Raw genomic sequence first — 115,899 nt, 5'->3', positions numbered from 1 at the left:
CCGCTCACCCAGCACTATATAGCATTGTGTTTACTGCCACTCTGTGTCTGCTGGGAACAGTAGTACACCGCTCACCCGCCACTGTATAGCATTGTGCTCTGACTCGCTGCTGGGAATAGTGGTACACCGCTCACCCACCACTGTATAGCATTGTGCTCTGACTCGCTGCTGGGAACAGTAGTACACCGCTCACCCGCCACTGTATAGCATTGTGCTCTGTGTCGCTGCTGGGAACAGTAGTACACCGCTCACCCACCACTGTATAGCATTTCTGTACTGCCACTGGACTGCTGCCAGTCAGCGTGTACTTTAAGGATAAGTGAAATGAGGAAGAAATCCGGTGAAAGAGGGACGGGCAAGGGAAGAGGTGTTTCCCCTGACGGTTCACGTACAGGCCACAGGGGAGCACCGAAGAAAACCCACTCAATACCGCCCATGTTGTCCAGGACAACAACCCTCACAAATCCAAAAGAACAGGACCAGATAATTACTTGGATGACCTCTCAAGCGTCCAGCAGTGGGTTAAGCAGCACCAGCACATCACGCACGAGGTCCGAGTCCTCAGCCAGTTACAAGGAGCCAGTGGGCACAAAGCTGACACAACCGGCAGCGACACCACGCACACAACTGCCAGATAATCAGTCCGAAGAATTACCTCAGGACACAATGGGGTATTCGCAGGAGCTATTCCCAGCCCAACAAACTTCCACCTTTGAAAGGTCAATGGAACAGCCAGAAATGTTGTGCCCGGATTCACAACCATTAACTGTGGGCAATGCACCGCGCACTGAAATGCAAGGCGAGTCCGAGGACTTTGAAACCCAAATCCCAGAGCAAGTTGGGCAGGAGGGGTTGCAATTGCAGGAGGTCGGCCGAGAAGATCTGGAAGACGACGTTGGAGTGAGCTGCGCAGAGGTTGTTCTGGGGAGCTCTACTCCACGGCGGCGGCCCACAATCACATATGACGAGTTTGAGGAGATGGAAGAAGAGGAGGGTATGGACAATGTGGACACAGACCCAGATTTTGTATGTGAAGGAGAACATCGCCGTCGTAGCAGCACAGATGAGTCTGTTGAAGAACCCACTGCTGCACGAGTTCGCCTTGTGCCTCAAGGTAGGCGGCGCGAAATTTCAGGCACCACAAGCCTGGAAGTTCAAGTGAGACGCAAAAGAGGCGCAAACAGAAATCGCCAGCAAGGCAGGTGCTCCAAAGTCTGGCCTTTCTTTGAAGACTGCACTGAGGATGGTACCATGGTGATTTGCAAGGTGTGCAAGACCCGCCTGAGCAGGGGGAAAAATATTAACAATCTCTCCACCACCAGCATGACCCGCCACATGGTATCCAAACATCCCACTCTGTGGCCGCCAGGACAGGGTACCAGCAACACTGCCTCCCTTGGGGTCACCAGACTCACCACCAGACCCTACTCAGCAGCAGCAGTAGCCCAGCCATTGCGTGGTTCACAACATTCACAAACATCAGACGACGCTGACACTGTCACTTTCCGGACTAGTGCTCTTGAGGTCTCCCAGTGTTCATCAAACACAACAACCAACAGCCCTTCAGTGTGCAGCCCGACGGTTCAGTTGTCTGTCTCGGAGATGTTTGAGCGCAAGAGGAAATTTCCAGCAAATGACCCCCGGGCCGTGGCAGTAGCAGCCAGCATAGCCAAGCTTCTGGCCTGCGAAATGCTGCCATATCGATTGGTGGAGACAAACAGCTTCAAGGGCATGATGTCAGTGGCCATCCCACGTTACGTGGTTCCCAGCCGCTACCACTTTGCGCGCTTTGCAGTGCCTGAGTTGCATGAGCACGTGGTCAGCAAAATAACCCAAAGCTTGAAGAATGCCGTTGCCTGCAAGGTTCACCTCACCACTGACACCTGGACGAGTGCGCTCGGCCAGGGTCGATACATCTCCCTTACCGCGCACTGGGTGAACCTTGTGGAGCCTGGCAGCGATTCCTCACCTGCTACGGCGCGGGTGTTGCCCACGCCGCAAACAGCTGCACCGCCGTCCCTCCCACTGGATAACAACAGCAGCACCTACCTCTCTGACTCCTTCTCCTCCAACGCATCTCAAAGCTGTACCTCATCCGGAAACGCTAACCCAGCAGCAGTAGGATCGTGGAAGCAGTGCAGCACAGCTGTTGGCATGCGTCAGCAAGCGTTGCTGAAGCTGATCTGCCTTGGGGATAAGCAGCACACAGGGGAGGAAATTTGGAGGGGAATAAAGGAACATACGGATTTGTGGCTGGCACCGCTGGACCTGAAACCGGGCATGGTTGTGTGTGGTAATGGGAGTAATCTCATTCGCGCTTTAAGGTTGGCTAAGCTGACACACATCCCTTGCCTGGCGCACGTGATGAACCTAGTAGTTCAGCGGTTCCTGAAGACATACCCAGGCGTGGCCGATCTTCTGTTGAAGGTGCGACGAGTGGCCAAACATTGTAGAACTTCCAGTACTGCTTCGGGGGCACTCGCCAAGATGCAGGAGCGCTTCAATCTCCCCCACCATCGCTTGCTGTGTGATGTCCCTACGCGCTGGAATTCTACGCTGCACATGCTAGCCCGCTTTTGTGAGCAGAAGAGTGCAGTGGTCCAGTACATGACGGCGCAGTACCGAGGCGCATCCGGACAGCTGCCAAGCTTCTGTGGATCCGATTGGGCCAACATGTTGGACCTCTGCCAAGTCCTCCAAAATTTTGAGCAATCCACGTTGCTTGTGAGCAGTGACAACTCTTCAGTCAGCATTACCATACCACTGCTGTGTTTACTGAAGAGGTCAATGTTGAAAATCAAGGAAACAGCTGTCATGATGCAACAGGGGGAATCTGAAGGAGAAAACGATCAGCGTGATGGTACCAACATCAGGCCATCCGCCTCAGGAAACGCTGGCCCCAGCAGCTATGACGAAGAAGAGGAGGAGGAACAGCTGGAGTTGGAGCAGGAATTTCATGCCACCACTGACGAGGGCCAGAGCGGTGCACGTTGGACTTCCACAATTCAGCGCGAATGGTCAGCAGAAGCAGACCAGGAAGAAGGTGACGACTATGATGCATCACAACAATCACAACGCCCACAAGAGGATGATGATGGTTCTGGCAGGACTCTGGCACACATGGCTCAATTCATGCTAGACTGCATTGAACGCGACCCACGCATTGTGCGCATTCAGGACAACACCAATTACTGGGTTTATACCCTTCTGGATCCACGGTACAAACACAATGTTCCAAAACTGATTGAAGAAAGAGTCAGACAGGTCAAAATGGAAGAATACCAGCAGGCCCTTGTGGAGACTTTAGAGAGGAGATTGACATCCTCCCCCTCCTCTAGCCAGTTGTACGCCAACAGACTGACTTCCGCAAACCCAGGACGACCAGGAGGGCAGCAAGCAACACAAGCCGCAGCTAGTGCCCAAAAGGGAATGGTATCGGCAGTGTCCTTGGAGTGGGAACATTTTCTGACACCCATGCAGCAGCCCACAGAACAGCAAGCGTGCACATCCACCTCCAACACCGATCGCCTGGAGAAGATGGTCAAGGACTACATGTCAGATGGCGTAGCTGTGTTGAACAATCCATCTGCACCCTTCAACTATTGGGTATCGAAGCTAGACACCTGGCAATGTACGCAATAGAGGTGCTGGCTTGCCCGGCAGCCAGCGTTATGTCGGAACGCTGTTTCAGTGCTGCCGGAGGCATCGTCACAGATCGGCGTATCCGCCTCTCCACAGAAAATGCAGACCGTCTGACTCAAATTAAAATGAATCAATCCTGGATTGGAAACGACTACGCAACACTCCAGGACCCCAACCAAGTAACATGAACAATGAACATCTGTGATGGGTTAGCGTTTCCGGTCCCTGTTTATTGAACCTCTCATCTGTATTACATTTATGACTGCATGGCGGCAAAAAGCATTGCTATATCCGCACGCTTTTTGTCCTCTTGCAAGGCCTGGGTGGTTGTGTCTCAAAAAGCGTGGCCTTCTCCTCCTGCGCCTCCTCCTGTTCCATCACGTGTGCTGCTGCTGGGTTAGCGTTTCCGGTGCCTGTTTATTGAACCTCTCATCTGTATTACATTTATGACTGCATGGCGGCAAAAAGCATTGCTATATCCGCACGCTTTTTGTCCTCTTGCAAGGCCTGGGTGGTTGCGTCTCAAAAAGCGTGGCCTTCTCCTCCTGCGCCTCCTCATGTTCCATCACGTGTGCTGCTGCTGGGTTAGCGTTTCCGGTCCCTGTTTATTGAACCTCTCATCTGTATTACATTTATGACTGCATGGCGGCAAAAAGCATTGCTATATCCGCACGCTTTTTGTCCTCATGCAAGGCCTGGGTTGCGTCTCAAAAAGCGTGGCCTTCTCCTCCTGCGCCTCCTCCTGTTCCATCACGTGTGCTGCTGCTAGGTTAGCGTTTCCGGTCCCTGTTTATTGAACCTCTCATCTGTATTACATTTATGACTGCATGGCGGCAAAAAGCATTGCTATATCCGCACGCTTTTTGTCCTCATGCAAGGCCTGGGTTGTTGTGTCTCAAAAAGCGTGGCCTTCTCCTCCTGCGCCTCCTCCTGTTCCATCACGTGTGCTGCTGCTGCTGCTGGGTTAGCGTTTCCGGTCCCTGTTTATTGAACCTCTCATCTGTATTACATTTATGACTGCATGGCGGCAAAAAGCATTGCTATATCCGCACGCTTTTTGTCCTCATGCAAGGCCTGGGTGGTTGCGTCTCAAAAAGCGTGGCCTTCTCCTCCTGCGCCTCCTCCTGTTCCATCACGTGTGCTGCTGCTGGGTTAGCGTTTCCGGTCCCTGTTTATTGAACCTCTCATCTGTATAACATTTATGACTGCATGGCGGCAAAAAGCATTGCTATATCCGCACGCTTTTTGTCCTCATGCAAGGCCTGGGTTGTTGTGTCTCAAAAAGCGTGGCCTTCTCCTCCTGCGCCTCCTCCTGTTCCATCACGTGTGCTGCTGCTGCTGCTGGGTTAGCGTTTCCGGTCCCTGTTTATTGAACCTCTCATCTGTATTACATTTATGACTGCATGGCGGCAAAAAGCATTGCTATATCCGCACGCTTTTTGTCCTCATGCAAGGCCTGGGTGGTTGCGTCTCAAAAAGCGTGGCCTTCTCCTCCTGCGCCTCCTCCTGTTCCATCACGTGTGCTGCTGCTGGGTTAGCGTTTCTAGGCCATGTTTATTGAACCTCTCATCTGTATTACATTTATGACTGCATGGCGACAAAAAGCATGTTACCTGTGCAAAGAAACATGACATTTTCCGCAGTTAAAAGACAATTTTTCCTTTGAAACTTTACAATCAATTTTCTCAAAAACTACAAGCTCTTTTTCAAATATTTTTTTCCTCTTGTACCCACTCCCAAGGTGCACATACCCTGCAAATTTGGGGTATGTAGCATGTAAGGAAGCTTTAGAAAGCACGAAAGTTCGGGTCCCCATTGACTTCCATTATGTTCGGAGTTCGGCGCGAACACCCGAACATCGCGGCCATGTTCGGCGAACGTTCGCGAACCCGAACATCCAGGTGTTCGCCCAACACTAGCTGTACACAGTGATTGAGACTAGGTCCTGCGGTCCTGTTCGCACTGGGTGGTGCTTTTCAGGGGGAAGGGGTTCAGCACTTTGGTCATCATCAGCAAAGGCACTGTGGCGATGCACATAGAACAAAAAGCTTTGTGAATCCAATACCACCTGTCTATCTAAGCAAGCAATTCAACATATCAGCAATGGAAATTTTATGGTTGAAACTAACTGTATATTATATAACTGAAACTATAATCTGACTAGTGACAGTGACTGTCTAGCGCAGGGGTTCCCAAAATTTTCGGTCAAGGGCCGGGTCAACAAACTTCAGACTGCAGGGGGCAGGAACATAAATAAAATGATGTTGAAAAACATTACATTATGTTGAATCTAGGTATTGATTCCCCCCAATCATGCCCAGAGTAGAACTCCCACAGCAGCCATTCAGTCATGCGGCGTCCAAAGTCTGTGCACCAGACAGTGAAGCATACCCAGGTGACAACTGGCCGTCCAATTGGACAGCAGTGTCACCCGATGCAGACTTGGATTGGGAGCCGGTGATTGAAGCCATTACTGCGTGCTGGTTTCTACAGGATGTGGATGGGTGGTGAAAGCACTACTATTGCTATTCTATATGTGAGGCGCTGACATTTAAAGAGAAACTGCGACCAAGAATTGAACTTTATCCCAATCAGTAGCTGATACCACCTTTTACATGAGAAATCTATTCCTTTTCACAAACAGACCATCAGGGGCGCTGTATGACTGATATTGGGGTGAAACCCCTCCCACAAGAAACTCTGAGGACCAGAGCTGGGACAAGGTACTTCAGCACCCAAGGCTGAGGCGCCCCTCCATCCCTCCCACCCCAGCTGTCACACACTGATTGCTAGTAGACTAAGAGGGCCACAGGGTCCACAACCTCCCCAACACCTAAATATCTAGTTATCTGGCTTGCATTCACTGCTATGTATCCCCTTTCTTATTTCTTTCTGCTTCAAACACAATTAGGAATGGCAGCTGAATGAATTTTGTGCCCCCTCCTACACTGCGCCCTGAGGCTGGAGCCTCTCCAGCCTATGCCTCGGCCCGGCCCTGCTGAGGACCATGGTACTCCTGGCAGTTTCCTGTCTGTGAACCTTGTTGCATTGTGGGAAATAGCTGTTTACAGCTGTTTCCAACTGCCAAAAAATCATGCTGCAGCTACATCACCTGCCAACAGTAAAAATGTCACCATGTAGTAAATGTCAGAATGTAAATCAGGGATTTAAAAGGTTTTACAATGGGCAAACACTGACTAAATCATTTATACATAATTATTGTAAAAACGAAGCACTTTTTTTATTACATTATTTTCACTGGAGTTCCTCTTTAAAGGTGCATTGAGCCACATCTATGAGTTAAACATTTTGTGTTTAGGGGGCCAGTGAAAAAGCCTTGGCAGGCTGCATTCGGCCCAGGAGCCGTAGTTTGAGGACCACTGGTCTAGCACAACTGACTCATGAGTGCATATTAAAGTGGACCTGAACTCTTGCACAGGATAGAAGAAAAACCGAGAGAAATGCTCCCTGTATGTATTTAGACAGCTTATTGCAATATAATTGTGTATGCGCATCTCCTATAAAACAACTCTCTTTCTGGCAAAATGATATAATTTGCAAAAGTCCCAAAAATCCTGGATCGCTACCAGGGTTGCTCGAATGTACCAAAAATCGATTCGGGTACATTCGAATTCGGGCCCGCGGAAAATTCGGATTCGGATGCGATCGCCGAATTCGTTTCGGATTCGAATTCGGTTCTGGTTGCATAAAAAAATTCGGGAAAAATTCGTGTTCGCGAATTCGGATGGGTTTTTTTTTTAAAGGGAAATCACATGTAAATAGGTCTAATATAAAAAAAGAAAAGAAAAATGTGATGGAAAACTTTTTTTTTCAGCATTTCTTGTTTATTCATCGTCACCGTCTTCTTTTTTTCTCTCCATCTTTTTCTTCACCATCTTCTTTTTCTGTTTTACCCTCTTTTTGTTTCTTGTCATCAATCATATTAATGACTATCATCTTCATCATCATCTTCTTCACTGGCATCTGGTTCTTTAAGTTCTTCTTCTTCTTCACCTGGTTCATCTTCAATTGTTTTTTCATCTTCTTCTTCACCTGGTTCTTCTTCGTCTTCTTATTCTCTTCTTCATCATCATCATCTGGTTCTTCTTCACCTTGTTCTTCTCTTCTTCTTCTTCACCTGGTTCTTCTCTTCTTCTTCTTCACCTAGTTCTTCTCTTCTTCATCTTCACCTTGTTCTTCTCTTCCTCATCTTCACCTGGTTCTTCTCTTCTTCATCTTCACCTGGTTCTTCATCTTCACCTGGTTCTTCTCTTCTTCTTCTTCTTCACCCAGTTCTTCTCATCTTCTTCTTCACCTGGTTCTTCTCTTCTTCTTGTTCACCTGGTTCTTCTCTTCTTCTTGTTCACCTGGTTCTTCTTCATCTTCTTATTCTTCGTCAACATCATCTGGTTCTTTTTCACCTGGTTCTTTTCTTCTTCACCTGCTTCTTTTCTTCTTCACCTGGTTCTTTTCTTCTTCACCTGGTTCTTCTCCTTCTTCTTCACCTGGTTCTTCTTCTTTTTCACCTGGTTCTTCTTTTTCTTCTTCTTCACCTGGTTCTACTTCGTCTTCATCATATGGTTCTTCTTCTTCACCTGGTTCTTCTTCCTCTTCTACTACGTCTTCACCTGATTCTTCTTCTTCACATGGTTATTCTTCTTCACCGTCCACCACCAACATTCTTTGTTTTTTCCCTTACAGAATTGTACTGTTGTACAATGTTAGCTTCAACACCAGCATAGCTATTGTAGTGGCGTAATAGCTAGTTGTGCATGGCAGCAGCGCATAATTCTGGTGACCCTGGCGGTGGGAACACAGACAGGCAGGAGGATAACTATAGCAGCAGCAGGAGGAGGAGGAGGAGGAGGAGGAGTAGTGACGTATGGCAGCAGGCAATGTCACAGGCCACTGGTACCTAGCGTTGGTACCATGGCTGAAAATAAACACCAAAGAGCAGGAGGAGGTTCCGGACAGCAGTCGTGCAGCCCACATTGTGCCCAATGCACAACTGGGATAGCACAGTTTTCAACCCAGACACCTCAGAATTTATTTTTTTATACAACAGTATAGCTATTGTAGTGGCGTAATAGCTAGTGGCGCATGGCAGCAGCGCATAATTCTGTGGACCCTGGCGATGGGAACACAGACAGGCAGGAGGATAACTATAGCAGGAGGAGGAGAAGGAGGAGGAGTAGTGACGTATGGCAGCAGACAATGTCACAGGCCAATGGTACCTAGCGTTGGTACCATGGCTGAAAATAAACACCAAAGAGCAGGAGGAGGTTCCGGACAGCAGTCGTGCAGCCCACATTGTGCCCAATGCACAACTGGGACAGCACAGTTTTCAACCCAGACACCTCAGAATTTTTTTTTTTTTTTACAACAGTATAGCTATTGTAGTGGCGTAATAGCTAGTGGCGCATGGCAGCAGCGCATAATTCTGTGGACCCTGGCGGTGGGAACACAGACAGGCAGGAGGATAACTATAGCAGGAGGAGGAGGAGTGACATGTGGCAGTAGCAGGCATGCATTGTGTGGTGAACAGCAGGAGGATGAAAATCAGCGCTTCGTAATATGTTGGCGCTGTACAATAAATAAATAAATACACAAATAAATAAATTCATAAATAAATCAGTAAATTCATAAATATATAAATACATCAGCAACAGCAGCAGGAAGAGGAGTGACGTGTGGCAGCAGCAGGCATGTCACGGGCCATGGTAGCTAGCGTTACTACTACCAAAGCAAGTGAAGAAACACCAAGCCAAATTATCAGGCCCCCGGGAATGAAGGTTTATGTTGTCAAAGAATGATTCCCAGGCACCTCATGTCCTCCTCTCGCCGACAGTAGGTGCCAGGAACGTGCCTTCAATCCAGGCCTGGTTGATCTTCAAAAATGTCAGTCTGTCCACTCCCTCTGTGGACAGACGAGAGCGCTTCTCGGTGACCACGCCACCGGCCGCACTGAAGCACCTCTCGGACAGCACGCTGGAAGGGGGGCAAGACAGGACTTCCAGGGCGTACTGCGCCAGCTCACTCCAGATGTGCAACCGCTCCACCCAGTACTCCATGGGGTCCACGCTGCCGGTGTCAAGCCCACTGAAGGACCCCATGTACTCAGCCACCACTGGGTCATGCGCTGGCTGTGGCTTTCAGAGGAGGTTGCTGCTGCATGCACCTCCTCTTTTGGCTGCTTTGCCATCATGTAGAGCGCCTGCGTCAATGACAGCAGGTCTCCTGGGCGCCTGACGCTGCTGCTGCTGGCCGCAGGCACCGGCTGCTGTGCTGGCTGGTCAGGGACAGAGGGGGTGGAAGCCTGGGGGAAGGCTTCCTCCAGTCGCCGAACAAGGAGCTGCTGCAACTCGCTTGTGCGATGCTCACGTCCTGTAGCAGGCAGAAACTGAGCCCACTTCCCCCTCAGCCGTGGATCCAGGATCATGCTGATGCAGGCGTCCTCTCTCGCTTGCATCTGCTTCACCCTAGGGTCTGTGCGCAGGCAACGCAGCATGTGCGCTGCCATGGGGAAAAGGGTGGTCCGTGACACAGAGACATCAGGGTCAGCGTCCTCCTCTGGCTCTGGAGCCTCTTCCTCCTCTCTCCACCCTCGCACCACTGCTGCTGCGCTCCGCTGTTCCCCCTCAGCAGCGACGTCCAGCACCTCCAACTCCTCCTCATCCTTCTCCAGGGATTCAAATTCCTGCACAGCAGTGGACTGCGCAGGCGGCTGCTGTTCCAGCTGGTTCCGGGCCTCCTTCCCCAAATCCACCAAATCACCAAGTGCCCTGTCCAGCAGACAAACAAAGGGCACCTACTGGCAGAGGGATGCCCGCTCCTGGCTCACCAGGTTGGTTCCCTGCAGGAAGGGAGCCAACACCAAGCAGACCTGCTGCATCTGCCCCCACTGTGCGTTGGTGAGGAGCTGGAGTTTGGTGGTGCCTTCGAGAGTGCCATCCACGATGTACCGGTTGACAGCCCTCCTCTGCTCAACCAGCCGCTCCAACATCGCCAGGGTGGAGTTCCAGCGAGTCGGCACATCGATGACAAGGTGGTGTGGTGGCAGGCCCTCGCGCTGCTGGATCTTTGCCAGCTTTGATGCAGCAGCAGCTGAGCGGCGAAAAGTGCGCACAATTTTCTGCCCCGCTTCCAACAGCTCCTCCATCCCCTGGTAGGTGCGCAGGAACTTCTGCACCACCAGGTTCAGGACGTGGGCCAAGCAGGGGATGTGGGATAAGTGTCCTCTGCTGATGGCAGCCAGCAGGTTGGCGGCATTGTCGGACACCACCAATCCGACTCGGAGGCCTCTGGGGGTCAGCCACGTCTTCTCCTGCTCCCTCAGGTAGCGGAGCACGTTGGCTGATGTCAGACTGTTCTTCCCCAGGCTCACCATCTCCAGCAGCGCTTGGCAGTGGTGGGCCTTCACACTGCTGTTGCGTTGTCGCTTGGCGGCGGGAGCTGCTGCTTCTCCCCTGACCTCGCGTGGTGGCACCACATAGTGGGCGACTGGTGCTGCTGCTGCTGATGCGCCTGAAGGTGGACCTGCTGTTTCCTTGCTCGGGCTTTCCACCAGGCTGACCCAGTGTGCCGTAAAGGACAGATAGCGTTCTGTCCCAAAACGGCTGCTCCATGAATCCATGGTTATGTGGATCCGCGCACTCACAGCGTCATCGAGTGCGTGGCCCACGTTCGCCATGGCAAACCGGTGCAGTGCTGGGATCGCCGTGCGGGAGAAGTAGTGGCGGCTGGGGACTTGCCACTCCGGGATCCCAAAATGCAGCAGCGCTCTCATGTCACTCCCCTCCTGCACGTAGGAATATGGCAGGAGCTGGGAGCACATGGCCCGGGCAAGCAACCCGTTCAGCACCCGGATGCGCCTGTGAGCGGGAGGCAACACCTTGGTCACACCGGGAAAGGACTCGCTGAGCAGGGTCTGGCGGCGTTCGCCTGCGCGGGAGGATGAGGAGGCCCCTGTGGAGGGAGCTGATGAGGCAACTGAGGACTGGCTGCCCGGGAGGGGGGGGAGGAGTGAGTTGCTGCTGCTGTGCTCCTGCTGCTGGGTGGGATGCTGCTGCTGCTGCTGCAGAAATCTGTGCAGTGGCTCTCTGGCTTTGACCACTGCCTGCGCCACTTTGCATCAGCTTCTCATACTCACAAAAATCCTCAAAATGCCTAGTCTCTAAGTGGGTCGACAGGCACGAGGTACTCAGCTTGAGGAGATCGCGACCTCTGCTAAGAATGTACTACTACTACCTTCCACGCCCTGTGCTTACCGCCTTGCTGCTGCCATGCCTCTGCGCCAGAGACACCTCCTCCTCCGATGACGAGCTGCCTTCAAGCAAGTGTGCTGGTGGTGCTGGTGGTGGCACATAGGGAGGATCCAGCACGTCATCATCATCCCCTAACATGTCCTCAACCACATCCAGTGGCCCAAAATCCCCTGCATCACGCCCCTCCTCATCAGCGCCAACAACAAACTGCTCCACCTCCAACTCCTCCTCCTCCTCCTTGCATGATGATGTCCCCATTATCTCCTGCTCAAACTTCTCCACAACATCCCTGTACACGGCTGCAGTCACTGGGGTGAAGACCGAACTCATTGAGGGCAGGCTGGTCAATGGGGTCACCGAGACCTCAAGCGGTGGTGGAGGCCTGCTGCGGACCGGAGTGCTGGTGGTGGTGGCACTGGTCTCGCTGCTGCTGGAGGCCTGGCTGGAAAAGGTGGCTTCCTGCTCCACCATCAGTTCCACCACAGCCTGCGCCTGACTCTCCTTAATGGGCCGGGGGCGACGACCCGTCTCAAAGATGGGCGCAACGCGCTGCTGTTGCGCCTCTGCTCCCTCCTCCACAACTCTGCGGTCAGTGGCTGGCGGCGGACCAGTCACAGACCTGCTGCTGCTGCTGCTGCTGCTGCTGGCAGTGGCTGCTGCAATGGCGCTGCCTCTCCTGGTGGTGCCTCGTCCTCTACCTCTGCCAGTCATTTTGCACTTATATACGAATAAACAAATGTGTAGAAAACGGTGGGAAAGGGTGTAAACTTTAATAAAGTCTGGGTTGGTGGTGGTGGTGGTGGTGGTGAGAGACTGACTGGTGGTAAGTGTCAACAAAAAATGAATTTTTTTTAAGTAGTAGTAGTAGTAGTAGTAGTAGTAGTAGTAGTAGTAGTAGTAGTAGTAGTAGTAGTAGTAGTAGTAGTAGTAGTAGTAGTACTAACAGTGTGTCTCTACAGTACTAACTCGTGTGACAGTGGGTGACAATTACGGTCGGTCACACACGGTCAGACGCAATCAATAGGGTGCACCGGCAAGTGACAGTCACAGCAGGTGACAACAAGGGATGTTGGCCTACGAATGTAACAATTTACTACAGAAAGGTAATAATTCACACAGTAACAAATGAAAAAAATTAAATGAAGGGGTGGGTGGGTGGTAGTAGTAGTGGAAGAGAGACTACCACCGACCTAGTAGTAGTACGGTTGTACGCGCAGGTAGTAACTATTAAACGCCTGTTGTACTAAACAGTAAACAATATAACTAACTGCCAGACAGTGGGTGACCAATTACAGTCGGTCGGTCACACACGGTCAGACGCAATCAACATGGTGCGCCGGCAAATGACAGTCACAGCAGGTGACAACAAGGGATGCTGGCCTGCGAATGTAACAATTTACTACAGAAAGGTAATAAATCACACAGTAACTAATGAAAAAAATTAAATGAAGGGGTGGGTGGGTGGTAGTAGTAGTGGAAGAGAGACTACCACCTACCTAGTAGTAGTACGGTTGTACGCGCAGGTAGTAACTATTAAACGCCTGATGTACTAAACAGTAAACAATATAACTAACTACCAGACAGTGGGTGACCAAATACAGTCGGTCGGTCACACACGGTCAGACGCAATCAACAGCGTGGGCCGGCAAATGACAGTCACACAGCAGGTGACAACAAGGGATGCTGGCCTGTACACAGTCAATCAGTAACTAACTAGTATTAACTAACAGTACTGAAGCTATAAACTAGCAGACTACAGCAAACAGCAGCAGTACAATTTAACTAAACTACTATAGTACACAACTAACTAGAATCCCTAACCTACCTAAGCTAGTAGTAGGCTAAGGCTGCCCTAGGCTAGCAGGCCTAGCCTGCACACAGACTAACACTAGCCTAGCACAGTATACAGTACACACTACCTGACTACAAGCAATCAAATTACTATCTATCTACAGTGGGTTGCAAAAGTATTCGGCCCCCTTGAAGTTTTCCACATTTTGTCACATTACTGCCACAAACATGAATCAATTTTATTGGAATTCCACATGAAAGACCAATGCAAAGTGGTGTACATGTGAGAAGTGGATCGAAAATCATACATCATTCCAAACATTTTTTACAAATAAATAACTGCAAAGTGGGGTGTGCGTAATTATTCGGCCCCCTGAGTCAATACTTTGTAGAACCACCTTTTGCTGCAATTACAGCTGCCAGTCTTTTACGGTATGTCTCTACCAGCTTTGCACATCTAGAGACTGAAATCCTTGCCCATTCTTCTTTGCAAAACAGCTCCAGCTCAGTCAGATTAGATGGACAGCGTTTGTGAACAGCAGTTTTCAGATCTTGCCACAGATTCTCGATTGGATTTAGATCTGGACTTTGACTGGGCCATTCTAACACATATATATGTTTTGTTTTAAACATTCCATTTTTGCCCTGGCTTTATATTTAGGGTCATTGCCCTGCTGGAGGGTGAACCTCCGCCCCAGTCTCAAGTCTTTTGCAGTCTCCAAGAGGTTTTCTTCCAACTTTGCCCTGTATTTGGCTCCATCCATCTTCCCATCAACTCTGACCAGCTTCCCTGTCCCTGCTGAAGAGATGCACCCCCCGAGCATGATGCTGCCACCACCATATATGACTGTGGGGATGGTGTGTTCAGAGTGATGTGCAGTGTTAGTTTTCTGCCACACATAGCGTTTTGCATTTTGGCCAAAAAGTTCCATTTTGGTCTCATCTGACCAGAGCATCTTCTTCCACATGGTTGCTGTGTCCCCCACATGGCTTGTGGCAAACTGCAAACGGGACTTCTTATGCTTTCTGTTAACAATGCCTTTCTTCTTGCCACTCTTCCATAAAGGCCAACTTTGTACAGTGCATGACTAATAGTTGTCCTATGGACAGAGTCTCCCACCCGAGCTGTAGATCTCTGCAGCTCGTCCAGAGTCACCATGGGCCTCTTGACTGCATTTCTGATCAGCGTTCTCCTTGTTCGGCCTGTGAGTTAAGGTGGATGGCCTTGTCTTGGTAGGTTTACAGTTGTGCCATACTCCTTTCATTTCTGAATGATCGCTTGAACAGTGCTCCGTGGGATGTTCAAGGCTTTGGAAATCTTTTTGTAGCCTAAGCCTGCTTTAAATTTCTCAATAACTTGATCCCTGACCTGTCTTGTGTGTTCTTTGGACTTCACGGTGTTGTTGCTCCCAATATTCTCTTAGACAACCTTTGAGGCCCTCACAGAGCAGCTGTATTTGTACTGACATTAGATTATACACAGGTGCACTCTATTTAGTCATTAGCACTTGTCACGGACGGTTGCAGGGCCGCAGGCGCGTCCTGGAACCGCCCGTGAAGAAAAAACCGATCGCACTCGATTCCCTGCATCGATTGCGCTTCAAATCGATACAATCTGGGTTGAGTGTGTAGTGGGAGCTGGAATCCTTTTCTTAGCAGAGAGAGCACCATCCTAAAGGCTGGATGGCTCTTTTGATATGCTAATGAGCCTGGGCCCAGAGAGTCCCTGGCTTCAAGCTGTGCTGATGGCCCATCCATCAGGTATAAGGTGACACCTAGCTGACCTCACATTCAGATGTTAATTGAAGGAGCCAACAGGGCCTTTCAAAAAAAAGGAGATCCCAAGAGCAGACACAGCTGGACTCCAGTCAGGCTGACTCCAGCCTTAGCAGGAAGAAATGAATGTACTATATAATCTTTTGCCCATTTACAGAATACAATAAATAGGGTGGTTATGAGAGCGGTATCATTGGATCCGTAGGGTCATGCTGGATCTCTTGATACCAGTCGAGAGGGGCCCGGGGCCCCTACAACCCAGGTATGAATCTACCCAGGACCCTGATCTGCTGCACTAGCCATGTCGGATATCATATTAATCTGCATTTTCCTCCAAGTATGAAGCTGTTACCCCCCTAAATGTAACATGTATGGTTCAGGAGTTACAGCAATTCATAAGTTTAGCTCTAAAATCTCTCAGAGGGAATGAACTGTCATTTGCTGGTAGCTCAGAGGGGGCTGGCACTGCCACACCCCCAAACCAGCTTCATCAAAAGCACAGAGCCAGCAGGCGGGCTCAATTCCTCCCTTTACCATCTTCATGACACACGGCCACTATGAGGAACAAGTGGTGGCCATCTTGACAGAGCTGAAACAAAGGACATCCTCCATTTTGTTTGGATTTTAAATCTTGCTGAACTTTACTCTGAAACAAAGAACTCTAAGAACTTGAAACCGTTTTGCTTGAACTGATGATTTTCCCACAAAAAGGACATCTTTCCAGGAACTAAGTATTTTTCTCCCTTCTTTTATTTTTTATACTGGCTATTACCGTCTTAATAATTGTGATTTTAATAATTGTCTGTATATATTAATTATTTATATTGTGTAAATAAAAGACTTCCTCCAAGTCATTCACTGTTCCGCTACCCTGCTTATCAGCACACACAGAACTGATCCCGGGTCTCTGAAGATACGCTACTGTTTGTTTGTTGTTGGCTAGACAGAATACCGTGTGTTTAACCGTTTTATTCGCAGGACTAGTCAGTCAGTTAGTGGGCTCCACGGTCCCATGGTAACCGCGGTGGTGGCAGTTTACTCTGAACCAGTAGGTGACGTTGTAATTACCCGTGTCTCACAGGCTCCCTTCTGAGTTGTCTGCGGCTAATTCTTAACGGTTCCTGCGCATTGACTGCGACCAGAGTTCGCACGATCTGTGCGCTGGCACCGTTTAGAAGGCTAAGTGCGGTCAGCCACTAGGGCTCCTGTGACAGTGTTAGGCAGCGGTTGGGACCTGTGTTGTGCTGAAAGTATCTGCGATAGCGCTAGCGCTATCGAGAAACGAACTAATTCGTTGGTGTAGCTGGAAGGCAATATATTTTTTATATATACAGAGAGACTGTGTAGCCAGTACCCCTCCCCAAAAGTTTTATTTTATTTGGCGTGGAAATGTCCGGGAACTACAAGAAAATGTGCCTGGCGGACCTGCAAAATCTTTGCCAAGAGAGAGGCATTGATGTCGGCCGCAAGAAACAAGGGGACCTGGTAACGGAATTGTTTCAATGGGATACCCAGCAACTGCAGGAGCTGGATGTGTCTGCTGAGGTAGACGCTGACCCATCTGACTCAAGGCAAGGGGAACCAGAGACTGAGACTCCTGACCGTACAGAGGTTGTGCATCCTGAGGGCCCTGCATCAACAGTTACGCAGGAGAATGTCAGTGTGGACCCCAATCCCAGAGTTTCTGAAAGTACTCGCCTGGAACCGGCCAGTACTGGACTGTCCGTTTGTACTGATCCGCTAATGCAGCAGGCATTACAAAAGCTGATGGACACTGACCTGGACAAGTACCTGCAGTACATGCGTGAAGAGCGCCAAATGCGGGAGGAACGGGAGCGGCAGGCTGCTGCTGCTGCTGCTGCTGAACGCCACGCGGAGAGGGATGCCGCTGAGCGAGAACGGGAGCGCCAACGACAGCATGAGCTAAACATGGCAAAAGTGCAACAGGCCAGCCGGAGTTCACCGCCCAGTCTCCCTGCTGAAGGAGCTGCACCACCCGTAAGTGCAAAATTTAAATTTGCTAATATTGAAAAAGACACAGACATTGACTTGTTTTTGCGGTCTTTTGAAAAAGCATGCCGTCAGTATCGTCTGTCCCAAGACCAGTGGGCCAGACATCTGACACCTTTGCTGCGCTACAAAGCGCTTGATGCCTTCGCAGAATTGCCTGCGGAGAAGGATAATGATTATGCTGCTATAAAAGACGCTATCATTACTAAGTACCAGCTGACGCCAGAAGCCTATCGGAAAAAGTTCAGGGCCTGGCAGAAAAAGCCTTCTGATTCGTACCGAGATGTGGCCAGCAGCTTGCTCACCACACTCCGCCAGTGGACACTAGGCCTCACCAAAGGGTCTTATGATGTCCTGGAGGACTTGATAGTCCTGGAACAATTTCTGAACATTTGCCCTGCTGATGTACGCCAGTTTGTGCTAGAACGCAGGCCGGCTTCAGCAACTGTCGCTGCAGACCTTGCTGAGACTTTTGCAACTACCCGGGTGGCTGATACCCGCAGAACTGTCCCATCCAGCTGGAGAGGAGGTCAGCCCAATACCTCGGCAGACCCTCCTGCCCCTGTGAGCCGTCCGCCACAGAGGCCACCCAGCGCAGCTGCTGCACCCAGGCCTGCAGCGCCTGGAGAGGTCACCTGTCACTACTGCCGCCAGCCCGGACACATGAAATTCGACTGTCCGGAGCGGAGACAGACACCACCAGCACCTGGATCATCTGCATCACCTGTACCTCACCCACAGCAGAGGCAACCCGCCAGCGAACCACAGCCTGGATCATCAGATTTTGTCCTGTTTGCACGCGGAAAGGAAATCCGCGACCGAACCGACCAGCAGCAACTTGTTAGAGTGAACGGCAAAGTTGTCACCGGATTTCGAGACACCGGAGCTGACATCACGTTAGTTCACTCACATCTTGTGCCAAAGGAGAGCATCAGCTCCAGCCGATCCCTTGCCCTTACTGGAGTAGAGGGCACCCTTTTTCACATAGCCCACGCGACAGTGAAGCTGGATTGGGGATTAGGTATCCACGAAAGGGTTGTTGGGGTTATGAAGGATCTCCCAGTCCCTGTGTTGCTGGGGACTGATTTGGGCAAGCTTGTGTCCTACTATGAACCTGCCACGACCGCCTTGTCGCTCACGGAAGGAGACGGACTCTCCACCCACCACCAGGTACTTTATACACTTGGGGGAGCACCAGGGGGAGGCGGGTTGAATGTGCCCAGTTCAACGGTACCAGGTTCAATAGTGCCTGCTTCAAAGGCACCTGAGTTTGATGTACAGACTGTCTGTTGTGATGATGCTGTAACTGTACCTGAGTTTACTGTACAACCTGTCTGTAATGAAAAAATGTCTATACCTGTCAATGTCATTACTGCATGCAATGATGATTTGAGTAATGTCCGTCTGTGCCATTCTGACAGTGTACCTGTGCTAGCAGTACCGCGCAGCTGCACTGCTCAGAACCCGAGCTCAGAACAGGTGGAGGGGGTTCCGGCCTCCTCCCCCTCCTCTGACCACAGGGATGAGACCTTTCAGCCGCTGGCCTCGTGTGACATGAGCCAGTTGGCTGAAACTGACAGCGCCGTATTCTCAGCCGCACTACAAAGTGACCCAAGCCTGAAGGTGCTCAGGCAGCAAGCCGCTGAGCCCCTCGCAGACGGGGCCGCTTTCAAGGTGTACTGGGAAGGTGGGAGACTGTACAGTGAGTCTGTACAGCCCCCTACAGGTAGATCCCACGCGAATACCAAATGGCTTGTGGTCCCGAGTGCGTTCAGGGGACATGTGCTGAAATCCGCACATGGTAATCCTCTGACAGGGCACTCGGGTGTCCGCAAGACACTTGCCGGTATTCGGAACCAGTTTTATTGGCCCCGAATGAACAGGGATGTAGCAAACTACTGCAGGGCATGTGCCGTCTGTCAGGAGCTGGGAAGGTCCAGGGATTCCCGCGGGGTTCCCTTAGGTCCACAGCCACTTAGCAGGGGAACCCTGCGTGGGCTGGCTGTGGACCTAACCAACCCACTGCCCGTTGTCAGCAGTCCCGGCGGACACCACGTCTGACTGCAGTGGCGCAAACGCCCTGTCCAGAACGGTCCATGTCGGGTCAACCCTGAGGGTAGCAGACCGCGACCGGTCCAGGGGAACCGAGCCCCGGGCTCCAATAGGTTTTCCCGCCGTACCAGCAACTCGAGGCCCGTCAGCCAGGTTAGCGGCGCCGCCACACATCTTGCGGAGGTGTGGCTAAGCCGCAGACAAGGGGGAGGGCTGTCACGGACGGTTGCGGGGCCGCAGGCGCGTCCTGGAACCGCCCGTGAAGAAAAAAACGATCGCACTCGATTCCCTGCATCGATTGCGCTTCAAATCGATACAATCTGGGTTGAGTGTGTAGTGGGAGCTGGAGTCCTTTTCTTAGCAGAGAGAGCACCATCCTAAAGGCTGGATGGCTCTTTTGATATGCTAATGAGCCTGGGCCCAGAGAGTCCCTGGCTTCAAGCTGTGCTGATGGCCCATCCATCAGGTATAAGGTGACACCTAGCTGATCTCACATTCAGATGTTAATTGAAGGAGCCAACAGGGCCTTTCAAAAAAAGGAGATCCCAAGAGCAGACACAGCTGGACTCCAGTCAGGCTGACTCCAGCCTTAGCAGGAAGAAATGCATGTACTATATAATCTTTTGCCCATTTACAGAATACAATAAATAGGGTGGTTATGAGAGCGGTATCATTGGATCTGTAGGGTCATGCTGGATCTCTTGATACCAGTCGAGAGGGGCCCGGGGCCCCTACAACCCAGGTATGAATCTACCCAGGACCCTGATCTGCTGCACTAGCCATGTCGGATATCATATTAATCTGCATTTTCCTCCAAGTATGAAGCTGTTACCCCCCTAAATGTAACATGTATGGTTCAGGAGTTACAGCAATTCATAAGTTTAGCTCTAAAATCTCTCAGAGGGAATGAACTGTCATTTGCTGGTAGCTCAGAGGGGGCTGGCACTGCCACACCCCCAAACCAGCTTCATCAAAAGCACAGAGCCAGCAGGCGGGCTCAATTCCTCCCTTTACCATCTTCATGACACACGGCCACTATGAGGAACAAGTGGTGGCCATCTTGACAGAGCTGAAACAAAGGACATCCTCCATTTTGTTTGGATTTTAAATCTTGCTGAACTTTACTCTGAAACAAAGAACTCTAAGAACTTGAAACCGTTTTGCTTGAACTGATGATTTTCCCACAAAAAGGACATCTTTCCAGGAACTAAGTATTTTTCTCCCTTCTTTTATTTTTTATACTGGCTATTACCGTCTTAATAATTGTGATTTTAATAATTGTCTGTATATATTAATTATTTATATTGTGTGAATAAAAGACTTCCTCCAAGTCATTCACTGTTCCGCTACCCTGCTTATCAGCACACACAGAACTGATCCCGGGTCTCTGAAGATACGCTACTGTTTGTTTGTTGTTGGCTAGACAGAATACCGTGTGTTTAACCGTTTTATTCGCAGGACTAGTCAGTCAGTTAGTGGGCTCCACGGTCCCATGGTAACCGCGGTGGTGGCAGTTTACTCTGAACCAGTAGGTGACGTTGTAATTACCCGTGTCTCACAGGCTCCCTTCTGAGTTGTCTGCGGCTAATTCTTAACGGTTCCTGCGCATTGACTGCGACCAGAGTTCGCACGATCTGTGCACTGGCACCGTTTAGAAGGCTAAGTGCGGTCAGCCACTAGGGCTCCTGTGACAGTGTTAGGCAGCGGTTGGGACCTGTGTTGTGCTGAAAGTATCTGCGATAGCGCTAGCGCTATCGAGAAACGAACTAATTCGTTGGTGTAGCTGGAAGGCAATATATTTTTTATATATACAGAGAGACTGTGTAGCCAGTACCCCTCCCCAAAAGTTTTATTTTATTTGGCGTGGAAATGTCCGGGAACTACAAGAAAATGTGCCTGGCGGACCTGCAAAATCTTTGCCAAGAGAGAGGCATTGATGTCGGCCGCAAGAAACAAGGGGACCTGGTAACGGAATTGTTTCAATGGGATACCCAGCAACTGCAGGAGCTGGATGTGTCTGCTGAGGTAGACGCTGACCCATCTGACTCAAGGCAAGGGGAACCAGAGACTGAGACTCCTGACCATACAGAGGTTGTGCATCCTGAGGGCCCTGCATCAACAGTTACGCAGGAGAATGTCAGTGTGGACCCCAATCCCAGAGTTTCTGAAAGTACTCGCCTGGAACCGGCCAGTACTGGACTGTCCGTTTGTACTGATCCGCTAATGCAGCAGGCATTACAAAAGCTGATGGACACTGACCTGGACAAGTACCTGCAGTACATGCGTGAAGAGCGCCAAATGCGGGAGGAACGGGAGCGGCAGGCTGCTGCTGCTGCTGCTGCTGAACGCCACGCGGAGAGGGATGCCGCTGAGCGAGAACGGGAGCGCCAACGACAGCATGAGCTAAACATGGCAAAAGTGCAACAGGCCAGCCGGAGTTCACCGCCCAGTCTCCCTGCTGAAGGAGCTGCACCACCCGTAAGTGCAAAATTTAAATTTGCTAATATTGAAAAAGACGCAGACATTGACTTGTTTTTGCGGTCTTTTGAAAAAGCATGCCGTCAGTATCGTCTGTCCCAAGACCAGTGGGCCAGACATCTGACACCTTTGCTGCGCTACAAAGCGCTTGATGCCTTCGCAGAATTGCCTGCGGAGAAGGATAATGATTATGCTGCTATAAAAGACGCTATCATTACTAAGTACCAGCTGACGCCAGAAGCCTATCGGAAAAAGTTCAGGGCCTGGCAGAAAAAGCCTTCTGATTCGTACCGAGATGTGGCCAGCAGCTTGCTCACCACACTCCGCCAGTGGACACTAGGCCTCACCAAAGGGTCTTATGATGTCCTGGAGGACTTGATAGTCCTGGAACAATTTCTGAACATTTGCCCTGCTGATGTACGCCAGTTTGTGCTAGAACGCAGGCCGGCTTCAGCAACTGTCGCTGCAGACCTTGCTGAGACTTTTGCAACTACCCGGGTGGCTGATACCCGCAGAACTGTCCCATCCAGCTGGAGAGGAGGTCAGCCCAATACCTCGGCAGACCCTCCTGCCCCTGTGAGCCGTCCGCCACAGAGGCCACCCAGCGCAGCTGCTGCACCCAGGCCTGCAGCGCCTGGAGAGGTCACCTGTCACTACTGCCGCCAGCCCGGACACATGAAATTCGACTGTCCGGAGCGGAGACAGACACCACCAGCACCTGGATCATCTGCATCACCTGTACCTCACCCACAGCAGAGGCAACCCGCCAGCGAACCACAGCCTGGATCATCAGATTTTGTCCTGTTTGCACGCGGAAAGGAAATCCGCGACCGAACCGACCAGCAGCAACTTGTTAGAGTGAACGGCAAAGTTGTCACCGGATTTCGAGACACCGGAGCTGACATCACGTTAGTTCACTCACATCTTGTGCCAAAGGAGAGCATCAGCTCCAGCCGATCCCTTGCCCTTACTGGAGTAGAGGGCACCCTTTTTCACATAGCCCACGCGACAGTGAAGCTGGATTGGGGATTAGGTATCCACGAAAGGGTTGTTGGGGTTATGAAGGATCTCCCAGTCCCTGTGTTGCTGGGGACTGATTTGGGCAAGCTTGTGTCCTACTATGAACCTGCCACGACCGCCTTGTCGCTCACGGAAGGAGACGGACTCTCCACCCACCACCAGGTACTTTATACACTTGGGGGAGCACCAGGGGGAGGCGGGTTGAATGTGCCCAGTTCAACGGTACCAGGTTCAATAGTGCCTGCTTCAAAGGCACCTGAGTTTGATGTACAGACTGTCTGTTGTGATGATGCTGTAACTGTACCTGAGTTTACTGTACAACCTGTCTGTAATGAAAAAATGTCTATACCTGTCAATGTCATTACTGCATGCAATGATGATTTGAGTAATGTCCGTCTGTGCCATTCTGACAGTGTACCTGTGCTAGCAGTACCGCGCAGCTGCACTGCTCAGAACCCGAGCTCAGAACAGGTGGAGGGGGTTCCGGCCTCCTCCCCCTCCTCTGACCACAGGGATGAGACCTTTCAGCCGCTGGCCTCGTGTGACATGAGCCAGTTGGCTGAAACTGACAGCGCCGTATTCTCAGCCGCACTACAAAGTGACCCAAGCCTGAAGGTGCTCAGGCAGCAAGCCGCTGAGCCCCTCGCAGACGGGGCCGCTTTCAAGGTGTACTAGGAAGGTGGGAGACTGTACAGTGAGTCTGTACAGCCCCCTACAGGTAGATCCCACGCGAATACCAAATGGCTTGTGGTCCCGAGTGCGTTCAGGGGACATGTGCTGAAATCCGCACATGGTAATCCTCTGACAGGGCACTCGGGTGTCCGCAAGACACTTGCCGGTATTCGGAACCAGTTTTATTGGCCCCGAATGAACAGGGATGTAGCAAACTACTGCAGGGCATGTGCCGTCTGTCAGGAGCTGGGAAGGTCCAGGGATTCCCGCGGGGTTCCCTTAGGTCCACAGCCACTTAGCAGGGGAACCCTGCGTGGGCTGGCTGTTGACCTAACCAACCCACTGCCCGTTGTCAGCAGTCCCGGCGGACACCACGTCTGACTGCAGTGGCGCAAACGCCCTGTCCAGAACGGTCCATGTCGGGTCAACCCTGAGGGTAGCAGACCGCGACCGGTCCAGGGGAACCGAGCCCCGGGCTCCAATAGGTTTTCCCGCCGTACCAGCAACTCGAGGCCCGTCAGCCAGGTTAGCGGCGCCGCCACACATCTTGCGGAGGTGTGGCTAAGCCGCAGACAAGGGGGAGGGCTGTCACGGACGGTTGCGGGGCCGCAGGCGCGTCCTGGAACCGCCCGTGAAGAAAAAAACGATCGCACTCGATTCCCTGCATCGATTGCGCTTCAAATCGATACAATCTGGGTTGAGTGTGTAGTGGGAGCTGGAGTCCTTTTCTTAGCAGAGAGAGCACCATCCTAAAGGCTGGATGGCTCTTTTGATATGCTAATGAGCCTGGGCCCAGAGAGTCCCTGGCTTCAAGCTGTGCTGATGGCCCATCCATCAGGTATAAGGTGACACCTAGCTGATCTCACATTCAGATGTTAATTGAAGGAGCCAACAGGGCCTTTCAAAAAAAGGAGATCCCAAGAGCAGACACAGCTGGACTCCAGTCAGGCTGACTCCAGCCTTAGCAGGAAGAAATGAATGTACTATATAATCTTTTGCCCATTTACAGAATACAATAAATAGGGTGGTTATGAGAGCGGTATCATTGGATCTGTAGGGTCATGCTGGATCTCTTGATACCAGTCGAGAGGGGCCCGGGGCCCCTACAACCCAGGTATGAATCTACCCAGGACCCTGATCTGCTGCACTAGCCATGTCGGATATCATATTAATCTGCATTTTCCTCCAAGTATGAAGCTGTTACCCCCCTAAATGTAACATGTATGGTTCAGGAGTTACAGCAATTCATAAGTTTAGCTCTAAAATCTCTCAGAGGGAATGAACTGTCATTTGCTGGTAGCTCAGAGGGGGCTGGCACTGCCACACCCCCAAACCAGCTTCATCAAAAGCACAGAGCCAGCAGGCGGGCTCAATTCCTCCCTTTACCATCTTCATGACACACGGCCACTATGAGGAACAAGTGGTGGACATCTTGACAGAGCTGAAACAAAGGACATCCTCCATTTTGTTTGGATTTTAAATCTTGCTGAACTTTACTCTGAAACAAAGAACTCTAAGAACTTGAAACCGTTTTGCTTGAACTGATGATTTTCCCACAAAAAGGACATCTTTCCAGGAACTAAGTATTTTTCTCCCTTCTTTTATTTTTTATACTGGCTATTACCGTCTTAATAATTGTGATTTTAATAATTGTCTGTATATATTAATTATTTATATTGTGTGAATAAAAGACTTCCTCCAAGTCATTCACTGTTCCGCTACCCTGCTTATCAGCACACACAGAACTGATCCCGGGTCTCTGAAGATACGCTACTGTTTGTTTGTTGTTGGCTAGACAGAATACCGTGTGTTTAACCGTTTTATTCGCAGGACTAGTCAGTCAGTTAGTGGGCTCCACGGTCCCATGGTAACCGCGGTGGTGGCAGTTTACTCTGAACCAGTAGGTGACGTTGTAATTACCCGTGTCTCACAGGCTCCCTTCTGAGTTGTCTGCGGCTAATTCTTAACGGTTCCTGCGCATTGACTGCGACCAGAGTTCGCACGATCTGTGCGCTGGCACCGTTTAGAAGGCTAAGTGCGGTCAGCCACTAGGGCTCCTGTGACAGCACTCATCAGGCAATGTCTATAGGCAACTGACTGCACTCAGATCAAAGGGGGCCGAATAATTATGCACACACCACTTTGCAGTTATTTATTTGTAAAAAATGTTTGGAATCATGTATGATTTTCGTTCCACTTCTCATGTGTACACCACTTTGTTGGTCTTTCATGTGGAATTCCAATAAAATTGATTCATGTTTGTGGCAGTAATATGACAAAATGTGGAAAACTTCAAGGGGGCCGAGTACTTTTGCGCTGTACAATGTAAGAAAACAAACAAGGGATACATAATGATACAGACAATGATATACATTTATTTATTTATTTATTGTATTTATAAAGCGCCAACATATTACGCAGCGATGATATACATAAAATATGAACACTGATACAAGATACAGCACTGCTGATTACAATTAGATTTAACATGATGGGCCTGATTCACAAAGCGGTGCTAACAGTTAGCACCCTGGTGAAAAGCCATTTATCACGCCTAAACTCAGTTTAGGCATGATAAGTTTAGGTGTGATAAGTTTAGGTATGATAAGTTTAAGCACCAACTGCGTTAGCACCGCAGTGCACAGCTGATCAAAAGTTTTGCGCTAGCAAAGTCTGGTGCACTTTGCATAGAGTTTAATGGCGCTGCTTTGCGTGCGGGACTTTGCACGCTATCTACACTTATCTAAACTTAGCATGCCTAAACTTATCACACCTAAACTTATCAGACGTAAACTTATCACGCCTAAAATGGCTTTTCACCAGTGTGGTGCAAAGGTTATCATGCCTAAAGTCTTTTAGGCGTGATAACTGAGTTATCACCGCTTTGTGAATCAGGCCCTATGACTGAAATGTATAAATGTCTAACAGTGTGCAAGCAATTAAATTAATAACATTCCATGATACAAAAGGGTGAGATAGCCCTGCCCTTGCGAGCTTACAATCTAAATGAATGGGGTGGAAACAAGAGGTGGGGAAGTATACAGTATATGTACAGGCAGTGCGTAATTAGGTTATTTAGTGGGTGCATGGCCTAAGCTAGAGAATATGCTTGTCGGAAAAGGTATGTATATATGTATATATATATATATATATATATATATATATATATATATATATATATATATATATATATATACAGTATATGTAAATACCTTCTTTCCCTGAAAATATGCCCTACCCTAAAAGCAAGCAATAGCTGGAATTGTGAGCAGGCTTGAACTATAAGCCCTATCCCGAAAATAAACCCTAGCGGAAGTTAAATAGGAGGAAGAGGCGGCCAGCAATCAGTGCTGATCTGAAGTGTTCTGACTGAAGTCTGACGGGATTAGCTGCATTCTTGTTCCAGGTGTCTGATTCAGACACTATTGATAAATAAAAGCGCAGCAGGATTGCCAGGCAACTGTTATTGTTTAAAAGGAAATAAATATAACACTCTCCATATCCATCTAACTTCAGGTGTCCTCAGGGTTGGGGCTTCCAAAGGGGCCAACTGGGCATTTGCACAGTGCCCCTGAGACAGTTGTCAGGCCCCCCTGGACTTCCCCTAAGTGTATATTGGTCCCCGGGGTCCTTCAGAGTATTCAGCAGCAGAACAAACTCACTTGTCCAGCTTACGGGAGCAGAGGATGTAGGGCGGGGTGTTAGGGGGGCCCCGTGTCATTGATGTCCAAGGCCACATTGTGCCTAGAGCCGGCCCTGGGGGCCATTTAAGGTAGAGTTCCAGCCAAAACTTGTTTTAATGTGGATGGCATGGGGGAAGGCTACAAACACTACCAAACTGTTATCACTGTTCATATTCCCATTGTGGAGATTTCCCTGCACTTCTGTTTCCTGTTACAATGGTTACTGAAAGATTGAGTAAGGGGTTCTCACAAATTGGGAGTTAATGATATTTAGCCACTCGGAAAGTTTCTTTTTTCCATTTTCTTCAAATCCAATAAAAGCTTGTCCTTTGTCTACCATAATATGTGCTAAACATACCTACAGCATGTTAGAGTAGCTTATACTGTACACAGAAAGACCAGAAAAATAGGTGCCTGAAACATCATCATGCTTTTTTCATTATTCACATGTTTCCAGTTCACAATGGTTTGGTTTCAAAATTAGACTGATGAGGAGATCAGTGTCAAAAACGTAGTTTATTTGGCCACAGTATTGGCATGCAGAAACACACAGTAACATTTAACGTGGTTAAACTGGCACAGCATCAAACCGCAGATATACTATAATAAATTGGCTTGTTATGGAGTGATTACTACATAGATTGCATAAATTCACTTTGTCAGAAATGTTAATTAATTAGCATGCTGAAGCTGCAGATTTCATTACAAGCAGACGTCTTATTCAGTGGCTTCCAAGTGGCTCACATTTAAAACACCAGCACTGTCCGGATGCTGCAAATGAGAGAAACAAATAAATCCAATGGTGTGTCATATTTTATTATTGATAGGTGAACAAGCATCAACACACAAAACGTTTGTCAGGTTGTTCAGTCTTCTTGGCACCCACAAGCCATAAGGTACGTACAGTATATAGTACACATGAGACATTACATTACATTCAATATAAACATAAACTCTAATGAAATCCTATTAAAAGTATGTAATTTATGATCCATTGTGGACCCATGGGCCGTTATTCAATTGACTTTTTCTCCAAAGTTTTTTCCTATCCTAGGTAATATTTTCACACTGTTTTAATAAAATGTCCTTTAAGCCACCAGCAAGCAAAAAATTGTTGGAATTGTGACAGATCTTGAAGAGCCCAGTCACTGGAAATGTTTCTCATGCAAGCTAGAAGGTGTGGATGATGGAGGGGTCTATGATTTTTTACTTTGCGGCTCCATGGTTTGTAGTTACACCCCTGGCTGTCAAATACCGTGGACTGCTGAAAGGTTAGTGGATTAGACGTTGTACTATTCCAGCCATATGAATGTAAATGTCAGTAAGAACTTACCTTCAAAAATCCACCACTGATTCATTCAAAAATGTTTCTTACTGTGGATGCTGCACATGACTGCAATCACGCAACTGCTAATCTACTTACCCTTCAGCAACACCTCCCCCCCCCCCCCATGTCTTGATACAGCCCAAGGAATGCTTACAAACTTTTGCCACCTCTTTGCAGACATTTTTTTTAATAACTAGGTGTTCCTCATCACTAACGGTGTCCATTAACCAGACAATCTTTCGTAAAAAATCCTATTTTAGATCAGATTACTCAGATCATATTGCATGGAAACAGAAAAGGTGATTGGTCTAATTGATCCTGAACGATTGCATAACCGATCATTTACTTAAAAAAATGAATGATTTGCTTGGCAGATTTTTTAAAAGACAATATTGTTATTATTTAGTATTTATATAGAGCCAACATCTTCTGCAGCGCTTTACAGAGTATACAGTGGAATGCAAAAGTTTGGGCAACCTTGTTAATTTTCATGATTTTCCTGTATAAAATGTTGGTGGTTACGATAAAAAATGTCAGTTAAATATATCGTATAGAAGACACACACAGTGACATTTGAGAAGTGAAATTAAGTTTATTGGATTTACAGAAAGTGTGCAATAATTGTTTTAATAAAATTAGGCAGGTGCATAAATTTGGGCACTGTTGTAATTTTATTGATTCCAAAACCTTTAGAACTAATTATTGAAACTCAAATTGGCTTGGTAAGCTCAGTGACCCCTGACCTACATACACAGGTGAATCCAATTAAGAGAAAGAGTATTTAAGGGGGTCAATTGCAAGTTTCCCTCATCTTTTAATTTTCTCTGAAGAGTAGCAACATGGGGGTCACAAAACAACTCTCAAATGACTTGAAGATAAAGATTGTTCACCATCATGGTTCAGGGGAAGGATACAGAAAGCTGTCCCAGAGATTTCAGCTGTCTCTTTCCACAGTTAGGAACATACTGAGGAAATGAAAGACCACAGGTTCAGTTCAAGTTAAGGCTTGAAGTGGCAGACCAATAAAAATCTCGGATAAACAGAAATGACAAATGGTGAGAACAGTCAGAGTCAACCCACAGACCAGCACCAAAGACCTACAACATAATCTTGCTGCAGATGGAGTCACTGCACATCATTCAACCATTCGGCACACTTTACACAAGGAAATGCTGTATGCGAGAGTGATGCAGAGGAAGCTTTTCTCTGCTTTTCTCTGCCCACAGCACAAACAAAGGTATGCTAAAGCACATTTGGACAAGCCAGCTTAATTTTGAAATAAGGTGCTGTGGACTGATGAAACTAAAATTGAGTTATTTGGGCATAACAAGGGGCATTATGCATGGAGGTAAAACAACACAGAATTCCAAGAAAAACACCGTCTACCAACAGTAAAGTATGGTGGTGGTTCCATCATGCTGTGGGACTGTGTGGCCAGTGCAGGGACTGGGAATCTTGTCAAACTTGAGGGATGCATGGATTCCACTCAACATCCGCTGATTCTGGAGACCAATGTCCAGGAATTAGTGACAAAGCTGGGGCTGGGACAACACCACCAAGGCTTTGGGAATACATAATTAGCTTTCTCTGCGTTTTGTGGATGGATTTTTTCTTTCTACGGACGCCAAGAAGGCATTTGATTGGGTCTCTTGGATATATAAGAAGGAGGTGCTAAAATCATTGGGCTGATGCCTATGAAAGGTGATCGCACTGATTGGATCTTAGGGGAAGAGAGGGATAATTAAAAAAAATAGCTATTTTTATAAAAAAAAAAACAATTAAAAAAAAAAAAAAAAAAAGATGGCAGCAGCAATCAGATGACACCAACAGAAAGCTCTGTTGGTGGCAAGATTAATTTGTGTGCTAAGTTGTGTGGTCACTGGGGGGGTGTAAGCCTGTACAGAGCCGTGACAAGGTCCTCCAGCACCCAAGGCTGAGACACCAAAGTGCACCCCTCCATCCCTCCCACCCCAGCCATCACACACTGATTGCTATTAGACTAAGAGGCGCCCCAGGGCCCCAACACCTTAATCTCTAGCTATCTGGCTTGCAGTCACTGCCATGTATCCCCTTTTCTTATTTCTCTTTGCTTCCAACACAATAGGGGAATGATAGCTGAGTAAGTTGTGCGCCCCCCTCCTACACTGCGCCCTGAGGCTGGAGCCTCTCTCGCCTCTGCCTCGGCCCGGCCCTGAGCCTGTGGTCCTCAAGCAGTTAAATCAAGCCATTTGTTAGTCAATACAATTGAATACATAATGTGTTTAGCATATTTGTTGTATTTATTTATTATGTTTACTTATTTAGAATTATATTATTAATTTTAATAAAAACTTATGGAAAGTTTCAAAATAATGTTTTCTTATTTTTGAAGGGTTAAGGCATAAAGGACTATTGCTGCAGAACATAGGTCTACATACAAAGGCAGAGTCCTTTAGACTTGGTAAATGATGATTTTGGGATCTATTTTGATATAAATGGCAGTTTATTTATAACTTGTTTTGTACCCCATTTGGAAACAGGTTTTGTTCCCTGGCTATACGGCATTGAAATGTAGAGAACTGTTTACTGTACTTCCCCTAAATTGGTGATCAGAAGCCCTATCTAGTTTAATAGACAAGTGGATGATGTTACAAAGCACTCTAGACTTTATTCTGACACTCTGGAATTCTACAGTATTGGGAATCTGTTGTCTGACTAAAGGCGCCCATGCACTTACTCGATTTCCTGCCGATAGACAGCAGAGCAGATTCGATCATTGTGATCGAATCTGCTGTGAAATCGATACGCAAATGCTGAGCAATTGACCGATTTCCATCCGAAATCGATCGATCCCGTCGATCTGCCCGTGCGGAAGATTTTGCTTGATCGACGGTGAGTAGGGAGTGCGTCGATAATGGCGTTTGACTGTCCGACAACCGATGCTAGCGGCAATACATTACCTGTTCTACCGGCGCATGTCCCCGCTGTCCCTTCTCCGCGCTGGGCTCTGGCTGGCTTCACTCACTTCCTGTCGGGGGAAGTTTAAACAGTAGAGCGTCCTGTACTGTTTAAATTTTCCCCAACAGGAAGTAAAGTGAAGCTGGAGCCCAGAGCAGAGAAGAGACAGCGGAGACCGGGGGACTCGCGCTGGCCGGATCAGGTAATGTATGCTGGGGGCAGCGGCAGCTCCACAGATTGTGAATCGATTTCATACTGAAATTGATTCAACATCTGTTTGCAGTGTAGGCAGCCAATAGATCCCTCTTTGATCAAATTAGATCACAGAGGGATCTATCTGCTTGTGGATCTGGTGGCAATCAACCAGTGTATGGCTGCCTTTAGTCTCTTTAGCCTGCACTGTAGTCTCTGAGAAGACTGAGCCTTGCATAACCTCATTAACCCTTATTGGCTTTGTGACCTACCTGCTACCTAACAGGGTGGCATCCAGTTTATAAACCCCTCCTTGATTGCAGGAAGTTGCCATGGCATTTTGTGTATAACAGTGGCTCCCTTACTCTGATCCTGCTCATCATCTGCATCTTTGATTCTTGCACCTCATGTGTGTTTTTGACCTGGCTTGTTCCTGACTCTGCATCTTCCTGGTCTCTGGTGCCATGTTGTTCCCGATCTTCAGATTTCTGGTCCTCGGTTTACTAATACTGATAACTATCTTCAGGTATCTGGCCCATGGCTTGGCTGATAGCTACCCTCAGGTTTCTGACTCCTGGCTTGGCTGACAACTATTCTCAGGCTTCTGACTCCTGGCTTGGCTGATGACTATTCTCAGGCTTCTGACTCCTGGGCTGGCTGGCAACTATTCTCAGGCTTCTGACTTCTGGCTTGGCTGATGACTATTCTCAGGCTTCTGACTCCTGGGCTGGCTGGCAACTATTCTCAGGCTTCTGACTCCTGGCCTGGCTGATAACTATTCTCAGGCTTCTGTCTCCTTGCTTAGCTGACAACTATTCTCAGGCTTTTCGACTCCTGGCTTCGCTGACAACTATTCTCAGGCTTCTGTCTCCTGGCTTGGCTGACAACTATTCTCAGGCTTTTGACTCCTGGCCTGAGTGACAACTATTGTCAGACTTCTGACTCCTGGATTGGCTGACAACTATTTTCAGGCTTCTGACTCCTGGCTTGGCTGACAACTATTCTCAGGCTTCTGTCTCCTGGCTAGAGATGTCGCGAACCTCCGATTTTTGGTTCGCGAACACCGTTCGCGAACTTCCGCGGAAGGTTCGGTTCGAGTAAAAGTTCGCGAACCGCAATAGACTTCAATGGGGAGGCGAACTTTGCAAAATAGAAAAAATTATCCTGGCCACAAAAGTGATGGAAAAGATGTTTCAAGGGGTCTAACACCTGGAGGGGGGCATGGCGGAGTGGGATACATGCCCAAAGTCCCGGGGAAAAATCTGGATTTGACGCAAAGCAGCGTTTTAAGGGCAGAAATCACATTGAATGCTAAATTGCAGACCTAAAGTGCTTTCAAACATCTTGCATGTGTATACATCAAACAGGGAGTGTAATTAGAGTACTGCTTCACACTGACACACCAAACTCACTGTGTAACGCACCGCAAACAGCTGTTTGCGTAGTGACGGCCGTGCTGGACTGGTGCGCAACATGGCCAGAGTGCAGGCCGTGGCAGTTTTCCAGCCCACATGGTCGCCGGGCTTTGTTAGCTCAATGATAGAACAACAGTGACTGTCAAGCTGATCAAAATTGGTCTGTCCACAATGAAGCAACAAGCTTATTATCTTCTTGTATGTAGGTAGGCATAGGTAGGAGTCCCAGTATAGGTAGGTAGGTAGGCATAGGTAGGAGTTCCAGTATAGGTAGGTAGGCATAGGTAGGTGCCTCAGTGGTTAGCTAGGCATAGGTAGGAGACCCAGTATAGGTAGGTAGGCATAGGTAGGAGTCCCAGTATAGGTAGGTAGGCATAGGTAGGTGCCTCAGTAGTTAGCTAGGCATAGGTAGGAGACCCAGTATAGGTAGGTAGGCATAGGTAGGTGTCCCAGTAGTTAGCTAGGCATAGGTAGGAGACCCAGTATAGGTAGGTAGGCATAGGTAGGAGTCCCAGTGTAGGTAGGTAGGCATAGGTAGGTGCCTCAGTAGTTAGCTAGGCATAGGCAGGAGACCCAGTATAGGTAGGTAGGCATGGGTAGGTGTCCCAGTGGTTAGCTAGGCATAGGTAGGAGACCCAGTATAGGTAGGTAGGCATAGGTAGGAGTCCCAGTATAGGTAGGTAAGCATAGGTAGGTGCCTCAGTAGTTAGCTAGACATAGGTAGGTCCCCTAGTATAGGTAGGTAGGTAGGTGTCCCCGTATAGGTAAGTAGGTGCCCCAGTAGTTAGGTAGGCATAGGTAGGTGTCCCAGTATAGATAGTTAGGCAGGGCCTGGCTGGCACAGTAATAACAATTACCAAGGTCCAGCTGCAACAGATAGGGCTGTATAATGTCAGTGAGCAACACACAAAAAAAAACACATCAGGAAAACATTAGAGCTCTCAAAAGAGCTGTTGAGGGGTGCTATTTTAGCAATAACAATCAGCCAGGAGCAAGCCAAGAGCCTAACTAATCTTTCCCTAGGAGAAAAAATCTGCAGCAGCTCTCCCTAGTCTGTCTATTTGCAGCAGGCACATGAGTGAGTGTCATGGCCAGCGAGCCTGCCTTATATAAGGGGGGGGGGGGGGGGGGGCTCCAGGGCTTAGTGTAGCCTGAATGGCTACAATGTGCCTGCTGACTGTGATGCAGAGGGTCAAAGTTGACCCTCATAGTGCATTATGGGGCGAATCAAACTTACGCAACAGTTCGCATGGTCCAGGCGAACGCGAACCACCAAAACTCGCCTGGAACCGTTCGCAGGCGAACCGTTCGCGACATCTCTACTCCTGGCTTGGCTAACAACTATTCTCAGGCTTCTGACTCCTGGCCTGGCTGACAACTATACTCAAGCTTCTGACTCCTGGCTTGGCTGACAACTATTCTCAGGCTTCTAACCCCTGGCTTGGCTGACAACTATTCTCAGGCTTCTGACCCCTGGCATGTCTGACAAGTGACAAATATCTTCAGACTGCATAATACAAACATGGTATACAACATAAATGCAGCAATATAAAGTCTAACCTAACCTACAACAACTGCAAGTAGTTGGAGAAAGCCCTACCTTCAGCTGAAGAATTGTTAAGAATGTATTGTTTATGTTTATAAACAAGAATATACACACCTTTTCCCTTCACGCATGAGGTCAAAAGCCTTGTTAATTTCATCAAATGGCAATGTGTAGGTCACCAAGGCATCCAAGTCAAATTTTTTAGACAAATAGTCGGCCACCAGTTTGGGAACATTGTCCACACTCTTCCAGCCTGTTAATGTGGATGTACAGTTGGAACAGAAAAAAATACATTAGGAGCTCCTTAAATAAAAAGTAATCTAATCACAGTTCATACAAATTATACACAGCAGTTAAACTAAAAGAGTGCATAATCTTATATATATGTTATATTTATCTTTATTATAGTATATTCTTCCTGTAATCCTCTCTCACCTCCAAAGAATGTGGCTCTCAGGGTACGTCCCATTATCAGCTGGAATGGATCAACTTGTACTCCCTCTTCTGCCAGTGAAACACCAACGATTGCACAGGTACCCCATCCTACTGTGGTGCATTCCAATGCTGCTTTCTGTTAAAAGGAAATAGTTCCTTTTTAATTATGTTTACATATTTCACAGGGCACAAACGTTAGCAAGGCTGACCTGGTCAGGAAGGAGAACGGGCACTCTCTGTACTATGATTGGTGATATTTAAGCATTGAGCACTTTAATTGGAAAGTAGTGCAATATTGTTGAAACGATTTTATGCCGAAGGGTCCAGTATGCATGGACCACAATGTGAGTTGAACTTGTTTTTATAGGGATTTTAGTTGTGTTTAAATAACCTGAAACCCCCTGTGTTTGAAACCAAGCCTCACTCCAGTACATTTGTTTTTATGGTGACGGTCACTTGTACCCATTCTGAACACTTGGGGCCTGATTCACAAAGCGGTGCTAACAGTTAGCATCCTGGTGAAAAGCCCCTTATCACGCCTAAACTCAGTTTAGGCATGATAAGTTTAGGTGTGATAAGTTTAGGGGCTCGATTCACAAAGCGGTGCAAAGTGTTAGCACCATGGTGAAAAGGCCCTTATCACGCCTAAAGTCACTTTAGGCATGATAAGAAGAAACTCGCGCGAAGTTGCCGCGCGTACGCGCGTACGCGCGTACGCGCGTACGCGCGTAAGTGCGCGCGCAACACCCGACGCTTCGCGCGAAGCTCCCATTAAGCCCTATGGGACCTTGCGCGCGCGAAGAGCAGGAAAAATCGGTGATAACTCAGTGGTGAAAAGGTCATCACGCCTAAAGTCTTTTAGGCGTGATAACTGGGTTATCACCGCTTTGTGAATCGAGGCCTAGGTGTGATAAGTTTAGGCATGATAAGTTTAGGTGTGATAAGTTTAGGTGTGATAAGTTTAAGCACCAACTGCGTTAGCACCGCAGTGCACAGCTGATCAAAAGTTTTGCGCTAGCAAAGTCTGGTGCACTTCGCATAGAGTTTAATGGCGCTGCTTTGCGTGCGGGACTTTGCATGCTATCTACACTTCTCTAAACTTAGCATGCCTAAACTTATCACACCTAAACTTATCACACCTAAACTTATCACGCCTAAACTGGCTTTTCACCAGCGTGGTGCAATGGTTATCACGCCTAAAGTCTCTAACTGGGTTAGCACCGCTTTGTGAATCGAGCCCTTGGTGTCTGCAGGTTGCACAGAGTTGGCTTGACAGCGCTAAGGAATTTACAGGTTGCAGGTTGCACAGAATTGGCTTGACAGCGCTAAGGAATTTACTTGACTTGTACAACGATTCTTTATTGTGGATCGGAATCCTTTGGCAGTTTTGAAAGGTGCAAAAACTTGAGGGCTTTAAGAGTGGTTTGGAAGCAATCTGACTACCTACCTATATTAGGGGCACCTATACCTGGCTACCTATACTGGGGGCACCTATTTCTGGCTACCTATACTGGGGGCACCTATTCCCAGCTCTCTATACTGGGGGCACCTATAGCTGGCTAACTTAACTGGGGGCACTAATACTATCTTAGCTGTTTCTGATATAGTTTTATTGCCCTCAGAGACCGAAGCAGGTGGTTTTGGCACCCGGCGCTGAAACCAGGCACCCAATAGCAGCAATGTAATGCTGCGCGTTGCGCATAAAGGTAATTTGGGGTTTTGGCGGTTGCCGGATCCCGAATTACAACTCTGAGTTGTCGCAACTCGGAGGGGGAATAGTATTTAATGCTGCCGGGGAGTTTTGTGGCAGCAGGGAGAGCCTTCATCCGGCTCTCCTGGTGCCCAACTCACCGGTGACGCGTACATACTAGTGTTGGGCGAACAGTGTTCGCCACTGTTCGGTTTCTGCAGAACATCACCCTGTTCGGGTGATGTTCGAGTTTGACCGAACACCTGATGGTGTTCGGCCAAACCGTTCGGCCATATGGCCGAACTAAGAGCGCATGGGCGAACAAGCGCTGTGATTGGCCGAACGGGTCACGTGGTTCGGACCCGAACGAGCTCTGATTGGCCAAACGGGTCACGTGGTTCGGGTAAATAAATACCCGATCCACGTCATTTCTCCGCCATTTGTCTGTGGATTTAGCTTTGGGTAGGCAGGCAGGGTAGTTCTCTCTCCAGCCAGGCTAGCCAGGGTCCCCCCAGTCATTGGCCTTGATTCACTAACCGGTGCTAACTCAGCACGTCTTAAGGCTTTGGACGTGCAAACTAGGGTGCTAAGTAGTTTGCACGTCCAAAGCTGTTACCGATCGCGCGCTAAGTTTAGTGTTGTGTGGTGCATGCGAAACGTCGCACCCGGTGCGCTGGAACTGTCGCACCCAGTGCGCCCAAAATGGCGCACGGTGTGACGTTTTGGGCGCTCACGATGCGCCGTTTTGGGCGCACCGGGTGCAACGTTTCCAGCGCACCGCTAAACTTAGCGCACACAACGTTTTTGCGCCCATATTAGCGCGCACAAAGTTATGTTCGGGTTCGCGAACGTTCGCCGAACATGGCCGCGATGTTCGGGTGTTCGCGCCGTACTCCGAACATAATGGAAGTCAATGGGGACCCGAACTTTTGTGCTTTGTAAAGCTTCCTTACATGCTACATACCCCAAATTTGCAGGGTATGTGCACCTTGGGAGTGGGTACAAGAGGAAAAAATTTTTGAAAAAGAGCTTATAGTTTTTGAGAAAATTGATTGTAAAGTTTCAAAGGAAAAAATGTCTTTTAAATGCTATACAGTGGTGGGTGAGCGGTGTACTACTATTCCCAGCAGCGACACAGAGCACAATGCTATACAGTGGTGGGTGAGCAGTGTACTACTATTCCCAGCAGCGACACAGAGCACAATGCTATACAGTGGCGGGTGAGCGGTGTACTACTGTTCCCTGCAGAGACACAGAGTGGCAGTAAACACAATGCTATACAGTGGTGGGTGAGCGGTGTACACAGAGTGGCAGTAAACACAATGCTATATAGTGTGGGTGAGCGGTGTACTACTGTTCCCAGCAGCGACACAATGGGCTCGATTCACAAAGCGGTGCTAACCCAGTTAGAGACTTTAGGCATGATAACCATTGCACCACGCTGGTGAAAAGCCAGTTTAGGTGTGATAAGTTTAGGCATGATAAGTTTAGGTGTGATAAGTTTAGGCATGATAAGTTTAGATAAGTTTAGATCGCTTGCAAAGTCCCGCACGCAAAGCAGTGCCATTAAACTTTATACGAAGTGCACCAGACTTTGCTAGCGTAAAACTTTTGATCAGCTGTGCACTGCGGTGCTAACCCAGTTGGCGCTTAAACTTATCATGCCTAAACTTATCACACCTAAACTTATCATGCCTAAACTTATCACACCTAAACTTATCACACCTAAACTTATCATGCCTAAACTGAGTTTAGGCATGATAAAGGGCTTTTCACCAGGGTGCTAACTGTTAGCACCGCTTTGTGAATCAGGCCCCTAGAGTCAACCACTTCTGGCTAAACCGAGCGTGTTTGGCCTCCTTGGAGGTAAGCAACCATCCTGAAATAGTTTTATTCTTTTTTTTTATTGTATAGACCTTGTAAAGGGCTGGTTTCACTATGCTTAACGCACTGTAACAGTCCGAGGTAATTCTTCTTACGCGCGCAAATAAATTACCGGTACTTCCTGGTATCGCTGGCACGCTACTCACAGCGTAGCATGTGCTCCTTAGCAGCGGCTGCTCCTTCCAAATGCCGCGCAATAGTAACGTATTTCTACGTATTTCGGCCACGATACTTCACTAGCGTAGCCACTACTACCGTATAGCGCCCGCGGTACGACACTGTCGCGTGGCATTTGGAAGGAGTGGCCACTGCTAAGGAGCCCACGCTCACAGCCAGTAGCATGCGTAGTGTGCCTGCGCTGGCAGGAAGTACCGGTAATTTGATTTACGCATGTAAGAAGGATTACCTGGCACTGTTACAGCACGTTAAGCATTGCGAATCAAGGCCAATATCTGTTGTGCAACTAATAGTTTTGATAGTTTTACTTTACCTGCCAACCATTTAAGTAGTTTCTAATAGGGTCCAATTAGTGAGGAATAATGTATATCTAAAGTGCTAAAATGTAATATAAAATCAGTACAACTATACTATATTATCATATGACTTATACACTGAGTGTTTTTGAATTAATTAATACAAATACCTACCATAACTTCCAGAATTCCAATGCACTCAATGGCAAAGTCCACCCCACCATTGCTCATTTCAGCAATGACTTGTTGGATGGGCTTGTTATAGTCATTTGGACTGATGCATTCAGTAGCTCCCAGCTCTAGAGCTTTTGGAAATTTGTCTTTGTTGATGTCGATGCCAATGATACGGGTTGCACCAGCTGCTTTACAGCCCATGACAGCAGAGAGACCAACTCCCCCCAAACCAAAGACTGCACATATGGAGCCTGGCTCAACCTACAACGGAAAACACAAATATCACATATAGTACATGTTTATCTATTTTAAAGAGCTGCACATGTAATAACTTATGTGAAGACTGCTAGTTACTCTCCGTTGTTGTGATCAAGGACAGCATATTCTTGGTTCATTTAATTTTCACCAACAAAGTTATACATTGGGCTCGATTCACAAAGCGGTGATAACCCAGTTATCACGCCTAAAAGACTTTAGGCGTGATGACCTTTTCACCACTGAGTTATCACCGCTTTTTCCTGCTCTTCGCGCGAAGTTACCGCGCGTACGCGCGTTCGCGCGTTCGCGCGTTCGCGCGTGAGAGCGCGCGCAAAGTCCCATAGGGCTTAATGGGAGCTTCGCGCGAAGCGGGGACGCTGCGCGCGCACGCGCGCGGTTGCGCGCGCAAAACTTTGCGCGCGGCAACTTCGCGCGAGTTTCTTCTTATCATGCCTAAAGTGAGTTTAGGCGTGATAAGGGCCTTTTCACCAGCGTGCAAACACTTTGCACCGCTTGGTGAATCGAGCCCATTATCTTATCCAAACTATCCAAAGTCCATACCTCCGAAGAGGACACAACACTTTTGTGACATACTAGGACATGGCATTTTTATAGATATTCTTTCAATTGAAAATATCAAATATTTGTAAATAATATTTTGCCCTCACCTGCCCTTTGTTGTAAAATATAAAATTAAAAAAATAGTAAAGAGGAATGATTTTATTAATCCACCAATTTTGCTAACTACGATAAATCAAAAGGCTGTGGAAGGTCCCTCAGCCAGTGACTCCACAAGGAGATTCTACAATCACCAGTAGCTTTCCGGCGTCTTTTAGACAGCAGGCTTGAAGTGGTGAATTCAACACCCGTCTTGTGTCCATGTGCACTGGCCAGGGACTTGAAAGCCAGGTAGCCCCTCCATGGCTTCAATTCACTAAGGACAGTTCGGTAAAATTATTTTTGGTTGGTAAAATACAGCATTTGGTATTTTACACTTTTTTTTTCCAAATTTAATAAAGATTTTCCTCATAAGGTAGAAGTTTGGTAATTTACAGAACAAACATGCCTCAGTTCACTAAGCCCTGCTCAGTAAGTCTTGCTTAATAGCTGTGGAGCAGGTCAGCAGTAAGGCAGTGTGTATGAGTCGAGCTTTTCTGTTCAGTGCATTCCCGACATCCCTTTAGATGTGCTGCAGCCACCAGGGGGAGCTCTTCTGTATAACAGTATACAGATTTTGACATCTAAAGGGATGCAGAAAAGCTACATAAAGAAAGCCTTCCTCTGCTCTGCTACAGTAAAGTCCTGCCTTCCTGGGTGTCGGCGCAAATCAGGATGAGAAGCACGGCTGTACGGCTCTCCCTATTGGCTGCCTGGCTCTCCCTATTGGCTGTCTGTCAATGTTACCGCATGGAGAGTGTGAGTTATCGGCTGGTCAGAGCTGGAGAAAAATATCTAACATTTTTCCCAGATTTACTGAATGTGTAAATCTTTCTTGACATTTATTGAGGTTTTTAACGCACAAGTCAGTAATTTACCTCACTAGTCAGTAATATACATTTTCTGTGAGGTAATAGGTTTAGTGAATTGAAATTTGAGAAGGTGATCAGTAAAATCAGCTGTTTTCAGCATTACCGAATGCAGTAATGCTTTGTGAATTGAGGCCCATGTGGCAAGCCATGACACGTATTGAGCTAAAAATGCTGTCATTGCAGCCAGAGAGTGTTCAGTGGCTGGGAGAGATGGATTCCCCACTACCACTTCAAGGCTTCTTTAACAGGAGGCTGAACTGAATGGGCATCCACAGAAAATTTTCAAGGAGGAGGCAAAAAAAAGGGGGGGGGGGGAGGAAGGAAAACGGGGGGAAAGGCGCGTGGCAAAAAATGGGGTAATAGTGCCAAAAATGGGTGTGGCCATGGACCAGGATGTAAATGTGGTCACGGGTGGAGCCAAATTTACATGAACTCAGCAATGGTGGGACATTAAACTAGGACTACTGTATAGTAGGAATTAGATTGTGAGCGCCTCTGACACAGGTGCCCCCCAGTTTAGGTAGTGACAGAGACCACCCCATGTTTAGTGACAGGGACTCCCCCCAGTTTAGGTAGTGACAGGGACCCCACTTTTTAGTGACAGGGACCCTGCCCTAGTTTAGGTGGTGACAAGTGCCCCTAGTTTAGGTAGTGACAGAAGCCCCCCAGTTTAGGTAGTGACAGGTGCCCCCCAGTGTCAGGGCCGGATTTGTACTTTCCAGTGCCCTAGGCCTGCTGTCACCAAGCGCCCCCCCCCCCCCCAAAAAAAAAATTGTCCAACACAATAATTCCTGTAATTTGCGCTCCTGCCCGAATGTGCACAGCAGCCGATAGTGTTCTGGGCATGCATACTTGAGAAATGACGCTGATGTATGACCGGTACTTGTCAAGAATGCATAACACTGTACCGGAGTAAGTTCGGATAGTGGAAAAAGTTCAGATTATCTGGGTGGCTCGGATACCCGAATATTGGATGAGCACCACTGCTCAGTAGTTTAGCAATAAAAGGGAAGAAAACAGCATTTTTATTCCTGCAGTCTCATAGATGGTAGGAGCTGGAGGACAGAAAATGAGTCAGGAAAGAGTTAACTAAGGAAGAGAAGAGACCACTGCTACTAGGAAAAAAAAAAAAGAAAAACAGTCATAAATTAGGATTAGATAAATTAACAACTGCTGGGGTCAGTGTCAAAGCTGTAAAAGAGGTGAAGAAACTGCAGAGCTCACTGATGTTTGGGAATGCCTGCATTAAAACTCAGCGGAACTTAGTTCTATCTGCTTTGTAATGTAAATCTCTGGTATTTCTCACATCGATCTGTATGTCCATCATACAAAGGAATGGATTATCAGGTGACCGTTATGATTGATCCTGATTGTTTTAACACATCAGGATGTGAGAGAGAGATGCAGGGATTGGGGAACTCTGGAATTCAGCTATTAGTGCAGAGCAGGGCGCTGGATGGCTGCGCTGGGGGACCAGAAGAGATGATTTACTTTGACATATGACCTCTTCTCTCTTCAAGTCATGCCGCCCTTCTTATCTTATCTAATTTTATCACCCTAGGCCGTGGCCTTTCCGGCCTTTCCAGAAATCCGGCCCTGCCCAATGTATATAGTGACAGGGACACCCACTCACCATCGCCCTAGCAGCCAGCCCAGTGTCAGACCTCAGAATCAGCCAGCGACCAGTGAGAGCGGGTGCACGGTACCCCTGTGGATACCTCGCTGCATTTGCAGAAGTGATGTCGCTTCTGCATATCCGTGCGGAGTCCGCGAGGTCCTGACTCAATGGTAGCCGGCTGATCTGAGGTCTGACGCTGGGCTGGCTGCTGGGACTTAGGCAGCGGGGACAGCTGGGGGGGAGGGGGGGCAGCTGATGGCTGGAGGGGGGCTTGCATGACGGCAGTTCAGCCTCTCGTCAAAGGAGCATTGAAGTGAGGGTCGGGAATGCATATGGATTCCTTGCCCTGTCAAACATTTATATGTAACATTTGTTAGATTTCAAATACTGTCCCATAAGGGAAATGTCATTGATAGATAGGCAGGAATTTTCTTAAATCTCCTGTCATTTTAAAAGCTAGTAGTATCTGGAGCATGCCCAAGTGAAGACTTCTGTTTAAAGGATATATGAGGCGAATACAATTATAGCAGATTTACTTACCTGGGCTTCCTCCAGCCGCAGTTCCACCTTCAGAAACTCCTCTGGGTCCCCTCCATGTTGAAAGGGCAAGTGAACTGGTAAGAGATCTAGAGCTTAATTTTATAGTTAACCCAATCCAGCATGAGTTCCAATATAGTAAATTGATTGCCTCAGAGTTCTAAAAAAAAACGTACCTGTGACAAGTGACAAGTGACATGATTAAATAAATATAGATACATATAGCCCAAGCCCTACTAAAAATTGCCTGTAGTCCCTTTATGTTTTATAGTACAGCAAGAGTTAAAAACTTAGTTGTTATCTATGTAGAATAGCTTGTCAAACAGCTTGTCTAATTCAGTCCAGTTTCCTGAAAAGTAAATAGAAGCCAAAAGCCTGTTATCTGTCAGGGAAAAGGCACATGTTATGGTTTTATTGCAGCAAAGTTCAAAGCATCATTATTTCTGCTAGTTTTTCAGCTTAATAAGGTAGCGTGGGGATTCTGTGAGAAAACGCGGAAAAGCCACCACGTGTGCTGAAAGCAAGGCGGCTGATTCCGCTTCCAACGCGGCGGTTTGCACGCGTAGGCCTACATCTGTTAGTATGGCCGAACGCGGAGAAACCGCCGCATGCCCTGATAGCGGTGCGGCTGATTCCGCGTCCAGCACGGCGGGTGGTACACAACATATGTCTGGTGTGGCTGGGACTGATAGTCCACACAGATTCAGAAGGACCCGCGCGCGTGCTGAGAGGCAGAACTTTTATGACATCCAGAAGGGAATCAACTGACCAGGCCGGTCAGCTTACGCTTGTACCATTTTCCATTGGTCCAGCACTTAGGGGAGGCGCTGGAGAGCGCTGTGCTATATATACTGATAAAAATACATATATCCAGGCACATCGCCTCTAGTTAGGACATTAAATAAATTATTAGGGAAAGGGAGGTGCTGAAGGGGGTGTGGCTAGAAACAGCAAAAATCAATTAACCCTTCGCACTCTCACATGCAAATGCTCAAACAAATGCGTGAGTGAATCTGTGAATGCATTTGTTTGAGCATTTGCATGTGAGAGTGCGAAGGGTTAATTGATTTTTGCTATATATACTGGGTGCTGGTCATTCACTGGTTCTCTGCCATTGCAAACACTTTTGTGGAAGCATTCAGACCATAGTCAGATCCTTACAGTGTGTTTGAACCAGGGTAACCTGGGAATTCACACTGAGACAGATTACCTTGTACTGTTGTTGTTTATTATTTGTTAGACCAGTTTCAGGGTGTTGAGATCAAGGCCCTCACACCCCAGACTAGGAATACTGTGTATTTTCTGTGTATTCTCTAGCATAGTTCCAGGGTGTTGAGATCAAGGCCCTCACACCCAAGACTAGGGAACTGTATTGTCTTTGTGTTCTATTCCAGACTAGTTCCAGGGTGTTGATGATCACGGACCTCACACCCAAGACTAGGGAATTGTATTATCATTCATGTTATGCTCCAGACTAGTTCCAGGGTGTTGTGACTACGGACCTCACACCCAAGACTAGGGAATTGTGTTATCATCCATGTTATGCTCCAGACTAGTTCCAGGGTGTTGTGACTACGGACCTCACACCCAAGACTAGGATATTGCTATTCCTGCAATCCAGCCTCTGTCTCCCTTGCCCAGGGGTCCACAGGCTACAGGAATATCACCCACAGTCAGGGGTGAATTCCTCAGGAGTCTTAGGCCGCCAGCTCCTCTGGTGGTCCCCACTCAGAGTTGTTACTGTTACACCAAACACTCTCACTATTCTAGTGTCCAGAGGTTAGTAATACATCTGTATTATCGCTGATTCTGCAGATCATCGATAATCAGGCGTATATCTGCATTCTTGGTGATTCTGCAGATCACCAATAATCGGATTCTCTCTGCGTGCTGACACCGATCGTTACAGATTCTAAACAAGAAATAAATGAAAATAAACATACAGTATGAGACTTATTTATATGTTACCAATGCTTTATTTTTTGTCATTGGTAGTACACATACAATGAATTATCTCAAAAGTTTATTTTCACTTCAGGTTCACTTTAACTGCTTTTAGTTTGACATAAAACCACCAATATCCCTTAATTACCTTTGCAGTGTTGATAGCAGCGCCATATCCAGTTGAAAATCCGCAGCCAATCAGACAGACTTTATCCAGAGGGGCAGCATCATCAATTTTGGCAACTGATGTTTCAGCACAAACTGTGTATTCAGAAAAAGTGCTTGTGCCCATAAAATGGTAGAGTAGTTTTCCATTGCAAGAAAAGCGGCTTGTATTATCTGCCATAAAGTCTTGGTCAGAGATGGCAGTCTTAATTTTGCTAAGGAAAAAAACAAAACAATAAAACTTTTTACAGCTACCCAGTACTGCTATAAATCTTTGACTTCAGACTGAATACTATACATCACCGCAGATAAGCCAACCCACAGATAAGCCCACCCCCAAACAGTATGACCAGGGGGTGTACCTAGAATCCAGTGGTCCCCCCAGCAAAACTGAGTCGGCCGGGCAACCTGAAAAACCCTGGCTCACCAACCCCCTGCAGATCAAAACTTTGCCCCCCCCTGCAATAGTTAATACCCCCCACCCTCTGTCGCTGACATAGCAGAGGGCAGAAGGGTAATATACTATCTGTTCTCAGCAGAGCTACATGTTCTCATCACTCCAATATTTAGCTGCGCCATACAATCTATCCCCTTGTGGCTTCCGTCTATGCATGTCATGTGACATACATTAAGCACTAGAAGTGAGGAGGATGTGTAGCTCCACTAAAGACAGGTAATGATGTATGATGCTGCTGATCTCTGCATCTAACCACAGAGGTGGACTTCCTTAGCCTCTGTCCGGTCCCTGTGGGGGCTGTGGGGGTTACTTTAATATTCCTGGGTGTGACCACCAATAAGACCATCTCCCAATGTCTTCCTGCAAACCACCCCCCCCCCCTCCTTCATGCAGAGCGTGCATTGGAAGCATTTATGTGATGGGCCAGATTTATCAAAGCATTACCGACAGTTTTTTCTTCTTAAACTTTCCTTACCAGCAGGGGGAACTGTTCTGCACATTGTTAAGAAGCTTCTCAATGCTTTCTTAAGTGGAGGGAGATTGCGGCAGTTCTGTGGGCCAGATTTATCAAGAGTATCTGAGGCAAAACGCTGGTAGGTTTGTAGAACTCCGTGCAGAACTGTCTCAGGCACCTTAAGAAGCCACTAGACTAGATGGTGCTGTTTACTTCCTAAACTGTTCTAAGTGAGGAGGAGCTAGAACAGTGTCTCAGACAAACTAATACAACAGTGTATGACTTGTTTGTTTATCCACCTGGGACACGAGCAGCCCAGGCTGTAATTTCTCTCCTAATCTTTCATTCTCAAATAATCCCAACAAATGAGTGTGGGTAGATGGCAGTAAACTAAAAAGGAAGCTATGAGGTGTAAACCTGCTCTGCGAGGTTAAGAAGTGGTATTAGCCACTTCTTATTCAGGGACAGTTCTGCGCTGTTCTTAATCTAAGGAAAACTCTCAGAATTGCCGCAATCTCCCTTTACTTAAAGTGGACCCAAACTAAAAATACAAGATTTCAGAAATAAAATCTATTTTCTAAGTTATAATAATAAATAGCAGCCTTTTTTCAGCTGCATTATGACATATATAAAATATTTTACATTTATTGGAGAAACCCCTCCCTTTCTTTCATATTGCCGGCAAATAATCCGGCAAACTGGTGGAGTAGATGGTATCCAGCAAAGGAGGAATTGCTAATGGCTGCCACCTGTATAACCCTTGTTATTCAAAGAGGAGGATGAAAAGCATGCACTGAAATGCTCATAGGCTTGAAGGAGTGTTTATTTATCTTTGTATGTGTCAGAGTGGTGCAACTAAATATTTTGAATAAAAAAAATGTTTGGTTTGGGTCCGCTTTAAGAAAGCATTGGGAAACTTCTTACAAATGTGCAGAACACTCCCCCCTGCTGGTAAGGACAGTTTAAGAAGAAAAAACTGTCGGTAATGCTTTGATAAATCTGGCCCACTGAGAGTTTTCCTTAGATTAAGAACAGCGCAGAACTGTCCCTGAATAAGAAGTGGCTGATACCACTTCTTAACCCAGCAGAGCAGGTTTACGCTGACACCTCATAGCTTCCTTTTTAATTTACTGCCATCTACCCACACTCATTTGTTACTGAGGTGAATGTAACAGCATTTTGTCTCAGACACTCTTGATAAATCTGGCCCAAACACTCTTGATAAATCTGGCCCTGAGTATGCGTTAAGAAGTATGCCTATTTCCTGGCTCTGGCATCACTCCTTACGTTTCACCTGCAACTTCAAACTCCCTGCAGGGCTCTCTGTCATGGGACCACAGCGAAGCTCGGCATTCTTACTGGGAGTTCAAAGCTACAGGTAAGACCTGAGGCCTGGTGCCGGAGCTGGGAGATGAAAACATAGTTACAGCCATGCTTCCAATCCATGCTATGCAAATGTTTATTTGTTTAACAGAAGGAAGGGAATTGTGGACGAGTGTGTGGAGAATTGACTGTTTAGAGCAGGCTTTCTCAACCAGGGCTGCCTGGAACCCCAGGGTTCCTTGAGGACTCTGCAGGGGTTCCTTGGCATTTTACCCCATCGTGGGGGAAGAATAATAGAGCACACTATAATAGGTGGTACTGTAACAAGAAGCACTAAATTGGGGGGTCAGGAGACAGTATAATGAGTGGCAGTGTAATAGGAGATAGTGAAATTAGCAGCCTAACCTACTTAAAGATCATGCCTCCTGAAAAATAAATGCAGGGGTTCCTCGAGACCAAAAAATTGTTTGCAGCGGTTCCTTGAGATCCAAAATTTCTGTACAGGGTTCCTCCAAGGTAAAAAGGTTGAGAAAGGCTGGTTTAGAGCATGTTAAAAAATGTGTGTAAAAGACAATACAGACATGGGGATTATTTGAGAATGGAAGTTTAGGAGAGTAATTACAGCCTGGGCTGCTAGTGTCCCAGATGGATAAACAAACAAGTCATACACTGTTGTGTTCGTTCGTCTGAGACACTGTACTAGCTCGTCCTCACTTAGAACAGTCTAGGAAGGAAACAGCACCATCTAGTGGCTTCTTAAGGTGCCCGAGACAGTTCTGCACAGAGTTCTACAAACCTACCAGCATTTTGTCTCAGACACTCTTGATAAATCTGGCCCACACACTCTTGATAAATCTGGCCCTGAGTATGCGTTAAGAAGTATGCCTATTTCCTGGCTCTGGCATCACTCCTTACGTTTCACCTGCAACTTTAAACTCCCTGCAGGGCTTTCTGTCATGTGACCACAGCGAAGCTCGGCTTTCTTACTGGGAGTTCAAAGCTACAGGTAAGACCTGAGGCCTGGTGCCGGAGCTGGGAGATGAAAACATAGTTACAGGCATGCTTCCAATCCATGCTATGCATGGATAAGGTGAATCGGATCATTTTCCTATAAGGCAGCCCCCCGCATTTGACCAATTTTTTTTGTTTTTAAAATTCATCTTATCTGCAGTGATATGTGGCAAATTTATCACAATGATTATTTTTACTCATTGGGTATCATTTACTATGGGATCTCCAGAGATTTCCAAGCATCCCCAGATGATATACCATAAGTAATCCAGTAAATATGGGCTGGATTATAAAAAGACTGTTTGCTACCCATCTGGGCCAAATCAGATCATAGCGAAAGCTGCTGAGAGCTCTGTAAATTAGTGGTTGTGTGAGCCTAATTACTTGCAGAATTCAGGTTTTTGTTTTCTATAAATGCAGAACAATCTGAGTTCATATCACAGAACCTATATACGTCTGCAATAACATAAATGCTAATTTAAAGTAAACTGGCTATCTAAATCTTTCTAACTTACCCGGGGCTTCCTCCCGCCCCATAAACATGTGTGAGTACCTCGCCAACCTCCAGTGGTCTGCCGTTCAGCCGCGATCAGCACCTTTAATAGGCTCAGTGATGTCAGTCTGGATCTTCTGCGCATGTGCGGGAGGTCCGTGCATGCGCAGAAGACCCACTACTGATCCTGTTACTGGGGCTGATCGCGGCTGGACTGGAGACCATGGGAGGCTGACGAGGGACTCACATGTGTTTATAGGGCAGGAGGAAGCCCCGGGTAAGTATCAAATCTTCAGATAGCCAGATCTCCAGTACTCTTTAAGGACCTTTCAGCGAATGAAAGTAATGTTTCAGTTTCACCCAGGTGAGGGCTCAATCTCTAACCACATACTGTAATAGAAGACATTGTTTAAAAAATCCAGTTCAGATTTGCTGAAACAATGATGATATTTTGACTTGAGATGCTTGGAGAAATCTGGGGGTGCTCTAGTAATCCAGGCCCATTGTGCCACCTTCTGTAAAATTAACAATTTGCCAAATATTGCCATAAAGCTTTTCTTTAAAGAGAATCTGTACTCTAATATTCTTACAATAAAAAGCATACCATTCTATTCCTTATTTTCTCCTGTGCCCCTCTGTGCTGTTTCTGCCACTCTCTGCTGCAATCCTGGCTTGTAATTAACAGTTTTAGGCAGTGTTTACAAACAAACTAACCAGCTTCTAATAGGCTCAGCTAAGCATAGTGAATGAGTCATTCAGAGTATGCAGGGGGCCTGCAGAGGGTGTGTATCGCTTCTACCAATCACAAGCAGCCCTGCACATTCCACACAATCAAGCTTTAGCCCGACAAACAGGACAGAGGAAAGATACATTGATTTATTACAGAGACAGTGCAGTTAGGAAAGACTTTAGTAAGCCAGAGCAGATTAGAACAGGCATAGGAACTTATAGGATAGAAGAACTAAGGCTGAAAAAATTGTTACAGAGTCTCTTTAAATGTGCATGTATTACACATACTGTATTTCCCCTTTGTAAGTACACAGCTGTATGAATTCTGTAAAGCATCTGAAAAGCATGGAAAGATTAGAATTATTTTATGAATATGCTCCAATACTCTTGTGTTCTGTTCTAAATCCTCCTGGCCCAATCAATACATATACAAGGAGTTTACCGTCAAGGAATGTAATATGTAGACTAAGCAAAAAACGTTGTTTTTTTGTTTGTGTTTTTTTTTAAATGTGATGTGTGTGCTATTTAGGAAACAGATGTAGGGCCCAATCCAATTCACTTTTTTCCTAAGTTTCCTACCGGGAGATATATTTTCATCTTCTGTTTAAAATAACTGTCATTACTCTGCAACTTAAAAAGTACCAAAAGTACCGTAGGTGAAAAGTATTGTCACAACTTTTCTTGCTTGCTGGTGGCTTAAATGGCATTTTTGTATATAATATGTGAATATATCACCAAGTAAAAAACATAGGAGAAAAAGTGAATTGCATCAGGCCCATTGCCTCATCTGGCATATTGAACTGTTATACCAATCTACTGTAAATTGTACAGTTGTGTACATGGTCTTTAATTATAGCTGCAGTTCTATTTTCCACCACTATTTTTAAAAATATGTTGCAGTCATTTTGTACAAGATTCTACAGTACAGGCGTCTGTACAAAAAGGGCGCCCGGACAAAAAGGGCGCGGGGTGTAAACGCTAATTATTAATTAATAGCGTTTAAAAATAGTGTGCTATATTTCGTTTACAAATAATGTTTTACAAAATTATAAATCATTAAATAATGTTTATGAAATCGGCAATTGTGAAAACGTTAATCTTCCCTGTTTCAAAAGTGAAACTTATAATTACGTTTATTAAAAAAACGATAATATATGTTTAATTGTTATAATTATATATTATTGTGAATAACCTTCATTTATGGTTTGTTCTTATAATAAAATCTGAAAATATTCTTTATAACGATGATATAAATATAACTACGTTCGTAATAAGTGTTGTAAAACATTAGTAAGTATTACTAAAATTTTACTAAAACTATACCTAAGCCTACTCTCACACAGAACCCTCCCTGTACCTATCCCTAACCCCTAGACCCCCCTGGTGGTGCCTAAACCTAAGACCCCCCTGGTGGTGCCTAACCCTAAGACCCCCCTGGTGGTGCCTAAACCTAAGACCCCTGCCTAAACCTAAGACCCCCCCTGGTGGTGCCTAAACCTAAGACCCCCCCTGGTGGTGCCTAAACCTAAGACCCCCCTGGTGGTGCCTAAACCTAAGACCCCCCTGGTGGTGCCTAACCCTAAGACCCCCCTGGTGGTGCCTAAACCTAAGACCCCTCTGGTGGTGCCTAAACCTAAGACCCCCTCTTACTGAACGCTTTATTATGTGGATAATAATGTTTTACTAATTGTGGCTGCAAAAAATATATTGCAATTTACGTTACGTACTGATCGTTTTATTTTGTGAATAATAATGTTTTACAAACAGTAAGGGATAAAACTTTAAATAATGTTTTAATTAGTTAAATAAGATAAATATGTTTAGTATTTTTATAAACGTTATTCGGCACGGGTGCTGTTTATAAACGTAAATCACCACAAGCACAGTTATAAATCATTAAAAATCTCCGGGCGCCGTTTGTAAACGTTATTTATCTCCGGCGCCCTTTTTTCCTGCTCGGCGCCCATTAAACGTTATTTATTATGAGAGTGAATGGCGGCGCCCTTCCACAGTACAGTACATCTAAATTTCGCAGTATTACAGCAGCCTAGCTTTGAAGTGAACCGGTGTTACAAGCAAGTGAAGTAAAAACATTATACAGTGCTAGCCAATCGATCATAGAATAATTTTGCATCAATTTTCGCCACACACTGCACAGTTTTTTTTGTACAATTTGATCGTAAAAAATGTATTGAAAGATCGCATCTGATTAAAAAATTGTACCACTAATGGGCACCTAAGTCAGACGTGAATTATATGTAGCCCTTCCTACTTCACTAAGGTGGCTGTTCCCATTGGCCAACACCCTGATTTATGTTCTGCAATTCATCACAGGTGGCAACATCTTTAGTCCTGTCAGGTGATCTCTGCCAGGGCCGGGCCGAGGCAGAGGCTAGAGAGGCTCCAGCCTCAGGGCGCAGTGGAGAGAGCACACAACTCACTCAGCTATCATTCCCCTATTGTGTTTTAAGCAGAGAGAAATAAGAATAGGGGATACATGGCAGTGACTGCAAGCCAGATAGCTATAGATTAAGGTGTTGGGGACCCTGGGGTGCCTCTTAGTCTAATAGCAATCAGTGTGTGACCACTGGGTGGGAGGCATGGCGGCAGGGCCGGTTTAAGCAACAATGGGGCCCCAGGGCAAAATAAACCTGGGCCCCCCCCCCCCCCAACATATACCCCGGAACAAAAATCGGCATTAGGGGACCTTTTTTGCAGCTGGTATAGTCAGGGTGTGAAGTCCCAATCGGTCGGAGCTCCACATTCTGGCTATCCCAGCCTGCATGGGGGACAAGGGGTTAAAAAGTTTCAGGAGGGGGGACCCCACATAATTTTTTTTTTTAACCCATTCGCGTTCCGTCGTTTTCACTTGAGCAATGTTCACCGCCCATTGATTAGCCTATAACTTTATAACTACTTATCACAATGAACTGATCTATATCTTGTTTTTTCCGCAACCAATAAGGCTTTCTTTGGGGGGTACATTTTGATAAGAGCCACTTTACTGTAAATGCATTTTAACAGGAAGAATAAGAAAAAAAACGGAAAAAATCATTATTTCTCAGTTTTCAGCCATTATAGTTTTAAAATAATACATGCCTCCATAATTAAAACTCACGTTTTGCATTTGCCCATATGTCCCGGTTATTACACTATTAAAATTATGTCCCTATCACAATGTATGGCGACAATATTTTATTTGGAAATAAAGGTGCATTTTTTCCGTTTTGCATCTATCACTATTTACAAGTTTAAAATAAAAAAAATATAGAAATATTTCATCTTTACATTGATATTTAAAAAGTTTAGACCCATAGGTAAATATTTACATGTTTTTTTTTATTTACATGTTTTTTTTTAATATTAAACAATTTATTTAGGTATTTTTGGGAGGATGGGATGTAAACCATAGTTTTTTTAATGTAATTGTGTGTTTGATTTTAATTTTTTTTACTTTTTGTTGTAGTTTTACTTTTTGGCCACAAGATGGCGTCCATGAGTTTGTTTACATGACGTCACTCTAAGCGTAACACACGCTTAGAGTGACGCATTGGGGAGGGAACAGCCAGAAAAAGCGAAGCTTCCGAAAGAAGCTGTCGCTTTTTCAGCGGGGGAGAGGAATCAGTGATCGGGCACCATAGCCCGATTCACTGATTGCCTGGCTAACGAACCGCGGGCCGGGAGCACGCGTGCACGCGCTCGATCGCCTGCGGGAGCGCGCGGCAGCGCGCATGGTTCCTAGACATAGTTTCTACGTCCAGGAACCAAAATAGGTTAAATTCCCACACTCTAAACATAAAAAAAAATTGGAAAAATAGAAAAAAATGCCAGGGATCTTCATACAGCCATATTGTGGCTGTATAGAGATCTCTGGCCAAAGCGCTGCAGCTGCGTATAGACCCCCTGGAAACCCCATCAGGAAATGTATTGTGCTTTCGCTTGATGCATGTTGATAGTAGTAAAAATGTTTCTGTACCGTGTTAGCCAAACAATATATGTATGTAGAAAAAAAACAGAGTCTTGTAAAAGTAATACCTTTTAATGGCTAACTGATAAAGTTAAATAATGCAAGCTTTCTGGGATCTAGTCCCCTTCTTCAGGCATATTTCTAGATGTTAGCTGTAGTAAAACACTGATGCAGGGAAGCTGCATGAAGATGGCTAATTCCAAATCTGTGCGGTATGCCATCTTCATGCAGCTTCCCTGCATCAGTGTTTTACTACAGCTAACATCTAGAAATATGCCTGAAGAAGGGGACTAGATCCCAGAAAGCTTGCATTATTTAACTTTATCAGTTAGCCATTAAAAGGTATTGCTTGATGCATGTAAAATTACACTACCGTTAGGTTTGCTACTAAAAGTGACATTTACCGCATTTAAAAGTATACTTTTTTCCTTCGAAACTTTAAAATCGATTTTCTCAAAAACTATAAGGTCTTTTTGAAAAATTGTTTTTTCCTCTTATTCCTAATGATCTCCTTAACATATCCTGCAAATTTAGGGTTTCTAGCATTTAAGGTGGATTTGCTATCAACCATTAAAGTTGGCGGGGTTTTAAATGTGTATTTTTTTTCCTTTGAAACTTTAAAATCGATTTTCTCAAAAACTATAAGGCCGATTTGAAAAAAGACGTGTTCCTCTTGTAGCCACTGGGGGCCCCTACAAGCTCTGGGGCCCTAGGGCAGCTGCCTTCTCTGCCTCTATGGTAGCGCCGGCCCTGCATGGCGGGGCGCACTTTGGTGTCTCAGCCTTGGGTGCTGGAGGTTCTTGTCCCGGCTCTAATCTCTGCATAATGTTTGGTTACTGAGAATTTCAAAGCCAGTACATAATATACCTGGTCCCACAGAATGCTCTGGGGGAAGGGGCAGGAAAATCTGTATAATGTATAATCAGCTTTGGCTAAACATCACTGGCAGGGGAGGTCTACATTCAATATACAGCAATATAGCGGTGGCTGGATGGTGTACTGGTTAAGGGCTCTGCCTCTGACATGGGAGACCTGGGTTCGAATCTTGGCTCTGCCTGTTCAGTAAGCCAGTAATTCAGTAAGGAGTTCATTGGGCAAGACTCCCTAACACTGCTACTGCCTACTGAGTGCGCTCTAGTGGCTGCCTCGCAAGCGCTTTGAGTCCGACAGGAGAAAGGCGCTATACAAATACTGCCATATATCGCTATAACACGTGTTTCTGATGCAGCATCAGAAAATTACTATAAAAGTGGGTATTAATAATTTACTGAATACTTTACTGCATTCTGCTCTATATAACTACAGTGCTTCTTGAATAATCGTCTGTTCAATTGCATTTATTAGGTTCCTGCAGCTGGGACTTTTTTTTCTGATAGATACATGTTGTGGTTTTATTAAATTAAAGCTTCTATTGCTTGTACATGGACACAATTGTGACTCTAAAGATTATAATTCATTAACCTATCATCATCTCTTACTTTCTATTTGGCCTTTATGAGGGTTGCAAATGTTTGACCTCTGAGAGCTAGCAAGTCTACATCCACAGCAGGTTTTCATAATCCCTTCTGTTGTAAAATAAATATTAGTCCAGGAAAACTGTAGCAAAAGCAGGCCCTTTGTTGTTGCTTGGTCATCTGTTATTTGCATTTCATATTGGTAATGTTACCTGATCTTTTGACAAAGGTTTGTTTTGGGACTAAGACAGAATTTGCATTTCCCGCATTGTGGAATATAGAGAGGGATGACTTTGTCACCTGAAAAACAGAATTAATCTTAAGTGTAATCATGTTATTCTTTTCAACTACAAATACTTGTCAATGTATCGCTAATTTATGTCTCACACAAACACAAGTAGTGCGTATCAGGCTGAAAACTCGTTTGTAAATGTCAGGACTTCATTACCTAGAACTGTTGCTGCTTTACAGTCCAGTTTTAGGATTTTGTTTTTATTCCTTTCTGCTTGCCTAATCTATAGTTGAGAATCTTACCACTTAATTTCCATGTAGTCACCTCTAGAGGTCCTCACCTTTAGGGGTCATATGACCTCAATCTCTTAATTGACAACTTGGGTCTTTTTCAGATTAGTGCTAGATCTTGTACTCCCTACATTGTCTCTTTGTCCACACCCTTTTCCAATCGCTAAGAGCATGAGGAAAGCTGCACATCAAGCTGGCTGCGCGCCCTCCATAACTCTTAGTGCTTTCCACAAACTGCCACACACATCCCACAATGCTTTACCCTTTATGCTATGTCAACTGCTGTATTCGTACCTCCCATTGCTCAACACAATGGGATGGGGTGTTTAGTGGCTGTGATTACAGCCATGCCGTCTCCCCGCAGATGCCTGTAAATGGAGTGTGTTGTATGGAGCATGCACCACACTCCCTTCCAGAAGTTCCTGTGAGAGGCCCAAGATGTGGCCCAAGATTATAAAATGACAGAGCCACAGACAGAAGCTCTCTGGAGCTTTTATGCATTTAGTGAGTATTTGGTGGAAAATGAGGGAGGTTCTCCTAGAGTTAAGTGGGCAGTATGCCTTTTTTATTTAAAGGTACACATATATTGATGTGATGCTGTCTATTCTATAATATCAATATACCCATCACTGTGGACTGTGCTGGCATTCTCCATCTTTATTCTTCAATCATCACAAATAGAGCAAGAGTTATTCTGTAGATATCTGCCATTACCAGACATGCGTATCTCTTAATTCCATCTCTGTATTATCGGAAATATAGACATCTGATGATTGTCATTTAATCCAACAAATTTCAGTCAGGGTGGGATTAGAAAATTATTAGCTGTCTCTATAGGCATTCCCCAACATCCAGATAAATTGGATTTTGTTAAATCCGATGCTGCTGTTTTACTTGAGACAATATGGCAACAGAGAACATTTCTTGTGCTGCCCATTCTCCTTCATAGATATAAGTGTGTATGCTTAGCTGAGGTGACTGCACAGACAAAAAGTGAACTTAGCTATATTTTGAAAATGTTTGCCAATACCTGGTTTAACTCTTGTTACACCTGGTCCAACACTTTCCACAATTCCAGCTCCTTCATGGCCAAGTATGACAGGGAACAGGCCCTCTTTGAAATGGGTACTTACAGCATGGGCATCAGTTCTGCAGACTCCAGTGGCAACAATCTTAAAAAGAATGTATTTAGATAATTAGAATCTTAGAGATAAAACTCAGCAGATGGCCAGCAACTTTTCAGGAATTCAAACACAAACAGATTTATATGACCCATCTAAGTTGTACAGGTTCTGAGGCTACTTACACATAATCAGTGCCTAAACTCTATCTAACTAGTCACAAGACCTGTATAATTCATATGTATTCATATTTAAAGGGATAAGTTGACAACACTAATGTATCAATACCTTTCAGATATTTTAATGATAACTAGCAGGGCCGGATTTGTACTCTTCACCGCCCAAGGCCACTGTCACCAGCCGCCCCATACAGTATAGGTAGCGAGATGACCCCTCTCCCCTTACCTTTAGTATAGGTAGCTAGATGAACCCTTCCCCCCTTCCCTCTAGTATAGGTAGCCTGATGACTCCCCAGTATAGGTAGCCAGATGACCTCTTCCCCCCTTTCCCTCCAGTATAGGTAGCCAGATGACCCCTTCCCCCCTTTCCCTCCAGGATAGGTAGCCAGATGACTCCTTTAATTCCTCCTTTTCCCACCTCCCTTTCAGTATAGGTAGCCAGCACACCTTCACACTGCAGCAGCCATCAGTGTCACTCATTTCTCCACTCGTCTCCAATGCAGAAGTTTCCTCTTCCTTTCCCTCTTCAATGCTGCCCAAGTCCATAGCCAGCGGCCACAGTGCAAACGTGCACAGAGAAGAAGGTGGCTGCTGCACAGGCAGCTAGCGGCAGAGTACCAAGGTCAGGTGCTCGCCTGATCTCTGTGCATTACAGCATTTGCAAGTTTACAAATGCTACACCAGTTTAGCCTACTGTTTTGGTGCCATTGCTCCTGTGGTGCCCTAGGCCATGGCCTGCACGGCCTTGGCCTAAATCCGGCCCTGATAACTAGTATTTATTTAGAAAGTGGTAGGCCAAATTTACAAATGTTTCCAGTTTGGAAAATAATCAGCCTCTCTGTCTGTGTATGTAAAATGAATTTGTTTCCAGCAATGTAATTTTTCTTGAATTTTCGTGATATCAGCGAGCCATTATGCATAATATAGCAGAGTACAGAGGCGCCAATAGGATAAAACACACTAAAAGGTTTAAAAATATTCGAGTGGTGGTGGTGGACCAACCGACCCAAAAACAGACTTGATGCTGCCAGTATAGTCAAACGATTTATTTATATACTCCAAGAACAACTGCGACGCGTTTCACGGGCAAGATCCCGCTTGTTCAGGCATTAAACAACAGGAGTATCACACAGCTCTAGGTCCCGAACAGGTTTGGCACATCTGTTATTATGCATAATGCAGTCTGAAACAGTGCATCTAAAGTTTCACATCACAACCGTAATGAATTCCAGGGGAACTGTTTGGTACGAAGCAGGTAAAATGGATGCGAGGAGCACCAGGGGATTTAGGCGCAATGCAATTTGCACCTATGGTGGCACTCAGTGTGTAATTTGGGTGCTGGGCAGCAGAGTTTAGCTATACAGAGGTGTAGCTATGCGGGGACAAGGGAGGACATATTTCCCCAGGTGCAGCACTGTAAGGGCACTCAGCACAGCCACTGTACTCCCATATGCATGAGAGGCAGCTTAAAAACAGACTAGTGCCTACCTGCAAAAGAGTGCAAGCCCCACTTGTGGGTTCAAGGTGCGTTTGTAGTTCCTGGGGGGGCTCAGCGCATCTCTGATGGAGGCCATTCAGAGGCGGCCTGGTGTTGTGCTGATCCACCTTTTGCACAATTTTCAATTTTCGATTTTATTTGATTAGCCGCACCCAGGCTATGCATATACATAGGTTAGGATTTAGTTAGTGTTAGGCCTCTCCCATGGAGGATTGACTTCTTCGCAGTGGGAGGGATGAGTACTTAATAGGTTGCATGCAAGCTGTTAATGGAAACCAACATCCTCCTCTAGTGGTAGACAGGTCATGTGTATGCTCGATGTGTATTCGACCCCACAAGTGGGGCTTGCACTCTTTTGCAGGTAGGCACTAGTCTGTTTTTAAGTAGCGCTGCTCATTTCCTTGCTATGAGAGGCAGCTTGCTGGCTGGCCGAAGTGCCCCTGCCTCTCTCCCTCCCTCTGCAGAGGAGTGCAGAAGCATTAACAGCAGCAGAAAAAGCAGGGCACATCGGCACATCTGGCTATCTAAACGGGGGAAGGGGGGCACATTTGGCTATTTAAAAAGGCGGGCAAATTTGGCTATTTAAAGGGGTGCACATCTGGCTATCTGATTGGTCACATTTGGCTATTTAAACAGTGGGAAGGGATATGGCTATCTAAACAGCATTTGTAAATTTGATTCCACCCATGACCACAACCCCATTCTGATGCATTGCAACGTCCACTTTGCCCAGTGGGGGCTTAAAAACTGTCTTAGTTCATGGAGCTGAAAACCCTAGCTACGCCTCTGCGGCTATAGTATAGCTGAACTCTGGTTAGCGAGAACTCCCAAAAGCTGGGGATTGGTAATAGGTGCTCGGCTGTAGTATAGCCAAGCGTTGTTTGGCTTTAACTTCGGCTCCAGTGGTGATCAAAATTGGGTGTTTTGCTACAGTATAGAGCTGGGGGTAACATTTAGTAGCATGGTTCGGCAATAGCGTCGCCAAACTTCATCGTGGGGATGGAACTACTTAGTGTTAGCTGTAGGTAGGTGGAGAGCATAGTGTTATGTCTGGTACACACTATGCAATTTCCTGTCAGATAGACAGGTTGAATCGATTATTTCCAACAGGTCTGAATTCATTTCCAATAATTTTTTCTGATCAATTTTGTGTAGAAATGATCAGAAGATCATTCAGAAAAATGATCGGAAATCAGATCGGACCTGTCTGAAATAATCAATTGACTCAGGGTGCATGGTGTGTATAAGGTTGGTGTGTAAAAGGATAAGGATGAATGACAAACCACATCCTACCTAATAAAACCCCTGTGTTTCTGCGTCCCATGTCCGTGTGTGTGTGTTTTTGTGCTTTGCGCTTGTGCAGGGACAAAGAGACACTGAGGGGGAGTGACACGCGGCTTCCAGGAGCGGACGGGGCCAGCGGGTGGGCGTGAGCGCATGCCCGGCGGGCGTGAGAGCATGCGCAGCTGGTGTGCACGCGCGTATGGCGGGCGGATGTGCAGTGACATGTGGTGGTGACAGACCTAGAGCCCGTTTTTAAACGGGCTTAGGCCAGCTAGTAAATATATAAGAGTCCAATCTTTATTATATCAAAAATACAACATTTTTCAGTAAAATGGTTTTAGTATCTAAAAATATTTTCAAAGACAACTATGCTGTACACTTTGTTTACATAATGATTTGGCCCAAATCATTATGTAAACAAGGTGTACAGCATATTTTTCGTGCAAAGATTGTATAATACTCCTTGGAATTATTAATCCTGTGTCTTTGTCTTTTTGATATAGAAACCATTTTACTGAAGCATTTTGTATTTTTGATATAATAGAGATTGGACACTTATATACAGTGGGATTCGAAAGTTTGGGCAACCTTGTTAATCGTCATGATTTTCCTGTATAAATCGTTGGTTGTTACGATAAAAAATGTCAGTTAAACATATCATATAGAAGACACACACAGTGATATTTGAGAAATGAAATTAAGTTTATTGGATTTACAGAAAGTGTGCAATAATTGTTTAAACAAACTTAGGCAGATGCATAAATTTGGGCACTACAAAAAGAAATGAAATCAATATTTAGTAGATCCTCCTTTTGCAGAAATTACAGCCTCTAAACGCTTCCTGTAGGTTCCAATGAGAGTTTGGAATCTGGTTGAAGGTATTTTGGACCATTCCTCTTTACAAAACATCTCTAGTTCATTCAGGTTTGATGGCTTCCAAGCATGGACAGCTATCTTTAACTCACACCACAGATTTTCAATTATATTCAGGTCTGGGGACTGAGATGGCCATTCCAGAACGTTGTTTTTGTTCCTCTGCATTAATGCCTTAGTGGATTTTGAGCAATGTTTAGGGTCGTTGTCTTGTTGAAACATCCCCCGGCGCACCTTCAGCTTTATCACTAATTCCTAGATATTGGTCCCCAGAATCTGCTAAAACTGAGTGGAATCCATGCGTCCCTCAACTTTGACAAGATTCCCAGTCCCTGCACTAACCACACAGCCCCACAGCATGATGGAACCACCACCATATTTTACCGTAGGTAGCAGGTGTTTTTCTTGGAATGCTGTGTTCTTTTTTTATGCTGGCCACAAAAGTGATGGCAAAGATGTTTCAAGGGGTCTAACACCTGGAGGCGGGCATGGCGGAGTGGGATATACGGCAAAAGTTCCAGGGAAAAATCTGGATTTGACGCACAGCAGTGTTTTAAGGGCAGAAATCACATTGCATGCTAAATTGGAGGCCTAAAGTGCTTTAAAACATCTTGCATGTGTATACATCAATCAGGTAGTGTAATTAGTGTACTGCTTCACACTGACAGACCAAACTCACTGTGTAACACACCACAAACAGCTGTTTGTGTAGTGACGGCCGTGCTGGACTGGTGCGCGCCATGGCGAGAGTGCAGGTGATAGCGGTTTTCAAGCCCATATGGTCGCCGGGCTGAAGTAGCTCAATGATAGAACAACAGTGACTGTCCAGCTGATCGAATTTGGTCTGTCCACAATGAAGCAACAACCTTATTATCTTGGGTGTGCCCCCAACCGGCACACTCGTATAGCTGGCGATCATTGCTTCATTGTGATACCCAAGCCCCTTCCACGCGGCAAGTTAATGATCACAAAGGGGAATTGACACCTGTACATGCCTTTTGTTTTGTCACATGGCGTGCAGGCAAAGATGCTGTGTGTGTGGGGACTGACGTAGTCTTTGGGCAGGCAGTAGCCCTCCGGGATCCATACCTCATTCATTTTAATGAAGATGAGGTACTGAACACTTTTCTTGACCTAGGCGACTTCTCTTCTCACTGACAATGCCTCCAGCTGTGCTGAAGGTCCTTTCTGACAAGACACTTGAGGCAGGGCAAGACAGAAGTTGGATGGCAAATTGTGACAGCTCTGGCCACAAGTCAAGCCTGCGCACCCAGTAGTCTAGGGGTTCATCGCTGCTCAGACTGTCAATGGTTCTTTCTCTACCATCGTTAAAGAAAGGGTATGGTCGGGGAATCAGGGTTTGATTCCGGTCCAGAGTGGGAGCCTGAGAAACGGCTACCACCACACATCCAAGGAAGGCAGCAGGCACGGCACGCAAGTCCCGACTCGGGGAGGTAGTGACGAAAAATAACAATGCAGGACTCTTTCGAGGTCCTGAATAATGATGAGTACACTTGAAATCCTTTAAAGGGAGTCTGCCATTAATTCAATTGTGTGCTCATCTTTCTTTGGTACTTTCTGCACCATAGTGACCACGGGTAATGGCGGGGGAATCAGGGTTCAATTCCGGTCCGGAGTGGGAGCCTGAGAAATGGCTACCACCACACATCCAAGGAAGGACCCAATGTGCTGTATAAGTAATGTACCTGCCCTGACCATGCTTTGCAGACCAGGCATCTGTGGTCAGATGGACCCTTGACCCAACGCTGTATGCCAGAGATGGCACCACTTGCTTTTAACGAGAATCTGTTATGGAGGGCAAGTCTGCCATCCATTCAAGTGAAAGGTATGCACTGACTCCCAGGTATATTACAATGTGCAGTGACAGATGCAGTGAAAGGTATTCAGTGACTGCTGGTATAACAATGTGCAGTCACATAGGTGCAGTGAACAGATATGCAGTGACTGTTATATAAAACTGTGTGCTGTCACACAGGTGCAGTGAACAGGTATGCAGTGACTGGTATAAATTAGAGAACCGGCGAACTTCGGTGGTTTGCGTTCGCGGAGAACCGCGAACTTTTCCGGAAGTCCGATTCGCCCCCATAGGGCATCATTAGGGTCAACTTTGACCCTCTACATCACAATCAGCAAGCACATTGTAGCCAATCAGGCTACACTCCCTCCTGGAGCCCCATGCCCCCTTATAAAAGGCAGGCAGCGTCAGGCTTTTCACTCACTCGAGTGCCTGCAGTAATTAGAGAAGGGAGAGCTGCTGTGCAGAGACCTATAGGGAAAGCTTAGTTAGGCTCTTGTAGGCTTTTTAGCTTGCTCCTTGCTGATTCCTATTGCTAAAAAAAAGCACCCCTCAACAGCTCTTTTGAGAGCTAATCTTGTTCTTATGATCTTTTTTTTTTTTTTTTGTGTGCGTGTGTCTCACAGACACTTGTGTTGCATAGACAGCCTTGGTAATTCCTACTGTGTGTGCCACTGCCAGGCCCAGCACATTCAGTGACTACCTGTCCGGTACCCGTCTGTGTGTGACAGGTGCACATTATAATACGCATCACTGCATATACCTACCTGTTGTTCACAGTGCACCCACCTACCTACGTGAGCGCTCACAGTGTCACTGTGTCTGTCCGGTACCTGTCTGTGTGTGACAGGTGCACATTGTAATACCCATCACTGCATATACCTACCTGTTGTTCACAGTGCACCCACCTACCTACGTGAGCGCACGCAGTGTGATATTTAATACCACCAGTCACTGTACCTGTTCACTGAACGTCTGTAGGACCGGTGCACATTTGTAATACCCATCACTGCATATACCTACCTGTTGTGTTGAGTGCACCCACCTACTTACGTGAGTGCACGCAGTGTGATATACCACTCCGTGCAACTATGCGTTACAATGAGTTTAAGGGTGATGTCACAGCACAACGCAATAAAGGTACCACTGCCAGTAATCCTTCTCCCATGTCCACGCAGGCAAGGACAGGACGCTCCAGCGATCCCATGGTGATGTCGGACATGCGGACATTCTTTAGTCCAACGCCTCGCCTTAGCCCTTCCGGATCCACCCTCCACCAACGCCTGGACCGGCAGGTAGCCGACTACCTGGCCTTAAGTGTGGCTGTAGACACTGTGAGCAGCGATGAACCCTTGGACTACTGGGTGCGCAGGCTTGACCTGGGGCCAGAGCTGTCACAATTTGCCATCCAACTCCTGCCTCAAGCGTCCTGTCAGAAAGGACCTTCAGCGCAGATGGAGGCATTGTCACTGAGAAGAGAAGTCGCCTAAGTCACAAAAGTGTTCAGTACCTCAGCTTTATCAAAATGAATGAGGCATGAATCCCGGAGGGCTACTGCCCGCCCGAAGACTAAGTCAGTCCCGACACACAGCATCTCTGCCTGCACGCCGCTTGACTGCCTTCTCCGCCACCATCTACAGGGTGCAGGACACCGGCGGATTCCTGCTAGCAGCGGTCGCTATAATAATTTTTCTGGTACGTGTACATGCCTGCCTAATTTTTCTGGCTGCAACAACAAAACAAAAGGCATGTACATGTGCCAATTCTCCTTTGTGATCATTACCTTGCCGCGGTGAAGGGGCTTGCGTATCACAATGAAGCCATGACCGACGGCGATATGAGGGGACACTCATATCACCGTCAAATTGTGTCCTGCCTAATTTTATGTAAATAATTATTGCGCACTTTCTGTAAATCCAATAAACTTCATTTCACTTCTCAAATATCACTGTGTGTGTCTCCTATATGATATGTTTAACTGACATTTTTTATTGTAATAATGAACGATTTATACAGGAAAATCATGACGATTAACAAGGTTGCCCAAACTTTCGCATCCCACTGTATTTATGTGGTTTCTCAGTCATCCTTTTCTCCTTATTAACACGTTATAATTTGAGTGTGGTGGTCTACCTGCATGGGGATATTTACTATTTTTGAGCTATTTAGACTCTTCTCCGAACTATTTTATGTGTGCATGGTGTGTACCAGGCATTAGGTGTAGTAAAAGTGAAGATTTGTGCTAGGCATAGGTAGGGGAGAGTTAGTGTGAGGTTTAGGTTACAGAGGGGGTAGTAGAATATTGGTAAAATGACCGATATTCTGCTTTCAGAAACATTTCACACTCATTTTACCAGGTGTCTCTTTTTTAATGTACGTGTTTTGATGCATGTTGCAACTGAAGTTCTGATGAGACCTTGGATGTTCCTACATATATGGCAGCTAATAGGGGTTGTCAGCTCTGAAGGTCAGATTCTTGCCATTATTTTCTATGCGTCCCATTATCCTCTGCATTCTGTAGAGTGGCCACCTATAAATCAAAAACAAAAAAGAAGTTACCTTTATTCGAACTTCATTATCCTTTGGGGGAGCTACCTCTATTTCCTCGATACTGAATGGCTTGCCTGCTTCCCAAGCTACTGCTGCCTTGCATTTGATAACCTGCAAACAGCAATAAGAAAACATACAACAGTTTATTCTACCTTACACTGTGCAATGAAACACAAATAAACACTAACTTTAGTTTTGTGTATTCGTTTTTTGTGTGTGTGTATTTAGGTCCAGGTCGAGGTCTTTTCATCATTTTTGGAGGGTATTCTTTTAAATATTTTATACTGTAAATCTTAAGTAGAGTTGGGCCGAACGGTTCGCCGGCGAACCTGGTTCGCGCGAACCTAGGTGGTTCGCGTGCGGGTACCGCACGCGAACTTTATTGCGGAAAAGTTCGCCCCATTGCGGTTCGCCCCATAATGCACTGAGGGTCAACTTTGACCCTCTACATCACAGTCAGCAGGCCCAGTGTAGCCAATTAGGCTACACTAGCCCCTGGAGCCCCACCCCCCCTTATATAGGCAGGCAGCGGCGGCCGTGGCCACTCGTGTGCCTGCATTAGTTAGAGTAGGGCGAGCTACTGCAGTCTCTCATAGGGAAAGATTAGTTAGCCTTAGCTTGTCCCTGGCTGCATACCTGTTCATTGATCCTGCCACTGCATACCTGTTCATTGATCCTGCCACTGCATACCTGTTCATTGATCCTGCCACTGCATACCTGTTCATTGATCCTGCCACTGCATACCTGTTCAGTGATCCTGCCACTGCATACCTGTTCATTGATCCTGCCACTGCATACCTGTTCATTGATCCTGCCACTGCATACCTGTTCATTGATCCTGCCACTGCATACCTGTTCAGTGATCCTGCCACTGCATACCTGTTCATTGATCCTGCCACTGCATACCTGTTCTGTGAACCCACCACTGCATACCTGTTCTGTTCAGTGGACCCGCCACTGTATACCTGTTTAGTGAACCCGCCACTGCATACCTGTTCTGTTCAGTGGACCCGCCACTGTATACCTGTTCAGTGGACCCGCCACTGCATACCTGTTCTGTTCAGTGAACCCGCCACTGCATACCTGTTCTGTTCAGTGGAGTTTGGTGTGTCAGTGTGAAGCAGTACCTTAATTACACTCCCTGATTGATGTATACACATGCAAGATGTTTTAAAGCACTTTAGGCCTGTCATTTAGCATTCAATGTGATTTCTGCCCTTAAAACGCTGCTTTGCGTCAAATCCAGATTTTTCCCGGTGACTTTTGGCGTGTATCCCACTCCGCCATGCCCCCCTCCAGGTGTTAGACCCCTTGAAACATCTTTTCCATCACTTTTGTGGCCAGCATAATTTTTTTTTTTTTTCAAAGTTCGCATCCCCATTGAAGTCTATTGCGGTTCGCGAACTTTAACGCGAACCGAACCTTCCGCGAAAGTTCGCGAACCCGGTTCGCGAACCTAAAATCGGAGGTTCGGCCCAACTCTAATCTTAAATACCTTGTGATTCAGTAGTAGTATCGTCTATCAAAAATAATGAATAGAATGACAAACTCTTTCTAAAGGGCCAGAACCTTTCCACTGTGCAGACTACAGTTCATTATGCGAGAAAGCTAGACAGTTATCTTACTTTTCTGTCTTGCATGTGACTTCACACAGCATTTAGAATGTAATTATTTCTAGTTTCAAAGGAAAGATAGACTTGTATAGTAAGACATTGCTTACAAATATAGCATATTTGTAAGCTTGCAAAAAAGGCCAGTGGCTAAGAGAACAGTATAGCTCTGGGAAGCTGGCCCTCTACAATCAGCCTTTGACACAGCACTATACTGGGGCACTCGCCTCACTGCCCTAACGCTGTCCCAGTGCAAGTCTGATGACACGCGTGCGCCCTTGATAGGAAACCATGTATGTAGATCGGCGTGTGGCTGTGTGCCCAGAGCCAGCGGAGGGACGAGCGAAGGCTGCAGACAGGTAAAGTATACCTTGCACTGGGCACCGGAGGACGTTTATCATTAGGGGGGAAAGCGTTGGGGATTTGACTGCATTCGTCGAATGTTGCAAAATTGCAAGCCTTTCCCACCGCTCCCCCGATCGAGCAAGTTGGCCCAACATCTTGCAGCATGCGCAATCGACAATGCAAATGATTTTCGTCCCGAAGTAGGTTGCATTCTCAGTCGGGCATGCACTTACAATAATCGATTGGCTGCCAAGTTGCCTGATGTATGGCTACCTTATTTTACAGATGGGTATTGAATCCGAATGGTAATAATCCTGATTCAAATCTTCTTGTCTGGAAAATACAATCTCTAGTCTTTAGTGTCCAGCAATGCTTAGCTACTAAGATAAGAAATTACACACACAGTGTTTCTCTCCCTCCTGCCTTCCTCCTGCCTATATTCCTCCCACTGCCCCCCCCCCCCCCCCGCGTGCGTAGAGTCGTGAAACACAGATTAGGGGCTGGAGTGGTTTTTCTGTGATCTATCCACACATTAGCAGCTAGCTAGCAAGCATGCAAGTAAGGCTAGCAAATAAGGATTAAAACTAGCCAAATACATTTGTAGGTAATGCTTCTTCAATAACAACACCAACATTTGGTCTGCTCTGCTCAAAAACCTCGGCATTCTGTTTGTGATGTGTACAATTGGTTCCTGTCCATGTTGAATTAGTTAGCCTTAATTTTATCACCTGAGTTCGGCAAAAAACATCTAAAGCTCACCGTACAAACATCAGTTTTAATCACCCAAATGAGCCCCACCAGCCAGCTATTGTTCCTCCATTGTGCCCCCCCCCCCCCCCCAAAAAAAAAAAAAATTTGAAGCTGGAGCCGCCACTGCAATAAGCACAAATACAAATTCCATAATATTTGGTCAGTGCTACATTTGTGCCCATTAGTACTGCGCAAAACATCCAGTGACAACAGCTTAAAGACTCTTAACAGGTATAGTTGGTTTGTGCCACATTTTCTGCCCATTTATGCTGCAGAAAACACTGTTCAATCTCTTTTAAATTTGGAAATGTAGATCTCTAGTTCACCCTAATCCTGGGAGAACTTTTAACCTTTATAAAAATCTGTAATATCTCCAAAACTATGACTGATTTCTGTGACACAAAATGACAAATAAATGCTATCGTCTTCAAAACAAAAGCAACGCAGATCATAATTTTTGCAGCACAAATGTAGCATTAACCAAACTCAGTTGAATTTTTACTTATGTTGATTGTAAAGGCCAGCTTTGCAGTTCTGACTAGTATGCTTGTTTTGCAGCATTAGAGTTTTAGGTTAAAATACTGTCACAACACCCACTAATCCTAGCAGAAATTTCCAATTGCCCAGGAATGGGAAGGATTTGAGCCAATCAAATCCAGCAGCTGCTGATCAATGAGCAGACAGCTGGCTAATAAACAGCTAGAGTCTTTGATTGGCTACATTTTTATCCCTTTCTGGTTTGCATGTTAAAAGAATTTTTCCTCATTCCTACCATTCCTACCTGCCCTTGGAACACAACTGTATGTATAAACTAGTATATGTCAGTGTTACTATGTGACATTGCACAACATTTTACACATTCTGCAAAAAAACACAATCACGTATATTATAGTACACCGTTTATGCACCGTTTCACATGATAGCTACTTTAATGCCATTAAATAGGATTTTTAACTTAATTAGGCAACAACTCTAGCCTTTTATTAAAAACTGTCAAGTTATTAACAATATCTGGTTAATGAACATCAATTACATATAACTTGATGGACACCATCCAGATTTTACACCTCATATTCATTCCACCATTTTTAACCCCCTGGCAGGAAACATGATAATGTTCTACAAGAGTTCTTCACAGTGTGCTCTGAAGTAATTGGGCCCATTCAAATGTGAAGAATTTCCAAAGTTCTGAACAATGCTGGCAATTTTTATTTTTAATAAAAACGATTATAGTAGAAGCTCAAATTATTTATTGAACTGTGTTTTACCACAGTATGAATAAAATGTTGCAAACACAGCAAATAATAATTCCAGTCAACTGTTTAGCTGTATAGGGGAGGTAGCGGGGCCACTTGCCACTAAGAAACTGTATGGGGGGGAGGCATTAGACACCAGGGGAATATATAAGGTAGGGAGGTGGCCACTAGATTTGAGGTTGGTCCGCAACTTGATTCCTGTGTTCAATTTTGGCCCACTTTATATTATTTAGACTAGGGGTGTCAAACTCAAATACAAAGTGCTGCACAATACAGAACAACAGTGCATGGAAAATTAAGAGGTGTAAAGAGATATTGGGGCATTAAAATACATGTGTTCAGACAGCTAGTGCAAAACAGCATCATGCACGGTACTCAGTTTGCGTAAGGCACATTATACACATAACACGAATGTTGATTGCACAGCGTACAGTATTCTGGGTAGCAACCAGTAACCAAACAGCACATGCAACTTTTAAAGATGGTTACTGAACAGTGTACTATGTGTTCTACTTTAAATCAATATTCGCTTTGCATTTATAATGTGCGTTATGCAACCTATGTATTACGCATTACGTAGTGTTTCTAATTCTAACAATCAATAACAATTTGCGCTCATACATTTTCAGTGCAGGGGAATTATACCGGGTTTTTGTGGCTCAACCCCAATGCCTATTTCGGGGAAGGGTTGTTTATTACAGCAAAACAATTCCAAAGCACATGCTGCATGTATTACAACAGCATGGCCCTGTACCAAAATAGTCTGATAACAAAAGTGGCTTGTCTGTGGACAGAAATTTTTGGTGTATTATAAAATGAGGAATGTGACAAGAAAGATCTTGAACTGCTGAACAGCTGAAATCTTATCAGGTAATAATAGGACAACATTTCATTTTCAAGGCTACAGCAACTACTCTCTTTAGTTCACAGATGTTTGCAAAATATAGTTAAAGGAAGAGGTAATACATCGTAGTGGTAAATATGTCTCAGCATCACCTTTCTTTATTTGTGTTGCAGGTATCAAAATTAGCATTTTTTTAAAGTAATATTTCTCAGTTTCAAAGTTTGTCACGCATTTTACTTCTATTTAAATGATATACAACATCCCAAACCTTAACAACCCCAGGCTTTTTGTACAAATTCTACATATCTGAAATTTAATGTAAGGAGGATCTATAGTGAAAATAACACAATGAATAAAATTGTTTATTTTTTTTTTTTTTTTACAATAATAATGTGTACATTATTTAGTCACTGTTTGACCATTGTACAATCTCTCCTCACCCTGATTTATATTCTGAAACTTATCACAGATGCCAAAATCTTTAGTGCTGTTAGATGCAGCTCTGCGGAATGTTTGTGTCTAAGAATTCCAAAGCCAGTAAAAATAATACTTGGTCTCCCAGAATGCTCTAGGGGGTGAATTCCACATAGCTAAACAGCCTAGGCTAAACATCACTGAGAGGGCAGGGCTACATACCAATATTTTGCAATATATAGAAACAGAAAGTGTTTCTTATGCTGAAACTAAGAAAATACAGTAAATGTGTTTATCCTGAATAATTGACTGCATTCTACTATCAGTCACTACAGTGCCTCTTTAACGCTTAAGGGGCCCATACACCTAACGATTTTCCCGCCGATATACAGCAGATTCGATCACTGTGATCGAATCTGCTGTGAAATCGTCGCGCAAACGCTGACAGAACGATCGATTTCTGTCTGGAATCAATCGTTCCCGTCGATTCCCGTCGATCCGTCCGTGGGGAAGATTTTTTCCGATTGCCGGCGGGTCGGGAGTGCGTCGATAGCCGCGTTTGAATGCCCGACGACCAACGCAATACAGCAGAGATAGCTGCAGCTTCACTGAGCTTTAGGTCCCGGCAGGAAGTTTAAACAGTAGAGCGCCCTCTACTGTTTAATCTTCCCCTGGACAGGAAGATCAGCATCTGCAAAAGATCTGTTCCTGCAAAAGATCCGTGCCTGCAAAATGCATTCATAGTCTATGATATCTGCAGATCATCATACACACCTGGTTTAAGAGACATTCATCTGCAGATCAGATCCACCAGGATGGATTTTCAGATCTGCAGATGATTGTCTGATCTGCAGATGAATGTCAGTTAAACAAGGTGTGTATGATGATCTGCAGATCTCATAGACTATGAATGCAATTTGCAGGAACGAATCTTTGGCAGGAACAGATCTTTTGCAGATACTGATCTTTTGTGTCTGTACAGCATCTGAGTGTGCAGCATCTTGCAAAGCTTTTTTTCTGATGGGGAGTTCAGCTCCATAGAAAAGACTGTGAAGGTATGGCTCTCATACTACATGGAAAGGGGTAAAATTGGTCTGTGATTTTTCATTTTCAAAAGACTATGGTCTGATGTGTGTATGTGGCCTAAGAATACCCTATCTAGGATACACCAAACTAATTATATAGCTGCTAAAGATGTCCTGGAAAATGAATAGGAAGTAAAATGGTGAAAAGGACATTTGCAGGTGTGAGAAAATGAGAAAGATGAGACAGGACAGTAGGAAAGTGGGCATAAATAGAGAAAATTACATTATACTGCTATTGGCAGAACAGATATTGGCCCATATGCAATTCCCTTCTTCTCTGAAGTTGAAACACCTTGTCATAAAATGCCATTTAAACCACCAGCAATCAAAAAAATACTCTATACCATTTAGCACCCTGAAAGTTTAAAGTGATCACTTGCTTCCAATAATATAATAAAAACTAGATACATTTTAAGCATGCAGATTCATTGTAAAGTGATATTTTTAGGTTTCTGTTCTAGATATACATGAAGACATACATGAGACGAAACACAAATACTGTCTATAAGATGTAAGTTCTCTGCATTGTACTAAATCTTGTACCTATGATATTGCATATTGGATTTATTTATTTATTTGGCATTGAGCTGCAATAAAAACATAGCCTTGTATTACACTAGCAATTATTCAATTATGAGTACTGTATCTGTAAAATATTTTAAGTGTGCTTCTAATTTACTTGTAATGTGATATTTCAGTCCTTGCTGCAGACTGGGATGTATAGGCTCATTGCATTCTTGCCCTGTATATCGGACGCTGATTGCAAACTACTAGTAACATTGGGGTGGAGAAAGGAAAAATAAACAAAAAAGATTAAATGATGAACAAGTATATTTTCTTACTTTCCCAGCTGTGCTCATTATGACGTCTCTAGAAGAAGCTGTTGGATGTGCTGGCTGCTTTCTCCAAGTGCATAGAGTGCTGTCTGATATGGGTTAAATATCATAGAGTATTACCAGCCCATAACCCTCCTAGTCCTTCCCTGTCAATCCTCCTCCCTAGTATTACTGTACTTCAGTGCAGATAATGCTACTGTATCACAAAGGCATAGCTGGACATAGGTGGAAACCAAAATGCAGATCTTTTTAAGGAACGGCCTTAGATTTTATAATCATCTTGTATTCAGAACTTTCTCCCAGATTTTTGAACTGTAAAGCAATGCGATTGAGCTGTTGTTCATAAGTTAATAGAAAATAAATAGCAAATAAGAATCTTTATGTTATTAAATGTTCGTTAGAGTCATTGGAGAGGTAAGCCACCTCTTGTTTTATTGTGCTTTTAACAAAGTTTTATCCATCCTCGTCACCTCTTCACCCTTGCTGTCATAAATTAATAGAAAAGGTCTACTTGTGGATTATTACACTGGTGAGAAATATTGTATAATCAACTGAATTTCTTTCTGCTGATTAATGGGAGTTGCTTGGCTGAAATCACTTCAGCTGATGAAATTACTTTTAAATTGTTAAATGACAACTGAAGTGAGGGGGATATGGAGGCTGCTATATTTTATTCCGTTTAAACAATACCAGTTGCCTGGCAGCCCTACTGCCTCTAATACATTTATAAAGGAATGGAAAGAAGAGAGTGGCGCTCTGAGTCCTTTGTATGATCGATGTGTAGTCTGATAGGACAGGTCTCACCTGTTAGAAGAGCGGCCGGCACAGCGTGCACACAGCCCGGATGCGTAGTGTCCCTCTTAGCCGAGCCAAGGACTAAGCTCAGGCGCGGGGTGGAGATGACGTCACACGCTCCAGGAAGTGTGGAGTCCGTTGCCCAGTAACGCCAGACCGCTCAAGACAGAGTCGCTGGCGCTGTGTGTCACTGAATAAGTGTGCTAAAAAGCTCCCTAGGGAGACAAGGATATGGAGCAAGAGCATAGGGGAAAACCAAGCAAGTGTCAAACATGTTGAAGACAAAAAACTACCACAGATCACATACAAAGATGTGGTTTTAAAGTGGAGTTAAGGTAGCCACACATCCATGGATTTGGTGGCCGAATGACCATTCGGTTTGATAACTATTATCGAATCGGATGAAAATCGGTGCCGTGAATGTGAGTGGTGCCTGAAAGAAGACAGCCACATTCTGCATGTACAATGTGAATGCATAATAATTACAGTAATAAGAACTTCCATGTACCACCCATTGATTATATTGGATGTGAATTGCTCTGGTTTGCCTCCCACAATGTAGATAAATGTACACAAACTTTACCAAGTGGGATCTTTGCCTAAAAAATTTGAAATAATGGTCTATACCCTGATTTAGACGTTGGATGGACTTTAAAACATGTTTTTATATGTTGGACATAATTAACTTTTTTTTTCCTCTTAACTCTACAGGTTTACTTTAAGATCAGTAAAAATAATATACATGTCATAAACATTCAGGGCCTGTACACATTGCTGTGCTTGCACTGCATTTTTAAAATCGCCTGCAATTTTTAAATTGCTAAGCCTTCATGAAAATAGAAAAATCGCACTGCACCAGTGTGTACAGGTCTTTGCGATTTTCATGATTTTTCAAAAGACCTTGTGATTAAAAAACACGTGCATTTTTAAAAGCGCAGCCATGTGTACAGGCCCTTAATACATATACACTGGAATTGGCAACACAAAATGTTAATGCAATGTATATTAGGCAGTCTTACAAGTAACTTTAGGGCTGGTTCAGACGGACGCTTGCGGAGCGTTTACCGCAAGCGTTCGGAACGTCGCGGTAAACGCTCCCATTCAAGTGAATGGGAGCGTTTACACCGAGCTTTTGCGCGCTTTTACCCGAACGCGGCGTTCGGGTCCCAATTTTCGCGAGCGTTCGGGCTGCCCCTGGAAGCGACATGTTGCTTCCAGGGAGCGGCCAACCGCGACGGCTAATGTTCCCCTAGGGGAAGAAAAAAACGCGACCGCAGCACGACGCGACCGAAGGCTACTGAAAGCCTGACCGCACTGCCGCCGCAACGCCCCCAGACGCGACGCGTCCGTCTGAACCAGCCCTTAGACTGATTAAAGTCGCAAAGTAATGTAACATAGTTTGTGTTCTTTTAAATCTTCAATTTAAGTAAAATGTTATACTTATACCAATAGTTTCAATACTTGTATTACTAAAGGGTGCCCAAATGTTCTGCCTCCTTGGAAACATTCCTACTCCACCATATGGTTGCTTAGATATGGGCCAAAAGAAACACAATCCCCCCCCCTCCCCAACATAAAAAACACTGTTATGCCTGGTAGTACACACCATGCAATTTCCTGTCAAATCTATGGGTTAAATGGATAATTTCCAACAGGTCAGATACTAAAATGTACGGTACTCTTAGGGCTAGTCCACACTCGGCTCTTGGAGCGCCGCTAGCCCGCGATCGCATTTGGCCCCGCTATCACGATTTTAACTAAAATCCTATGATTCTGCGCAATTTGCGCTTGTGATTCCCGTTCAATAGAATGAAAATCACAAAGCAATCGTACCGGAAATGCTGCATGCAGCGCGTTTGCGTTTAATCGAAATCGCCCAAGTGTGAACCAGCCTTAATTAATTTTTGTCTGGGGTTCTATTTTACCTAAACCTGTCCCCTATAACAAGTAATACATTTATATATTATTCAAATGCAGCTATACTTTACATCCATTAACTTAATTATTATTCATGTCCATTAACTGCACCCATGGTAGCAGTTTGAGACTTTCTAAGCAGCTGTAGATAGATCTGATTAGTACAATAAACGTTACCAGGAACAATGGAGAAAATCACAGGTGTACATAGAGAAACTTGTATAATTAATTTTGTTTGCCAGTCCTGCATGTTATCTCCAACCAATGTGGAACAAACCATGTTGTTCTTGCTGTATTGTTTATTCTTAGCTTATTTGATTCCCCGGGACAAAGACTATTAAAAAACGATATATTCTAATTTAGTAAAATCGATATCTATGTTTGCCTGTTATCACTTAAAGATAAAGCATGCTTTATGAAAACAAGAGAGTGCAATAAATGATTACAACAGTGCGTGTGGTGTACCGGGGTCATGTGCCTATGTTGTTGCTGTGATATGTTTGGTTACATCAAATGCTAAATTAAAGCAAGCTTTAAAAAGAACCCAAGGCGAACCTAAAGGGAAGAATTAGATACCTAAAAAGAGGAAAGCCTCAACGCTCTACTAGAGACCACCGCCATTGCCTGGGAACCTTTCAAAGATCGCAACTGAGCTCCTCTTTATGCAGCATGAACGCAGCCATGCTGTACCCGGAAATGGGGGGTACATTAGAAACGCAAATCAGACTTGACCCAAAGCAGCGTTTTAAGGGCAGAAATCACATTGAATGCTAAATTGCAGGCCTAAAGTGCTTTAAAACATCTTGCATGTGTATAAATCAGACATCAAAGGTAATTACAGGGTTTTAAATGAACAAATAGTCTTTTAATTTCTCTCTGTATAGTTTTCTTCCACAAACAGGACAGACATGCCAAATATTTTCGGATTTCCAAATTGCAAGAAAGAACGGTTGCCTGACACGTGTTTCACGGCCAAAAGCCGCTTCCTCAGAGGCACACAGTACACATATACATCATATGTGGACCCTCAATAACAAAAAATCGTCAATCTGTCAAAAGACTAAAGTGCCCATTCAACGTCAACTCTGGGTGTAACCACGCATCCTGGATGCGTGGTTACACCCAGAGTCGACGTTGAATGGGCACTTTAGTCTTTTGACAGATTGCCGATTTTTTGTTATTGAGGGTCCACATATGATGTACTGTGTGCCTCTGAGGAAGCGGCTTTTGGCCGTGAAACACGTGTCAGGCAACCGTTCTTTCTTGCAATTTGGAAATCCGAAAATAATTGGCATGTCTGTCCTGTTTGTGGAAGAAAACTATACAGAGAGAAATTAAAAGACTATTTGTTCATTTAAAACCCTGTGATTACCTTTGATGTCTGTTTATTAATGATTTAGGGTGGAACAATAATACTTGGCTTTTTATAAGTATCTTTATTGCAAAATGTGTATACATCAATCAGGGAGTGTAATTAGAGTACTGCTTCACACTGACACACCAAACTCACTGTGTAATGCACCGCAAACAGCTGTTTGCGTTGTGACGGCCGTGCTGGACTGGTGCGCACCATGGCGAGATAGCTCTTCCTCACTCAGTGATGTCAGGTAATGTCTGAATGCCTTTTCAATTTTCGATGGTTCTTTCTCTACCATTAGAGTGACCAGACTTTTGTGGGTCCAACCTGGGACGGGGAGGGGGGGAGCAGGGGGGGAGCAGGGGGGGTGGCCATGACATTGTATGGGCGGAGCTAACGTAATGATGTAACAGCGAGGCATAAGACAAACGAAACTTTGCATCATGGGTGTGCAGAAACTGTGTGATGCTAATAGTATACCGTAACCACAAAGCAGCAAACATAGCCATCTATGACCATTAAATAATAAATGCAGTAACAGTTACCCCAGACACCAGAAAATAAACGCAATGGGCAACATGTCAGCACAAAATAAACGCAATGCGGGCAACATGTCAGTATAAAATAAATGCAATGCGGGCAACATATCAGTACAAAATAAACGCAATGCGGGCAAACATGTCAGTACAAAATAAACGCAATGCGGGCAGACATGTCAGTACAAAATAAATGCAATGCGGGCAAACATGTCTGTACAAAATAAACGCAATGCGGGCAACATGCCAGTACAAAATAAACGCAATGCGGGCAAACATTTCACCAGAAAATAAACACAATGCGGGCAAACATTTCACCAGAAAATAAACGCAATGCGGGCAAACATGTCAGTAAAAAATAAACGCAATGCGGGCAAACATGTCAGTACAAAATAAACGCAATGCGGCCAACATGTCAGTACAAAATAAACTCAATGCGGGCAAACATGTCAGTACAAAATAAACGCAATGCGGGCAAACATTTCACCAGAAAATTAACGCAATGCAAGCAAACATTTCACCAGAAAAGAAACGCAATGCGGGCAAACATTTCACCAGAAAAGAAACGCAATGCGGGCAAACATTTCACCAGAAAAGAAACGCAATGCAAGCAAACATTTCACCAGAAAAGAAACGCAATGCGGGCAAACATTTCACCAGAAAAGAAACGCAATGTGGGCAAACATTTCACCAGAAAAGAAACGCAATGCGGGCAAACATTTCACCAGAAAATTAACGCAATGCGGGCAAACAATTCACCAGAAAATTAACGCAATGCAAGCAAACATTTCACCAGAAAAGAAACGCAATGCGGGCAAACATTTCACCAGAAAATGAACGCAATGCAAGCAAACTTTTCACCAGAAAAGAAACGCAATGCGGGCAAACATTTCACCAGAAAAGAAACGCAATGCGGGCAAACATTTCACCAGAAAAGAAACGCAATGCGGGCAAACATTTCACCTGGAAAAGAAAAACAATGCGGGCAAACATTTCACCTGGAAAAAAAAACGCAATGCGGGCAAACATTTCACCTGGAAAAGAAACGCAATGCGGGCAAACATTTCACCAGAAAAGAAATGCAATGCGGGCAAATATTTCACCTGGAAAAAAACCCCGCAATGCGGGCAAACATTTCACCTGGAAAAGAAACGCAATGCGGGCAAACATTTTACCAGAAAAGAAACGTAATGCGCGTGTAACGATGGGTGTCAGCAACCAGAGAGAGAATCTGATTCTTGGCGATCTGCAGTATCCCCAAGAATACAGATATACCTGATTATTGGGGATCTGCAGAATCGCCAATAATCAAATATGTCTAACCTCTAGACACCTGAGTGTGTAAGTGTTTTGGTGCAACAGTAACCTTTGGACCACCGGGGTAGCAGGTGGTCCAATAAGTAAAGAAGACTCTACTGCAGTCAAGGACACCTGGAGAGGGAGTCCCTGACTGATAAGAAGCAGTGTCCTCTCTGAAGAGCAGGGGACCCCTGCTGAAAGGCTGGTCACCCTGCGGAGGGTGACAGCCAAAAGGTCAGACAGAGTATCAGATATGCAAAGTACAAAATCAGAGATCAGAATAGTCAGGAAAGCTACAGGTCATAACAGATATCAGAACAAGGCCTAGTCTGAGGTGTGAGGGCCGTGATCTCAACACCCTGGAACTATGCTAGAGAATAACACAGATGGTATACAGTATTCCTAGTCTGGGGTGTGAGGGCCGTGATCTCAACACCCTGGAACTATGCTAGAGAATAACACAGATGATATACAGTAACTGGCTAAGTGTGGATTCCCAGATCCTCCTGGTTCCACCACACTGAAAGATCTGACTAAAGTCTGAGTGCTAACACATAAGCATACGCAACGCTAGACAACCAGCAACTGAACAGCAAGAGATATATATAGTAAAGCACCCCACAGCGCCGCCCAGCTCCCATCAACCAATCAATAGCCGAGCAGGAATCAGCTGACCGTCCTGATCAGCTGATCTTCCTCCTATTGGTATAAAGAGCCTGTCTAGCGGCGCGCACACGCGCGCGTAGCTCTCCATCTGTGTGCACTACTAGGTCCAGCTAACCCAGACGCATGTTGTTGCGAGGAACCCGCCGCACTGAACGCGGAATCCGCCGCTTTGCCGTCAGAACATGCAGCGGCCCCCACGCCACTCTGCCCATGGGCACCACCAGCTCCAGACAAACCAGACGCCTGCTGACGCGGACAAACCGCTGCATCAGACGCGGAATCAGCCGCCTTGCTGCCAGAACATGCGGCGGCTTTTCCGCTGTTTCTCACAGCGGGCAAACATTTCACCTGGAAAAAAAAACGCAATGCGGGCAAACATTTCACCTCGAAAAGAAACCCAATGCGGGCAAACATTTCACCTGGAAAAGAAAGCATTTAGTCACCTGGCAGAAGTCTCCGGCCTCTGGCGCGCTGCTCCCGGGACCATCTTGCTGCTGATCTTCTCTCCCACGCTGACAGGGCTACGGCAAGATGGCACCCGAAGCCCTGTACTGGAGACACAAATAGTCTCCAGTACAGGGCTTCGGCAGCCATCTTGCCGTAGCCCTGCTCGCCTGCCGGTGTCGGAACACCGGAAGACAGTTAGGCTGGAGCGGGGCTGCAGGCAATGAACTGGCACGGCGTCTAGAGATGCCGCTGCCAGTTCATGAGTATAGAGTGGCCAGAGTCCCGAGGCCAGGACGTCCCGCTGCTGAAAGCGGGACGTTTCCCGGGACCTCATGCTACCTGGGACAGCGGACCCCGAATCCGGCATGCGTCCCGGGCAATCCGGGACGTCTGGTCACTCTACTACCATTGTTAAAGCTTACATCTATTTTTTTAAATACTTGTTCTGCTTGCTGTTCAGTACCTGCATCGAGAATCTTTTATGGAGGGCAAATCTGCCATTGCGAGTGGAGGAGAAGTCTGGCTGCCTGGTCCCCGGAATCAGAGAGGAGACATGGGGATCCCGGCGGCCAAAGAGGAGGCTAATAGCTTGGGGGGGGGAGCCTGGGTCCCACTGCACAGCGCTGATCGCGTGCGGGACTCAGGCAGCTAATAGCAGCAGCGGAATTGGCCAGCCCGACCTGAGCTCGGGCTTACCGCTTCCAGCTCCTAAAACTAAGCCCGAGCTCAGGTCGGGATTACCACCAGGGAAGTTAAGCCATGCTCAAGTTGGGGGCGAAGCCACTGCAGTTCGGTACCACGCATTCCCAGATCTCCTTCTTCCCCTTTGTGGAGTGGGGGCAATGTGTTTATCACTTACTCAGCTGTACTATTACTGCACAGTGGAGGGGGCAGGCTGTAAATGGGCCATGCTGCCTGGAATACCAGCACTTTGAAAAGACCTTGCCTCACCCATACTATTCCTCCCACTGTTCCCACACTTCCTGCCTGATTTAGCCAAATCCAGTTCCCATACCCATACCCTTGACCTGTTTGGCTGCATTCAACCTGCCAGTCACTCTCACCCACCCCATCCCCACAAAAAAGATGCATTCTACCGTCTGCTTTTAAATTGCAAAGACGCAGGTGCAACCCTGATTTTTCTTTTGTTAACTTAAGTTCACAGCGGAGTGTTGCGGGTGTAGCGGAGGCATTTTAATGCACAGAAGAATTGCACTGCAATTTTAATTCTGTTCATTGTTCAGAGTGAACCTGATGCATCCAATGGATTCCAGTATCCCAAAGCAGTTCATTACTGCATAATGCACACACTAACAGTGAGGGTAAAGCAAACATTTCATTGACAATATGCTTGTAATGCCTGGCAGGTCTCCTGCTTTCTTTCAGCTGCTATGCCACAATCTACCACCACCAGTGGCGTAGCTAAGGAGCTGTGGGCCCCGATGCACGTTTTACAATGGGGCCCCCCAGGCACTCTATACATAACAATTGATACGGCGCACTAAAACCTGCCAATGGCAACTACAGTGTCAGAGGTGCAAGAAGGGGATGGGGAACAGTTTCCTAATGATCACTATTCAAAGTATCTATAGAAGTGATAATTATGAGCACAGGACCAATAGAGAGCTAATACTGCAGTTGAGGGAGGGCCCTTCTGGGCCCTTCTGGCCCAAGGGCCCCTATGTGGTCACTACCTCTGCAACCCCTATTGCTACGCGCCTGACCACCACCTTCTTTACCCTATGTGGCATGTCCCCGCTTGAACGGGAGGTGAAGAAATAACACTTGCCTGACTTCGGTTACACCCAGGCCTTGGAGGTGAAAGGTATAGCAGCTGAGGTGGATAAAGCCAGAGTACCACCAGACAAACAAGACTGTAGCTGGGTGATGGAAGAGGCTAAACAGATCACCACAGGAGTTATGGACAAGGGAGCAAAATTGCCCAGAGCAACCGCAGCTCTGGGCTTCGGATAACCGCCACAAATAAACAAGACACAATGGTTGCTCAGAACGACCGCCGCCCTGAGCCTCTGACTGAGTAACAAGACAGACAATAGACAGACAGCGAACAAGACACACTGGTTGCTCAGGGCAACCGTAGCCATGAGCTTCAGACTGAGTGACAAGACAGACAATAGAGAGACAGACGGAATGCTTGCCAACCTAATCGCTGCCCCAATGATAGGCGGATTCATGACAAAATCCTGGGCTACTCTGAACTGCAGAGTGATTGCAAATAGCAAAGACTCTCATGGCAAATGCAAACAAAATAAAGCAATCAAATGCAGGTAGAGAAATCAAAACTGCTCGGCTGCAGCTCCGCTGCAACCGGCAGGAGGAATCCTTACAATGCTTCCCTGTATGCGATGCAATACTTGCATAATGTGCAATGATACTTTACCCTTTGTTTGCACTTTCTTTCTGTTTTTATAGGAACACAGTGCAGCTCCCCACTATTAACTTAGCCTTATAATTTACATTTGTGAGAGCATTCTTACTTTACAGCATATTTTCACACCTGTTTAAATCTTTTGCAGGATACTGTATAATGTGCATAATATGGCTGGGAGAACATATGGATTTGAATGCCTAAGTACAGGAAGAGATGTATCAGACTAGGACAATGTTCTCTCAGTCATTGTCCCAGTTCTCTCAGTCATAAATATACAAAACATCTGGTTACAGGCATGTTTGTTCCGATGTCCTTTCTGTATCCCAGAGCTAAAGGGAAGTATTGGCCTCTGATTGACTGAGAGGCTATAAGTAGAAATAATTTCTATGCAAAAGGCTGCTAAGCCACTGCTGTTGCATGGTAACGTATTAATGTAAGCTTTTCCTTCAACATTTCAGCTTATTATCTGGGTGTTTATTAACCCCATTGTATTGCTTGAAAGGTTGCAAACCATTTTTAATTGTTAATATTACTACATTAATCATGACCTAACATTTTCTTTAACTCATGTTCGTCTTAAAACTAGATAATATGAACCCTACTGAACAAAAGATTCCAAAACAATGTGATTGCACACTTATTGACAGAAATAAATTATCCTTAGTTTCAATCAGTATGATGATTTCCAAGTGTGAGGGTGAAAGGCCCTATCTTTTTAAATAACTGAAATTTGGGTGATCATTAGCAAAGGAAGGCCGGTTCAAGGGGCTCCAGGGCCCAGGGGCAAACTGAAGCGAGGGCCCACTTGCCGAATACCCCTGCCCCCCCCCCCCCCACGGCCATTACCCAAATGGCCCTTTACCAAGGCTATTACCTAAATTTACACATAACAAATGCCGGGTCATAGAGAAGGAGTAGGACAATGTGGCTTAAGTGCCCAGACTGTGCAGCCGCCGCCTGCTCGGAGAGGTGAGTAATTACTGCTGCTGCTTCACACGCAAGGGCCCTGGGCAGCAGTGCTAGCAGCATTTGGCAGGGTCGGTGGTGCGGGGCACCTGCAGAGGTCGGGGGCCCTGGGGCCACTGCCCCTTTGCCTATATGACAGCGCCGGCCCTGTAGCAAAGTTTGCTGTTCACAACACAGAGGGCTTGATTCACTAAAGCGTGCTAAGTGTTAGCACGCCAGTGAAAAGCCCCTTAGCAGGTGCATAGTGCCTTTGCATGTGCTAATATGTGTGCAAAAAGTTTGCGCATGCAAAGTTTAGCAGTGCGCGTGAAACGTCGCACCAAAATATCCTGATAAGCGTACTTTGCACACGGACGGTGCAACATTTTGCGTGCACCAAATATCGCGTGATTGGTAACAGCTTTGCATGTGCAAACTACTTAGCACCCTAGTTTGCACGTGCAAAGCTTTTAGGCGTTAGCACGCTTTAGTGAATGAAGCCCAGAGTGTGTTAAGGCTCAACAAAGGAGACTTGTGAGAACCTCCTGGCTGGAAAAATGTTACATAACTAAGTACTTCTAAAGAAGACGACTCCATAAGTCCCCTGTTAGGCTACTCATGTATAAATTGAGACAATTTACCATCACTGCTTCCTTCCCCAGGAGACATTAACCAAAGCATGGTGTGTCATTCCACAGGGGATCTCTTAGAACATGAGCTGTGTCAGTGTTCATGAGTCCATTATCAGCAGAACAGCAACATAATGGTTTGGCCCTAATTTTCTGGTTTCTCTGAATAATTAGGGCTGATTCACACTGCAAGAGCTTTTTAAGCACTGGAGATTTTAAAAGCTCTTGTTAATGCAATGCTATGTCGGATTTTTACAAAATTACATCGCTGCAGTGTGAACACACACATAGGATAACATTAGCAAGAGCTTTTAAAATCACAAAATGCTCAGAAAGCTCTTAGTGTGAAGCAGCCCTAAAGGAACTATAACTCCTTAAAGAGAATCTGTATTGTTAAAATCACACAAAAGTAAACATACCAGTGCGTTAGGGGACATCTCCTATTACCCTCTGTCACAATTTCGCCGCTCCCCGCCGCATTAAAAGTAGTCAAAAACAGTTTTAAAAAGTTTGTTTATAAACAAACAAAATGGCCACCAAAACAGGAAGTAGATTGATGTACAATATGTCCACACATAGAAAATACATCCATACACAAGCAGGCTGTATACAGCTTTCCTTTTGAATCTCAAAAGATCATTTGTGTGTTTACCTTGTGTCCCCTTCTTCTCTCATGCACTGAACATTACAGGCTTCCTGCAGACAGCTCTGCCTGTGTTTGTAATTCCTCAGTATGTGTCAGCCAGCTACTTCCACAGCCTAACAGAGGAGGATTTTTATCCAGCTCTCTTCCATCACTGATAAGATAGCAAAGAAGCTGCTGGCTTATGTAAATAAAACACACACTGGAGTGTGCATAGAGGAACAGACCAGCACAGAAGAGTTGGCAGGCTTCCAGACACAGGCCGACAAGTCTGACAGGGGAAAGATACATTGATTTATTACAGAGACCGTGATAGTACAAAGTGCTGCAGTGAGCCAGAACAGATTAGAATAGGTTTAGGAACTTGTAGGATGGTAGAAAAAACGTTGTAATTTTTGTTACAGAGTCACTTTAATTGTACGGTACCAATGAAGTGTGCAGTAGCATGTCACGCTATCTACCACTGAACTGAAACTTGAAAAAATAGGGCTTCTAAGCAAGGTAATACACAAGTCTTTGATGGCTTTGATCATTGAGTTCCTGATTGATGAGGGTTAGGTGTCGGTTAGTGCGATGATGGCGAGAGTGATAAAAATAGTGAAGATATGTTACTGGATACTGGTTTATGTTTGAAATCGAAGTTTATGCTATCTTTGAGGTCTAATGGGGCTGCTGGCGTATTCATGTGATTAGCTAATAGCAAAAGAATTTAAAATGAATGAATTGGCAGATAAAAAGTCCTGATAATTTAAGTCATACTGAATGAGAAGCATTGGATAAATTAAGAGGTGCATAGAGGGAGTAATCTAAACTAATGAACATGAATTAATGTGGGTGGAGAACTATAGAACTCCAGTTTTGTATCTGTTACCAAAACTTCACAAAAATGCCCCAACCCCCAGGGCGCCGTTTTGTCAGTCCAATGGAAGTCCATTTTCGAGAATGGCCAAATGGATCGACAAGACATTGAAGGCTTTAGTGGAAACACTCTCATCCTTTGTTAGAGACTCACGGTATGTGAGTGTTTTGAGTCATGGAGGATTTGGAGATCACAGACGATGAAGTCCTCATGGGGATTGATATTGAACCTGTGCCTATTCCCAACTAGGTTGGAGTCTCTGCAGTGTTGACATTTCTGAAAGCATATTACCCTGAAGCTGTAGCTCATAATCAAGGAATCTGTGAAGCATTGGAGCTGCAGTGAAGGACACATAAGCTTCTAGTGGGCGGAGGAAGCCCAAGGAAAGTAAATCTGCTATTATTTTATTCAACTCACGTATCCTCTTAATTGTAGGTTTTGGGTGTGCTCTGGTGTTCACATGCCTATCTAGAACATACGGCTGGTATATACATTGAAGGCTTACAGTGATCATGTAAAGCTGTGGTTGTGACTTATTGATGATATGCAGGTATTGGGGGGGGGGGGGGGGGGGGAAGGGGAGATCCAGCACAAAGCAATTCAATGATGAGTTGAATGACAATGGATTAAATATTAGATGTATGTGTGGGATAGAAACGCACTGTAATTTTTGGATACCAAGCTTAAAAAGATGGAGGAATGCATCGTTACTTCCACATCCTGAAAACCTACTGTGGACAACTCCCTCCTCCATGCTATCAGCCACCATCTGGTCATTTAAAGCTGGGATTTCCATAAGGACCATTCCTGCATATTTGCGTAAATTAATTAGGAGTAGAAAAGGAGAAAATTACAATCATTTACTATTACAAAAAGAAGCATCTGGATCTATAAATTGGGATTTCCCAAACCTAAGGGACAGAATGACGTATTCAACTGATCACTCTTTTAAGAAAGGGGAAAATTATGAATGTTATTTACCTGGATGACTGATCTGTGGATCTAGCTACAAATATTGATGAAATTGTTTCCGTTTGGAAAGTTCTACTACATTGAATATTAAAATGAATTTTGTGCTTCTGAAAATCTATTAAATTACCAATTGTATACTATGAGGGGAGGAGCTAAACAGGACATTGGATATAAAGCATGTAACCAATCAATTGCCTAATACACCCTGACGAAGCTGTCGGGATGCAAGTGAAATGCATAGGGGGTGGAGCTATGCCATGTCATTCCAAACGAGCACTCCCATTGTGACAAGCAGTGTGGCTGGCACTTACAAAGCACTCCTGGCATTGCCGTTTAGGTTGCTATTGCTGGCTCTCTTGATTATAAACACTGGCTTTGATCAAATGGAGCATGTCTTACTTGGCAAATTATATTTGTGGAAAGAGGTGCCTGACTTTTTTTGTAATCATGAGTATGCTATCAGACAGCTCAATGCTGATTCACATTCATAGGTTGAAAGCACAGTGCTTGGAGTGTGCGTGAGGATACTACGTGAATGAGTATTGAGTGTGGTGGAGATGCGGAGGGATTCAGCCTAGAAGTTTTTAATTGGTTTTATATCATTGTTGCATTTTCATTTGTGTAAATAAAGCTTGGTACTTTACTTCAATATTATTTGACGCCCCATGTATATATCTTATATATTAAGCAAGACAATGATCCTAAGCATACTAGTTTAGTCTATGTCTATGTAACATAGATTATCACAAAGCAACTCATTTTATTACCGAACATCATTACATTTTATCTTTCAGCTTCACAGTCTGCAGCTGCTATCATGTATTAATAAACTCTGTTGGAAATCATGGTGACAGTATATGGCATTTTGTTAAAGATAACCAACATTTTTCTCCCTCTGTTTGTCTAATAAGTGTGCTGAAAGCAGGGTGTTTTTTTCCATAGAGAAAGTTCCGATAAGCTTTAAAGCAGAAGAAGGTTAATGTGTTGGGATAAAAGCCAAATTTCTGACTTAAAGAGGAACTGTCACGAAAATCTTAAAATTTTAAACACATACAAATAAGAAGTATGTTTCTTCCTGAGTAAAACGAGCCATAAATGACTTCTCTCCTATGTTGCTGGCATTTACAGTAAGAAGTAGAAATCTGACATTACCGACAGGTTTTGGGCTAGTCCATCTCTCCATAGGGGATTCTCAGCATGCCCTTTATTCTTTATCTTTATAAAGACACTCCCTGAAAAAGATTTATACAAAGATGCTGACCAGCCTCCCTGCTCACCATACACTTTTTTGGCAGTTGGACGGAGCAACTGCCATTCACTAAGTGCATTTTGAAAATAAAGAAATCCCTGTGAGCCCCCCCATTAGGAGATAGGCTAGTCCAAAACTTGTTCAGATTTCTACTACCTACTGTAAGTGACAGCAACATAGGAGAAAAGTAATTAATGGCTCATTTTACTCTAGAAGAAAAGTACTTCTTAATTGTATATGATTACATGTATTTTAAATTTTAAGATTTTTGCGACAGAGGTCCTTTAACAATAAAACCTGAACAGAAAATAAACTGGTGAGATAAACAATTGTAGCTATCATCTTACTTCTAAATATTATTTTTTTTTTAGAATCCCACAGTTTGTGTTTAGAAGCTTTAAGGTCCTTTTACACAAAAGCAGTGCGATTGACCAGCATTTGTTGAATGATCGCACCGCAACAGGCTAGGCAAGTTGCACCATGTGTTATAGCCGCGGTGCAACAGTAGCATAATAAATAAATAACATGGAACTTCTGGTCCACTTCCAGGTCTGCAGCACCTGGAGCACTTTGGTCAAATTGTGTCGCACCGTCAGTACTGTGGCATGTCTCATAGTCATTAATGGCCACTGCAATCAGCTGCAGTAGGGGAAAGTACTGCAATGCAATGTGACGTGGTAAGTATGAAAGGGGCCTAAAAAGTGTAATGTTTCTATTGTCTTAGTTGAATGACACCATCTTTTAGTGTTCCAGAGCTATCAACCCTTTTTATCTATTGCACCAACAATAGGATGTGTACATCACCAAGTTAAACCTGACCCATCTGCAAACTTTGCCTGATCGCCTCAATTAAGGCAAGAAGGTTGAGGGTGAGTATGTGCACCCTATGGAAAGAAACACAGAGACAACGGGAGCCCAGATGGTGCAGTACGTCACAGAGATTGATGAATAAATTAAATGGTGTTGAAATAATACTCACAAAGGCGGGTTGCATAAGGGCAACCGACCACTGCAGGCAGGTGGAGATGCACAAACCCGACTCCACTCGGGGTACCAGGAGACCTGGCGAAGGTCGCTCTCTTGGACAAAACTCTTACACACTGGCAAACTAGGTAGTGTCAGAGACCACCAGTGGTCAGGTGTAGGTGCACTCCACGGATGGAGTGAGACACAGTAAAAAAAAGGGGTAAAGAGGCGCCCAAGGTGAATAAAATACATTAAAAGCAACTCAAATATAAATAAATGAGGTGGCTTACCTCAATGATGACACACCCATATAGGAATGGATATTTATTAGTAAAAAAAAGCACAGGCAACACATTTCGTGGGAACTCGCCCACTTCATCAGGCCAAATAAAGTGCCACTAAATGCCGGTAGCCGAAAACAAGGCGTCTCAAATCTGACTACCGGCATTTAGTGGCACTTTATTTGGCCTGAGGAAGTGGGCGAGTTCCCATGAAACGTGTTGCCTGTGCTTTTTTTTACTAATAAATATCCATTCCTATATGGGTGTGTCATTATTGAGGTAAGCCACCTCATTTATTTATATTTTAGTTGCTTTTAATGTATTTTATTCACCTTGGGCGCCTCTTTACCCCTTTTTTATACTGTGTCTCACTCCATCCGTGGAGTGCACCTACACCTGACCACTGGTGGTCTCTGACACTACCTAGTTTGCCAGTGTGTAAGAGTTTTGTCCAAGAGAGCGACCTTCGTCAGGTCTCCTGGTACCCCGAGTGCAGTGCAGTTTCTAGGCTAAAATGCACCCAGGGCGAGGGTGTAAAAATTGCGCCCCCCCCCCGAAGCAAGGTATGGGTGCCCACAGTGTAGGTTAGCCAGGTCTAGTTGCACTCAGTATAGATTCCCCCAGAATAGGTACCCCAGTATAGGTAGCCAGCTATAGGTACCCCAGTATAGGTAGCCAGGCATAGGTGAGCCAGTATAGTTGCCTCCGGTATAGGTTAGCCAGGTAGGTGCCTCCAGTATAGGTAGCCAGTATAGTTGCCCACAGTATAGGTTAGATAGGCAGGCGTCCCCGGTATAAGTTAGATAGTTAGGTGCCCCCACTACAGGTTAGCTAGGTGGGTGCCTCTAATATAGGTAGCCAGAATAGTTGCCCCCCGCATAGCTTAGATAGGTAGATGCCCCCAGTATAGGTTAGTTAGGTAGGTGCCTCCAATATAGGTAGCCAGTATAGTTGTCACCTGTATAGACTAGCTAGGTAGGTAGGTGCCCCCAATACAGGTTAGATAAGTTAATGCTCCCACTATAGGTTAGATAGGAAGGTGCCCCCCAGTATAGGTTAGGAAGGTGCCCCCCAGTATAGGTTAGATAGGTAGCTGCCCCCCAGTATAGGATAGGTAGGTGCCCCCCAGTATAGGTTAGATAGGTAGGTGCCCCCCAGTATAGGTTAGATAGGTAGCTGCCCTTCAGTATAGGTTAGATTAGGTAGCTGCCCCCTCAGTATAGGTTAGATTAGGTAGCTGCCCCCCAGGTTAGATAGGTAGCTGCCCCCCAGTATACGTTAGGTAGGTGCCCCAGTATAGGTTAGATAGGTAGCTGCCCCCAGTATAGGTTAGATTAGGTAGCTGCCCCCTCAGTATAGATTAGGTAGCTGCCACCCAGTATAGGTTAGATTAGGTAGGTGACCCCCAGTATAGGTTAGATTAGGTAGGTGCCCCCCAGTATAGGTTAGATAGGTAGCTTCCCCCAGTATAGGTTAGATAGGTAGCTGCTCCCCAGTATAGGTTAGATAGGTAGGTGCCCCCCAGTATAGGTTAGATAGGTAGGTGCCGCCCAGTATATGTTAGATTAGGTAGCTGCCCCCTCAGTATAGGTTAAGTTAGGTAGGTGTCCCCCAGTATAGGTTAGATTAGGTAGGTGCCCCCCAGTATAGGTTAGATTAGGTAGGTGCCCCCCCAGTATAGGTTAGATTAGGTAGGTGCCCCCCAGTATAGGTTAGATTAGGTAGCTGCCCCCCAGTATAGGTTAGATAGGTAGGTGCCCCCCAGTATAGGTTAGATTAGGTAGGTGCCCCCCAGGATAGGTTAGATAGGTAGGTGCCCCCCAGGATAGGTTAGATAGGTAGCTGCCCCAGTATAGGTTAGGTAGGTGCCCCCCATGATGGAGGGGGGAGCCGCAGCCGCGGGGAGGGCAGCCCGACCTCTCCCTCCCTCTCCCCGGGCCGCCCTCCATGCGATCCCCCCTCGGACGAAGTGCAGAGTAATGCGCAGGGAAGCGCTATAGAAAACTACTCACCTCGCTGGCTCCAAGCGCTGCTCTCTCGCCGCCAGTCTCCTCTCTCTGCCTACACGCTGATACACACACACGCTGCTTCCTGTTTAGCAGCGTGTGTGTGTATCAGCGTGTAGGCAGAGATGAGACTGGCGGCGAGAGAGCAGCGCTTGGAGCCAGCGAGGTGAGTAGTTTTCTGTAGCGCTTCCCTGCGCATTACTCTGCACTTCGTCCGAGGGGGGATTGCATGGAGGGCGGCCCAGGGAGAGGGAGGGAGAGGTCGGGCTGCTCTCCCCGCGGCTGCGGCTCCCCCCTCCATCACAGCGCCCCCCTCCCAGCAGCGCCCCGGGCGGCGGCACGCCCCGCACGGGGGTAGAAACGGCCATGCCCGAGTGGAGTCGGGTTTGTGCATCTCCACCTGCCTGCAGTGGTCGGTTGCCCTTATGCAACCCGCCTTTGTGAGTATTATTTCAACACCATTTAATTTATTCATCAATCTCTGTGACGTACTGCACCATCTGGGCTCCCGTTGTCTCTGTGTTTCTTTCCATAGGGTGCACATACTCACCCTCAACCTTCTTGCCTTAATTGAGGCGATCAGGCAAAGTTTGCAGATGGGTCAGGTTTAACTTGGTGGTGTACACATCCTATTGTTGGTGCAATAGATAAAAAGGGTTGATAGCTCTGGAACACTAAAAGATGGGCTGCCACCACCCAGGGAGAGCCATCCACCACCTCCCTCCAAAGGGAAGGAAATGTAACATTGCACAATTAAGAAGATGTGTGCATCACCTAGTTAAACCTGACTGATTGGCTCAAACTGCCTGATTGGCTCAGTTAAGGGAAGATGCACACATCTTGTTCTTTATGCCCTTTTTCATCTATTCCCTGCACTTAGAAGTTGTTCTCTGCCGTAAAACATTTTTATGGCTTGTAAGCAACAAGGTGCCCATGCATGCATCAAATTCCTCCCCTTATGGAATCTGCAAAATGAATGATCCTTCTCTGATTGGAATCTGATCAGAGAGGGACCGATTCTTTCCTCATATAGCACATTTATTCTCAGTAAATTTCAGTAGGAAATCTATTGAAAATCTGTCTGCAGGGTTGCACTGTTTTATACAGTGCAATACTATGGCCCATTGATCGACTATTAGTGAAGACCTGAATAGTTCGCTGCCAGACAGTTCCTGGCCAACTTGGGCTGTGTCCCATTTGCATTTAATGCAATTTTTTGTCACAATTTGTACATTAAAGTCAATAGCCGTTGAAACACAAAATTTACACGGAGAAAATTGATTTGAAAGTTATGATAGGAAAAAAGAATATATTTAAATGTGGTAAATGACAGATAATGTATAAACCTAACAGTAGTGCAAATTTACATGTATCAAAATAATGAGTAGTGAATTTTATGACAGGGTTTCCTGACCCCCTACAGCCACAATATGGCTGTATAAGGATCCCTGGCACCTTTACCTATTTTATGGACCATACATTTTTTTTTCAGCGTGAGAGAAATAAAAAAAAAATGATGTGGGGTCCCCCCTCCCGAGCATCTGTATCCCCTTGTCCCCCATGCTGACTGGGATAGCCAGAATGAGAAGCCTCGGCCGCATGGGGCTTTGCTATACCAGCCCACATGGTCCATGGTATGGGGGAGCCCTTGAGGAGACTCCCCCATACCGCCCCCTCACCCTCAGAGTCCTAGTTCAATCCATGGACAAGGGGCTCTTCCCTACCTCTGGTAGATGGAGGAGGTGAGGGCTGCTGATGCCCTAAGGGGGGTGGGTGGTTCATGGTGGCATCTGGGAGCTCGCGCTCTCCACCCCACCCTCTGCACTTATCGCACTCACCCACACTGTTTTTTCTCCTGGCAGGCTCAAAGTTCCAGGAGGGAAGAGCACTAGGGCACATTCAGTAGGCAATAGCAGTGTTAGGGAGTCTTGCCCAAGGTCTCCTTACTGAATAGGTGCTGGCTTACTGATCAGAAGGAGTCAACATTCGAACCCTGGTCTCCTGTGTCAGAGCTCTTAACCTGTATGCTATCCAGCTAAACACACCTCCAGAACTGCTGGAATGCAATGATCTGCACATCTACACAGGTAGTTAATTCGGGTGCAGCCTCTGTCTGGAAGCGCTGCCAATCTCTCCTGCTGTACAAAACAAATGTAAGTATACTTATGGCTAGCTGCATCCACGTGCTTCAGTTTGCATTCAAATTTTTAGATTAGACATTAGTGCATAATTCGCATCTGATTTGTATTTAAGGTGTGTATTTTAGCCCCTGGGGGGATCTGCACACCTCTGTTAGTTTCATTTCATTTCCAGCCTAGGAGTGCTGTCAATTGTTTGCTGTTTTTGGAAAAAAAAGAAAAAAAATGTGTATACCATTAATGACTAGCAGCACCAAGTAAGAATTATGTTTTTTATTGTTAGACTGGTGGTTAAGTCTCTTCTGTGGGGGCACATCATTAATGTGGAAGAGTCTAGTAGGGAATAATTTGTGCACATCATTTTTTTAATCTTATGCCCTCCTTTGCTGTACCTGTTTTGAATGCAAGTTGTATAATTTGCCCGTTTTTCGAGCTCTGCACATTTATTCAGGTAGTTAATTTGGGTGCAGCCTCTGTCTGGAAGCGCTTCCAATGTCTCCTGCTGTACAAAACAAACTTAAGTATACTTGTGGCTAGCTGCATCCATGTGCTTTAGTTTGCATTCAAATTTTTAGATTAGGGATTAGTTCATAAGTTGCATCTGATTTGTATTCAAGGTGTGTATTTTAGCCCATGGGGGATCTGCACACCTCTGTTGGTTTAATTTCATTTGCAGCCTTGGAGCACTGTCAATTGTTTGCTGTTTTTTGGGAAAAAAGAAAAAAACATCTTTTGTTTACATTCCTCTGTTGCTACATTCATAGCTGTGCTGAAAATTAGCTCTCTCTGCTTCAAGCATGCACACTGTTAAGAAATTATCATTAGAGAATATTAATATATAATTACAGCAGCTATGAATAAAATGCAAATATGGTAACTGTATGGGTAATAAAAGTAGGAAACACAATTTTTATTGAATGTTAGAGTTTTATTCCACTTTAATTAAGATCACAAAGTCCACTATACTCCTCTAATCCGTGCACTATAAAATACAATGCAAACAAACATTGTGGGGTAAGTAAAAATCTAAATTATAACATCCCCATAAACATCAGCAGCTACTATTAGCTGCTTGTAAATTGCATGCAGATGGTCGTTTAACCATGTTCTTTTATTCAACAACAATTTAAAGATTCTGTTAAGCCAGCATATGATGTTTACAAGCATAATAGCAGGTTGAGATTGCGTTGGTACTACGTCAATGGTTATTGAGGATGGGTAGGTCTTAAGTAAAAACAGAGTAAACCCTTTTATATATACCTGAGAGTTCTTTTTCCTGCTTGATATGCCACACATTCTAGAGAAAAAAATAGGCAGCAGACTTAGGCCCCTTTTACACTTAATCACTTGGTGTGCGTTAGTGTGCGTTGATACGTGTTAGTACACGTTTTTTCCATAGCAGTGCATTGTGACAAAGATTTCAGGTAAAATGCGTTAAGTGTGAAAGGTGCCATAGGAAAACATGGGCATTACTTTGAAAATCAGTTTTCTTTCCGTTTTAACTGAGAGCAACTGATTAAGTGTAAAAGGGCCCTTACAATAATTGTATGTAGCCATCCAATATTATATAGTAATAGTAATACTGTACAGTATATCAACAATATACCGTAATGCTGTGTGTCTAAGATATTAATACTGTACATTTGTTAAAAATTCAGAAATGCCATTTTGGAATTTTGTTTTAATTGAAATAATAAATAAATGCTTGTATTAATGTATTGTTTCTCTCCAGTGTGTTCAAATAGAGAACATTAGAAATGGAGTCTTATGCACACCCAATGTAATTCTGTACTGGGCCACCCAATAGTGAAGAGCCCCTTCCATCTCTATTATTACCTAATCTCCTGCTGGGTTGTACAGTCTAGTTATGCGGCTTCCACAGTAATGCAAAGTAAATGACGAGTAGCGTTAGTTAGAGTTTTCCCTAATACTCAGTGAAAGGAAACCTGAGATGGTATAAATAGAAGAATTTATACCTACCTGGGTCTTCCTTCAGCTCTTATCGGGCTCCTATGGTTGGGAGTATTCTGTGCAATTAGTACGGGCCGCACATGCACACTGCACCACAACTAACACAGACTGCGATATTACCAGAAGAGATTGTAGAACGGATTGTCCCGGGAGGGCGGTGAGGGAACCCTTGAAGTATATGTGGCAGGAGGAAGCCCCAGGTAAGTATAAAAGGGTTGATTCATTAAGCTTCATGAAGTATCTCCAGTGCACGCTATGCTGCCATAGTATGCGCTGCTAATTTACGCTATGTTCCAATATTTTTAACAAGCGCTCCATTAAACTTAATGAACACTCCACTTAACCCGCCCTGAGCCCAGGGTCCAGTGGCTTCAAAGGATGAGATTCCTGCGCTTTGATTGGCCCAATAGGTTGAGTGTCACGTTCTACCGTCTTAGGTACACTTTATTTCATGGTAAACAAAAATCTCTAAAACTTTGTAAGGGTCTAAAAAAAAAAATCTAAATCCTCTAAAATACAATGCTAAATATAAATTTGCCTTATCAAAGCAGAAGGTATTAGCAATTATTCAGCTCAGGGCCGGGCCGAGGCAGAGGCTGGAGAGGCTCCAGCCTCAGGGCGCAGTGTAGGAGGGGTGCACAATTCATTCAGCTGTCATTCCCAATTGTGTTTGAAGCAGAAAGAAATAAGAAAAGGGGATACATGGCAACGACTGCAAGCCAGATAACTAGATATTAAGGTGTTAGGGAGGTTGTGGGCCCTGTGGCACCTCTTAGTCTAATAGCAATCAGTGTGTGACAGCTGGGGTGTGAGGGATGGGGGGGGCGCACTTTGCTGTCTCAGCCTTGGGTGCTGAAGGACCTTGTCCCGCCTCTGATTCAGCTTTACATGAGCAAAAGGAATGCCCATGATGCATCACGTCTGTTCAGTGAGTAAATATGCAAATCATTCCCTTACATCCCTGAAAAGCCTAGCACACATCCAGAGCTCAGGGGGGCAGTGTGCTTATATCCTATTCATTCTATAGAGCCAGATCAGTCCAACATGCAGACAGCTTCAGGGTAGGAAATGGACTGACAGGGCTCTATGGGTAGGAGTAGAAGTGATGCATAAGTTCATCCTTCCTCACATGAAGCTGCATAACTGCAAATAACTTCTGTTTTAAGAAAGAAAAACTACTTTTATTTGAAACGATTGAATTATGTGTGACAGGACCACCACAATGAGGGCTTCCAAACTGCTCCAGGTTATCTTCCGGGTTCACAGTTAGAAATTACATCCAGTGTGGCACTAACCAGGAACCTAATAAAGAGAAAGCAGGGAAATGCATCTTTATTCTCCAAGCACTACTAGGTCATGCCCAGAATTGTAAAACATGTAGAGCACAGTTAAGTACAATGCAAAGCAGTATAGACAGCAGTATGAACATGGTTTGTCAGAACAGCACAAGATCTAAGGAGGGTAGAGGAGAGCAAGGGTGAGCTGGGGAAGGGGCAGGGTGGCATGAAGAGAGTTCAGACATTTGAAAAAAATAGTTCTTATGCTTTGCAGTCCTGGTGGAGGTGGACCAGAACCTACGTCCTGATGGGGGTCGACTGAAGAAGCGGTGGCCTGGGTGTGAGATAAAGTCAGTGACATGATTGTGTCCTCTGTAAAGTGCTGTAGAAGATGCTAGCACAATATACCGGTAAATCCATAATAATAAAAAGAAAAAACAAAACAAAAGTCTTTGTGGTTGGTGAATTGGTGAGAGGGCCAAGAAAAGATTTATTTACTCACTGTAACGATCGGTGTAACACAGAGAGAATCTGATTACCGGTGATCTGCAGTATCACCGAGAATACAGATATATACCCGATTATAGATGATCTGCAGTATCACTGATAATCAGATATATCTCTAACCTCTGGACACCTGAGTAATAACTGAGTGTTTGGTGCAACAGTAATACTTTGAGGAAAGCACCTGTACAGGGGGTGCAAGGCAGTAGGAGATACTGCCTAAAGAACAGCTTCCTTCCAATGGCCTGAGGCTCCCCAAGGGGCGGAGCCAAGCAGTGAGTGGGAAGGACCAGCGTGTGAGTGACACCAGTGGTGAAGTGTCACTGACAGGTCTGTGAAATATCTCCCAACAGGGGAGAGAGTTCTCGAGGTCGGACAGGCCAGGTCGGCAACAGACATACAGATCAGGTACAAAGACAGGAGACAGAAACGGAATCCAAGGACAAGCAGAGTTTGGCAACAGAGTATCAGATATAGCAAAGTACCAATTCAGAGATCAAGGGAGTGGTCAGGAAAGCAGGAAGTCATAACAGATATAAACAATGCCTATTCTTTAGGTGTGAGCTCCATGATCATCAACACCCTGGAACTAGTCTGAAATATAACAGAGTGGTAATACAGTTCCCTAGTCTTGGGTGTGCGTTCCTTGATCCTCAACACCCTGGAACTAGTCGGAAGTATAACAGAATGATAACACAGTTCCCTAGTCTTGGGTGTGAGTTCCTTGATCATCAACACCCTGGAACTAGCCTGAAGTATAACAGAACGATAATACAATTCCCTAGTCTTGGGTGTGAGCTCCTTAATCATCAACACCCTGGAACTAGTCTGAAGTATAACAGAGAATAACAACACAGATTAGCAAAAAGGTCTGAGTGCTACCACGTAGTGATCGCAACGGCAGACACCAGAGAAATGACCAGCATCCAGTATTTATACCCTAGCGCTCTCCAGCGCCTCCCCTAAGTGCTGGACCAATGGGAAGTGGTAAAATTGTCAGCTGACCGGCTTGGTCAGCTGACACCTTTCTGGCTGTCATAAAAGCTCTGCCTTTCAACGCGCACGCGCGTCCTTCTGAACCTGTGTGGACTATCAGTCCCAGCCACACCAGATCTGTTTTGCAATGTATCCGCTGTGCCGGACGCGGAACCAGCCGCAACGCTATCTGAGCACGCGGCGGTTTCTCAGCGTTCCGCCATGCGGACAGGTGTAGGCCTATGCGTGTAAGCCGCCGCGTCGGATGCGGAATCCGCCATGTTAAACGCGGAATCAGCCGCCTTATCCTGAGCACTCGCGTTTTCTCACCGTACCCCCCCCCCCCCCCCCCCCGAGGAGTGGACTCCGGACAGCTCCTACCTGGTTTCTCAGGATATAAGGCGTGGAACTCCCTTTTTAATTTATCCGCATGCATGCGACACTCAGGTACCCACGTTCTCTCCTCAATACCATACCCTTTCCAGTGAACCAGATACTGTACTGAGTTCTGTACAACACGTGAACCTAAAATCTTTTCTACTTCGTACTCAGGTTGGTCATCTACCATCACAGGAGGAGGAGGAGCGGAACCTACATGAACTGCTGGCTTAAGCAGGGACACATGAAAGGATCTTACACCACGCATGCTTGCAGGAAGATCAATGGCATAAGTAACATTGTTGATCTTCCTGGTTACTGGAAAAGGGCCCACAAATCTGGGTCCCAACTTGGGCGAGGGCTGTTTCAGGGTCAAATGACGCGTGGACACCCAGACCAAGTCTCCTGGCCGGAACTTCTCCTCTAAGGAGCGTCTCTTGTCAGCTTGATCTTTCTGACTTTGAAAAGCCTTCTCCAAATTACTATTCATGATCCCCCAAATGTTTTTAAACGACTTTTGCCAAGCCTCCAAAGCTGGAAACGGGGTGGAAGCTACTGGGAGTGGGGAGAACTTAGGCAACTTTCCAGTTACCACCTGAAATGGAGAAAATCCAGAGGAAGAGCTTTTCAAATTATTGTGCGCAAATTCTGCAAACGGCAAGAATTTGACCCAATCATTTTGTGCCTCCGTAACATAACACCTTAGAAATTGTTCCAATGACTGATTAATTCTCTCAGTATGGCCATTGGTTTGTGGGTGGTAGCCTGACGAAAACGACAGTTCCATGCCCATCTGATGACAAAATGCCCTCAAAAATTTGGAAATAAATTGGACTCCCCGATCTGACACAATGTTTTCCGGAATGCCATGTAGCCGGAAAATGTGGATGATAAAAAGATCGGCCAGCTCCTGGGCCGAGGGGAGTCCTTTCAGGGGCACAAAATGGGCCATTTTACTGAAACGGTCGACTACCACCCAAATGACCGACATGCCCTCAGACTTCGGAAGCTCACCCACAAAATCCATGGACAAATGGGTCCACGGTTCACTCGGGGTGGGCAAAGGCTGCAACGTTCCCACAGGTGCCAGACGGGAGGGTTTGCTTCTCGCACACACTGCACACTCTCTAACATACTCCTTGCAGTCAGTTGTTAATGAAGGCCACCAAGCACACCTGGCAACGAGGTCCAGTGTTCTGGTGGCCCCAGGATGTCCAGCATTCTTGTGGGAGTGGAACAACTGCAATATCTGGAGACGAAATGGCAGTGGTACAAACATCACCCCTTCAGGCTTTCCTTCAGGGACATCCTGCTGGAAGGGACTTAAAGTTTCCATCCAGTTTCTCCAGGTCTCTGTGGCTGCCAACACTACTCTCTGTGGGATAATAGTCTCTGGGTCTGAGGGCTGTGCTGTCTCTGGCTCAAAGCATCTGGACAAAGCATCCGCTTTAATGTTTTTACTACCCGGAGTGTACGTAATTACAAATCTGAATCTCGAGAAAAACAGTGACAACCGAGCCTGACGGGGACTCAATCTCTTAGCCCCCTCAATGTACTCCAAATTTTTGTGATCAGTGTAAACGGTAATCGTATGTTCTGCTCCTTCTAGCCAGTGGCGCCATTCCTCGAAGGCCAATTTAATGGCTAGGAGCTCTCTGTTGCCTATATCGTAGTTCTTCTCTGCTGGTGAAAACCTACGAGAGAAATAGGCACACGGGTGTAATCTTCCCTGCAACCCAGAACGTTGAGACAGCACAGCCCCCACCCCGACCTCTGAGGCGTCCACCTCCACAATAAAGGGATAGGAGGTGTAGACGTGTCTCAAAATGAGTACAGAGCAAAATAATTCTTTCAAGGTGGAGAAAGCAGCCAGAGCCTCGGGGGACCAGTGGTTGGTATCTGCCCCTTTCTTTGTGAGACTGGTGAGGGGTGCTATGACTGTGGAGTACCCCTTTATGAACCTTCTATAGTAATTAGCGAATCCCAAAAATCTCTGGAGGGATTTCAGTCCCACTGGCTGTGGCCACTCAAGGACAGCAGAGACTTTGGCAGGATCCATAGACAGGCCCGAGGTGGAAATTATGTATCCCAGAAAGGTGACAGATGTTACCTCAAAAATGCATTTCTCCAATTTAGCGTAAAGCATGTTCTGTCTTAACTTATGCAACACCCATTTGACATGGGCCCTGTGATCAGAAAGGTAATCCGAGAAGATCAGTATATCATCTAGATATACCAGGACAAATTTACCCAATACCTCCTTGAATACTTCATTAATGAGTTCCTGAAAGACGGCCGGAGCGTTACACAACCCGAAGGGCATCACCAGATACTCGTAATGCCCATCGGGTGTGTTAAAGGCCGTCTTCCACTCATCGCCCTCTCTGATCCGCACCAGGTTGTATGCACCCTGCAAATCCAATTTCGAAAAACTCTTAGCACTGGTGACCTGAGTAAATAAATCGTCTATCAAAGGCAACGGATAGTGATTCTTTACTGTGATCTTATTCAGGCCCCGGTAATCAATGCTAGTGTTGGGCGAACACCTGGATGTTCGGGTTCGGGAACGTTCGCCGAACATGGCCGCGATGTTCGGCATGTTCGGGCCGAACCCCGAACTCCCCGAACATCCCGCTTTTGGGGGCCCTATGGGGTTGCAGGCATAAGGGGGGAGCATGCCCCGATCGCGGGGGGGGGGGGGGGTCGGAAATTCCCCCCACCCCCTCTGCTAGCGCTCCCCCCTCTGCCCGCTTCCCCATACAAAAGTTTAAGGAAAGTAAAATAGTACTGGTGGTAGTGGCTGGCAGTGGCACTGTGAAGTGAGTGAGGAGGAGGAGTCCGGAGAGTGACGCGATGAGGGAGGCCGGGCAGCGGGCGGTTCAGCGGTAGTACCCTTGTGGTACTTCTGCCCTTTCCCTGACCTCACGTCCTCTGCATACGAGGGTACGCGTCACGCGTACCCTCGTATGCGTCATCACGCAGAGGACGTGAGGTCAGAGAAAGGGCGGAAGTACCACAAAGGTACTACTGCTGAACCGCCCGCTGCCCGGCCTCCCTCAACGCGTCACTCTCCGGACTCCTCCTCCTCACTCACTTCACAGTGCCACTGCCAGCCACTACCACCGGTACTATTTTACTTTCCTTAAACTTTTGTATGAGGAAGCGGGCAGAGGGGGGAGCGCTAGCGAAGGGGGTGGGGGGAATTTCTGACCCCCCCCCCCGCGATCGGGGCATGCTCCCCCCTTATGCCTGCGACCCCATAGGGCCCTGTTCGGCCAGGCATTGAGCCGTTCGGGCGAACCCGAACAGTTTGGCCGAACACCACCAGGTGTTCGGCCGAACTCGAACATCACCCGAACAGGGTGATGTTCTGCAGAACCCGAACAGTGGTGAACACTGTTCGCCCAACACTAATCAATGCATGGCCGAAGGCCTCCGTCTTTTTTCTTAACAAAAAAGAAACCTGCTCCGGCAGGCGACCGGGAAGGGTGAATGAAACCCTTAGCTAAGTTTTCACGGATGTATTCTTGCATGGCCACTTTTTCCGGCCCAGACAAATTGTAGAGATGGCCTCTAGCTGGCTTACAACCAGATCGGAGGTCGATGGGGCAATCGAAAGGGCGATGTGGAGGTAGTTTATCTGCAGATTTGGAACAAAACACATCTGAAAATTCAGAATACTGTTCCGGTACCCCCTCCACATGAATTCTCGTCTGACCCAAGGTCACCTTCACTAAACAATGATGAAAGCAATGGGCTGACCAGGTTGTTAGCTGACCAGTGGCCCAATTGATCTGAGGGGAGTGAAGGTGTAACCAGGACATACCAAGGATGATAGTGGAGGTGGTCATGTGTAACACAAAAAAATGCAACTTCTCCCTATGCAGCACCCCTATAGAGACTCCCACTTCCGGTGTCTGAGACAGAGGACGGTTACGTTGCAGAGGGGAATCATCCACTGCCGTAACTTGGATGGGTGGTGTCACTGGGGTGAGTGGAATACCCAATTTCTTAGCAAATTCGTAATCCATAAAATTAGCCGCTGAGCCTGAATCAACAAAGGCCTCAGTGACTTCAGATTTATCTTCCCAAGTAATCGTACAAGGAAGAAGCAACCTTTTATCATCTAGGGGTAAAAGTTGTACGCCTAGGGTATTACCCCCAACTACTCCTAGGCAGTAGCGTTTCCAGACTTCTTAGGGCAATTCTGAACTCTATGACCCCCCTCTGCACAATAAAGACATAACTGCTAGGAAATTCTGCGTCTCCGCTCCACTTGCGACAATTTTGACCGACCAATCTGCATTGGCTCAGGTGGAGGTGAACCGGGAGGAGGTGGAGTCACCGGAGGTGCTGCGTAGGACCCCATTCTTATATGGCTTCTACCCCGGGTCTGTGTCTGATAGCGTAGCCTACGGTCGATCCTGATGGCCGATGAAATGGCCTCATCTATGGTCTTAGGTTCAGGCTGACTTAACAGTAGATCAGAGACCTCATCTGACAACCCTGATAGAAAACAATCTAATAGAGCAAAGGTGTCCCACCTGGCTGACACTGACCACCTTCTGAATTCAGCAGCATACTCCTCGACCGGACTCTTGCCTTGATGTAATAATGCCTTGACGTAATGGGTCGTCGTAAATTATTGCCATGGCTTTAAAAAATTCCTCTACAGAGGTCAGGGCTAAGTCTCCAGCGGGTAAACTGTACGCCCAGATCTGGGAATCGCCTGATAACAAAGTCTTAATAAATGTGACCCTTTGGGCCATAGTTCCTGAAGATCTAGGTCTCAACTCAAAGTATGACTACACTCTACTCCTAAAATTTCGGAAATCAGATCTGTGACCAGAAAATTTTTCAGGTACAGGCATACGTATGTCTGTGCTAGGAGGGGATCACACCTCATCCACAGCCGTCTGAAGGGTTTGTACGGATCCAGACAGGGCATTTATTAGCGTCTGGTGGCTACCCAGCACTTGGTTGATGTTTTCCACCGAAGTGGTAAGTGTGCTCAGATGGCTGGTGAGAGCGTCCATTTGTGTTTGGTCTGCCGTTCTGTAACGATCGGTGTAACACAGAGAGAATCTGATTACCGGTGATCTGTAGTATCACCGAGAATACAGATATATACCCGATTATAGATGATCTGCAGTATCACCGATAATCAGATATATCTCTAACCTCTGGACACTTGAGTAATAACTGAGTGTTTGGTGCAACAGTAATACTTTGAGGAAAGCACCCGTACAGGGGGTGCAAGGCAGTAGGAGATAGTGCCTATAGAACAGCTTCCTTCCAATGGCCTGAGGCTCCCCAAGGGGCGGAGCCAGGCAGTGAGTGGGAAGGACCAGCGTGTGAGTGACACCAGTGGTGAAGTGTCACTGACAGGTCTGTGAAATATCTCCCAACAGGGGAGAGAGTTCTTGAGGTCGGACAGGCCAGGTCGGCAACAGACAGACAGATCAGGTACAAAGACAGGAGACAGAAACGGAATCCAAGGACAAGCAGAGTTTGGCAACAGAGTATCAGATATAGCGAAGTACCAATTCAGACATCAAGGGAGTGGTCAGGAAAGCAGGAAGTCATAACAGATATAAACAATGCCTATTCTTTAGGTGTGAGCTCCGTGATCATCAACACCCTGGAACTAGTCTAAAATATAACAGAGAGGTAATACAGTTCCCTAGTCTTGGGTGTGAGTTCCTTGATCGTCAACACCCTGGAACTAGTCGGAAGTATAACAGAATGATAACACAGTTCCCTAGTCTTGGGTGTGAGTTCCTTGATCATCAACACCCTGGAACTAGCCTGAAATATAACAGAACGATAATACAATTCCCTAGTCTTGGGTGTGAGCTCCTTAAACATCAACACCCTGGAACTAGTCTGAAGTATAACAGAGAATAACAACACAGATTAGCAAAAAGGTCTGAGTGCTACCACGTAGTGATCACAATGGCAGACACCAGTGAAATGACCAGCATCCAGTATATATACCCTAGCGCTCTCCAGCGCCTCCCCTAAGTGCTGGACCAATGGGAAGTGGTAAAATTGTCAGCTGACACCTTTCTGGCTGTCATAAAAGCTCTGCCTCTCAACGTGCGCGCGCGTCCTTCTGAACCTGTGTGGACTGTCAGTCCCAGCCACAGCAGATCTGTTTTGCAATGTATCCGCTGTGCCGGACGCGGAACCAGCCGCACCGCTATCCGAGCACGCGGCGGTTTCTCCGCGTTCCGCCATGCGGACAGATGTAGGCCTATGCGTGTAAGCCGCCGCGTTGGACGCGGAATCCGCCATGTTAAACGCGGAATCACCCGCCTTATCCTGAGCACTCGCAGCGGCTTTTCCGCGTTTTCTCACACTCACTCTTCTGGGAACGCTCATCTCACTTGCTTCCTCTACCCAAGGGAAGTATGGCAGATACCCCTTCTTCTAAGTCCAGAATTGACTCCTGTCCTTATAAATATTGGGTGCAGAAGCTCTTGTTTTTTGATATCCCTCCTTGCCCTCACCTTGGCAAGGCATCTTTCCTCACAGTATCAAATCTTTGTTCTATGCACTAATGCTAATAGACGTTGTTCCCAGCATCTGTGTGCACCTCAGTAGAGTTGGGCCGAACGGTTCGCCGGCGAACGTGGTTCGCGCGAACGTAGGTGGTTCGCGTGCGGGTACCGCACGCGAACCTTTTGCGGAAGAAGTTCGGTTCGCCCCATAATGCACTGAGGGTCAACTTTGACCCTCTACATCACAGTCAGCAGGCCCAGTGTAGCCAATTAGGCTACACTAGCCCCTGGAGCCCCACCCCCCCTTATATAAGGCAGGCAGCGGCGGCCATTACGGCCACTCGTGTGCCTGCATTAGTGAGAGTAGGGCGAGCTGCTGCAGTCTCTCATATAGGGAAAGATTAGTTAGGCTTAACTTCTTCCTGGCTGCATACCTGTTCTGTTCAGTGAGCCCTCAGCCCACTGCATACCTGTACTGTGATCCTGCCACTGCATACCTGTACTGTGATCCTGCCACTGCATACCTGTTCAGTGATCCTGCCACTGCATACCTGTTCAGTGATCCTGCCACTGCATACCTATTCTGTTCAGTGAGCCCTCAGCCCACTGCATACCTGTACTGTGATCCTGCCACTCCATACCTGTTCAGTGATCCTGCCACTGCATACCTGTTCTGTTCAGTGAGCCCTCAGCCCACTGCATACCTGTACTGTGATCCTGCCACTGCATACCTGTTCAGTGATCCTGCCACTGCATACCTGTTCAGTGATCCTGCCACTGCATACCTGTTCTGTTCAGTGAGCCCTCAGCCCACTGCATACCTGTACTGTGATCCTGCCACTCCATACCTGTTCAGTGATCCTGCCACTGCATACCTGTTCTGTTCAGTGAGCCCTCAGCCCACTGCATACCTGTACTGTGATCCTGCCACTCCATACCTGTTCAGTGATCCTGCCACTGCATACCTGTTCAGTGATCCTGCCACTGCATACCTGTTCTGTGGACCCGCCACTGTATACCTGTTCTGTTCAGTGGACCCGCCACTGTATACCTGTTCTGTGAACCCGCCACTGTATACCTGTTCTGTTCAGTGGACCCGCCACTGTATACCTGTTCTGTTCAGTGGACCCGCCACTGTATACCTGTTCTGTTCAGTGGACCCGCCACTGTATACCTGTTCAGTGAACCCGCCACTGCATACCTGTTGTGTTCAGTGAACCTGCCACTGCATACCTGTTGTGTTCAGTGAACCTGCCACTGCATACCTGTTTAGTGAACCCGCCACTGTATACCTGTTCTGTTCAGTGGACCCGCCACTGTATACCTGTTCAGTGAACCCGCCACTGTATACCTGTTCTGTTCAGTGGACCCGCCACTGTATACCTGTTTAGTGAACACGCCACTGCATACCTATTGTGTTCAGTGATCCTGCCACTGCATACCTGTTCTGTGAACCCGCCACTGTATACCTGTTCTGTTCAGTGGACCCGCCACTGTATACCTGTTCTGTGAACCCGCCACTGTATACCTGTTCTGTTCAGTGGACCCGCCACTGTATACCTGTTCTGTTCAGTGGACCCGCCACTGTATACCTGTTCTGTTCAGTGGACCCGCCACTGTATACCTGTTTAGTGAACACGCCACTGCATACCTATTGTGTTCAGTGATCCTGCCACTGCATACCTGTTCTGTGAACCCGCCACTGTATACCTGTTCTGTTCAGTGGACCCGCCACTGTATACCTGTTCTGTGAACCCGCCACTGTATACCTGTTCTGTTCAGTGGACCCGCCACTGTATACCTGTTCTGTTCAGTGGACCCGCCACTGTATACCTGTTCTGTTCAGTGGACCCGCCACTGTATACCTGTTCAGTGAACCCGCCACTGCATACCTGTTGTGTTCAGTGAACCTGCCACTGCATACCTGTTGTGTTCAGTGAACCTGCCACTGCATACCTGTTTAGTGAACCCGCCACTGTATACCTGTTCTGTTCAGTGGACCCGCCACTGTATACCTGTTCAGTGAACCCGCCACTGTATACCTGTTCTGTTCAGTGGACCCGCCACTGTATACCTGTTTAGTGAACACGCCACTGCATACCTATTGTGTTCAGTGATCCTGCCACTGCATACCTGTTCTGTGAACCCGCCACTGTATACCTGTTCTGTTCAGTGGACCCGCCACTGTATACCTGTTCTGTGAACCCGCCACTGTATACCTGTTCTGTTCAGTGGACCCGCCACTGTATACCTGTTCTGTTCAGTGGACCCGCCACTGTATACCTGTTCTGTTCAGTGGACCCGCCACTGTATACCTGTTTAGTGAACACGCCACTGCATACCTATTGTGTTCAGTGATCCTGCCACTGCATACCTGTTCTGTGAACCCGCCACTGTATACCTGTTCTGTTCAGTGGACCCGCCACTGTATACCTGTTCTGTGAACCCGCCACTGTATACCTGTTCTGTTCAGTGGACCCGCCACTGTATACCTGTTTAGTGAACACGCCACTGCATACCTATTGTGTTCAGTGATCCTGCCACTGCATACCTGTTCTGTGAACCCGCCACTGTATACCTGTTCTGTTCAGTGGACCCGCCACTGTATACCTGTTCTGTGAACCCGCCACTGTATACCTGTTCTGTTCAGTGGACCCGCCACTGTATACCTGTTCTGTTCAGTGGACCCGCCACTGTATACCTGTTCTGTTCAGTGGACCCGCCACTGTATACCTGTTTAGTGAACACGCCACTGCATACCTATTGTGTTCAGTGATCCTGCCACTGCATACCTGTTCTGTGAACCCGCCACTGTATACCTGTTCTGTTCAGTGGACCCGCCACTGTATACCTGTTCTGTGAACCCGCCACTGTATACCTGTTCTGTTCAGTGGACCCGCCACTGTATACCTGTTCTGTTCAGTGGACCCGCCACTGTATACCTGTTTAGTGAACACGCCACTGCATACCTATTGTGTTCAGTGATCCTGCCACTGCATACCTGTTCTGTGAACCCGCCACTGTATACCTGTTCTGTTCAGTGGACCCGCCACTGTATACCTGTTCTGTGAACCCGCCACTGTATACCTGTTCTGTTCAGTGGACCCGCCACTGTATACCTGTTCTGTTCAGTGGACCCGCCACTGTATACCTGTTCTGTTCAGTGGACCCGCCACTGTATACCTGTTTAGTGAACACGCCACTGCATACCTATTGTGTTCAGTGATCCTGCCACTGCATACCTGTTCTGTGAACCCGCCACTGTATACCTGTTCTGTTCAGTGGACCCGCCACTGTATACCTGTTCTGTGAACCCGCCACTGTATACCTGTTCTGTTCAGTGAACCCACCGCATCAGTGCGCATACCTGTGCAGTTAAGTGAACCCACCTACCTACGTGAGTGCACGCAGTGTGATATACCACTCCGGTGAGGAAATTTTTTAATGTGTGTGCCTCAGATCGGACCAAAGCCATCTGTTCGCTCTGCCAACAAAAATTGAGCCGTGGAAAGGCCAACACTCACGTAGGGACAAGTGCCTTACGAAGGCACCTGGAGAAAAGGCACAAACAGCAATGGGATGGCCACCTGAGCAAAAGCAGCAGCAGCACACAAAAGAAAAGTCACCCTCCTTCTCCTCTTCCTCCTTCAGGTGCATCATCTGCTTCTGCCGCTTTCTCCTTTGCACCTTCACAGGCACCCTCCTCCACTCCGCCTCTGCCCTTGAGCGGTTCCTGCTCCTCTGCCCACAGCAGCAGTCAGGTGTCCGTGAAGGAAATGTTTGAGCGGAAGAAGCCACTTTTGGCCAGTCACCCCCTTGCCCGGCGTCTGACAGCTGGCGTGGCGGAACTGTTAGCTCGCCAGCTGTTACCATACCGGCTGGTGGACTCTGAGGCCTTCCGTAAATTTGTGGCCATCGGAACACCGCAGTGGAAGATGCCAGGCCGCACTTATTTTTCGAGAAAGGCCATACCCCAACTGCACCGTGAAGTTGAGAGGCAAGTGGTGTCATCTCTTGCGAAGAGCGTTGGGTCAAGGGTACACCTGACCACGGATGGCTGGTCTGCCAAGCACGGGCAGGGCCGCTACATTACCTACACAGCCCATTGGGTGAACCTGGTGGTGAACGATGGCAAGCAGAAAGCGGCGGACCAAATTGTGACACCTCCACGGCTTGCAGGCAGGCCTCCTGCCACCTCCTCTCCTCCTGCTACATGCTCTTCGCTGTCCTCCTCCTCCTCCTTGGCTGAGTGGCAGTTCTCCTCTCCAGCTACACAGCCCCAGCTCCGCAGGGCCTATGCTGCATGCCAGGTACGACGGTGTCACGCCACCTTAGACATGGCTTGTCTCAAAGCGGAGAGTCACACTGGAGCAGCTCTCCTGGCTGCTCTTAAGAAACAGGTGGATGAGTGGCTGACCCCGCACCACCTGGAGATAGGCAACGTGGTGTGCGACAACGGCAGCAATCTGCTTGCCGCTTTGCATATGGGGAAGCTGACACACATACCCTGCATGGCACATGTCATGAATCTAGTGGTTCAAAGATTTGTGGCAAAGTACCCTGGCTTAGCGGATGTCCTGAAGCAGGCCAGGAAGTTCTGTGGGCATTTGAGGCGCTCTTACACAGCCATGGCACGATTTGCAGAAATTCAGCGTAAAAACAACATGCCGGTGAGACGCCTCATTTGCGATAGCCCCACTCGATGGAACTCGACCCTGCTCATGTTCTCCCGCCTGCTAGAACAGAAGAAAGCCGTCACCCAGTACCTCTACAACTGGAGTAGAACGAAACAGTCTGGGAAGATGGGGATGTTCTGGCCCGACAACTGGACACTGATGAAAAATGCATGCAGGCTCATGCGGCCGTTTGAGGAGGTGACCAACCTGGTGAGCCGCAGTGAGGGCACCATCAGCGACTTAATTCCCTACGCGTACTTCTTGGAGCGTGCTGTGCGTAGAGTGGCGGATGAAGCTGCGAATGAGCGTGACCAGGAACCGTTACGGCAGGAACAGGCATGGGACCAATTTTCATCAGACCCAGCTGTTTCCTCAACACCTGCGGCAGCACAGAGGGGGGAGGAGGAGGAAGAAGAGAGGTCGTGTGCAGAAGACGAGTCAGACTCAGAGGATGATGAGCAAGGTGTTTCTTTGGGGGAGGAGGAGGAGGAGGAGGAGGGGACAGCGGCAGGACAACAACCGCAGCAGGCGTCGCAGGGGGCTTGTGCTGCTCAACCTTCCCGTGGTATTGTTCGCGGCTGGGGGGAGGAGGTTGACTTACCTGACGTCACTGAGGAAGAGCAAGAGGAGATGGAGGGTACTGGATCCGACTTTGTGCAGATGTCGTCTTTTATGCTGTCCTGCCTGTTGAGGGACCCCCGTATAAAAAACCTCAAGGGGAATGAGCTGTACTGGGTGGCCACACTACTAGACCCTCGGTACAGGCACAAAGTGGCGGACCTGTTACCAACTCACCGGAAGGTGGAAAGGATGCAGCATATGCAGAACCAGCTGTCAACTATGCTTTACAATGCCTTTAAGGGTGATGTGACGGCACAACGCCAGCAAGGTACCACTGCCACTAATCCTCCTCCCGTGTCCACGCAGTCAAAGACAGGACGCTCCAGCGATCTCATGGTGATGTCGGACATGCGGACGTTCTTTAGTCCAACGCCTCGCCGTAGCCCTTCCGGATCCACCCTCCACCAACGCCTCGACCGGCAGGTAGCCGACTACCTGGCCTTAAGTGTGGATGTAGACACTGCTGTGAACAGCGATGAGGAACCCTTGAACTACTGGGTGCGCAGGCTTGACCTGTGGCCAGAGCTGTCCCAATTTGCCATCCAACTTCTCTCCTGCCCTGCCGCAAGCGTCCTGTCAGAGAGGACCTTCAGCGCAGCTGGAGGCATTGTCACAGAGAAGAGAAGTCGCCTAAGTCACAAAAGTGTTAAGTACCTCACCTTTATCAAAATGAATGAGGCATGGATCCCGGAGGGCTGCTGCTCGCCCCAAGACTAAGTCAGTCCCCGCACACACAGCATCTCTGCCTGCACGCCGTGTGACTGGCTGCCTGGCCTGCCCCAAAAAGACTAAGTCGCTCCCAGTCCCTCCACACAGCATGTCTGCCTGCAGGCCGCTTCACTACCTTCTCCGCCACCACCAACAGGGTCCGGGACTCCAGGCGGATTGCTGAATTTTTTAGGCCGCTGCTAGCAGCGGCCGCTGTAATAATTTTTATGGTGCGTGTACATGACTGCCTAATTTTTCTGGCTGCACTGAGGGCAGCTGCAACAACAAAAGAAAAGGCATGTACATGCGCCCATTCCCCTTCGTGATCATTACCTTGCCGTGGTGAAGGGGCTTGCGTATCACAATGAAGCAATGACCGGCGCCTAGATGAGTGTCTCGGGGGGCACACAAAAGATAATAAGGTCGTTGCTTCATTGTGGTCAGACCAAATTTGATCAGCTGGACAGTCACTGTTCTGTCATTCAGCTACATCAGCCAGGCCGACCATATGGGCTGTAAAGCCACAAAAACCTGCACTCTCGCCATGGTGCGCACCAGTCCAGCACGGCCGTCACTAGTACAAACAGCTGTTTGCGGTGCGTTACACGGTGAGTTTGGTGTGTCAGTGTGAAGCAGTACCTTAATTACACTACCTGATTGATGTATACACATGCAAGATGTTTTAAAGCACTTTAGGCCTGTCATTTAGCATTCAATGTGATTTCTGCCCTTAAAACGCTGCTTTGCGTCAAATCCAGATTTTTCCCGGGGACTTTTGGCGTGTATCCCACTCCGCCATGCCCCCCTCCAGGTGTTAGACCCCTTGAAACATCTTTTCCATCACTTTTGTGGCCAGCATAATTATTTTTTTTTTTCAAAGTTCGCATCCCCATTGAAGTCTATTGCGGTTCGCGAACTTTAACGCGAACCGAACGTTCCGCGAAAGTTCGCGAACCCGGTTCGCGAACCTAAAATCGGAGGTTCGGCCCAACTCTGCACCTCAGTCCCAGCAGGGCTGGGGAAGGTACTTTACCATAAGAACAGTAAGAATTTAGACTTATTCCAAGTAACCACATCTATATCCATGTAATTTCTACCTTTGGGGCTTATTCTTATTTATCATACTGTATAATATGGTTATGCAGTACACCATCAGTAGCTAATCAGGCTTCAGAGGAAAACATACTAAAAACAAAACAAATAAATTCAAATCCAGAGTTTAGAAGACTTTATTTGGCACCACATATTTCTGGGTAGAGGAATTGCTTGTTCAAAGGCAGTGCACCATGACCCTAATTGAAAGTCGTACTTTATTTGCAATGTATCACCTAAAGATTGATTTTATGGTAGCACACTCTGGAAATGTCTAAGAGGATGTAGTTATTTATAATTAGTTCAATAAATACTATCAGGTCCAGAGAAGTGAATGACAACTGTACACAAAGGTGTCTTTATTATTAATTTCCCTTTGTTTGCCAACTCTAAATGTTATCTCCAGATGCAAAATCACTATTTAGTCTGTGACAAATCTGGTCCTTTCCTCCCCTTCACTTTCAATTAACAAATGCTATATACTAACTTTGTCTTATGATTGCAGATGTTTACTCATAGGGCCTGATTCACAAAGCGGTGCTAACAGTTAGCACGCTGGTGAAAAGCCCTTTATCATGCCTAAACTCAGTTTAGGCATGATAAGTTTAGGTGTGATAAGTTTAGGTGTGATAAGTTTAGGCATGTTAGGCTTAAGTGTGATAAGTTTAGGCATGATAAGTTTAAGCACCAACTGGGTTAGCACCGCAGTGCAGAGCTGATCAAAAGTTTTGCAGTAGCAAAGTCTGGTGCACTTCGCATAGAGTTTAATGGCGCTGCTTTGCATGCGGGACTTTGCGTGCGATCTAAACTTATCTAAACTTAGCATGCCTAAACTTATCATGCCTAAACTTATCACGCCTAAACTTATCACGCCTAAACTGGCTTTTCACCAGCATGGTGCAATGGTTATCACACCTAAAGTCTTTTAGGCGTGCTAACTGGGTTAGCACCGCTTTGTGAATCAGGCCCATAGTCTGCATAGGATAAGGCATGTTTTACCCTATCCAGAGAGCGTGTCATAAATGTATTACAGCTTTTATATGGTGTGTATAAAGGTGCGTACACACGCACTACCGCCGGCAACGACGGGTTTGCCAGACCTTCCCGCTGGGCGGATGTAAAGACCACCCAGCGGGAGGGTCCGGCGGACCCATCGTTGCATTTAGTAGTGTGTGTGTACGCACCTTAAGGGTCATGGGTCAAGCATGTCCCTACTGCCACAGGACTTTTTACATCTGATAAAATGGGGCTTTAAGGTGTGTGCCAAATAAAGTTTTCTTTTCTTCAGAGTTTGAATATTTGGTAAGTTTTTGCCTCAATTATGCTTTTATAAACAGTGTTTTACTTTGTTGGGTACCTCTTGCAAGATAGTTCTTAGCCCCAATAAGTCATCCCTGATTTATCTACTTAGGAAGAGATATAGCAGGCTCCAACATCAGGTTGGTGGGATCTTGCAGGAGTGTGACCTTACTGAGAATAACTGAAAGGTCTAGCCTTCAAAATACAATGGGATTGATGCACTACACTGCAGTAAAGATGTGCACAGGGAGCACACGGCAATTTTACCATTACTGTCACTGGGAGAGCACCACACCGCTAACCCTTTAGCGCTGTGACCATTACCACGGTAATGTGTGCATTGCTATGGTAACATACACTTCATCACCCCTTGCTATAGCAACCCATGCATTAACCTGGTAATGCCCACAGCACTAAGAGGTTAACTCCTGCGGCGTTAGTAACAGTAAAATTGCCATGTGCTCCCTGCACATGGCAAGGTTACCACAATGTAGTGCATCAGGCTGAATGCTCTTTAAGTTCACATATTGGTTGCCTAGGTTAAATTTTGTGTGCAGGACCATATAACTGCCATGGTACATCCATGACCCATACATGATACGTACCATACAATGCAAAAATTCATTATTGTGAAACTTGATTTTTCCTGGGCAGGATGTGAGTAATTATAGATGTGATCCTACAATATGAGAATACAAAGTTTCTTGATTGAACATGTATTAGCGGACTGAATTTGTAACAGGATAGATAATGATTTTATTAATGCATCGGGAGACAACATTCAGAGCTGGCAAACAAAAGGAAATTAATTATAAAGGTTTCTCCATGCACAGTTAGGATTCACTCCTTTGGACCTGATAATGTTTATTGAGTTAACCAGAAATAACTACAACTTCCCGGAGTGTGCTACCATAAAAGCAACCTTGAGGTCATGTATAGCAAATAAAGTGCACCCTTTAATTAGAGAGCTATGTAGATATGGCGCACTCTACTTAAAAAAAAAGTTGCACCTAATAATGGTAATTAGTATATGTCCCTTAAAAATTCCCCCTTTGACTAGTGGGCCTCTTCCGCTTAGGTCTGCACTTACAGTTGTAGTCTGAGAACAATCATATTAAGCCCACCTCTTTCAATGGAGACCATTGTGCACCTATGGCTCTAATGCCTGGTACACACCATGCAACTTCCCGTCACATAGATAAGTCGAATAGATAATTCCCAAGAGGTCCGATCTGATTTCCGATCGGATTTTTCCGATCAATTTCCCAATCACTTCTATGCAAAATCAATCAGAAAAATAATTGGAAATAAGATCGGACCTCTCAGAAATTATCTATTTGACCCATCTATCTCACGGGAGATTGCATGGTGTCGTGTACCAGGCATAAGTCCAAGTTTCCACTAACAATGGAGAGCAGTGTGCTCTCAGTAAACCCTCCACATACACTGGGAAATAACATCACTTACATTGCTGTCATAATATCACTCTTTAGTAAAGCCACAGCCACACTGGTTACACTGGTAAAAAAGCCCAATTAAAATTGCTCCTATGTGTACCCTTCCATTGGTGCATACCATCGTATTGGTTGTTAGGCGTCTCCCTTTTTAAAAGATCTCACTGACACTGATGATCAAATCTCACTCATGTTAGTGGTCAGTGTACACCCTCCAATCAAAAAGGTTCGGGAGGAGGCATCCCAGATGCAATCACAGACTCTAAAAACAGTTTAAAAACATAAGGTTGTCTTTCCTTATAGGGAACTGAGCACCATCTACATAACAATATTTAAAATGAATACTAAGGGAGGATTGTATATGGTGGTGGCTTTGTTTGGAAGGGGCAGGGGGGGGAGGTGTTGGGAACATAAAATCAATTTACGTGGGGTAATCTGTAGCCTCTGTCTCCACCAAGGGGTCCATCTAGTAGCTGTGACTGCCGCTTGTACTTCAAAGCGGTCGTGAGTCCAATGCATTCCTGAGGGCTAGTGTATGCTGGGAGATGTGGTGTTCACCATGCTGCTGGATGCTGGGAGACGGTATGCTTGGCTCCTAGTGCATGCAGGGAGATGTAGTCATTACATGCCAAAATAGTGTACAGCAAGCAGGGAGGCTGGCCAGTATCTTTGTATTAATCATTTTCAGGGAATGTCTTTATAAAGAATAAAGGCCATGCTGAGAATCCCCCATGAAAACATGGACCAGCCCAAAACCTGTCAGTAATGTCAGATTTCTACTACCTACTGTAAGTGACAGCAACATAGGAGAAAAGTAATATATGGCTCATTTTACTCTGGGAGAAATGTACTTCTTATTTGTATATGTTTTCAATTTTAAGATTTTTGTGACAGTTCCTCTTTAAGAAAGTCAACAGACTGCACAAGATGAGAATGATGACATAGTGTTTCAATGAATAGTCATTCTAAGTTTGTGCTGTCTGTTGACTTTCTTAAGGGGAACTGAGCACCATCTACGTAAAAATATTGAAATATTTAAAATGAACCTCCCTCTAAGGGAGGTTTGTAAATTATGCTGTCTTTGTAGGGGAGCAGCATAAAATTAACTTACCTATGGGGTCTGCTCCGTAGCCCCCATCTCCATAAAGGGGGTCCATTTTGTAGCTATCACTGGCACATTTCAAAGTGGCCACAAGCCCAGCGCATTCCCAGAGGTGGTACCCATTTTACTCTGGGAGCAATGTACTTCTTATTTGTATGTGTTTTACATTTTAAGATTTTCACGACACTTCCTCTTTAACCACTTGATGACCCAGCCTTTACCCCCCCTTAAGGACCAGTGCTGTTTTTTATGATCTGTAGAAAAACACTCGGAAACACCGCTCACACAGAAACGGACAGTGCTGGAACCAGGATGGCCAAGTCCTTAAAACAACAATGAAGAAGAGGAGAAGGTCCGCACGTTGTCCTAAAAAGAGTCCTTTATTATGGACGTATCCAAAAATTCAGCAAACACAGTCACCCATCTCCAGCTGACATGTTTCAGACCAGATGGTCCTTAATCATAGTTCATTATGATTAAGGACCATCTGGTCTGAAACATGTCAGCTGGAGATGGGTGACTGTGTTTGCTGAATTTTTGGATACGTCCATAATAAAGGACTCTTTTTAGGACAACGTGCGGACCTTCTCCTCTTCTTTTATGATCTGTGCTGGGTGGGCTCTGCAGCCCCCAGCACAGATCAGGTTGCAGGCAGAGCGATCAGATCGCCCCCTTTTTTGCCCCCATGGGGATGATGTGCAGGGGGGGTCTGATCTCTCCTGCCTGCCTGGGGTGTTGCGGGGGGCACCTCAAAGCCCCCCTCCGTGGTGAAATTCCCCCCCTCCCTCTCCTCCCTGTCTCTCCTGGTGATCTGGGCTGCACTTGACGCTATCCGTCCTGTGCAGCCAGTGACAGGCTG

General features: G+C 46.2%; 1 protein-coding gene across 1 annotated transcript; it reads right to left on the bottom strand.

Annotated features, from left to right (window-relative positions):
* Positions 1 to 26,982: 26,982 nt before the first annotated feature.
* Positions 26,983 to 72,446, bottom strand: LOC137547372 (all-trans-retinol dehydrogenase [NAD(+)] ADH4-like). The gene is made up of 9 exons (XM_068270914.1): positions 72,390 to 72,446; positions 65,253 to 65,354; positions 56,953 to 57,094; positions 55,613 to 55,700; positions 45,496 to 45,727; positions 39,462 to 39,722; positions 35,241 to 35,376; positions 34,920 to 35,058; positions 26,983 to 28,159 (listed from the first exon to the last, which is right to left on the bottom strand). The coding sequence occupies exons 1-9, from the start codon at positions 72,405 to 72,407 to the stop codon at positions 28,135 to 28,137; spliced, it is 1,143 nt and encodes a 380-aa protein (XP_068127015.1). The 5' UTR covers positions 72,408 to 72,446; the 3' UTR covers positions 26,983 to 28,134.
* Between the last annotated feature and the right edge of the window lie 43,453 nt (positions 72,447 to 115,899).

The sequence above is a fragment of the Hyperolius riggenbachi genome, chromosome 1 (assembly GCF_040937935.1).
Source record: "Hyperolius riggenbachi isolate aHypRig1 chromosome 1, aHypRig1.pri, whole genome shotgun sequence".
NCBI lineage: Eukaryota > Metazoa > Chordata > Amphibia > Anura > Hyperoliidae > Hyperolius > Hyperolius riggenbachi.
The sequence above is the reverse complement of the archived record's forward strand: the minus strand, read 5'-3'. Positions and strand labels throughout refer to the sequence as shown.

What these genes read in the sequence shown, in the direction of transcription:
- LOC137547372 (XM_068270914.1), bottom strand. An exon ending in AACCTTTGTCAAAAGATCAG is followed by an intron (nt 45,728 to 55,612) that starts GTAACATTACCA and finishes TTTTTTCCTTAG; the next exon opens with CAAAATTAAGACTGCCATCT. An exon ending in TTGGAATTCTGGAAGTTATG is followed by an intron (nt 35,377 to 39,461) that starts GTAGGTATTTGT and finishes TCCTTTTAACAG; the next exon opens with AAAGCAGCATTGGAATGCAC.